The sequence below is a fragment of the Perna viridis genome, chromosome 12, assembly GCF_037379345.1.
Source record: "Perna viridis isolate PV_CMFRI_1.1 ecotype Kerala chromosome 12, ASM3737934v1, whole genome shotgun sequence".
Classification (NCBI taxonomy): Eukaryota; Metazoa; Mollusca; class Bivalvia; order Mytilida; family Mytilidae; genus Perna; species Perna viridis.
Window position 1 is genome coordinate 21,154,097 of NC_142456.1, and position 144,179 is coordinate 21,298,275.

The 144,179-nt window shown below is 33.1% G+C and overlaps 7 protein-coding genes, 1 long non-coding RNA gene and 4 pseudogenes across 11 annotated transcripts; 5 read left to right on the plus strand and 7 right to left on the minus strand.

Annotated features, from left to right (window-relative positions):
* The first annotated feature begins 7,910 nt into the window (after positions 1 to 7,910).
* On the plus strand, positions 7,911 to 9,999 carry LOC148601655 (uncharacterized). The gene is made up of 3 exons (XM_088556439.1): positions 7,911 to 8,005; positions 8,853 to 9,296; positions 9,586 to 9,999. Exons 1-3 carry the CDS (start codon positions 7,954 to 7,956, stop codon positions 9,831 to 9,833), a joined length of 744 nt encoding a protein of 247 aa, XP_088412565.1. The 5' UTR covers positions 7,911 to 7,953; the 3' UTR covers positions 9,834 to 9,999.
* Positions 10,000 to 19,219: 9,220 nt separating this feature from the next.
* Positions 19,220 to 27,894, minus strand: LOC148601656 (collagen alpha-5(VI) chain-like; annotated as a pseudogene). Its single transcript, XR_015916981.1, has 8 exons — positions 27,756 to 27,894; positions 25,957 to 26,182; positions 25,306 to 25,614; positions 23,790 to 23,888; positions 22,243 to 22,402; positions 21,421 to 21,703; positions 20,807 to 21,076; positions 19,220 to 20,384 (listed from the first exon to the last, which is right to left on the minus strand). The product of XR_015916981.1 is annotated as a collagen alpha-5(VI) chain-like (transcript).
* A 4,188-nt stretch (positions 27,895 to 32,082) lies between these two features.
* LOC148601657 (uncharacterized) lies at positions 32,083 to 37,505 on the plus strand (annotated as a pseudogene).
* A 3,569-nt stretch (positions 37,506 to 41,074) lies between these two features.
* Positions 41,075 to 46,122, plus strand: LOC148601658 (uncharacterized; annotated as a pseudogene).
* Positions 46,123 to 48,626: 2,504 nt separating this feature from the next.
* Positions 48,627 to 50,693, plus strand: LOC148601659 (uncharacterized). Its single transcript, XR_015917176.1, has 3 exons — positions 48,627 to 48,939; positions 49,589 to 49,616; positions 50,414 to 50,693. It is a non-coding gene; the product is annotated as an uncharacterized LOC148601659 (long non-coding RNA).
* A 2,709-nt stretch (positions 50,694 to 53,402) lies between these two features.
* LOC148601660 (collagen alpha-5(VI) chain-like) lies at positions 53,403 to 62,701 on the minus strand. Of its 3 annotated transcripts, none has more exons than XM_088555708.1 (8): positions 62,513 to 62,701; positions 61,083 to 61,294; positions 60,282 to 60,587; positions 59,744 to 59,842; positions 57,062 to 57,221; positions 55,303 to 55,585; positions 54,486 to 54,754; positions 53,403 to 54,276 (listed from the first exon to the last, which is right to left on the minus strand). In XM_088555708.1, exons 1-8 carry the CDS (start codon positions 62,517 to 62,519, stop codon positions 53,723 to 53,725), a joined length of 1,890 nt encoding a protein of 629 aa, XP_088411834.1. In that variant the 5' UTR covers positions 62,520 to 62,701; the 3' UTR covers positions 53,403 to 53,722. The 3 variants fall into 3 exon arrangements, with proteins under 3 accessions (XP_088411834.1, XP_088411835.1, XP_088411836.1); XM_088555709.1 differs by having other exon boundaries at positions 61,083 to 61,379; positions 62,513 to 62,699; XM_088555710.1 differs by lacking the exon at positions 61,083 to 61,294 and having other exon boundaries at positions 62,513 to 62,691.
* A 2,582-nt stretch (positions 62,702 to 65,283) lies between these two features.
* LOC148601661 (uncharacterized) lies at positions 65,284 to 77,125 on the minus strand. Its single transcript, XM_088555458.1, has 12 exons — positions 76,991 to 77,125; positions 75,289 to 75,472; positions 73,930 to 74,200; positions 73,403 to 73,573; positions 71,818 to 72,005; positions 69,698 to 69,857; positions 69,242 to 69,353; positions 68,344 to 68,494; positions 67,550 to 67,694; positions 66,254 to 66,425; positions 65,697 to 65,869; positions 65,284 to 65,361 (listed from the first exon to the last, which is right to left on the minus strand). Exons 2-12 carry the CDS (start codon positions 75,463 to 75,465, stop codon positions 65,303 to 65,305), a joined length of 1,779 nt encoding a protein of 592 aa, XP_088411584.1. The 5' UTR covers positions 75,466 to 75,472; positions 76,991 to 77,125; the 3' UTR covers positions 65,284 to 65,302.
* An 11,136-nt stretch (positions 77,126 to 88,261) lies between these two features.
* On the minus strand, positions 88,262 to 90,546 carry LOC148601662 (tyrosinase-like protein 1; annotated as a pseudogene).
* A 25,755-nt stretch (positions 90,547 to 116,301) lies between these two features.
* On the minus strand, positions 116,302 to 118,409 carry LOC148601663 (uncharacterized). The gene is made up of 4 exons (XM_088555319.1): positions 118,302 to 118,409; positions 117,228 to 117,350; positions 116,916 to 117,023; positions 116,302 to 116,501 (listed from the first exon to the last, which is right to left on the minus strand). Exons 1-4 carry the CDS (start codon positions 118,354 to 118,356, stop codon positions 116,389 to 116,391), a joined length of 399 nt encoding a protein of 132 aa, XP_088411445.1. The 5' UTR covers positions 118,357 to 118,409; the 3' UTR covers positions 116,302 to 116,388.
* A 4,936-nt stretch (positions 118,410 to 123,345) lies between these two features.
* On the minus strand, positions 123,346 to 127,878 carry LOC148601664 (neurocan core protein-like). Its single transcript, XM_088556489.1, has 3 exons — positions 127,777 to 127,878; positions 126,961 to 127,080; positions 123,346 to 123,449 (listed from the first exon to the last, which is right to left on the minus strand). The coding sequence occupies exons 1-3, from the start codon at positions 127,829 to 127,831 to the stop codon at positions 123,412 to 123,414; spliced, it is 213 nt and encodes a 70-aa protein (XP_088412615.1). The 5' UTR covers positions 127,832 to 127,878; the 3' UTR covers positions 123,346 to 123,411.
* A 5,150-nt stretch (positions 127,879 to 133,028) lies between these two features.
* LOC148601665 (neurocan core protein-like) lies at positions 133,029 to 134,982 on the minus strand. The gene is made up of 3 exons (XM_088556478.1): positions 134,871 to 134,982; positions 134,124 to 134,243; positions 133,029 to 133,131 (listed from the first exon to the last, which is right to left on the minus strand). Exons 1-3 carry the CDS (start codon positions 134,923 to 134,925, stop codon positions 133,097 to 133,099), a joined length of 210 nt encoding a protein of 69 aa, XP_088412604.1. The 5' UTR covers positions 134,926 to 134,982; the 3' UTR covers positions 133,029 to 133,096.
* Positions 134,983 to 137,017: 2,035 nt separating this feature from the next.
* On the plus strand, positions 137,018 to 138,488 carry LOC148601666 (uncharacterized). Its single transcript, XM_088556421.1, has 2 exons — positions 137,018 to 137,149; positions 137,621 to 138,488. Exons 1-2 carry the CDS (start codon positions 137,095 to 137,097, stop codon positions 138,085 to 138,087), a joined length of 522 nt encoding a protein of 173 aa, XP_088412547.1. The 5' UTR covers positions 137,018 to 137,094; the 3' UTR covers positions 138,088 to 138,488.
* The last annotated feature ends 5,691 nt before the right edge of the window (positions 138,489 to 144,179 follow it).

Consider the following 144,179-nt stretch of genomic DNA (forward strand, 5'->3'; position numbering starts at 1 on the left):
TTCGCTTCATTCTGTTCATTTTGTATACTTAAATTATGTTTTTATAACGATTTGATTCGTTTTATCGAATATATTGGTTTCGATTCTTTCTTTTATCGATTATTTTCGTTTCGTAATTTGTATGACCCGAGAATTATGGGTAATATTGATTACGTAATTTTATTTAACATCTGGACGCCATACTGCAGACTATAAGGCCAACCCTATCTTGGAAAATGTATGATTCGATTTGTATTAAATTATCGAAACTAGCAAATATTTTCCGAGACTGGTTTGGCTCTCAATCGCACATATACAAGTATACGCAAATGAAGCCGTCATTATGCTGTTTTTTCAGCTCCTGAAAATGTAGGTACAAACCGGATATTGATGCTTTTTCTTGCCATAAGTATACAGAACCAAGTTGATAATAAAACCATAAACGCTCCTTTCGGGAGCGTATAATTAAATATACATACTGCTATGTATGTATTAAAATCATAATTAAAATGCCGATGCAGTTATTTGTTTTTAAACATGTATTCTCGTGTCAAACCAAAAATATTCTTTGATTTCTTTATCAAATATAAATACGAATAATTCCATTGTAACGTTCATAACATATCAGCAAAATTAATTTAGGTTCTTTTTGCAACGCGTAAAAATTTTGAAATATATATGGATATGGATATTGTAACATAAGATAGGTAAAAGCAGTTATTTGATTTAATCTATTTCAAAACCTGCAATAAACAAATTTTTATAATTTTATTTGGTTAATGAAACAGTATTATAAATGCGATTGTTTGGGTTTTTCTTTGTACTGGTTTTTGTTTTATTTAAAAGTTTTTTTTTCAAGCAGAAGACGTATCGTGTATGGTTTTCACAGGTGTTTCACTTATTTAATTAAAATGTCATGATGTAGCCTTGAAGTCTCATAAGAACGTGTACGAAATCAGGAAAAAAACATGACAGTTTGTCTTGTCACTTCGAACTTTCTCGTGTCATTGAAAACAACTTTTTTTCGTAGTCTTTCAAACTGCATGATAATACTGTAAAGAAATTAAAATTAGTATTCAAAATATTTTTAAATGATATCCTTTTTGAAAGTAAGTATCAATTTCAGTAGCACACAAGTAAGTCAGAGCATTTCAAACTGAACTAAAAGGAAGACAGTAAACAATCAAACCAAGAAACAATCAGAAATCAAAAGTATAAGGAATTAACAATAATAGACAGGTAAAACAGACACACAAAACAGAGAAATCGAAACGACCAAAATAACATACACACACACAAACCAACGTTAAATGAGCAACTCGGAATCCAGTAAATATTGGGAGTATGGACCAGGTGTACGAATTGGTTGATTGTTCACTTTCTTTGTAGATACACCCGCAAATTCGATCAATCACTACATTAGGAAATATATACTAAGCGATTAAAAATCGAGCGACAAAATGATGTTTTGTCGGTCAACATACGCCCATTGTTATGGTATATGTAACAGTCAGTCAGGATTTGCTTCAAGGTGTGTTTACACTTTTTTTTTTACTGAAGTCCTTTTTTTTAACTCAAAAGCTTTTATTTTTGTATAAGTTATTATCAAGTGCAGTTATTGTATTTCATATTTTTTATTACCATATGACAAAGTAAGTCTGGTTATTCTATTTATATTTTTTCATAATAAGACATTAAAACGTATGTGACGGGGTTTTACTTGCAAGTGTCATCTCCTGTCTAATATTCATTTATGGCTGCTACTAGGGCTAAGCGGAATTTGGGAAAATCAAAAATGATAAGAATACGATAGCCATACGAAAATTGACAACTTGTTAATTGTCTTTGGAAAACGAATTGGCAGTTCATTTGTCTTAGAAATGTGAAAGGATCCAGAAAAGCGATTTCAAAATTGCAATAGAATGAGTTGTGGTATTAGAGCTATCTCATCTTAATGACGAAATTGCAATACTTCTAATATAAGTCATACCTCAAATTGCTGACACCTAAAAAAGGAATAATGTCCATTTCTGCATTTCAAATTATATTTTCAATTTGACATATTTTTGGAAAGACTTGCATGTGTTTGTGTGATTTTTGTTTTACCAAATTTCAAGTATTACTTGATTATTGCTAATAATAGCATGTAGATAATCAAAATATAAGATGATAAGATACTTGTAATTTTAATCTCATGTTTAATCAATTCTCGTGTGTGTGCCATACAGCTAATACATGGTAAAAGAGAACTACCGCGTATTCACTTGATATAAATATTCACTTATCGTGGTAAAAGAGAGACAACGCTGATTTATTTTATCCAACACACAATATATGGTGAGGCATTTAGTGATAGATTAGTTGGTTACGTCATGAAATGGTTTTCCCCCATTGACATATTTTATATTATATACAGTAACTGAATGGAGTAGGCATCTAATAAAATGTGATAGGTGGGAATGGGGTATTTGACAACGGTTGTTTGGTGATAGATTTGTTGTTTACGAAGCAAAATCAGATGACAATATAAAATGATATGCTCGTAGCTGGGCCGAGAATAAATGCTATTAGATAAACAATAAGAAGTCATAGATAATGTTGATACAACTATTATAATATTATTAGTATTAGCTGCATTTTTTATTAAGAAGTCCGGCGATAATGAATCCTTTGGTCATGATTATATTTTGTTAAAAGCAATCAAACAATAGCTACATTTTCTTTGACAACAATTCAAACAACATGAAGGAAATTGTAGACTTTGTTTTGAATTAAAATATAAAAATTGTTTCCATTGGTTAGTTAGATAATGGGATTTAAACGACTTTAGGTCGATTTTCGCTGCAACATAATTCGCTTTGCGGTTTATTAAGCGCAAACCGACCCAAAATCGTTCTTTATATCATCTAACATGTCTAACCAGCGATTGAAAACAAGCTTTAATTAGAAAATTGTGCTTTATTGCCGATTTAAGGAGGTAGACCTAGGGTAAGGAATATTACTGTTACAAATCATTTTACATCAACCTCATCTAAGCGTCAAAGTAACTTGGACTGATTTCATTCTGCTACAAACGATAAGCTTTGGTGAAATTACATTTGTGGAAATGTGATACAAACACATCACTGGTTTCAAAAAATATGTCCCTTACCCTAGATCTATCTCCTTAAATTCCACTGACACATGCATATGCAGTGCATTTTGATAAAATTCCAACTTCTTATTATCATTTTCTCAAACCGAAAAGCTAAGGTACAGAGAAACATTATATTTGAGAAAAAGTATATTGTGTTTAAAATGTCATAGTAAGCAGAATGTAAATGTCTCAGTAAACAAATAGTAACATATGGCTTTTTAAATTACCCTTGTTCATATGAGATACATATTATATAAACAACGCACTGTATAATTCAAAAGTTAGGGAGATAACTCTGTAAATGACACTAAAATACAACAGAAACTGTTGGATATTCAATGTGGATAATTCTAAGAGCAGACAGATTGGAATGAATGATTATACGTTCATCATATAGACCTATAAAGCAACTTTAGTTAATAAAAAATAAAAAGTGTTGCCCTATTATGGTGTATCACAAATAGAATTTGCATAATTCTTACAAAGACTGCTGATTAAGATATACATTGTTGATTTTCTTAAATATATCTGCCGGTCAATATAACGCTTAATGAACCGGAAGGAAATTTAATGGACCGCTTCCCTTTCAAATTAAGAACGCGGTATCATAATTTATTAAGTTGTGTATGATTTTTTTTCTTTTCTTCCACACAAATGATCAAAAGTATAATAGATTCAAAAGTAAACTATAACAAATAGCTCATGGTACTTCTAGTCGAACTGCAATATCTGGATCGGTCGGTCGCCCCAACAAATATTCCGAGGCAACCGACTGGTCCTTATAGTGTCACATGACCTTTATTATCATGAAGTAGTTGATAAATGTAAGTATAATAATAAATGTATATGTAAGAATAATAGGATAACCAATTGGAAGGAGTGGATAACCGCAATATGATCACGAGTGCCAAAGAAAGCCTAGGTTTGACGAGTGTGTTCAATCTTACTGCGTCCTTGGCATGAGTAGTCCTTTTCTGGTTTTTTTTATGATAACCAATTGAGCATTCAATTTATTATATAAATTTCCTCGTTTATTCGTTGCTATTTTCAACAATAAATATCAAATTTCGTAGACAGCGGATTGGTTTCAAAGTAGTGACATTTTTGTGGGAGAAGTTCGAGAGTGAAATTACCGAATATATTTTACAGTGTTAATTATTAAAATTTATTTCACTGGGAAAGATAAATAAAACATAAGGTGATTCGTGGTGATTCGTGACTCATGGAACCAATGATGCTTTTTGGTCTACATATGCTATTTTTTATGTGGCAATTGTCCTTTCTGTATTTAAATCTGTACTTTTGAGAAAATCACACTTTAGCCTTCTACTAAAATCAACCAAATTGAAACCAACTCAAAAACGATAACTCTTGTAAAGTGCTAATTTCATGTACAATCTTTATATTTTATATATAAATTTTATCTTAAAAGCGCAACCTCCAAATGAAAAACTAAGACTGGTTATGTGATCTACGGTTTCTCAACAAGAAATAAAACTGAAATCGGTTGGTTTGTGACATGCACGAATCACCTCTTGTCTGATTTGTATAAAGATAGTTACTTAAATGATTTCTAAACATATATAGAGCATACCTCTTATAGATAAAACCTGATAATAATTACAAACTTGTTGATGAGGTTTCCCTCTGTCTAAAATACACAAAAATTTGCATCACCGTTAACAATTACGTTACATTTTGTTCAGGTTTATTCCAGATTCGTATATTACCTGATTTTAAAGATATTAAGTGCAACAGAATCGAGCATTTAACCATTATTATGCGTATGTCTGTACTGTGCAAGTACAATTGTTCGTTGATGGTTTCCGTGGGTAGGCCACGCAACGAAATTTGATTCCCAACGAAAAGGAGTATCACATTGATATGTATATTGAAAACCTCAAAACCGCGAATTGAAGAATCCACGAAATTGTGTTTCTTACCTTATTCACACAACAGTGTATCCACGAATTAAAATACAGTATGGATTTGTACCAAAATAAATAATAATAACAATAATAATAATAATAATAAACAAAATAATAATAATAATAAACAAAATAATAATAATAATTATAAAACATTTATTCTTTGATATGAAAGTTCGCATTTATGGTAATGCTTCGTAAACGATGTGGAATGAAACCAGAGGAACTAATTTCTGAGATGTTCTGATGATCCGTGGATTGAAAAAAAAAATGATTCTAGTTTGTATGGAAACACATTTTTTTTCACTGAATTGAGATCCCCCGTGCAGGTCCGGATGTCAAAAGAATAGGCCTGCAGTAACGCTAAGGTTGTCGTAAAAGGCGACTAAATAGTGCTCAGAGCCCACAGAGCAACTGGGTTGTGTGCCCCAGGTGGTGGAATGGGGTACCCATGGCGTGTCACATGCTGGGGTTGTCAGTCTATAATGTCGAAAACCTGACCGCAAACCATAGTGGTGCACCGTGTCGGGAAAGATGCCACGTTCCTCGCACGTTATGAAGAACCCTACTGTGGTATTCTCCCGGAGTAGGAACCATAGGGCTCCGCTACAGGAGGCTAAATTGCCCGACCCTACCCACCTCTCCCTATTTCCAGTGGCAATTAAAATTTGTCGACCCCATTGTCCTTGTGTCCCATCCCTTTTTCATTTCATCATTATTTCATGTTCATTGTATCGTCAATTTCATATTCATCGTCTGAATATAGCTGAAATATTGCTGCTCGGACTTTAATCCCCAACAAACAAACAAAACAAACATTTTTGACGATAATCAAGACTATTGTTTTCAATAAGGGTTTTTATTATGTAAATAAAACAAAATCCCAATTTTATTGATATGTTATTACAGCTTTACCTCTCTAAACCGAAACCCTTTCGGACTTTCAAATTTGTTCGTTTTTTGCATTTGTTTGTGTTGCAAGAATCAAATACATTTGAATCGATGTAACAGGAAATTGTCCGGTTCTGACAGGTTCATCTGTACAGGTTATAAATACAGTAGATTTAATGTATTTTTATTTCAATCATATGTCCGTTATATACAGGCTTAATTGTCACTTTAACTTAAATAATGAGTTAAAAAGAAGCCTAATTTTGTTTACGTCCGGTTTATTAAGAGTTTGATTATGATACAATAGACATAACAAATAAAATCTAATCACACAGCTACAGAATATTTGTACATCCAAATATATTGCAGTCTAAATGATCAAAGCAAAGGTTGTAACATATCCCTGCTCTAACTGGTTAAATACCTTTAGAAAAATATTTCACTTTTTCCTATGTTTATACAAACATCTATAGGGGATTCCAATTGCTGATAGTCTGTCCATTTAATTTTAAGTAATTGTAGGTGTTTGGATAAAACGAAATTGTTAATCAACAGATGCTTATCAGTCGAGTGTCTTAATTCCAATTAATATATAGATAGCAGTGATTTACCAAATATTCACAGTGAAAAAAAAGATAGTTCACACTGTTAGATAAATTCTGTGATTTTACTCTCGTACTTTCTCCCGCCAAAATGTCACAACACAAATATCAATCCGCCGTTCATAAAATTTGAAAGTTGTACTGAAAATATCAACCAATAATAGAGGAAATCTATATAATAAATAGGATAATCAACTGGAAATCATGAATAACCGAAATATAATAATTCGTGCCACTTAAGATTTAACTCGTACGCAGAAGTTCCGCACACTCGGCGTTTTCGGTACTCGTGATCATAGTTTGGTTATTCACTCTTTCAAAAAAATTATCCTATTAGCCTTTGTAGGCTAAGCAACATTATTTTACATTAATAGATCTAGGTTTTGTCATGTATATAGTTTTGGTTTATTGTAGCAAAAACAAAAACAAAAACAAAAAACAAAACAAAACAAAACAAAAAAGAAAACAAAAAGAAAACAAAAACAAATGTAAAATTTGAACTATCGAAAATTTCTGTCGACAACGCATTAATCTAACCACAGACGTTCATTTATAGTCGAGTGTTTATTAGATATCCACAACATATTATATATTATATGATTTTTTATTTAAATAAACTTTGAACCTTTAAATACATGAAATATACAATATGCATGAAAAGGTATGTACATGTATATGGTACATATAACATAATGTAAGGTAGGTTAATGACTGCGTGATGTAGCCATTAATGATTGATTTGCAGTCTTTATTGAAATTGTGGGATATAAACAAATTTAGTAAGACGCAAATTAATCATCAAATGTACTGTTTTGCTCTAACCGTGAATGCTATCCATTATGAGACTTGTTCCAGTTGAACAATAGATTGATGTTCCCTTAGTGGTCTGTTTTAATAGAATTCGTCACAATCAACGTACGATACAAACCAAGTTATTGAAAACCAAGCAATGTTTCACTCTTTGCTTGGTACTTAAACGGACTAGCATTTATGGCAGTAAAACAAGGAAGAATTCCATCGGTTGCAATATGGTCAAAAGTAACAAATGATTGAAATTTGTTTGCGATCAATTGACCTCAATTTATGACAAAGGAAACTTTCATAATCAATAATTAATTTTAAAGTTTAATTAATAAATACATTTGATCGTTTTCTGTCAAATCAAGTAAGTAAACACACATATATTTTACTTATTTACAGTTCTATTTAAAACAATCAATAAACACTAAATATATATTTTGTCTATTAAATTTGAATTGATCTTGGTCAAGTGTTGATATACAAAGAAACTTTTTTTATATACACAGTGTTGCAATTATTTGACTTGTATTTAAATACGACAAACTATATTTTGCAACTCAATATTCAAAAGGGTTCTTTAAAGCCAGAACATATAATCATTTTGGTACACAGAATCATGCAGTTCTTAAAGTGGGTAGTTTTTATCAAAGCATTTTCTTCTACCTATGGTAAGCATTTTATTTCATATCGAAATGTTTAAAAGTCATGTTGCTAAGCTTTCAGTTCTTCTTGTTCTTGATAATTAAATTCTAACTTTCCAAAACAAAAACAAAAAAAAACAAAAACAAAAACAAAAACAAAAACAAAACAAGAACAAATATACTCATTTTCTCTTCCTGCTTTTGTTATTTTTGAGATTACGATTCTAATGACTTGAATCTGAAAAATTGGTTCAATTTGAGCAGACCAGGTATAAAGTAGCTTGGTACTTTGAAGTCATTAATGTTAATTAATCCACACTCCGCGATTCAAATAAGCCAAATCCAGATTCATTTTAGCTCATTCAGATATTTTTAGTCTGAAATAATAATACGTTTATGGATTGTATTGTGTTACCTACTAATATCATATTATTCTTAAAAAATACTTGATTGATTTGAATAAACATTATTTTACGTGTAAAAATAATATAAATGTCTGTTTGCTTTTACATGGTTTTGCAAAGATTCGATCCTAATGTCAGCAAAACACAACACAGAGGTCAATTGATGTTGTAAGTTAAGAAACATATTTACCCTTTTGACAAAAAGTCTTATTTAAGGAGGTAGACCTAGAGTAGGGGACACAACCTTTGTATTCAGGCTCTTTATATCAATCTCATATAAGCATCAAAGTAACTTGGATTGATTTCATTCTGTTTCAAATAAAAGCTTGATAGGCTTTGGTGAAATCGAATATGATACAAACATATCACTGATTTCAAAAGTTATGTCCCTTACCTTAGGTCTACCTCCTTTAAACACATTGGAATAGGAAGCACTGCATTAGGATTTTTTAGTTGAATTTTACTTTCAGGCACTGTGGTCGAAATTATTACTGCTGATGTAACAGACGACAACAAATTTTTAAAAGATCATGGCGCCTTTCCTACTGACGACACATTAATATTTGAAATTATGGGATGTAAGGACGCTCACCTTATCCTGTCTTCTCATGTAAAAAAGGTGACTCCGTTTTACCACGTCGGTATCGGCTTGTATACTAATACTAAAATAATACTGGCTAGAGAGACTGTTACATATGAGTATGTTGACACTCTAGATGGGGTGTTTATGGACTGCCAAAAATACAGGCAGTTCTGGATCGATTGGCATGGTGGTTCTCTGCGGGTAGGCATAGGCTCAACGCCGGGTGTTGATGTTATGTTATCATATAATGAAGATTGTCCATTTGCCATCCAAAATATAGAGATTAGCACTGACCAGGGTGCTAGTCTTAAATGGCGAATTTATACAACAGGTATTTTTTTACTCTATGTTTCATTGTGAAAAACCAAATAAATAAAAAATGGAAGAATAAATCGATTGATTTCAATTCGATTTTTTTTTAAATCAACAACAAAAGAATTCATAATATCAAGATAGTCCAATTGGTTTGCCTTCTTTGATAATTTCATTTGATTGGTACCATACCGATCTAAAAGATTATTCTTAATTTCTCAAAGTAAATTTTAAATATTTTGAAGTATTGATATGCTTTTCTCAACTACAACAATATAAAATGTATTTACATTTCGTTATATTCGTAGAGACACTGACGTTGGCAAGCAACGGGCTTGTGATGAGGCATTTCTATAAGAAAAGCACATGTCCTGTTTTCAAACGACTCTATGTAGTGAGTGCTTTTAGTAAAACCAACTGTGGATCGATATGTGCTTCGGAAGTTATGTGTTATGGCTTTAACTTTGACAGTGGATCTGGATTCTGTTATCTGGTCTCTAATCTAGCTAAATCAAACATGTTCTCAGCTACGTATTACAGATCTTCTGAGAACTGACATTATTTTTGTTTTCTACCAAGTTAATTTATTCTCTCTTTGGTTATGTTGTATTGCATCCTGATTGTATTGGTTTTGATATTTGTTGTTGATATGTTTTTAATAAACAAGCTTACCATGTAACATCCGACACAAAAAAATCAGCTCTTCTGTTCGTTATATGAAATAACAGTGCATTTAAATATACTGGCAAAAATTAAACATACCAGACTCATTCACATCAATTATTAACAGATGTAAATCTTTCACATTTTAAGATTGTACTTGTTTATATTAACATTTACTATGAAATCAATGCGGGTAAATAGCCCGCTAATATTTGTTTATCTTTTATATTAAAATTAAGATAGCATCATCCCTAAATATAGCATTCTTACCAAAAAGGACAGTGTATAGAATAACCACTCTATCGTGCTTTCTTTGGAAGTCACATTCTTAATGTGATGGCATAGTTTGTGTATATAATATGTATAGTTCGGTGAGTTGTAAAATAGTAAAAAGGAAAACGAAGTATCAGCAAAAAAAAGTAATATACTTAAGAGTAAATAACGGGATGATTAAAACACATCAAAATCCCAAAATATACAAGTAGCATAAATGTGAACATATGAAATAGAGACGATCTACATACACAAAAACAGCAAACCGAAAAAAAAAAAAAAAGATTACACAAACAAACTGAACATGGGGGAAACAAGAAATCACAAAAAAACTAAAGCACTAGCAATAAGAAAAAAAATCCGGTTGTGAAATGAGGCGCTCTCGAAAAGCGAGCATATCCTGCTCTGCCAGAGGCACCGCAGGTACCGCAAAATTGCAAGTAAATATGATCCTGAAAAAAAACTTGTAAACATATTGCGATTCCCCAACACATGTCACTCTATTGACTCTATTGACATCAGGGCTAAATCATTTATAAAACTTCAATGGAAACAAGATCAAATCAATTAACTGAAGTATGAGATGTTCATGAAATAAACATGAGTAGTTTTGATCTAGCTTAAATGCATTCGCAAGTTTGCATTGTTTCAATTAGCAAATAGCAATATATCAAAATAAAAAGTATATTTTGAGGGTGTGGCCCAATTTTGTTCTCCTTTTTCAAAAGGAGCCCATTTGACATATGAATCATGAAAATATTATCAAAAGAAAACGCTCTTTAATTCTTCAGATAACACTCATTTTCCCTTTACATGTAGCCGCTTTTTCAAATAGCATGCTATGGATTTTTGAGAATTTAATACACCGGAATATAATACGGCTAAATTATATATCGATTGAAAGTTAATTTAAAGCTCTATCGAAATATCGATGTCGTACTCATTGCGTTTCTTGCAAAATGGGGTCAGAGGTCAATCATGATTTTTATGACTTACTTCCCTATGCTGGTAAGAAAATTTCCAAACTTTTACATCAGATTAGCTCAAATTCCATCTAATACAAGAATCAATAGCTATATTTAAGAAAAGCTAGCAAGCAGTGCCGTCCGCAGCAGTTTTTTGTAAACATGCCAAACACTTTCAAAGTTTAGCAGTTCGAAATGAAAGGCCAACCTTGACCTTTGAGGTATCGAAATGTGAAATTAGTAAATATGTAAAATACATTCTGAAATTATTTTTAATATCTAGCAGTTGCAGTAAAATATCGAATTTTCTATTTAAACAGTAGGTTGGAAAGTGCCATTTCTCCAATAGTTCAAATACAAGTTCCCCATTGGTCCATTTTGTGAATATTTCGCATATTTGCAAAGATAATCATAAAATACTAAGCAAAACTGTTTAGCACGTCTAAGTGTTATATAATCCTCTCAGTTCTTGACAAAAAATTGTGATATACATGGAGTCTTAAAAACTCAAAATAGCATTAGCGAACCTGCTTATAACTCTTATTGTCCTGGATACAACGAAAACTATCATTTTTTTTAGAAATGGAAAGCATGTAATAATTTTGAAAAAGAGACAACACTAATATTGCAATAATTGCAAATCAAATAAAATAGCTGAAATAACACTTTTTTATCGGTTATAGTTTATTTTAACTCACATACCAAACAGTGCATTATTGTATCTTAATTCATTTCGTATAAGATTTTTGTTTTACTCCATATCGCCGATATTCGTCTTACATATGCAAACCAAAAGAAACAAAAATATTTCCATTGAATGTATTGTGGTACCAGGTTTTTGAAAGGTCATGAAATGCAACAAACACTACACTGCCAAAATATTTATTCTGACCAGTTTGATTATTTGTGTCAGCGGGTTTTTTTTCGGTTTGAAAGCTTATTAGCCATTGACGTGGAACACTTTCTTTAAAAAAAAAGTATCTGTATTTAATAGTACCCAGGTGTCGAAAGAATAGGTTCTCAACAAAATTAAACTGTCGTAAATTTAAAGCGAATAAAAGTACTGAACATTCTGGCAAGTAAACCCATACCCTTCACATCTAACTCCTACTTAGGGTTTCTCTACGTGTTCAGATTATGTTCCCTTTGAGTCTATTGGTAAAGCAAAATGACGTTTGCTGCATGTAACATCAAGTAAAACAACAATATTACAATTTCAGCCTGATATAGATCTGACAATCATTGGTATGGTTTTTGATTGCTTTGTAAAGCGTTCATTCGCTGAGGTATACAGTGAATTCCTGAGAATTGCATAAGTAATTTGTTAGAAATAAAAACTATGCAATTAACAGGAATATGCAATTGAAAGACATAATCATTTTCCAGGGATTTTACCTAATATTTTCAATATATTCTTTTCTCATGTTTAATTAGATTCGTGTCTTAGGGTCTGTTCCAGGAAAGAGAAAATATTGTTGTAAAAACAACATTCTTAAGAAAACTTAGGTATTACACTTACGATGTACTATTGTTATTTTACCCATTTAGGTAAATTTTGAAAATGAATTATGCATTTAAGATGATTTAAAAAATGTTTTTGGTCTGATGTTATGCAAATAAGATATTTTTTTACATGGATAAGATGGGAACTGTTTTTTGAGTTTCTATGCAATTAATAAGAATATGCAATTAACAGTTAAGCGATTACGTGAAATCCACTGTATCACGCTCCGTTACCACATGCATAAGCGGCAGAGAATTGTGAAATTGCCAAGACTTTTTGTTTCTATGTTTATCAATTTTATAATGAGATATATATATGAAGTCCATGTGCTTCACGAGGCACAAAAATGTATTATAGAGAAAGGGGGGTCTAAGATTTCGAAAGTTTGAAAGACCATGCACATTGACTGTTATAATCCGAATTTAGAGTAATCAAAGGAACCAAGGTTATAGTGGCAATCAAAAGAATGTAATCCAGGGAAAAAGACAAGAAATGGAAAACAGACACAACAAAAAATATAAAGTAACTAAAATCATACATACAAAGTAACAAAAGTAAATGAGCAACTCGGACTCCACTAAAAACTGGGAGCATGGACCAGGTGCACCGGTAGGGTAAGCGTCCTCTGCTTTTCTGGAAACACCCGCCGAGTTGCTCAATTAAAAACGTATCATACTCAGATTTGTCTTATAAATGTCACTTGAACAAAATAAGGGGGAGTCCAAATAAGAACACGAATACAAAATTATGTCGAAGAATTTTTGCAAACTAAACAAATTAATCTCAGAAGAATAAATAGTACACAACATATCACTAGTAAAATGCAACAACATAAGAGTGTAATTTTGACTTGCCATAATATGCGGTAGATTATAATACACGGAACACTTGAACTTCCACATTTAAGAAATAGCTTAAACCACCGATATTGACCTTTTTATTCACTAATTAAAAATACTTATCATTACAAAAAAATGAGAGTTCATACAGAAGGTATCTGGTTACAAAATCTATACATTTAAACCCACTGCGGTCAATAAACGTGCACGAGTTTCATACATTGATGCACATGGGCTTAAAATTAGCACAAAGAACGGTCTGCCAAACTTCGTCAATATTTTATTGCATGACAATATTTAATTCAAAAATCTAGCTTCATATAATTGTAGATGCTAACCTTGAAAGACAAATTTGAAGACTGTTTTAACCTCTACTATCCTACTTGAAAGGGAAGGGTCATAACCTCAAAAAATCATAGGACTTTTTGCCATATCTTAGGAACAATGTATTAAAATTAAAAAAAAGAGTAGATTAGTATCTAGAACATATGGAAGTTTACAAACGCAAACAAGCACAGGGCAATACCATAATACAACAGAAAGTTGCTTTGGCAGTCGTATAACAATCACGTTGATTATGCAGATCAAACGTAAATCATTTGTGCTTGTTGCAAGTTTTAGCCACATTTTTAGTTCGCTTATATCTTAATATTTCTAAAACAAATTTGAGATACTTGAAAATTGCTTGACATTCCGTCTTGAATGGCACTACAAAGTCATTGGCAGGAGCTGTAGGACTGACTGACCGGAAACTGATCGGTGACCGATGACCGATCGCAATTTTGTTGCACAGGTCGGTTCTTGTACTGTAGTTATTGCCCTTGAAAGACAACACCTTTTCTACAACAATATTAAACATGAACAGGCTAACTACTACAAATGTAGTAGGGTATTGTACTTTCATTTTTGAATGGTCATAACTGTAATTTGAATTTATTAATTTCTGATGACGGATGTTTTTTTTCTTTGGCGACGACACACACTTACACGTGCATGTAAGACTCCCTGTTCACATCATGTGAACAGGGAGTCCAACATGCACAATGTAAAATTCACAATTTTTATTTTTTAGTAATTCAAATGCATTAAAAAGTTCTTGAAACCTTTTTTTCTCATGAAATTATGTATATGGAAGGATATATATTTTCCAGGTAATATATATGTAGTAAATATTTTGGCGGGAAAATTTTTCCCGCATTTTGTCATACTTTAAATGTAGGTAATGCCGAACTTTTATTATTGTTATGTTGTTCTAATACAGTACATATCATTATATCTGACGGCTTTTGTGCATTTTTATGCAGAAGAAATAAAATATAAGATATTTATAATATCTGCTTTGCATTCTTCTATGACGGAACCTTTACTTCAATGCTTAGTTACCATGGTTACGAGATCAATGGTAGTCTATCTGGCATACTTTAAGTCTTTTCTAAAAAGGGATGAATGATATATCCACAAATGAATGTACTTAAAAGTACTTTTATAGTGAATAAATTGAATATTTGTCTAAAAGTAATGTTGAAATTTTGGTTCCTAGGGTGATTTCATGTCACTGACAACTGCCTTAGCAACCACGTTCCCATACGTTTTATATTATGAATTTTCAATACTTGTGTTTCATTACTATTATTACAGCTTGTCATTATGTTGATGCTTAAGGTTCCACATCCCTTCAAAGTTTCTATACTGCTGGACCCTTCCCGAACCCCATTCATCCCATCTTTCTTCTGAAAGATTTCAAGAATAAAATTCTCTAGGCATTGATAGAATTTTAGTTGTTTTTGATAGTTTTTAGTTCATATTTCTGCTGGAACACACCTTGTAGCATTTATAGTAGTGTAAAACATACTTCTTTTCAAACCAAGGAAACCCCTAAATTTGGCGGGAAATTTAAGCACCTCGTTACCATGGCAACCGATAGTCAAAAAATGAAACTACGAGTTATTTTTCATTTTCTGGTGGAAATAGACTAGTCCTACAAATACAACAGAAATCGGTCACCCGTGGCACACCATGTTAAGTGGTTACAGAGAATGATTGTTAATAAATAAAACATAAGCAAAGATAAACCGATTTTTGCATTATCGATACTTCTCGATATAATATATGTTGTCTTAGAAGCCTAACTTTAATAATATTCACAATACTTACCCAGTAACTATTTCGTAAGCCATTAGGCGATAATTTCGCTCTCTTTTTCTTAAGATGTCCTTTAAACAAAACTAATCCATTATTTTTAACATGTTACTGAAAACAAAAGGACACCCTTCAGGTTTCCACATCGGCGACATTGCAAGTGAGAAAATTTGCTAACATAGTTAATTTTCTGTACCATGCAATAATTGTTTTATTGGAAACACATTCTCCTTACCTTTAAGTCATGAATATGTTTTGTACATGTATTTTACATACGAATAATAAGTATTAAAAATTGATAGATTCGACCAAAGATGGATAACCCATGGCAACATTTCAAATGGTTCACGTACAATTTTGTCTCAGGACGTAATGCAATGAAAGCGGTGAGGAATATTGTTTTGAGTATCTATTTCGAATAAAAAGTTTTTGAAGTTTTATTAGTGTCATCAAGGATTAAAGGACAATTTCATACTTGAATGTATGATTCTACAAAACCACAAACATTAATACGCGCGAACTACAGGTCTTTCACAGTGAGTTAATTCATTACTTTATCAAGTAACTTGCATTCACGTATAAGTATTGACTGTATTTAAATTCAAATAAATGTATACAGGAACAACTTTTTTAAATACAACTGAAGAATATATGCTCATTATATGCTTTCATATGTTCAAGACCATTTTAAAAAAATATATAATAAGCATATGATTCTGATTGATGAGTTAAATCATGAAAAACAAGTAACCAAAATCATATAGTAATTATATCGGATATGAAAGCAGCACAGTGTTCGTATGATTCTTGGAAATATAAGATCTCATGTGTTTTTCATCGCACAAAAAAAAACCAAAACAAAACAAAACAAAACAAAACAAAAACAAAAACAAAAACAATTTTTACTAATTGGACCTGTGTATATGAAATTATTCTGATATCAAACATGTTTTTTTGTTTTTGTGCAGTGTTAGAAGTAAAACATTATTTACGTTTTTGACGAAGTCAAAAAATGATTATTATAATGTTGAATGGTGCTTAATCTTTGCAATAAGAAGAATGACCATGCATCATTCCCAAACAATCCAATTCTCTTTGTTCGTCATTGAATCAATGAATCAAGAACGTCTATCTTATTCATCTGACATTTTTGTTGGTTTACAAAATATAAAGAGTTGTTTTAAAAACTAAATCCAAGTCTTCTCTTCTTCCTTAGTTCATGTTAGTAAAAGAGGTATCCATCATTAGTATAGTTTTGTTTTTTTTATTTCTTAAGTGTCAGTGTTTGTAAGAGAAAGCACAATGGAAAAAATCAGAAACATGCATGTCAAAAAACCACCGATCTGACAATATAATTTAACTCAAGTATGTTTTTTCTATTTGAAAAGACCATTATTTGATCTGTGCATCACTGGCTTTGAATAGAAATTTTTCAATAGAATGTTAGAAAAACAAGGTTTTTGAAAGAGTTATCTGCCCTTGAAATGTTTATTTTCAGTGCATTTTAATGAAATTGTAACTCAATTGTCCAGCATGATATGGAAAATCTTGTCTGTTTCCATTTATTCTGATGGTGGAAATAGTCAAATTACACTGTCAAAATGATGGGCTTTTTCATACCAGGTTTCACCACTGCCTGATTCTTATAGAGACACTTAACATAACGAAACTTTCTTAAGGTTAAATAATGAACATAGACAAACTAAATTATAGGTGTATATTCAATTTTATCCCGTAGCCACCATTGAAAAACATATAAATCTCTAGGACCTATTACTTAAGAGGAAAGTATGAAAAAATACATTAAATACCAATTTATAACATAAACTATCATAATTTATTTTCACTTTAAAACTCTGTAATTAAAAAAAAACGTGTTTAAAGATTTATATACAACATCCCTTTTTACATGTGGGAACAAACGATGTAACATGTATGCACCGGTATGACAGAAGACGGAAATGTGTATTGGTAACAGCCAATGCTCTGAAGTACGGTCCGAATGTGTGCACACGTTGTGTACATGAATATTACATATGAAATATAGGTTCTAAAGGTAGATATCTTCGACCAAAGATAAACAATCCTAAAGAGCAAATCACTAGACGTCATGAAATAAATTATTAAATAGATAGTGGTGATTTATCGAATGTTTACTATGTTAAAAACAAAATCGATATTTCACACTGTAAAATAAATTCTGTTTTCTTTTTCCGTCAAATCGTCTCAAAACGTCACAAATCCGCCGTTCACAAAATTTAAAATTTATGTTGAAAACTGCAACACTTCTATGTAAAAAAATAGAATACTATGAAAGTACTTTGATTCGGGGATACCAGTTTTCGTGGGTTAGGAAAGGAAGACATGTTCATGGATCCTTTAATTCGTTGTTTTGTACACATTAATGGAAATCTCCTTTTTGTTAGGAACCAAGTTTCATGGTTTGGCCTACCCACGAAAGCCACAAACAATGGTACCCTACGACACTCAAGGACATATTTTGTTTTTTTGCTCTTTCCAATTAATTATTTTATTAGTCTGAGGGGACATTTTTTTTGTTTATATGTTCTTATTTACGGAATGCAAGTCATTTTAGCAAGTTTTAAAAGGGATGTAACCCACTAACGCACGTCAACCTGGTTGAATGATCAATTTATCAAAATACTAGCACTAGTAGCAAAAGGTGAAACAAATTATATTTTTACCATTATTCTTTGAAAATTTGCAAATTTTAAAACTGGACAAAAAAAACCTAAATACTGTGAAGGTATTATTGTTGGTGGGGTTACAATTTTCATGGTTTTCTTTGGCTTGGTAAAGCACGAAATTTGTATCCCAGCATAAAGGAAAGTTCCCAATGGTTTGTTTGATAGAGTTTCAAATCCACTAATTTAGGATTCCTCGAACTGATGAATTTGTTATACATCATGCAAATTTGTACCCACAAATGAAAGTATCTTCACAGTATGTTTCTACAAAGGCGTAACAAATATTGCTTTATTATTGGTCTCGGAAACTGAACAATTTTAAAATTGGCAACCCCCCCAAAAAAAACAAAAACAAACAAACAAACAAACAAACAAACAAAACAAAACAAAACAAAACAAAACAAAAACAAAACAAAAACAAATAAAAAATTCCGGATTATTTTTATCAAGTGTCGAAAATATTTTAGCTTTTTTTGGCATTTGAAGAAACGTAACAATTTCAGAAAAAAAACTAGAAAAACAAAATTAGAAAAAAACGTCGACTTGTTTTAAGTAAAAGTCGGTAAATCAATATATATTTAATATTGGTCTTTAAAAACTGTGTAATTCTAAAATTGGGCAGAAAAATCTCCAAAATTGTTTTTCATAAAGGGCGAAAATAAATTATATTTGTTTCATTGATTATGGAAACTAAGAAATTTATAACTTGACCGAAAAAAATACTTTATTTTCTAGAAAGGAGGAAAATGTTTACTTTTGGTCATAAAACCCTTTAATAAAAATGAACCGTATATAAGTACAAATGATATTAATTTTAATACACATATTGAGTATATATTAATACAAATGACTGTTTATAGTACTACTTTAATAAGCCTCATTCATTTTTATAGTGGTACAATTTTTTAACAATTGAAAAAACATGGACTTACTTCAATCCGAAATCATACTGTTCTAAACCGCCGAATAAATATATAGTATGAGAACTATTATAAATATTAAATGTATGCAGCGTTTAATGAGATAGTATTATTGCGTATGGTTTTCCATATTGGCTGAGTTATTGGTCTGAGACTAGCCATATGAGCCGTAGCCGAAGTCCAAAATTTCTAGCTGAGGACCAATAACTCAGTCAATATGGAAAACCTTACGCAATTATACCGTTATTGTCTAAATAGTCCAATACGCTATGCCAATATCGATTTTCACCATTCCAATATGACGTATTGGACGGGTAAAAGCCGTATTGGACCGCTATATCCCGTACTGGCGCACTTCTGTATTTTGTATTGTATTATATTGGCAATTTTGATCATATTTCGGTTAATATTCGAACGTTAGTCAACAAATGTGAAATAATGTGCAGTGTAAAATAAACAATACACACACACCTTCATAAACAAATTACAGTTCGTGAGTGAAAATCAAACGAATTTTAAATGCTTCTGGTTACAGCTCACACTTATGTACAAGCAACTGTCCTCAATTCATTGGCCAAATGCTTTGCCGCCAGTAAGCCATCCGTACGATCAAATACAAAGTATCCATTTGATGCGAGATATTCGAGATTGTCCCAATTAGTATCTCGCCCGAGACCAACGGTCATAAGTGTGAGTTTCGATGTATTTATATTAGATTTCAGATTCGTTAGTAACGATCGTTTCAGCGAATATCCACTGGAAACAATAATAAATATTCCTTTATCGGCACTTTGGTGCAATAAGTTCTGAGCAAATTGTTCTAGAAGAGCTAAATCCATCAATCCTCCCCTATAGTCGGTCATTGTCAATACACCCATTCTCTCCTTGAAATTTGCAATGCTTTGTATTGGAAAAACACTGGTATGATTTCGTCCAATAAGATCTATGGAAACGTTAATAGAGGAAGACGGTATCTCTGTCAAAGACGTAAGGAAGTCTGTTACAAAGTCTTTGCCTTGCATAAATTGCTCTATTGTCGTTCTTGAAGAGTCATCAAGAATAATGAAAATATCGCCGCTTACCTGTGTAGCACAAACTAAAATCAAAATAAGAATCGTTGTGTAGACATTAGAAAAAACAGTGGTCAAGCTAAAAGAGTAGCCAATATATTTGTTATCAAATAAATCTATGCTTATATTTAATTGCTTTGATATTAAGAAATGTACATACACCAAGAGTAATCAAGGAAACCTTTTCGAGTGTTAATCAAACGAATTTATTTCTAAAATAAAGACTAGACAGAGAAAATAGACACATTCAAAACAAAAATCTTGAAAGAACCAAAAACATAATTTACGAAGAAAACAAAAAAAAATCACCAACACGGCCTCGACAATAAGGAGTATTGACCGGGTGCCCTGTTAGGGTAAGTGAACTCTGTTTTTTATAAACGCCAATCGAGGAAATATCTGATCATTTTAAAAGTAGTCAAAAAGTAACATTTTTTTTCAAATTTACCTAAACAAGACGGCCTAGCCAAGTTGAGTTGTAAATACGTCCAAATCTTTTCCGCATTTGGACTAAAAACTGTTTTATCAGTTGCCAGTTTGTCTAGTAATGAATGTTGAACCGACGTCCCTATGCCAACCATTATGACTGTTGATACTGACTTCAAATTATTGGCGTCTGTAATCAGTGTGCCCTCCGGCATTAAACCGTCTGTAAATATTAGTGCAAACTTTTTTGGCGTATGAGCGACAGCCCCTGTAGTTGTACATAAACATCTGTCTGCAAAAAAACACAACATGTACTGGTCTGAAATTATTCTTTAATTTCGACAAAGCTACATATTTTAGCCAGAAAGAGGTACAACATATGTATGCTTAAACATTCGTACTAATGCTTCTACGAAAATCGTTCTTTATATGGGTTGCTTATTAAATTCAATTCAGTTTGGGACTGATGACAAATATACGCATAATTTAATGTGGCATGCATGACAAGTCTAAAACTAATGGTAAATTCGAGTTTCTGTGCATACATGTACCAATACATTTATACGTTTTTGCAACTGACATATAAGCAAATAAACCAGTCGATGACGTTAATATGTAACACTAATATAAGCATACTTTGTTGAAACTAAAGCCTTTGTCAGGTCCGATGTACTGCTAACAACGTCCAATTCATCTATGAAGTTTTTGATATCCTCTGTGGATTTGCTGTCATCGAAATAAAATTCCCTTTTGACTTTTTCAGAGAAAGTTGTCATTCCTACCTGAAACTCATACTCATTGATTGGTATGTAGTCTATTAATTCTTTCATAAGTTTCTTCGTTGTTGTTTTGTTAATACTGAGAGACAGATCCACAACAAGCACTAAATCAGAAGGTTTTAAATAACATTTCCCTGAGTCTAAAAATTTAAACAGCGTATATTACTAATAATCATATCAAAATTTGTTGACTCGAGAGCAAAAAAAAAAAAACGGGGCTTCGTTTAGTGTCTCTGTTTTAATTTATCTTAAAAATATGCTGTATTTGTATGATTTGGTGATGTGTATAATGCACGGTGTGACATATCGCCGTTTCGTACCTACCGTTGAAGCCCCGCCTGTCGAAATTCTCCGACAATTTATTTTAAATTCGTTTAGCAATTGAATTTCTAACATCAGATGCTATTTGGAGCTAGGGAGATGTTCCTTTTTCATGGAGCACAGGGTTGTTGGCGTATGGTTACTATTTTCAATGGTTTGTGTTTGTTTTGTTGGTCCGCTGTTCCTTTTTTCCTATTTAAGATTTAAGGCGCGCTGTGGTTTTACCTTATTAGTATACTAACACAAAAATAGTATGGGGCAATATTTGTCCATTTTCACGGTAATTTTGCTTCGATTCGAATATTGCAAAATATTTATATTCACAATTGTACTGATCTGTATTATCAAAATCTGATACCTCCTGACGGCGGTGCTTGGTGTACATCCTTAAGGTCGACTCTGAAGGCAAATGTTCCAGGAACATTAACATTTGTTAGTTGAGGCAAGTTTATTATAGTTTCAGTTCTAGATCCTTCAACTGAGAAGAAGTGGATATTATCGCCCATGTTAAAACCAACCTAAAGAGGCAAATCAGCATTTAAAAAAAATCAATTTTATATAATTAGATGTAATAAGTTCCATATGTTTTACTATAAACTGTGTTATAAACCAAAGTAAAGACACCATAACCATATAATTTTAAGAATACAAAACTAGAACACCCTTATAATATTTTGTAGTTAAAATGATATCGTGAATAGAATTCTTTTTATATTCACGCAAAGGCAAACATGCGTGATTATTTAATGCATTTTACACAAAACTAATGACTGGGAACTTCACAAATTGCATAATAAACAACCATTAGTTTCAACAATGAAAACGACTGTGGAAGTTTTTTATACAATTTTTTATACATTTTTTTTTAACAAATTTAGGTTTTAATCATTCCGACATTTTCTCATAGGCGATATATTTTTTGGAAGGAAACCTTGCAGATATTATTACAAAGCTATATTGAAAACGTACCTTGATATTGAAAATTTGATAAATCTACCCCTATTTTCCTTTTAAAAAAGAACAATTTTAAGTTTTCATATCCATTATATATATATATATATATATATGACACAACTTTTCATTCAATTTCAGTATTAGTCCGCTGGTTTACATGATTCTATTGCATTCTGTCGATACGTTGTCTATTTACAGTCCTAGCAGGGAGAGCACTTCTAATTCACAACATTAACCTTTCCGAAATAACTCAATTTCTCTTTCCGATTAAAGCAATCCCCACGGTTAATCTCCGTTCCCCATAACAATGTGTATCCCAAAGTGGACCTACTCTAAATTTAATAACTTGATTATATTTTTAAAAACACAATTAAATTTTAAAACAAATTGCTCAACTCAATATCCCTTTACGCAGATGCCCATTCCCAACCTCTCAATATTCAATAGAATGAGAGGAGATATATAAGAAAATCATTCTTTAAAAAAAAGACGGCCCTCATTCAAACGGGAACAAATTGTGCTCCACTACTCGCCGACTCATTTCTAAACTCTTGAGGCTGCAAATATAGTGCAACATTGACACTATCAAAGAGTAGTAATATCATTTATTTTTTATCTCATTTTCCGCTATGAATATGACGTATTGTCTTTAAACAGTCCATTGTTTGGGAATTTATAGATCGCATTCTCTCTGATTACCACCCGAATCTTTTTTCCCTTAATTACTATTTCACTCGAAGTATTTATTTCCGTATAAAGCCCAAGACAAATTCACGGCTTCAATCTTTTATATGCCCTATGATTTATCATCGTATAACTAGGGTTCATTCCATATTCCAAAGGACCAGTATGATTGGACAATGTGGAGTAGACAATTTCGATTTCACTCTGAACACTACTTTCGTTGTAGTCACGACAATGGGTGATACTATCTCAAATAAAGTCGTGTACCTGTGCTGGTATTGTACCGGTCCACTCGATTTTGTTGTAGTAGTAAATAACAAAAGTGCTTTCGCTGTCTGTTATCAACACGGCTTGAAAAGTGTTTCTCTGAAATTCAAACATTTCTGTCCTAACATTATATCTATTTGTTAATCTAATCTAGTTAATTTTCCTTATCCATGATATTCATAGATTAATATATACATAGCATTTTCGATATTCCCATTGTTTTCAGACCGAGTTCTTAAGTCCTAGGGACAATATAAATAGAGGGCTAAACAAGGGCAATATTAAAAAAAAGTATTGTATTTATTTGTTTATCAAAAACTTGTTATGACACTAATGAACTATTTACAAATTTTTCGTTTTAAGAAAAAACTAGCAAATATCTATAGATTATGCGGTCTATTTTGTAGATTCTTTTGTGTTTCTGTTGCACATAATATTTCTTGGTCAGGAGATGAATGTTTATCAATAATTGAATGCTTTTCCGTTGGTCTGGCTGTCTGATATTTTGAGTCGAGTGCTGCTATCGTAACACTCCAATTAAAATCGACAATTTTAACCGCCAACGTGAATTCAAATCAACTATGACGTCGCAAATAAACAGAATAACGGATTGAACAGTTGTGCGGAAGTGACGCCAGTAAACCTCACGAAGGGGCTGATGCCATGTTATCTGTCTGCCTGAATTGTTATTGCACTGGGAGCAAATAACACACAAAAAACAATGTTTTTATTACATATGTAGAACCGATGTTATTTTAATTAAATATGTGTTACATATGTAATATAAATTTATATGCCTTTAAAGATTGTTATATTAAACTATTGCAGTGCGCAATCCCTTGTTTTATGGCATTTACTTTTGTAATTATAGACACTCAGAAATGACGCTGTCTACTAGATCTTGTCATGCGTGTATCAAAAACGTCAAAGTGGTATCAATGCTTTTCTGCCATACATACAAAACACAACAAATGAAGTAGAGTGACGACCGTTTGACTGGTTGAATAAGTGTATAAGGTGCCTTTCTGCGACTTGTTTATAAGCTCTTACATTAATATACATGGTAAGTGAGTGTTGTACAAAACATAATTTGTTCAATCAATTAAATTCTCTTGTGGTGAAATATATATGAAAATTCAACTGTCATCATACGACACAATCTGTATTTGGTGAAATTGTTTTGAACACATATTTATATGCTAAGTATTCAACAAACTTTAAAGATTATATATAGAGGAAAATCGAGAGAAAAATATGTTATTAATATTTGTTTACATCTAAAGGTATTTGTTTTTGTCTTGTCAATTATTACAATTTATTTTAAATGACAAATATGCAGCCCGCCAAAATAAAGAATAAGATCAAGTCGAAAATATCAATGTAAAGAGAATTTTTTTTTTTTTTTTTTTTTGTAAAAAAATATCCTATTTGTATTTCTCTGACTAAACAGCGAACACATTTACATACCTGGGTTACATATATAAATGGTTATTCTATACTGATATACAAATCAAACCTTCCTGAACTCAGTCTCATTGCCAGAGGTTCCATACCGTGCAACGTCGTACCATGTAACAATGTAAGTCCATGTAGCTTCAAAATGTTTCATCACGGGAAAGTATTTTCTTATTTCAAATGTTGCTTTCTGTAAATCTGTGTGTTGCATAGATTCTCTATACCAGATATTACAATCAGGACCACAATACCTTGTGTCAATATCCGTCCAAAATGGTGACAGCACAGTGCGCGTGCCGATTTGTGGGAATGGTTCCGAATTATACACGCTTATACCTTGTTTAAAAGAAACCAGACCGTTTGTGTTAACCTAAAAACAAAAACAAAAACAAAAAAACTATAAAACATATTAGAAATGTGCATGCATATATATGTACTCCAATTTCAATGAATTTCAAACATACAATTTTTAATTTGTAGTAGTTGCATATTTTCTTACTCGTTTACATGTAAAACTGGTTCGTGTAATTACATGCGATATGCATACAAGCGATAAATAGGTCAATTGTAGACGTAAAGATAAAAAAAAATCATGTTCTTTGTTTAGTGAATACAAAGACTATTCCAACAAAAAAAATAATAATAAATCATGCTTTGACTTAACAAAAAAAATCATGTTTTGACTTTCACGTAAATTCGAATAGTTACTTACATATAGCTGCGAATGCCTTTCTGTGAAGAATGTAAACTCTACAGATATGTTCTGTGGAGTAGAGGATTGGTCATCGTTTCGAAAGAGAGGTGTATCTAGATTAATGTCACCATAAGGAAAGAAATCAGACAAATCTGCAACAGCAACTGCCTCATGTATACATTGATGAACAAAATTTAGGATGACAAAATAGATGTATCTGCGCATGCTTTGTGTTTAAGGAACTCTGAAACATTATATAATGAGAAAATCTTATGTATGGTTTCTCAAAAAGAACATATAATGCTTCTTATCACCCCCTTTCCACAAAGCAAAACCAACTGAGTTTGAAATGATGGTGTTAAGTAAAAGTATTTATCACAGATAAACCAATATATAATCGATAAATTAAAGAAAAAAATGTTTTAATTTCTTTTTTGAAACGTGAATTATTTAATGACGTTTACCTACAAAACACACACATAAAGAAACATAAAAATAATCCAGAAAAGTAGGCGTCCTCTGCTGCTCCAGAAGTACCTACCGAGTTGCTCTTAAAATTTCACGTCCGGGATAGACGAAAAAAAAGATAAACTATAGCCCCGTTCTCAAGACTAAATTTGCAAGTTGCTGACAGGTGCAAAAGAGTAATCAAGGGAACCAAGGTTATAGCGGTAATTAAAAGAATGCAATCCCGGGACAAAGACCAGACATGGAAAACAGACATACACAACAAAGAACTAAAATCATACATACAAAGTAACAAAAGCAGATGAGCAACGCGGATTCCACTAAAAACTGGGAGCATGGACCAGGTGCACCGGTAGGGTAAGCGTCCTCTGCTTTTCTAGAAACACCCGCCGAGTTGCTCATAAAAAGTAAAGTCTGGGGTAGACAAACGAGGAAAGGAAAACTATGACCCGTTGAATAAATCAGTCTTCATGATGCAGATGGATACACCATAACGATCCACGAGTTCATGATGACGACCATAAAACTTCTGTAGTGAAGTTAGTACATGTTAGAGCAATTTAGTACATGTGATCACATTTATTACATTGTGTACACTTACACCATATGTAGATTTCCCGAAGTCCAGACTTTTATACATAAGTATTTAGGTGCGTATTTTGTTTCCAAACTGATTTAAATGTGAGCAGATAACAAAATTAACATACCCACTATTTCAACAAATAAAAGGAGAATACTGTGCGGATAAAAACAAAGGATACAATTGGGCCTTATAAATAGTCTTAATTTGTGATTGCAGCATCTTATATAAAGTGCCATTGGAAAGGAAATCTTGGTGCAAAAGATGATCTGTTGAATAAGCAAATGATAGGGCTATTCTTGTACTTTTGAGATTTAATGGTGCAAGTTTTGTCGATGTGCATAAGGGTACCAATTTCATTTTTCAAACATCTAGAAACCAATTTTATGCCCTGTGTTGTACTTTGTCATGCCAGATATTTGTTGATGTATAATAGCAGGTGGCTGACCGAGCCGTGCGTGGACCAAGACCGGGGAAAACTTAATTCCCCGATTCGTGCCGGGCTACGGCAGTGAAGATAGCTGTAGACAGTCAAAGTAAGTCCTTACGCTCGTTTTTTATGAAAATGTTTAGTGATTGTTGGTATCGATATGACCAGAACTAGTTACAATCTATCGTGTTCTACGATATATTTTGTTAAACATAATGCATCACATACAAAAAACTGGATTCATATGTACAATCTGCGCAGAAAAATATAAAGACATCTGTTGAATTGACGTAAGCAAGCATATGCATTTTTTTTCATTAATGATCTGATTGTACTTACATAATGTCTCATATGCCTTATAGTGGATTTTCCTCGCCTTCAATTACACCTAGACCGATTGCCTATTGTATTTTAAATGTTAAAACTTAACTTCCTCCTTACAATTGCACATGCATACATTGTTCATACCATGATATATAAACGTAGATCAAATTTAAATTTATTGATTTATTTATAGATCTATTTAGTTTCTTTTAAATATTGCATGTGTGCAATAACACTCAACCACGGTGTAGTTCACTGATTACTTGTACCTACGTATGCCTACCTTGTCAATATCACGTCCTATTTTGCAGATGAAAGGCTATGTATACTCGGATTTTCAGATCTTTTTTAGATAATCATACATCTACCACTAAAATTAACCAATTCAGACAAAATAAAGATAAGTCTCACAAAGTGCCAACTTCGTGTACATTCTATGTATTTTTTTCTCTTAAAAGCGCAAAAACCAAATGAAAAACTAAAACTGACAATGCAATCAGTAATTGATTCTAAACAAGAAATTAAAGTGAGTTCGGTGGGTATTTCACATGCATGAAAAATCTACCGTCCGATTTTGACATAGACTGCTGCTAAAGATAGATAGTATTAATTTCACGGAGCATCCTTTCCTAACTAAAAGCTATCGTAGGGAAAGCAAGGAATACTAGATATGCATACTAAGTAATGAAATATTTTATAGGTGCAATGACAACATCAAAAGTATACAGGTATAGGAAGCATTTCAAGCCTATGTAACAATAGCATAAATGGGATAAATGTATTTGAAAAATCCAAGACAGATAAGGTAAAGGCCATCGCCACTGTATATCACTTAAGATGCATGATATCTCCATAGATAATCTTCTTCCTTTGACACAAAAACTTCTTGGACGTTATCGCTTTCGAGCGAAACTCTACACCTCTCATTCTTTTACACTCCCATTACAAGTTTTGACACTCAAGTTTCTGTAACTAGTTTATTATTATACAGACATGTGGCCATAATTGTGGATATTGATTTCCACAGACTCTTTAAACCAGTATGTGTAAAAGGTCAAGATGAAGAAAAACCAACATTTGTTTCACTACCGTTTGTCAACAAAGGTATAGATGCAATTAATTTGGCTAACATCCTCCATTACAAAAAGGTCACGAAATTACGGAGATTTAAACATCATCGAAATCGAAACTCTCTTTAAGGTCCTTTCTAAAGGTTCCAAGTACCTTGAACTGCGCTCCATTAATCTTTAAAATTCTTATTGATGCCATGGACTACGTACGAAAATGGATAAAACGAGAACAAGAAGACATTGTTTCTCTTTCAGAACGAGTAATGGCTGTGAGGTCTTTAATTTGAAACGTATGAAAGTTTTAAGTATATCAATGAGTGTCAATGCTACATCCGTTTTCAAAGACCCCGACGAAGCAAAAACATTGTCTACTATACATGACAAACGTGTTGTCGTTCTAGCAGACAAAGCCAAAAACAACGTAGTTTGTGTCTGCAAAACGCATTACATGCAATAATTCTTATCATAGCAGTAATAATACCTATATTGCTACCAGTCTCCGAAGAAGAGATAGTCGAAAACTAAAAATATGTGCTATCATCTTTTGCTTTCTCTACCAAAGACGATGATTGTGATCTACCGTCTATGTACTGGATTCCTTAAATCAACAATAATCCCTACACACAAGCTACATGGCTGCATCTGCAAAGTGTACTACCGAACCTCTTTTGAATTCTAAATTCGCATCTGTCAAAGAGGTCGCTAGTCAAACTATGATACTTGCTACTACCGTAGTTGTGTCAATTCAATGTGGATCCTGAAAAATTCAAAAGGTCTTCTGGAAACCCTCAATTCAAATCTATTATCAGAATATAATAGCATTCAGACCTATGATTTTTCAACACTGTATACTTCTATTTTCCACAATCAGTTGAAATCCCGACTAAAAAAAATACATCGTTGCCACTAAAAAAAATGACGATACACCTAAATACAAATATGTAGTTCTTGGTAGAAATTCCTCATACTTTGTAAAAAAAAAAAACGATTTCAAATCATCTTCTAAATATACCGAAAAGGATGTTTTCGACTTATTTATCCAGTGTGGTGGACTCATTTTTCAACAAACGGTCGGCATTTCAAAAGGAACAATTTGCGCTCCTTTACTTGCTGACCAATTCGTTCAATCTTATGAGGCTGATTTATAGCTGATCGGATCCAAACGAACAAATATCCTTTAGTTTGATTCTTTAATCTCAGTTTCTGCAACATAGATGACGTATTATCGTTAAACAATCCTGGTTTGGGCATTTGATACATTTCATATACCAAAAAGAACTTGAAATTAAGGATACTACAGACAAGTCAACCTCATATCTTGAACTACCCTTAAAGGTCGTTGGTAAAGGAAAACTATTGACCAAAATATACGACTAACGCTATGACTTTTCGTTCAATATCGTCAATTTTTTTTCATCTGTGGCATCATCCCTTCAGCACCTGCATATGGAGTGTTCATATCACAACTCATACGTTATGCCAGAGCTTGCAATAACTACGCCTTTTGGCGTCGCGCTAGACTTCTTACAATTAGGTTTCTGAAACAGGGTTATGTTTTGAACATCACTACAGAAGTTTTATAGTCGTCATCATGAACTCGTTGATCGTTATGGTGTACCAATTTGTACCATGAAAACTGATTTATTCAACGGGTCATAGTTTTCCTTTCCTCTTTCGCCTACCCTGGATTTGACCTTACATAAGCGGCTTTTCTAGAAAAGCAGAGGACGCTCACCCTACCAGTGCATCCGACCCATGCACCCAGTTTTTAGTGGAGTCCGTGTAACTCATTTACTGTTGTTACTTTGTATGTATTATTTTTGTTATTTTATGTTCTTCGTTTTATTTTTCTGTCACTGGATGAAATTCGTTTGATTTTCGTAATGACTTGGTTCACTAGATTACTTTTTCTTTTATCTTGCAAATCATAGGGACATTTTTATTTTCAGTTAACTTCTAGTATTTAAATGATGATAAAACAATTTCTTAAAAGAACATTTTAATAAATTTTTGTATGGTAAAATAACACAAATAAAAACTGTAAAAAATCCCTTTTCAAAAGGAGATAAATGGCGGGAAAATTCTTTCAAAGTAGATAAATGCGAACAAATGTCCTATAGAAATGTAATAGGAGTTTTAGTTGTTTTTTTTATGTTGCAAGAAAAAGAGTAATGCTGGGAACCAAGATTCTAGCGGAAATCAAAACAATAAAATCCAGACCAAACATGAAAAACAGACTCACACAACAAAGAACACAAAGTAACGAAAATAATACATACAAAGTAACAAAAGTAAATGAGCAACTCGAATCCCACTAAAAATTGGGAAACGACGAAAAAGGAAAACTTTGACACGTTGAACAAATCAGTTTTCGTTGGGCAGATGGACACACCTGTGAGCAAACCTATTCAAATGTTCAATTATGTTAAATGCTGCATGATATCCAACTTATCAACAGTAATACTACATAGCGGGTTTATACACAGAATTGGAAGAATTGTTTTTCCTTTTGGTCAGTGATGAAATTACTGGAAATATATTGTAGGTTTTGTCTTAGGATTTATTACATCAGATATTAATTTCCCTTAGTCCCCGATCGTCTATGTCTATTTTTTAAAACCCTTTTGCTCTGACACTCCTGGGCGGCTAAGGTAATTTGAATTAAACTGATATGGGATTTTTGATCCGTCAAAAGCATGACGACCGTTACTTTGCAAGAAAATGAATAAAACGATAAAAAGAAGACAATGATTCTCTGTCAGAGTGGTTAAAGGTCGTGAGATCTTTAATTTTGAAACGAATGAAAGTTTTAAGTCGGTCAATGAGTGCCAAGGCTACATCAGTTTTGAAAGACCCCGATGTAGCAAAAACATTGTCTACTATACATGACAAATATGTTGTCGTACCAGCAGACAAAGTCCAAAACAATATTGTTTTTCTGCTAAACGTTTTACATCCATTGTTTATTTAGGTAGACGTAGAAAATAATATCAGTGATAAGACCTATACTGCTACCACACTCTCCAAAGAAGAGATTGTGGAAAACCATAAATCTGTGGTATCCTAAAAGATTTTACAAGAAAAACTATCAGTTTAATATAACAATTAATATTCCAAAATTCGCAGAAGGGGGATTTTAAAATGTAAAAATAAAATTTAATGTAATTACCAAGTTAAAGTTCACTGTTTCGGGTTGATTTTCAGTTATAATACATTGGGTGTTTTTTTCAGTAAAAACACATACGGTGGAATGTCATCAATAACTTGTTAACATGGCATCAACTGGAGAGGAAGGAAACTACGTCTAGATCAGACTTCTACTTGAGAATATTTTCCCACAGGCTGTCCACACTTACTTTAATACTGAGTTTGCACCTTCCAGACTTGCAAAATATTAAGACGTTAATACTGTGAATTGAAAGATCTTAAACATAATCACCTGATTACCTGATCGCATTGGGACCTTCTGTTTCCTAGAACAGGTTTGAATATTCATATTAGAAGCTTTCTACTTTCGCCAGATCTAAACTCTTCTTATTATATTCCCTTTTGGATTTCCTGTAAAGGACAATTTATTTTGTAACTGGCAAACTGTATATTTTTTGTACGACCGCAAATAAATTGCGTGATAGTATCATGTTGTCGTCGTCATCGTGTGTAGCCACTTGTAGTACAATATGCCATGCCACAAAACAATCACTGAATTTGATTTTTGGTGTCGTGACTTGAACTGATACATGTAATATATGAGGGATCAAAATGTATAAGAAACAAGAGTTGTCCTGATGTTCAGAAATTAACGAGTAGAAACGAATATATCTCTTTAATTGTGCCAAAGATTTCATTAATCCAACGGAAGGCTGTGGTTTATTTTTTTTAGGGGGTGCCTATTAGGATTCTGGTCAAATTCTTTTTCTGTGTCAAATGAATAACCGCAATCAAAATTCAGGGCTGTATCAAGCTTGAATTGAATGGTGTGTCAGTTCATGCCACCAAATGTTCGGGGTTGAAGGTCATTTAATTATTATTGCGTCGTTGTCGTTCTTATTTAGAAAGAAACTAATGAAAAACGTTTTGACTGATACTAGTATTTCATTTCGATGGAAGTGTTTGATATTTACATGTTTTTTTTTTTTCTATAAAGTTAACAAGCTTTACCAATGTTTCTAAAAGATCCACTGGTATTTAAGTAGTTGTGGTAATTCAAATTAGGATTATTCCAATATGAGGACGGCAAATATAGGAGAAATACGTCCATTCAATGTCACATCTAATGTGTTGTTTATAATGCCACTACTTTTTATGCGTGCCGTATCGAAAATTGTAATATCAAAGCATTGTGTATATTATTTTTTTGCCATTAATCCAAAGACCAAGAAAATAAATTAGTTTGTCATTAAATGTTCATATAAAACATTTATTTGTTCAATGAGTAGAAATAAATGACAAATTAATGAAAATTACCATGTAAATTATAGAATAAGAAACGTATTCATAAAAGCCTCTATGATTATACTACCTATTAATGATTCCGGGAAAGTGATTATAGACAATTTTTGGGGCTATATGTTGGGACAAAATATAGAGAATATTTTTTTCACTTGCACAGTGTTCATATATATATATTTCTTAAGATCAATTTAAAAAAAAATGGAAATAATGATCTTCCAGGAAATTTGTTCACTTGGGGCAAATTATGGGCATCAATTTAGATTGTGTCTTACTTTAAGATAAGGACTTACTGGTCCATTGTTTTCATATTTTGTACTCCTTTGATAGCAAAACGATTAAAGATAGTTACTTATCTAACGAACTCTTAAAACAGAGTTGCAAAAGAAACACATTACAACAAATCATTAGAATCAGCTTACCAATCAACTTTTTCTGTCAATTTTAACTACAGCACTTTTATCTATTTTACCCCCTTTTTAAAGGATGGGGCAAAAATTCCCAAATACTACAAGGCCCTCTGTCACGTATCAAGATCGAATTTGCTTTGCTCAAAGTATCGTGAATTAACACAAAAATAACAGACGACAAGGACACTAACGACAACGACATTAACGACAGAGTGAAACCATTGTACAACTACAAAATGAAAAACTATTTCTTACTTGTTCTGCATTTTCCTCAAGCATATACACAGTCAATTTGTGCATGGTTTATTTAACCAAATTTTCGATTTCGATTTCGATATTTCGATATTTCTTTTTCTATTTCTAAAACTCTTAATATAGATTACAGATACCGATTTAATTATGAAAAAAAATACAAATATCTTCTTTCCACGCCATTCGTCTACTATTATCCTCACCAAACACATGGGAAGCTCTTTTTTTAAACAAATATAGAATGCGCTTTTTGTGTATTTGAAGCTATTTCAATCTCTTTGCCAAAAATATTCAGCGGCAGACTTTAATTTAAAACAGGTTAGTCCCCCTACCTTTGTAAATTGTTGTAAAACTGAGCTTCCAATTAAGTGAATTTACAGGAACTAAAATGTGTGAGATACAATAAAAAGTCAAGTTTTCAAGCGTTTAATGAGTATATGGCTTGTAGTGTTTTTTTTTACATATTGTGAAAATGATAATAACATACCCCTCATCCCCTGAAATTTCTGATTATTTTTTTTTTCAAATTTAAAGAAGATCGTTGGAGAGTATATATTATGAATTCCTTCGAGATGACTTTGGTAGGCATTTACAGCTTTAAAGTCTGTTATGTCTATAAGTACTTCTGCTTATTTACTGAAATATAGCTGGAGCGTCAACTTTTAGTTGAGGTTTAATTCAGGCCCGTCAACACCCATTACCCTATTTTGTTTCAATATCTACAATAGATATTACAGTTTTCATTTTTTGCTTTGTTTAAATGCAATCAATTTTCAAACGGTTTTGTTATATGATGGTACTGAAACAAATAAGCATTTACTTATCAACTTTTCTGTCTACTCTTTGTATGCAGTTTTTTTTTGTAAGTTTATACTGTAAGTATAATTATAAGTAAAGAATTTTTTTTGGCGGATACTAATTGCTATGCTTACTGCTTAAGCCCAAAGTAATTTTTGTTTCGGAACTTTTTTTGGCGCTTTTAGAAAGACCGCTAAAATACTCCAAAATGAGCACCCTGCGAAAATTATCCGTGTTACGGTATAACATGAAAGTACAGTGTATTTAAAAATCATGAAACACTTATCTTCAGAAAGAATATGAATTAAAACATAGGAAACCATGTGTTGCAGATTTTCTGTGTCATGAGTATTATAATTTAAGTATTTACAGGGCGTAACGCCTGGTGTAGCAGGTATGCCTAATATACACATATATATATTATCATTTTTCTCTTCAGAGCGTTAATTAAGTATTGACGTTTGATCGTGAATGGAGCATATTTAGGAACACAAATTGTGTTATTTTCTTTTATTTTTCTTTTATTTTTGGTATTTGGACAAAACGTATCCATACTTTTATAGTGCTTAATCAATTTTACCATTGTTAAAACAATCGGTTAACCACTATAAACAAGTTATTTATGCTTTTGTTTTGCTTTTAAGTTGGTGCCTATTGGCATGGGTAAGGTTAAACTTGTTTTATAAGGTCTAAATAGGGAGTGTATATTTTCATCATATCTTTGCCATATAGTCAGTTCGTTGTTTTTTGTTTTTTTTTGTGTGTGCCTTATTTTTTTGCCTTATGTTACTAAAATACTGAATAATTTTTCGTTTCCGCTGGTATGCATATGTCAAACATAAACTTTTTAGGCTTTACGTATTTCTAGTATAAATATTGGGGACTCACGGTTATATTTTGTACATTATAAAGACTTTGTTAGGAGTGACCAGTCCCTGCTATATTAAGTCCATGGGCCTTATAAAGTCGAAGTTACTAAAAGCTAGCTCAGAACAAACACCATAAAAATTCCATCACCAGAAATACTCAGTCACCACAATTCCTGTGGATTTATGACATATCAATATTTATCGCCAGTTGTTTAATCTGGTTCTAATCTGGTTCCCTGGTCAATATCATGAGCGTCCAAAAGACCGCTACAACGTACAGTGTACCTTTTTTTTAAAAAGCATACACATGTCAATGTGTGTTTAGTTTGATTGTATGAGAACGGGAAGTTTACATCAAAAGATGAAATGATCAGTTAGCATTGAAGTTATATTATATATATATCTAAATATAACTATTGTCAGTTTTTCAATCTGGTTCCGGGTAATTGAACGCGATCATTTCAAGGGAACCAATATTTTAGCGGAAGTTATCCAATTTAAGAGCAAATAGTATTCGTGCCATTTCGGATGTTGAAAGTAAACAAAAAATCAGTGACAGAGAATATTTGACGCTTAGCGACTTTGAAGATTCGATATTTTAAATGCGCGGATGTTACTGAGTCTTAATACATTCTCCTGTATTTCGGGACCAGTTGAGCTAAAAGGAACAAATAATAATAAAGTATAAGTTAAGTGATGAGACAATAAAAAACTGTGCTTATAAAATCGGCGCAAATGTCAATTATAATGTTTCAAAAGAGGCCTAAATATTTGCATTTAAATCTTAATTAGGTATGCCAATGGTTTTCTCTAACGGTGAATGATATAATTGCAGGTTTTGAAAATCTATAGGCTTTGCTGACAAAACCGATTTACGATGTAAATTGATAAACAGCAAGGCTGAAAGAAAAGAATTAGACCCTGACCAACACCCTGTTTAATACGGAACACCTTTTGTTAAACCCCTGTATGAAATATGAGATGTTGCTGTTAAATATGCAATGTAGATAAGATGAATCTTGTATTGTTTACCAATGTGAAAGCACATCATGCCATACTTTATTAAACGCCTAAAATTGCGTAGATGATTGACTTTCGTAGTATTGGCTTGTTGTATACAGCTGAAATAACAACATGTAGAATCGAAATGATAAAATGTACAAGTACATGTAATAAAATTCTGCCGTAGGTGGTCAAAGCACTGTGGGTAAACACAGACGTACGCTTCAATAAACAACTGCGTCAACCTTAATTGATTATGCCATCCGGTTGGTATGATTTCTAAACGACTTGAGTTTTTGTGATTTTAGTTCCTCTAATACATTTAACACAAAAATTGCCTACCAATCTTATGGAATGCTAAATATTAATGAAAACTTTCCAATGTTTCGTACTTTTCTTCTACAGAAACCTACACCAAAATGCAAAGTTCAACAATGGTTATTATGTTCTATCACTTGTTCTATTCAGAGAGGAACTTATTTATATATACACTAAAATTTTCTCGAACCAAACATTTATCATCTTGTAGGACTAAATGCAACTTTTGTAGTCTTAGTGATCCATGACTGGACTTTGCGGTGTTAAGACAGATCGAAATATTCAACAATAAAGTAACTTTGTTTATTTGACTGAGAGCTGAAGATCTCGAAAAGCAGAAGGTGAAATTCAAATATTCTGTCTTTCGCAGGGAAACCCGACTCTGGAAGGTTTGATTTTGAGTTGATGATTTGTCTTCTGAGATGCATATGTGACCTGCGTATATCAAATCAACTTCCTGAAATCTTAGAGATATCCATTGCAGCAGATTTGAGCAGAATCAGATATTATCGCAACTATTTTGCGCATTTAACGGACGCTAAAGTAGATAACCAAATGTTTGAAGAAATTTGGACCATATTTTCAGAGGTGAACTAAATTCGTTATGTATCTACAGTCATATAGCCAATTAATAGGTTGAATTGCTTTGCAGTACTATCAATGGTGTGATATTTATTTTCCAAATAAATCGGAATTGCCATTCCCTACATCATTTGAGCTCTTCAACAAATACGTTAAAAAGTTAAAAAGGGGATCTAATTTCATTCAAAGTCAATTTGTTTCTCTCACTATTCGGCAGATTTAAATCAAAGTAGGTATAAAATAAGGACATAATTGTATGCTTAAATTTGTCTATTTGTGTGTTTTTTTTCTGAATACAAGGCTATTAGAAAGCTTGGGGAGACCGTTTACACGAAGAAACACAGAAACTAAAATTGAAGAATCTTTATTACTCAAGTAATGAAAGTAGTCAGAGTCTTCGACAAGACGTCATTTACAAGAGGAAGGAAATAATAACCCCACGGCACCGGAATATCTTAAAAGGTACTATGATATAGGTGAAACCTGAAACGTTCTCGATGTATTTAAGTTCATAACTCTAATTTGAAGTCTAAGGGCTGATTAGTTTGATATGTTTCGTTGTGACAAATGTTTTTCCTCCTTCTTGCAGTTTTTTTTTTTATTTTGGACGTTTTGTATTAGATCTGCACGATAGTAAGTCTGTTATTTGGTTGTAGTTATCGTTTCTGTTTATCCTGTTTACTTAATACTGTGTTTAAGTACAAGTCCACATAAAATCCAGGCACAGCCAATGGTTAAGTGATTCATGGGAACAAAAATCCAAACAAACGATGTTTTATCAGTCTACCTATACTATACTTTCACATAACGATAATTGTTTCTGCGATCAGATCAGCACCTTTTATAACATTATAAAATCATACATTCAACTCCCACTGAAGTCAACCAAATGAAACAAAATCGAAAACAATAACTCTTGCAAAGTTCCAATTGCATATATATAAATTTGATTCCTATCGTGAGAGGTTGATTTTTGACACAATGTCACTTCAATATTAAACTTTTCAAAAAGACAACATCGGAGGTGTTATGAAGACAAAAAATAACACACATCATTGCGTATCTGTATGTCTGATTTGTTATTAGGTTCGGACTCCTAATTTTGAGATACACTTTATTCGAACATTGAACTATTTGATTGTTGAATTTACTCCTCTTAACTAATGTTTGTTTAAAGAGAAAACTAGTTTGAAACATGTAAGTAATGCACTAATTCTAACATGACATCCTTAAAAGGATTTGAGACCACAACTGTGGTTGATATGAGCTGTACGCGACTTATTGGACATGGCTTGTGTGTGTGTGTAAATTACTGTCCACCTTTATCATGTAAACAAACACACGTAAACTTCCGATGTGTATCTGCAGTTTTCATTCATTTCAGTAGCGTGGATGAACATAATATTCATATGTGAAAAAAATATTTAACGTTATGTTTCAGAAAAGTCGTTAGTACGTGGGTGAGATAAACCCCCGTGCACACCCCCACTCAATTTTAGGCATTCATAATTATGATAATGATGTTTCCAATATATCTGATTAATTAAGGCTTTTAAATTTTCTTTATGGGGTTACGATAACTATAGAATGGTAAAAAAGGGAATTTTCAAAATTTCAGAATTTCTTCTATATCACCCTTTATTTCTCTTTTATCAGAATATCATAGTTCAATCAAGCTTTTGTGTGATACAGTACATTATTATAGTATCTTAGCTTCGAATTGAGCCAAAGTTATAAATATTGGAAGTCAAGTGAGGTGAAAAATTGCCATCCATATCCATGACAAAAATACCTCAACATAAACCCATGTGTCCAACACCATTTAAAAAATGTTAATTTACCACATACGAATTTTTGTTTTTTCTTAGAAATTTTAATGGACATAGGGTACCATTCTTTCAGCTATATGGCGTGGAATACGTTAAAGTATGCATTGCCTTGGCTCATTTCAGTACTTTGATGCTACATAGCTCTGTTTGTATATGCAAAAGCTTGTTTGAAGTAGAGTACTGGAAAAAATATGCAAATTAATGTTGAAATGGAAGAAAATATGAAAATCCGAAAATCCTAAAATTCCTCTATTTATGAAAAACTCATTATTGCCATATTGAAACTGACAAATTTTCACCTGAAATGAGCAAAAATAATTTTTTGGGTTCATGTTGAGGTACTTTTTTCATGGGAAGGAGTGGCAATTTTCCCACGATTTGGACTTTGAAAAAATCAAATATTTATTACGTGGACTCGTTAGAAAGCTAAGATACTATATAATACTATTTGAATATACAAAATCATGTTTAAAGTACGGTATTTGAAAGAAATTGTCAATTATAGGTGATATTGGAAAAAATATGAAATTCCGGAAATTCCCCTTTCTATGAAAACACATTATTATCATATTGAAACTGAATAATACGCACATGAAATGAGAAAGTATGTTGAATACATCGATAATTAAAACAATAGTACCCGACATGTCTTTTGTACACCGTTTATATATCAATAATTAACATTTTAGTTCATGTTGAGGCATTTTTTTCATGGGTAGGGGTGACAATTTTTCACCTAACTTGACGTGGTTCAAATACTTATTACTTGGGCTCATTCTGAAGTTCAGACACTATATTAATGAACCGTTTAACACAAAACCTTCTTTGAACTACGGTAATTTGAAAAAAAACAATATCTGGTGATGTAGAAGAAAAGTTTGAAATTTTGAAAATTCCTGCTTTTCCGATTTTATAGTAATTGTCACCCTAAAAGGAGAATCTAAGCTCCTGAATTGCCTAAATGCTTCAGTTCTACAATGTCAGTATGCTGTGAATGAGAATTCTGTCTGATACTCAGACCAGTTTTCCACGGGTAGGGGTAACATTTTCAACATTAAAAAAAATCCTTTCTTTAAAAAAAGTATTTCATGATTTATTTCTGTATTTAATTAAATTATCCATCGAGTAATACCAAATTTAAGACGTTTCAATCAAGTAATAATTTATGTGACTTTTGACCGAAAAATTGAAAATCCCATTTTTCGCATTTTTTAATAATTCTGACTACGGAAATCGCCAAAAATCATAAAAAGAGCATCAAAAGTATAAATTGTGATAATACTAAACCGAAAATATCTAATAAACCATTTTTTACTGAAGCATTAATACTCTAGGAGTTTTTACATTGAAAAATGTGTCAATTTAAGCGATTTTTCGGCGATGTATGGGGTACATTTACCCTATAACACGAAGTGATACATCAACTTTCTTAGGACCATTCTAATATAGAATATTCTTTGGCGACAAATTAATTCGGTAATGGGAGTTATAAAGGTACCTGATAATCATCGTGAAGTTGGTGAGTGGAGGGTGCACGGTGGGGCCTCCGAGCTAATGGACTATATGTTATATTCCGTAAAAATCACTTATACACGTACACGGTAGCACTCGTCACGTGCCACGTGCGTCGTCATGTATGAAAACAAACAATAACAATCGTCAATGAATAAACATCGTTCTACTTTATTCGCCTTTTCCTTCATTATAAAAATAAAGAGCAAAGTTTCACTAGCGAACAGCTGAATATGGACAAATATGGCGGGTCTAAGGTTACGGTAATATCTCACGAAAATGTAAAAAAGTACCGTAATCGAAATAAATCACGAAAACTTCAGTTTTTTATTGTTTTATCATGGGCTGACCAAATTATGCCAATATTTTACGGCATACATGGTCAGCCCGTGGTACAACAATGATGAAATGGAGTTTCCGTGATTTTTTGTCTTAAGTAAAGACTTTTTGAATGTTCGATCGGTGCACTACTGTCCAAAGGAACGTATCTGTCATACGAAAATACGATCTACCTTACCGGAGCATGTAACGTAGGAAAATCGACTCTGGCCAGTGTATTTATCGGACATGCAATTCCGCAAGAATGGAGGTCTACGGATACTTTAGTGATTTATTTCGGACAGAATGGAATAGATCTTGAGACCTTTGAAATGGTTCCTTTGACACAAGGTTATTTACTATTAATTTATCGTTCACGTTAATCAAAAAAATGGATATCCATTTTGATCCGAATATTTGATCTCAATATTGTATATCATTGTTCGGAGAAGACTTCATAAGTTGGTTAAACTTGTGTCCTATCCCTTTTGTAAAGTTACCAAATAAAATTGTTATAAACTATGTCTGAATATTTGAAATGTGTTAGAATTATGCCTTAAAAGATATGCAGTTTTTGTTCAAATAACTATATAGGGTGCTTACCTTAAAATTATGCTAATCGATACAAAGACTTTTTATTTTTAATATTTTGTATATTCCTATTACATAACCTACTTACACTGCAGACACAAATATATTTGCAAAAGTTCTGCGGGGAGAACCAAAATCTGGTACGTTAAAGTATTACAAATTACCTATAAAAGATATTGTTTTATTTTTCTAAAAATAATACCGTTAACTTATACAAACCAACAACAAATGGTTTGTATTTAAACATCGAGTAATGTTCGATACAGTACATAGTGAACAGTATACTTGTTAAATTCCTGCTATAAGTACAGTTATAACAGTTATACAGTTGCTTACACTTATGTATTGTCTGCATAAGAATTGTCAAATGTGTTTTGTTTTAAAAATCGACAAAAAGACTGAATCATCACTCTTTAACCGCAATACTGTTATCGATGAATCTCAGAATGGATATTCTATAAGATAACTATACGTTATCTGAAACCTATCAGCACGTTCACATCATGTACGTACAATGGAGTTACTGTAGTTAAATGGTGACCGTCGATAGGAAAGAAAATGTTTTGAACCTTAGTTATATCACGGGAGAAATGTGTAAATGAGTGCTTAGCGGACCATAAAAATATGTCTAATCAATGTAATTCCGCCTTGAAATAGGTTCTGCAAAACATTTTTGAAGGAAACGTTCTGTTAAAAAGTCTTAGATAAAAATAACATTTAAGCACAATTTTGAGTAAGATTTAGATAATAAGAGGCACTTCATTTTTCTCATTTTGGTCCTTTTTTCCCTCAAATAAATTCTATACACATAGAAAACAACCGCAAATTTATTCACATTTATCTTGAAGGATCAGAGGCGTATATATGTGTTATTGCTTATATAGGGAAAATGTATAAAATTTATTTCACGAGATGTGAGAAATCCATATTTTACAAACTTTGAGTGTAGATTCTGTTTCTCTAATGCCCTTAAAACGTCAATTCGTTGAAAACCTGTTGACGTCACACAAACGCAAATATTCCAAACAAAAGAAACCAGACGATTTTTTCAATTCAAAACTTCCCGAGTCCCTTCATAATTCTTATTTAAGGTAAGAAAACACCAAAATTATCTCATTTAACTGAAAATAACCACAATGAGGCGATTCAATTGAGATGGAGTCCAACACAACCTATTTCTAAGCCAATCGAAATCTGAGAACAAAAAAGTCACTAGTGATGAGCTCATATCTTTTTCCATACCGGTCAAGCGGTATGAAAATTGAAGAAAAATTAGAGAAGTAATTTTAAATTACTTTTGATCCCAATTATATTCACTTGTATGCTAATTATATCAAGAATGCTTTAAGTGTTTCAAGGATATTTTGATTGTGATATTTCACTTGAAAGAGATACGACACACTACTAAATAGGTTGAACTGCTGTAAATAGTTACATTTCTTTCAATTTCTCCTGGTATTTACGAAAGCAGATTTGAGTACCTAATTAAAAAAACACTTTATAAATCAAACTGAAAAACTTCGCAGATTGAAGGCGTCTAACTCTAGTTTTGAAATCACAACACATACGTTATGCCAGAGCTTTTTATACAAAGCCTCCTGGAAGAGGGTTATGTTGCTTCAAGACTGAATTCATTACTGCAGAAGTTTTATGGTCGTGGGTCGTTATAGTGTACCCATAGCCACCATGAGAACTGATTTGTTTTACATTTCGTAGTTTACCTTTTTTTCTGTCGTCTACTCGCATGTGACATTTTATGAGCAACTCGTCTGATTTTGCAATAAAAACATGGAACGCTTACCCTACCAGTGCACCTGGTCCATGCTCCCAGTTTCTATTCTAGGTTGATCATTTACTTTTATTCCTTTGTATGTTATATTTAGTTCATTCGTGTTCTTTGGTGCGTGTGTCTCTCTTTTCCTTGTCTTTATCTTTTTTCTTGGGATATATTTTATTTTGATTTCTGGTTGAACCTTAGCTCCCTTGGTAACTATTGAACTCTGGAGAAACAACACGTGTTTCTCTTGGTAAGATGTCTTAATGTCTAAAACTTTTCAGTAGGCCGAAAAATGTTTAAGTGTACTTTAGCTTTACACCAAATAATGTTTCCAACATAGATTTTCAACAATATTTATTTGTTAAACTAACTTTATATGTATTTTAATTTTGACACTAACTAAAATGAAAACAAAAAAGTTAAATATGATCAGTTTTATAGTATATCATGCAACAATATTTTCTAATGTATATGTTATATATATATTAGTTCATCAACATGTTTTTCCACTTTACACAGCCCCCATTCTATTGATTGATTTACTATAAAAACAAATGCAGCGTTTGTAACCATATACACTCGACAATTTCATCCAATGTGAGAAACAATTTTCATAAGATATCCTTAAAAATTGGTTGAAGTTTAACTAAAACACTTGCTTGGAATTAATTCTATTAAAAGTCTAACCCAGGATCAATGGCTAGGACTAGTCGCCCAAATAAGGACGTGGTCTCAAAGGTTCTTTTATATCAACCTTATTTATGACCAAACATATATGTAATTGTCGTGACTATATTGGTTTTGTTAAAGAAGCAGAGACGCAAAATCACCCATATACTACTAATGATGCAACTGTTGGGCAGTCACCTATGGTAAGCTGTGAAGAACAGAAACCTCCAAAAATAGCTACTACAGTAGACGAGTCTACTTTATCTTTACCTAACTTTAAACTGGAAGAAAAATTTCTCAAGGGAATAAGAGAAGGTGATTACGTAGTTAAAGTTGCTCCATCAGACGTAGTAGACTATGGAGGTCAAAGTCATCTGACATGACACATCAGCTCTTTATACGTCCACAAGGAACATTCATCGTCATGTTTGACGGACGATATGGATTGTTTTAACCACTACCAAACTATCCCAAACCGACTACTAATGAAGGCAAGTTATTTTCGTGATATGATTGTTCTAGTTCTTTTTTATTTTTTTTTCTGTTTATTCTTTTGTTTGTTTGTTTTGTTTTTGTTTTGTTTGTTATTTTTATAGTCAATGATGAGATCCCGGCTTTTTGTGGTACATGATATATATGAAAGAGTAATGATTTATTGGCCTTAAGCCTGAAACAAATATGTAACTATTGAAATACAAATAAGGATATATCAATTCAAAGTTCAGTGCTTAATTACGTACAATGAGTTGTTAACTGCTTAACATATTTCCATAACACTATGTAGGAGTATGAAGGATTTAATTAAACTTGTTAGTTTTGTAGATCAAATATATGTGCACTGGAAACTTCAAATTTTGTATTTGGTTTTCTTCATTTCAGAAATAATAAAGCACTGGGTCAACTCTATCGTTATTTATTGCGTAAAAGACGACAGTTTTTTTACCAATAATTTTGTTTGCGGCTACACATAGTGATGACTTCAGTGAGGTTAGTATTACATTTTATGAACTAGATGTTATTGTTATAAATGATAATAGTTTGTCTTTTTTCTGGTTACGGCTGTGACTCATTAATTGTTATCAGGACTTTTCATTTTCTCCATTTAATTCAAACCTATGTGTGTAGGAACCATCCACATAATACTCAGAGTGACACCTGATAATTATATTAAAAGTACTTACACTCATAAGTGGTGCAGAAATATGCAATTTTAAAACTTCTTTATTAAAATATCAATGTCACAAACCACATGAGACTAATACTGACTTTTTTCAATAGTTTATACAAATATATTAGACCATTGTTGATCTTAAAAGTAGGCGAACTCATACAATTTGCAAAACTGCGTCAATATAAAGGTTTTGGATTGCAATATATGTATCCCAGCCCTCTACATTATACTAAAAACAAATTCTAGCATGTAACACAATAGTTTTAGACTGATAGGTATGATTAAAGTGCTCACACTTTTTTTACAATTTGCAGAAAATGACAACACTGCTTAAAAAATGATTGTTTTTTCTCCATTTTTTGGAAGGGTATGATGGTATCACTGAAGCAAACTTGCTATATATTGAGACTTTTTTGACACAAAACTAAATAAAATATTGATATATTTATGTCCTCGACTATACAAAATGTTTTCACAGTGATCCATGTCCAATAAGAATTTAAAATTCTTACGTTACCACCACTGATCAGTTATTCATCTTGTAAATCACAACAATTTTACATTGATAAACATGTAAAGAAAACCTTCGTTAGTCTGATATAGAATTAAACGTTGAAACGGGTTTATTTTCCATGCATTTGCATTGGATAGGTCAAGACAATGAGATGCATTTGGTCAATGTGTTATGCATGAGGAATCCAGTGGTGCATTAGATTATGTGACATTTTCTAGTTATTATATTTTTTTTTTCAGCCAACACATTAAAGACAAGACAATTGCAATAAATATTCAAAATCTAATATCGGACTCTTATCTTTTATCACAGTTGAAAAAAGTTTAGAAACACTTCGTATCGCCAGTCATTATATTTTAATATACATGCACCTGTCTAAAAATGCATTAATAATGTAAAAATAAAGTAATTGAGACACTTCCATTTTATACGCTACAGCGTAAACAATTGCTATCTTCTACGATAAATGAGGAAAAAAATATTAAGACTTCCTAGATACTTTACGCAGTCAACCTATGTCACGGCTCAAGGTACAAAAAGAAGATCATCTGCTATTTTTCATTCAGTCTCTAGTTCTTGGTATCGAATAAATAATTTTAAAAAAAGCACACCGCTTATTCCCTCTGCATGTCTATGATTTTCATTTCATCAAACATTTACGGGTTTTGTGCATATTAAATTATTTTATTTTGATTGCATAGATGCGTAGTATGTTCCAAGATAGCCTTTTTATATTTCTCATTCGACACAATTGTGAACCAAATAGTGACTATAATCGCGCTCTAGACAGGCACACGGTGCGTTTAGAATACCATTAATACCTAAACATCTTACGATATTTTAATTCTAACCGTTTATTTAATTCATAAGTAGTAGAACTTTAATTGAGATATAAGGTCTTGGTAAAAGGGGATTTCAGACATTTATTTTTCTAATTTCTCCCACACTTTTGCAATATATTAACAAAATTTTCTAACAAGAGGAAGGGGTTCTACCCACCGAAAACTTCACTAGGCCTCCATTTGCCCAGTGAGTCAACATTTGTTTCACGTATATGTATGTCAGGCATATGTAATATATCAACGTAGTCTAAAACTGTTTTAATTTAGGTAGAGCACATTGTAAAAACAATAAACGAACATCTTTTTTCGTTTAAAAATGAATTTAACAGTTTTTCACCACAGCAAACGATGTTATGATTCTCGAGATCCAGATAATGGTTTTTAGTTTTATTTTGTTCGTTTATGTTTTGTTTTTGCTTGGTTTTGTTTTGTTTTGTTTTGTTTTTTTTTTTGGTGGAAGGATATGATTTGTATGGTTATTAAGCGGTAATTTTATTAGATCATAGTCGAAGCAAGTTAATACCTTGGTTGAAAATTGAAAATTTTATGGCTATCGATAGGTGGTATTGGAAAGTTTTACAAATGACCAATTTTCAAGATAGTTGTCACTCATACAAACAAAAAATTCCAATTGTCCTTGTGTCCCATCCCTTTTTCATTTCGTCATCATTTCATGTTCATTTTATCATCAATTTCATGTTCATCGTCTGAATATAGCTGAAATATTGCTGCTCGGATGTTAAACCTCAACAAACAATACAAACAAAACTGACATTATCACTTTTCTCAGCGACATCACAATCGATTTCAATGCTTTTTCGAAGATTTTATACATTGCATCAATCCCGAAGTACCTGAGCTACTGCAAACATTGTGGTGCCAGCCTCATTTTTTGAACTATAATTAAAGATCGATGGTAGAGGACAACTACTGACAAAATTAGAAAAGAAACGCGATGACTTTTGATTCCGTATTGTCAATATTCGTTTCATCTGTGGCATATTCAGCACCTACGTACGGAGTTTTCATATCACAAGTCATACATTACGACTGAGCTTGCCGTAACTACGCAGACTTTTTCTACTGTGCTAGAAATCTTACAGTTAGGCTTCTGGAACAGAGTTACGTTGCTAAAATATTGAAGGCTTCACTGCAGAAGTTTTATGGTCGTCATCATGAGCTCGTGGATCGTTACTGTGCTTCCATCTGCACCATGAGAAGTGATTTGTTCAACGCGGTCATAGTTTTTCTTTCCTCTTTTGTCTACCCTGGGCTTGACTTTTTATGAGCAAATCCGTCGGTGTTTTTAGAAAAACAGAGGACGCTTACCCTATCGATGCACCTGGTCCATGCTCCCAGTTTTAAGTGGAGTCCAAGCTGCTCAATTACATCTGTTGCTTTGTTATCATTTTGGTTGGTCTGTGTTCTTTGTTGTGTGTGCCTGTTTTCCATGTCTGGTTTTTGTCCTTGGATTCTTATGATTTCCGCTATAATCGTGGTTCCCTTGATTACTCTCTTTTTAATAAAACGGCAGTAACAACAATTGTAAAAATGATAAAGTTGCCGATAATAGATTAATACGAAAACTTTGAGAACTTACCCTATCATGACTTATTCTTCATTTTTTATGTTTTGAATTTTATAAAGCGTGTTTCTATATCATAATGGATTGTAATTCAGCTAGAAGTATGTTTCTAAGCATCACTATCAAGTAAATTCTGAAATAGTACTTCCGCAAATTCATAAAATAATATTAACGCTTATATATTTATGTTCATTTCTATGTAATGTATTACAAACAAATCAGACTTTCAAATGTGATAAACTCTCTTGAACTAGATCTGTAATTATACTTTGTTGTCACATTCTAACATAGATTTTTATTTTTAACGTATACATGTGTATATGAAGAATTGATATGCACTGTCACATCCTGTTTGTAGGTCTCGACAAAAGTGACCTACAGCATCGGGCTGATGATATACATCTTGTTCGACTCGCAACGAGACAGCTTTTCACAATCTGAAGAACTGTTACATTATCTTGGATATTGACAGCGATCAGCTAGAATTTATTAAACACGACTATAGAAGTTCTTTGGATCGTATGTTTATGAGTTTGAAACTGTGTAGAGACAGAAATACAGAATATAATACAGTTCCCTGTTTAGCAGATATTCAAGCTGCTCTTTCAGCGAGTGGTGATGCCAGACACCATTTATGCATGGTATCCATTTCATTTGTTAACAAACGCAGATGGTCGTTAATTAGAGTTTAATATTGCTCTCACGATCAATTATATTTACATGACTATATATAATATTTGGCTACGGTTGCGTTTATCGTACGGATTTCATTCAAGCTAGTATAGTCATTGTAAACTAATTCTCAGTGTGTTATAATATATAGGCTTATACGCTAACCTTAGCAAAACGTAGAACATTGTTAGTATTAGTTTTTACTGTTTTTTTTTTCTTGATATTTATTCGCTTGACTCCAGTAGGGAATAATCTATTGCATAACAGTATTTAATAAAGCGTACTAGATGTTTTCAAACATCAAAATGTTGATTAACTTGTTCAGAAGATATTTACAGCTAACTTTTAGCTTGTATCCAATATGAAAAGTAAGATAAAATTTTCCATTGAAATTCATACACCATTTCACAATGCAACAATCTTATTAAAGATAATCTCGTAATTGCAACATGAAGGACTACGAAAAAGATATGTTCACGTTCTTTAAGTAAAATGCATCAAGGCTAGTTCAGATTAAATATCGAAAAGACAATGAATGACCATCTACATGATTTAAAAGCAAAGCCCCACTAAACTGTATGTAGTAAACGTTTTTTTAACACTTTAGTTCCTTTTCAGGTGTTAAGAAACTTTTCGAGATTAGGTGGTAAGTATGCCTAAAAAAATTCAAATATAATCAAGAAATAAGTATATGTAAGTTGCCCTATTCTCTTATCTTACACTTTAAGTTCATATGTGAATTTGTGATACGCCATCACTGCATGAGAGACAGGATTGTAGACCAGGGATAGAAAAAATACGTGTCATCTACTGCCTAAAAACCTCTCTGATATCCACATCAGATTGTATTGATAAAAATACTCATTCTGACACACAGTGTATAGGTGATATATTTTCATAATGTCAACATATGGATTTATTTTATCTTTAGTATCACTATCTTGAACTTGACGCTTCTTCCTCACTAAGGTCAAGACTCATTTTGAAATTGGCGTCTTTTTGATATTTACTTATTGTGTTTGGTTTCTTTCATTTTCACTTGTTTATTGTTAATATATATATTATACTGTTTCGTCTACTGATTTAACATATTTTGAGCGGTTTCATTTTTTTTTTTTGCTGTCTGTTTGTGTAGAAACATACCGAACACAGTTAACCGTTATGGAAGCGGGAGGTTAGTCGCGCTATGAAAGCTGGTTAAACTCACCATTAAATCGGAAACTACTGTACAAAGTTAGTCAGTCGCTTTTAGTCAGTTTTTCGCCAGTTAAACGGGCTTTCTTGTTTTTTACTATAATTTTAATACTGGCTAGAGTGCATCAGTTCAGTAATGTTGTTATAGCCATTAATAAACACTGATTTACATACCCTCAGTTGTAATAAATGGTGCACACAGTAGCAGAATATATGCTAATAACAATTTTATTCACTCTTCCTTTACAGTAAACGCCAGTACAAAACTACAGAGTATCCCTGAAAATAAAGTTCTGAGGCAGCTTGCAAAAAACATTGTAATAAAACATTACTAATAAAAATACAGCCACGACATCATACTGTGAGTCGAAATATTTCCATTGTTTTTCTGAGTGACTCAAAACTTTATAAAATCACGCGTTGAAATAGTAAATATTTGACACCTGTGTAAAACGGAAAATTTTTGACCTTAAGAATTCGTTTGGTTTAAACAGTTCTTTGGTTTAACCAGGGTTAAAGTTCATGTACATGTATAGTGATATAAAGGGACCTTTTTGCTAATGCTGGTAGTTTTGATGGTATTGTCATTCTACAATATGTTCTAAGATAGCTTTCAGTAACTGTGAGCATTTTTTTTAAATTGATATCTCATTTGTCATTATAATTTATGTTGAGGTATTCCATGGAGGCAGTTGGATGTGTTATTGAATGTTTTTTGTTGTGTGTTTGTGTGTTGTTTTAGTTCATTTTTGACCTTACATTAAAGGGAGATTTTTAAGAACTTAAGACTAGTTTTACCCCACTGCAGATTTCATGCGCCTGTTCACAGTCAGGATATGTTGGTCATTAATGTGTCATTGTGACGTTATTCCCTATTTCCGGAGCTCGGGATGCAGCCATATTTTATCCTGTTTTTGCAGAGTTACCTCCCGTAAGAGCAGGTGTAATTTCGAAGTCTCTCTAATCGATGTTCGGATTCGGGTGCAGAAAAAAGAGGTAACTCGAATGAAAATGGAATCCCCAGCAGACAAACACAACGGTGTTTCTAAAATTTACAGGGTGTTTCATGTTGTTGGTAGGTTACATAAGGATGATTTCCATTTGTATCCCGGGTAAAGAAAATGTATGGCAAGGTCAGTAGAACGAGAAATTCCCTTTTGACTTTCGAGATTTTCGAAGGTATCGTCGATATATGATTGAAAACGTTACGTGTTCCGTATAGACACATGCTCCAAAGGGTTATAAATGTTGACAAAATGTTGGTCCGCAAGTCGGGAATACTACTTCTAAGTTTGATTTTGAAGTACTGTAATTTTCAGTTTTGGTTGATTTTATTACTTTGTCATCGGGGCCTTCCAGAACATACTCAGAGTTGTGTCTCCATGTATTGAAGACGTTTTAGTTACTTGTTATGTTTCACTATATCAATCTTTGTCTGGTTAAGACAGGTCAATTAATTATTCCCTGGTCGGTATAAACGGGTAGTATGATCATTCATTGTTCTCTTTAGGCATGTCGTGTTATTGTTTTATTCATTGTTCGCTTTAGACAGGTCATTTGATTATCCATAGTTCGGTTTAGACAGGTCATTTGATTATTCTTTGTTCTCTTTAGGAAGATTTTAGTAAATGAGGTCGAAATTCTCGGACGTAAGGTAAAATAAGTATGTAGGCTTCGTTTTTCAAATAATTTTTAGATGTATCGAAGACGATCATTGTGCAATCATTCTATAGACTATACTTTATTATTTGTATCTGTTTACTTCCTTATAATAATATGTAAACTGATATGAAATGACATGTATATTGACTGTCTTGATTTCAAGTTAAAAATGTAAAGTAAAAATATGAAAAATGTTTAAACCTACACAGTTATGTCCTTATCGTATGGAATTGTATGGTTTTATTTTTTGTTTCACTCAAGTACACCAGATTAACTACATTTGAAAGCAATAGTACATGTATATCAGATTGTTCATGATGATTCGTACTTGATATGAGGGTTCAATTTCACGACCGACGTTAGTGAAATTAGTACATTATTTAGAAAGTCTTTGCTCTCTTTTTTCTTTGAAAGTGACACTTTCCTTGTTTATAGTTTTTTGAAGATTATGTTCATGTTTCTTGTATCATTTCACATGTGTAATCTATTGACAGCGGTCAGATATTTCCACAGCGGCTTTGAAACACTTACCCTTCGGTCATTCATTAACTCTGGAAACTCCGAGATTCGTTCATACATGATTGAACGACCGAAAACAGATGTTTAATCCTATAATGAACCAATGTTTCCCATGGTAAATTTGTAACATACAGATACATGTCGTTGGAAAATTATACAAAATGGATGAGAGGTCAATATTGGGGTTGGTGGGTGGGACGATTCACAATAGTTTCAATTGCAAAACATATAAATTTAACCTCTCTTGCAAATACGATTGAACTTCTACCCAAGCGAACTAAAAATAACCACCAATCATCTACCTCTACGTCACAGATTACAGCATGACAATATGTTTAAAAATCAATAATCACGTGCATAGCTTATTATTGTATAAACTTAAATTTAATTAATTAAATTGCCTTTAAAGACAACACCTGAGGGTAAGTATATAGAACGTTGATCAGACTAAAAACACGGATTCAAAAGAGAACGTTGATCAGATTAAAAGCACTGAGTCAAATTGAACCGTAATATTTAAAGAAGTATGAAACTGTCGGGGATTGATTGATTATAGTAAATAACTTTCCATGACAGATATTTTATGCATTTCATGACGAGAACGGTTACCAATCAAACAGACCCTGCATTGTACTAGGCCAACACGCTAAGCTTAATCTATATTGTGTTAGCTCGTAGATGCAACAATCTGCAGGAACGAATTATATATCAAGCCACTCGGACACATTATTCTGACTCATAGGAAATCAGTGGTCACTCTAACCCCTTGAATGATGCATTCTTGGAGGAGAGGTATTGACTACCAATTTTCAAAGTAGTTGGTTTGACTTGGCCTAGAATCGAATCCACGATCTTCTGCACTTAAGGCGAGCACACTACCCTTAGACCACCGAAGCGGTCTGAAACAGTTGAAAAAAACAGCTACTACAGAAAAATATGGAAGCTCATTAATAGTAAAATAAAATACTTCTTTTCTGACAAAATAAGTTTTTGTTTTTCACTCCACTAAATTGTACCCAAAATGCATTTTAGTACATTTAAAAATCAATAAGTAATGTTGATTTTTGGACACTTTTATTGAATGAAAAAAAAGGTCAACTTTTGCAGGAAAACTTTAAAACACACTATGATCACAATTCATCTACTTTCCAAAAGTAACTGTATAGACAGTAAAAGGGCGAGTACTCTCGCTTATTACGTTTTAAAATTTTCTTTATTCTGTCCTGCGTCTATTGACTTATCGTTGAGTGACACAAACATTGCTCGAATTCACGTAATCTTCCATTTAAACAAAAGTTAAACAGTTATTTTAACAGACGAAAAATTTACTATTTTCGAAAAATAAATTTAGAAATCTGATAAAATACTAGTTCTGCCTCACCTCGTACAATTAACGGTTTTTAATTCATTGCCAATATGCTTCGCGGCAAGTGATCCATCCATATTATCAAATATATGGTATCCAGCTGATGCGAGATGTTCAAGATTGTCCCAGTTAGTATCTTGCCCAAGTCCAACCGTCATTAACGTTAGTTTTGATAGTGCTAAATTAGCTTTTAGCTTTTTAACTAACGACTGGTCCAACGATTGACCACTTGACACAACAATGATAAATCCTTGGACACTTTGAAGCATTATTTTTTCTACAAATTTCTCTAAAAGTGAAAATTTCATCACACCTCCCCTATAGTCAGTCATTGACAGTACACCAATTCTTTCCCTGAAGTCACTAATGTTTTGTATCGGAAACACACTGGTGTGAGTATGTCCAATAGCATCTATAGAAACTTTAACAGTCGGTGACGTTAGATCCGTCAAGGTCAAGATAAAATCTGAGACGAATTTTTTGCCATCAGAAAACTGTCCTGCAGTGGTGGTGGAAGAGTCGTCGAGAATGATGAAAATACTTCCGCTTACTTGGACAACACACTCTAAAATCACACGATAAAGAGTAAAAGGTACTATTATCATAACAACATGCAAAATCATCAGTAAGAAAGACATCAACCAAACACCAAAAATAAAGCACAAATACGTAGACGAAACGAATGAACCATACCCAATCAATCAAATATAAGATTAAAAAAAGTAATTTCTAATAATGCAAATGAGCTTATATTCAAGTTGTACATGAACATACCTAAGCAAGATGGTCTTGCCAATCTCATTTGTAGATAGCCCCAAATCCTTTCAGCATTTGGACTGAGAACTGTTTCATTAGTTGCAAGTTTATCTAGTAATGAATGTTGTACCGACGTCCCTATACCAACCATTGCGATTGTTGATATTGACTTCAAAGTATTTGCCTCTGCAATGAGATTTCCCTCCGGCATTAAACCATCTGTAAATATTAGTGCCAACTTTTTGGCATACGAGCGAGATCCTCTGTAATTATACATGTACATCTGCCTACAAAAGAAATATACAACTATTCATATTTCCAGTACAATAAAAAATTACTTGATCCTAAATTACAGAAATTATTAGGCTAGGTGAAAGAGAAAACTACCTCACAATTATTTTACGCTAAAAACTTACATAAATCTGTCTTTGACGATTTTACATATGTGATCATATTTTCCAGAATTAGATTATGCAAAAAAAGATTCCATTTCGGAGGGATTATCATCACAGTACAAAATTTGAACAAGCTATGTATTCCACAAGGCCTTGGGTTCGATTATGAACTTGCATTTGGTACGCTCAAAAACAACTCACGTGCTTTTTCTTTTTCTTTCAGAATCAAATCTATCTGCGGTACAAATCCATAATAATTGTATATTCGGACATATGTACAACGATAAACATTATCTAGTGGGCAAAGGTCGATAACTCTTTCAAAATTGCAGAAATTAGTCGACCATCACACCCTGAGTAGACTAGTATTATATGCCGGAACAGCTCAATTACGATCAAATTGAATTGATTATCGCATGTAATTACGTATACACATGTACCTCGTTAACACCAAAGCCTGTGTTAGGTCCGATGTACTGCTAACAACATCCAAGTTTTCTATATATTTCTTAACAGCCTCCTGAGATGTGCTGTCATTGAAATAAAATTCCCTCTGAGCCTTTTCAGAGAACGTAGTCATTCCAATTTGAAACTCGTACTCATTGATTGGCAGGTAGTCAATTAATTCATTGATGAGTTTCATTGTTCTGGTTTTGTTAGTACTCAAAGACAGGTCCACAACAAACACTAAATCGGAAGGTTTTAAATAACATTTTCCCGGGTCTACAATTATAAACAGAACGTATATTCAACCACCATTTTTTTAAGATATTCATTTTGTAATAGAAAATAATTATAATTGAACTTTGACACAATTACACACGAGATAAATGCAACTCAGAACTTCTTTCGAGCTGTTTTTATGTAGATTTATAACACATCAGAATTAAAGAACATTTATTTTACAATAATGTAACTGGAAAGCACATACATAGACATCATCGATAGTTTGTTTTGTTGGCTGCTAGCGATATCAACGTCTAGCTTTACGAATAAGTTTCATTTTTTCATCGAGAAACAATAGCACTAGCATTTCTTTTTTTTTTAAATATAGTATGAGTGTTATATTTTCGGGAAAAATGTATTTTCTGTGCTCTTAAAAAGTTGATATAATATCATCGCATTGAAAAGTGATTATTAGTGACCGTCACAAAAAGTGGCAGGCAATATTAAGGAGGTAGTCCTAAGGTAAGGGACACTACTCTTATAAATCACTGGAATGTTTGTATTTAGCATTTTACATCAATCTCGCGTAAGCATCAAAGTAACTTGGATTGATTTCACTCTGTTTCAAATAAAAGCTTGATATAGGCTTTGGTGAAATTGAATATGATACAAACATATCATTGATTTCTAGAGTTATGTTCCTACCCTAGGTTTACCTCCTTAAGTCTCCAGTCTATCTGTCAATGCTCCCATCTGTACGTAACAAATGGTCGCCGGTTTGTAACGTTTTATGTATTTTGGTTTATTCTTTTGGTATTGGGCATGAAAGTAGATCAACTAAAGGCAATGAGTATTGTACCATCATAGTAGTTGACCACTGACCTCCGACCTTCTATTTTAATGCATGGCAGTTGTACGGCCAATTGAGGTGAATACGATTTCAATGAAATCTAGGCATTTTTTTTTAATCTGCAAGGAAAAGATGCTCGCTCAAAGAACCCAACTGCATGACGTCGCTAAGATACATTAACTGATGTGGTCTGCTAAAATTATATCCCTTTTCATTTAAGGGATCATAGCTCAATTTACAAGCTACGTATACGTGACAGGTGTTTTCCTGAGAATTCATTTCTTTTTTCATTTGACATTCTATTAACTTTTTGGAGTACTTTTTCCTCTTTTTTGTTACACCTCATCATTTGTCTGGGGTTTTTTTACGCTTCTTAATAGTGTAATCCAAAAATAGCATTGATATTACGCATTTAAAGAATCAAGGTGGTAGGCCTAGGGTAAGAGACACAATTCTTCCAAATCATTGGAACGTTTGTATTGAGCATTTTACATTCATGTCATGTAAGCATCAGAGTAACTTAGATTGATTTAATTCTGTTTCAAGTGGAAACTTGATAAACTTCGGTGAAATTGAATATGATGCAAACAAATCATTGAGTTCAAGAGTTATGTCCCTTACCCTTGGTCTACCTCCTTAATTAGGTAGAAGCGAACTTAATCATCATAGATGTACATTAATACCTCCTGACGGTGGTGCTTCATGAATATCCTTCAGGTCAACCCTAAAGGCAAACGTCCCAGGATCATTAACATTTGTAAGGTTAGGTAGGTTTATTATATTTTCAGTTCTAGATCCTTCAACTGAGTAGAAGTGGATAAAGTCGCCCATGTTAAAACCAACCTTAAAAAAGAATAATTAATTGAAAATGTTAATTACAAAACTGACTGACACATTCCCCTTACTAAACAGGTTAAAAGTGGCCAACTTGAAATTACTGCACTTATAAAATACATTCTACATGTATATAAATAAAGTTTAAAGCAAAAGCAGGATTTATGTAATGCATTTTTTATGATTTTTTTTTCTCCCCATATAACTTATGAAATACTGTGAGGTGCATTGTTAAATAACATTATAACAATAAAGTTGAAAATGATAGCACTTTCCGTATATCCGTTTCACCCTTCATTTCGTGTGTTATAAAGTTAGGATATCGTGGCTTCGAGCAGATAGTTCGATTGTCTTCTGAGAAATAAACCACTAAAATCCCGCAAAATCTTCCGTAACACAGTGTTAGCCAATCATTGCACGATATGAGTGACGCTGACCATCATAATTTAACACACACGCTTTTTCAACATTTTTTTTTCTAAGCCCCCTCTCCCACCCTTTGGATCCGCCACTGATTTTTGACTGAGCAAACTACTATTTGGGATCAAATTAACACTAACTAGTGCAAAAAATAACGTTATGTTTCCGATCACCATTCGAAAATTTTATACAGTCGGAAGGCATGGATTTATTTTCATTTTTATTTAAATTTTGAAACGAAATAAATCATATTGACACTAAATCAGAACACAATGAAAACCAAATCTACAAAGACTAAGTTTTACATACAGTAATAGACTTAGTTCACAGCTGCAAAACAAGTACTGTAGCATTCAGTTTTGTCCAAGAAAACATTTTTTTTCAGGCTACAAATGTATATAACAATTAAGAAATTGATGAAATTGTTTGATACAGGATTTAACACAGGGTTTGAAGTGTTAGCTGTGAGCCAGTATGGATGGATTTAGCCTTGAAGTCCTTCGTATACCGGTATTGTAATTTTATTTCATAAGAATTTCGATTTTTTTCTGTTGAGTACATGACTGTAACTGTGATTTTTTTTCCATTGTGCAGTTTTATTCTCTTAAGCTAGAGAACTGTTTTAACTAGGACGAATGTAAAAACAAAGACCTTATAGATGTAAATTCTAAGCAAATCACACACTACTAATTTAGTCCTCATAAATAGTAATTGACAGGCTTTTTAGGGAATTGGAAATGGAGCATGTCCAAACCCGGAATTCTCCGATATATGTGTATATATTTAATGTACTAGTGTCACCGTAAAAAATGCAAACGTACATGTATTTTGGTATGGTGCTGACATCGATGTCCGTGTCGTCGTAGTTCATATTTTCTTGGTTTTCGTGCCTTGACCTTAGTTATGGTTGATCAGTTGTTATTATTTTTTTTATGAAACTTATATTATAACTACTAAAGAAAGGCTTCTATTTAATTTAGAGTCATGGACTCAACATTAAAAAAATAGGGCCATCCATGTAACCGACTGATACCGCACTGCTGGTTTCTGTTAATCTAAAAACAAAACTGAGAGTACAGAATTAATGCAACTAATTTTACCAAGCTAACCTACATAAAGTGAAATGGGCAAGTTCAACACATGCAAGTATACCTTCAAGAAAGAAGCATTATAATATGCCTTGTCTTATGGTTATGGTGAGCCATTTGTGGAGTTTATTCCCCATTTATTGATCAAATCTGCTCTTTGGACAACCAGTCTACATCCATACTTGCCCTTCGGGCAGTATTAGTCTGTGTCCACACTTGTAATTAAAAAAAAACCTGAAAGCAATGCTCAGTAAATTAATATTTCCTTTTACCAATCTGATACAATGTAGCATGCACCTGTGGACCTCCAAAATAGTTTGAATTAAAATCTAAAAAAATGGGTTATACACTGGTTTATGATGGGAAAGTTTTATTAAATTTCATTCGTTTGTGTAAAATGAATTACAGAAACACGCAAGAGACAGATACCCCAATTCTGGAAAAATAAAGTTCATTTTTGAAGAATAGAGACTTAGAAATAACTAGAATAAGGTAGAAAGATAAAGGTTCACATTTGCAATAATAAATACCGATTTTGTGAACGTACTTAATTCCATTCAGTGGTGTCCACATATTCATAAATGACAAAGTCCATGTTTTGCTAATATGAAACCCAAAAATTTATTTGAGTCAAAATATGAAGTAGGTAGTGCACAATAGGGATATGTAAAAAAAAAACATTCTAAGAAAGTTTCATAAAACTCCATTTAGTAGTGAAGGAGGCGTAACGGATAAGAGATGCCCCTTCCCCTAATGCATTGGTTAGCCCTAAGTTTGAACGTTGAAAGCTTCAGATCTACATTTTTGTACTACGAAGTCAATTTATTTTATGCTACATGTAATAACCCCTTCCTTGTTTAGAGAAAATGGTATGTAATGACCATCCGTCTAAGACTCCTCCGATCCAGTTTTGTCTACAACTATTTATCACAGAATCTTGATATTTTGACACAACCGAAACTGGTACATAGGTCAGTAATACAGGTTATAAAGGTGAATCGATGTCGTATTATTTTATCTCACCTGTGCAGGCGTTGAACCAGTCCATTCAATTCTGTTGTAATAGTAAATAACAAAAGTGCTTTCATTGTCTGTAATCAAAACTGCCTGAAACGTATTTCGCTGAAAAAAGTAACAACATCGGTAAGAGAACATAACTACTACAGTCACTTATAGTTTCTTAATTGCGCTTTCCGTGAATTGAGAGAAATACTTTTTTTATCTGTTTTCGTTCATGTTTCATATTCCAAACCATATTTTTTTTATTTTTCTCTTTACTATTTATTTATTTATTTATTTTGCTTTTCTTGTGTTTTGTTTTGTTTTATTCGATTTCTTTATTTTGCATGTCTTGATTGTAACGCTAAGCATAGGAGTGTGGAATCAAATTCATTTGCACAGTAGGGAGTCTTAAATGCGAAACGTGATAATGATGTATTTGTACTACAATTTAATACTATTACCAAATTATTTATTGTTATGAATAAAAAAAACTATCTATATTTATACAACCATTTGTGACCTAATTAAAAACCACTGAAAGTAGAGAAAAAAAGAATACCTCATTGAACTCTTCACTTCCACGAGTATTAAAACGTGTAACGTTGTACCAAGTAACAATAAAAGTCCAAGTCGCGTCAAAATGTTTCATCACTGGAAAATATTTTTTTATTTCGTTTGTCGCTTTATTTAAATCTCTTTGATGTGTAGATTCCCTATACCAGATGACACAGTCAGGGTCACAGTACGTGGTTTCAATGTCGGCCCAAAATGGTGAAAGCACCGTTAGTGCACCTATTTGTGGAAAAGGTTCCGAGATATATGTGCTGATCCCGTAGTTAAAAGAAACAAGGCCATTTGTGTTTACCTGAAAGGGAGAACGATCAAACACGCTAAATTGAGAATTTTCGATCCGGAAGTACTTAAGTATTTGTTTTTTATTTTGTTTTGGTTTTAGTTTTTTTGTGTTTTTGTTTGTTTGTTTGTTTTTGTTTTTTTGGGAGGGGGGATGGGGTGTTGTATTTGCAATTTGTTTAACCTGCTTATTATAGTATTCAGCCCACATTGTTTTATTCATGTTAAACCTGTCTACACCGCAATTCTTTTGGAATTTAAAAACTGATTCGTTTTTGGCTGGTGCTCGGTTCACTAAGGATCAAAATAGATTTTATCTCATGAACGAGACTTTAATAAATTGTCTGGTTTAGAAAGGATTTCGGAAAATCATATGTTCGGTTTTGAATTGTTTCCCTCTATAATCTTATTCTAATGTAAGCGGAAAATGGTCATTTTTTAACCGAAAAAATACAACAGGCGAAATAAAATTAGAATTGATGGAATATTTAAGTAATACGTTACATACATAAAGTTTGGAATGACTCTCTGTAAAGAAGGTGAACTCGACAGATATGTTTTGTGGAGGCGAATACTCGTCATCGTTAGGATGTAAACGCTTATCGTGGTACGTGTCACCATAAGGGAAAAAATCAGACAAATCAGCAACAGCAGCTACTTCCGGTATAAACAACAAAGTAATCAGATATCTGTATCTGCCCATGGTTTTTAGCCAAAAAGCTGAAGCATGGAGATCACTGTTAATCCTTAATTCATCAAACAAATATGTTGTATAGAATGGACGGATCGATAGCGTCAGCGCACCCTAAATATGAAGAATGTAAGACAAGAACTATGAACGGCTAAGAACATTCTGACGAAAGTGACGAAAGTTGTCAACATGGAAGTAGACGATTGTGCTAGTGTGAAGGCGATGTTTTATCTTTTGATACGCCGATGGATACGATTTTATAGTTATGAGTTTATCTATTTAATAATAATTTAGAAATTATTGGCTGTGTACAAAAGTATTAAGTAGCACTCCAGCTATGAATCACGCATGGTTAGAAAGCTTACATAATTTTAATGTTGGTATTATGTTAAAAATGCATAAGTAAACAGAAAATAACATGAATATTTTCACTGAATCATTGTTCACAAGAGATTAACATTATAAAGAATGTATTGTGAAATTAAAACTTAAAAGATACAACTCTTTAAATGACCCTAAAATACAGTAAAATACATTGGGTTTTCAATGTGAATTATCGCCTAATAGCAAACAGATTGGAATGAATGATTATATTTCATGATATAGACCTATAAAGCAAATCAATAACAAAGGTAAAGATATGTAGCCTTTTAGAGGTTTATCATATATGACAGAATTTGCATGATTCTTCCAAAGACTGCTACTTAAGCTTTCCCAGAAGAAAATCTCAAACATTCTCCTCACCGAATGAGACTTTTACCAAACATAATGACTTATGTATTCAGATCTGTACTTTTGAGAAAATCATACATTAATCTCCCACTAAAATCAACCAAATCAAGCAAAATCAAGAACGATAACCCAATTTCATGTACAATCTTTACAGTTTGTTATCTCAAATATGCGACAACTGAATGAAAAACTAAAACTGGATATCTGATCTGTAACTGCTTGTTAGTAAGAAATAAAACTGATTTTGGTGGATTTATAACATGCATGAATCACCCCCTGCCTGATTTTCATAAAGTTTGATACCTAAGTACAAAGAGGATTTGGTTCATATATATATATATATATATATATATATATATATATATATATATATATATATATATATATATATATATATGTTTCAGTGTTACAATAAATATTCGTCTTGATTCGAAATGGGTTGTCATAAGTAAAGCAATTGATTTTTACACTTGATATTATGTATATGCATTTTGTCTTATAAAAGAACTACTTACGTTTCATGTAGTTTGCGATAGTCTTTTCCAAACGGAAATTGTTACCTCGCCAAGACCGGGTAATTTCTTATTTTAGCACTGTATAATATTTCACCTCCTTCTTGTAATACCATAATAGTTACTTACTTGCATATATATCTTATCAATATTTTCAAAGTACAGGTTTGCCTAATAATCATGCATCGGGTAGAAAGAAATATTTTTTAAAAAGAATATTTATCCAAAAATGTTTTTGGCGTAATAGGAAAGGAACAGATATGGTGAAACGCAACAAACGCACCATCGTATAACCTTTATAAAAAATAGTAAATTCTCACAGATTTCGCAGAGAGGTCATCAGTTAGTGTACACACACTTTGAAGTAAGCTTTGAAAGGTCGGTCCATGCACCTAAACATTTTTTCCCCATCTATTTGTATTAAAAATGTTAAAAGGACAACAGTTGATACGGTTTCGGTGATTCAAAGGGAGTAAATCAAATATAATTCTAAATATACATGAATACATGTACGTTCGTTAGTCTTTTATGAGATAAAAACAGCATTATGACGTTTGTAAGAGAAAATATTTTACTGTAACTTGTAGAAATTTGAAGTAAAAATAATTGTTATATATTTTGACTGTCCATTAAAATGCTTCGCTTGGTTACTTTAATAAGTTATATTATTGGGTTATTAAATGGTTATTTTCATATTAATCCTGTATTATGTCCAAATACAGTCGTATTGGGTTGAGATCACAATACAAGTGATCTCAACCCAATACGACTGTATTTGGACATAATGCAGGATTAATATGAAAATAACCATTTTATGATCCCTTTATTAACTGATGACTTAAAATAACAGGAGTTATCTGTACAAACCTTTAAATACAGCTCAGTATGACATATTTCCTAGTGAAGACTGTAACACTCCAGATCTCTTGATGCATTTATTCACCCCAACTGTTCTTTTCTATATATATCTATATTAATATACCAAGTTTGCTGATACCTTCTCAAATTAGGTTTTTAATGCATTCTTTAGCTTTTCCCACGAAAACATTTTATTTATACAGGGCCAGAATTAATACAGGGCATGTGCCCTATATTAAATTAATACAGGGCAATTGCCCTGTATAAAGTATGGTTGCTAAAACCTCCTGTTGTATTAAAGGGGCAATTTACATTGTATTTTAAGTCATCAGTTAATAAACAACCGTAAAAGGTAGAATTATCTTTTATTTCACATTTGTTTTTTGCATGATTCTTGGATTAAGATGTACTTCATACCTTAAAGTTCCATATGCGTGATTCTTAGATGAAGTGTTACATGATATCTTAATGTTTCATTTGTGTGATTCTTACATGAAACAGTACAAATAATGTTTAAATGCTTGGACGGATTATAACGAATAAGGTAGATGACCCAATTTATATGTGAAAGATAAAATATTCGCACACTTGAAAAATTGATTCATTATTGTTTACTTTGATATACAAACCTGTCAATAACTCTTGACTTTCAAAAGAATATGTTGTCTATGCAATTACGGTGAATTTTATGTTAGTTTTTGTTGAATCGCAATGCAAACTTGTCGTATCTGATAAATACAACTACTGGTGTGAGAAATACACACTTAAGTGCGTCTACAATTGATGTAATTCGTGTGTATTGTTAAGATCGTATGAATTGATAATGAATTTTCACTTTTAAATTCCTGAACGAGGAACTACCATATTCTATTCGATCGGTAGTATAATGAACATGTTTTTCGACGGATCAAAAATCCTCAAATCTTCTCAATTCAGAATATCTGAAGAAACATTAATATACGAAGTTTGGATCTTATTGGTGCAATATATTCATAGAAGAAGAGTTGTTAACGATGACCACGAGTGATGGCAATAGCCTGTGGTCAAGTTAAACAGAAAAGTATCTGATATAATTTGTTAAATTTTTTTTAATATGTTTTTATTTTTGTTTCTGTTTTTGTTTGTTTGTTATTATTATTATTTTTTTGCTCTCCTCTTATACAGTTGTAGCTTAACTTAAGATTTTTTCATTTTGACAGTTGTCCCATACTCAAACATTTGTATTTAAGTTGGAAATTAAAACATCTAAACTGCAATTATCTAATGCAAATATAATTGTGTGTAAATGATTTTTTTAACTGGATTTCGCATACAGTGTTGCTGATTTGTTCCATCCTTAATACAATAACGGAATTAGCTTGTTTCTACGCAAAATACATGTACTTTGACAAAACTGCTGTTAGTTCATGATAACTATGCTTTTTTCATCAAAATTTACAACGATGTTTAACTAATAAATAAATAAAGTGCCGATTTCATTATCACATGCTTGCAGCACACCATTGTTTTTTATGTTTTTTTCACCTCATTTTTGTTTTGTAAATATTAAAGTTCATTAAAAGGGGATTTCCTCTGGACCCTCATTTCTTTTAGAAAATTTTTCAATTTTACAAATGATCAAGGCAAACAACCTCAAAAAATGTTATCTTGACCACTCTTGATACAAATCAGATGGTTCAATTTTAGAGCAAAAATGTCAGACTCCAAGAATGTTTGCCTCTGTACATTAAAAATATATGAAATCAATGCGAATCTGCAAATAATTGCTACAGATCCGTTTCATGCACGACAAATAGGCAAAGACCTTGGTAATTGACAAACGGGCAAAGACCTGGGTAATCAAATTTACTGAGTTCTATACTTGTAGACAATTAACATGGTTCAAGAATAAAATTATCTTTAAGAACAACATTAACTATAAGTATCCATACTTTATCAACATTTAGCAGGCGGGGACGATGGAAGTTTGTTGTTGATTGCAAAGTGGTACAACCCTGTAAAAATAATATACAACATATTACATGTATAAGAAAAATCCGGAATTGCGGAAGAATATTCACATAAACTAGAAGTGGATGGGTCGTAAATACTATAATGTTTAATTATACGGCAAAGGAAAGATAACGCAAATTGATTAACACCCATCAACAAAGAAAAGCATTGTCCTTGAAATGTGCAACAAGGTAATGGCAAACTAAGACTGGTTCTGTGACGGAACTTTTTTCTGAATGAGAATTACAAGTAAATTTGGTGTTTCTTTTAATGCACGAATCACCTCCTGTCTGGTCTGATTTTAAAAGTTCATGTACATGTTATTTTGACGGCTTACCTGCACACGCTCCCTGAAATCCCGCGTTGTAGTCACAGGCTACTTCGTTTTTGACGTAATCTCCTCTATTGTCGTTGTAGTCATCGTTCCTTCCGGGGCCACCGACAAGAGCGCCATCTAGCTGATGCGGACTGTTCTGTCCATCACCAGCGCACCAACCTGGACTGCAAGATCTGAAAGTGAAATGGTTGAAGGGAAATAACTCAACGCTATGTTTAAAAAATTCAGATTCGGAAAAAAAACATTAAAGTGATGCATACAGTGAAATGTCTACCACGACAACAATATATAAGGAAATATAATGGTATTAAACAAAACCTACATCTATTTTTTAAACACGCGTTTACATGTACTTCATATTTTCTAGAAAGAATATGCAGTAGTCAATCTTATGTCTTCGAGCTTTGCGACATTCAAAACAAACTCATTCCAATAAAACATTGAATTTTGTGCCTGGTTCAAAACAAAATGGTTAATCAACACAGAAAAGTTAAAATGCCCTATATACTCATATGCGTTTGCAAAATATTTCTGGTTTGTACACAAAAATAACATACGCTCCTCTGTGATGCGGTTTGTGTGGGAAATTGCCTCCGAATCCGATTTCGTAACTTATATGATAATTGTTGTCGCCAAGGATGTAGTTTATCTGAGACATAGCCCATGTTAGGTAATCGTCACCACCAACACCGTCAACAGCGGCCATGACGGCAATAAAAGCTGCGTTTGCTACAAGGGGAATATGTTTTTGATATATTATACAGGTGTACATACGAGTCAACATTGTTCATGAAAGCGGCTATTGCTGCAAAGGATAGGTATTTCAAAATGTATTTCAATATGTTTTTATACAGGAGTCCGTACACATAAGTTTCTCTGAAAACCGAGACATGCGTAGATGCATTCCAATTGTCTCGTGAAAGGCAATATTATTCACTTGTACTGATAAATCTGGCTGGAAATGATATCATCAATGTATGTTACTGGTAGTATATTGAAGTTTCGTACAGAAAAAAGCTATATCAATAGTCCTTTTTTCATATTTTGCTTTTTTTAGATTTTAAGCAAAGAAGAGTAACTTTCAACAGTTTTGTCATGGGACAGACTGGTTTACTGTCAAATTGGAGCAATGGACAGTAGTAGACTTCAAATTCAAATATTCAATACATGCATATTTGAGCTGCGGTAAGTACTTGAATACATTTAATAACTTATTTCAAACAATTCAGGTACTTACCGAAGTGGAAATAGTTTAAGTTTCCAAGAAAAATGTTTACAGTTTTCCCTTTCCCCAATGAGACCGGCAACCAGTTTGACGGGTGTTGGTAAGTTATGTGCTTTGGACAAAAACTTGCTAAAGTGGCTTGCATTCCGTAAATATGAAAATTGACTATTTGATATTTGTTTTCAACTACATTTAGAGAAAACACGAGATGCTTCTGTACACAGAGAAATATCACGCAAAAACACAGAGAGTCATTTGACGACCTAAAAAGGGGAGTCGGTACATGTACATGTTTACATGCCTCGATTTTACCGAAAAGCGTATAATTTGGGTACGGAATGCCGAACTTACGAAAATTATATGTACGGCAGTTTCCGTACCAGCCACCACGTCCTTGTTGAATGGATTAGTGGATTACCATATTGAACAAAATCGAAACAAATGATGACTATAGACACACAGATTGTACAAGAACATGCATGTAAAAATTGACCCCAGATCAAGTAAGGAACTATTAAATTTAAGAATCAAGACTTATTTTCATTATTCACCCTTTATAAGTTGATACCTGAAGATATATTATTAAAATATTCATCTTAAATTTTATTTTATAACCTTAAGATTATACCTGCATATCTGTTAGCACCCCACTGATCTCTCCATGCTAGACCACATCTGGTGTATGGTACACTGCCTCCTGGCTTATAAGCATTTACAAAGGCTTGTACTGGTCCTTTATATTGGGGATCTTGTGATGCTTCCCACAGCAACAGCTTTTAGAAAAGAATGTTTTATTAAAGAATTGGTTTGTATTGTACGATTAAGTTAATTGAAAAGTCAAATCTATAATTTAGACACGTCAGTTTTTTTTTCCAATCATTTATATCAATGCAACTGTAGAGTAAGTTTTAAAAAAAACCAATATCTGATTTGTCTCTAGATATTTATAGTAAAAACAATTATTTCCGACAAAACGCTTCATTAATACTGAATTTCATTTAATAGTCTTTTTATAAATATCATTAAACGCTGTGCCTATTAAATCTCACACACAACAAAGCCGAACGTCCTGTTCAATCTTGCACACTGAAGCCATATTTCGGAAGTTTGGTATGAATTTTCATTTTTCTCTTCGGAAGTTTCAGAACATGGCAACAATGGTATACCCAAGCCCATCCTTATCTGACGTGTCACTATACATGTATTTTCACCAGGCTCTACACTTCTGAGAATATTCCACGATAGATGCTGTATATGTTGTACCCAAGAAATTTCATCCGATGGTTTAGCACATGCATGTGTCATCGGCATCTTAATTTCGATATAAAGTACTGCACTGTACCGCACAATGTAGTGCACTTGTACACAGTAAGATACTAAACCATATAAAACTCTATTTGCAATATTGCAAGCTATAATCACCTGGCACCCTACGGTTTTGTCATCCCAGGAGTAACCCCAAGCAGTTCCACCATTGTACCAACTCTTTGCATCATTCAGGTATTGTTGATCCCGGGTAGCCTTGTAGAGCTGAGCTGCCGCCTCGCACATCTCGTCCTTCCATCCGTTTGAACTGCCAATGATATACAATAAAACGTATCAATCATTAAAAGGGGGTATTTTGTAAAAGGCATTAAAGAAACGAAAAGGAAATCTACCTATGTATATACTGCATGTGAAATAGAATTTGCATATTAATATATGAATTTGGGAATACAACGAGAATTGATATTGGGAATATGTCAAAGAGACAACAACACCACCGGGATGAAAAAGTGTCAGATCAAGGTCAATTGGTCCTCAGTGAACGACGAGGATACTCTCACACGAATGGGCAGGCTGTAGCTGGCCACTAAATTAACATAATATTGGTTCACTTGTTCAGCGAAGTAGTTACCTTTACGGACCCCATTAACATAAAAGAAAATTAAAGTGAAAACGATACAAGACAGTCATACAGAGGCCAGAAATTCCTGACTTGGGACAGGCGCAAAAATGCGGCGGTGTTAAAGTACTTTGGTGTGATCAAAACTCTCCCCCTTCAGCATCTAAAAATCAGTTCAAAAAGATCTGAGTCCCTTGTTAAAACAGAAATAAAGAACTGATTTTAAGTTAGACACATGCACAAACAAAGGACTATTAACAGTTGACTGACTTGCCGTTTACATTGAAAGAACTGCTTTCAACTTATGAAACGAAAATATGGTTCATTTCCTCTTCGATTTGTTAAAACCTCTTTTTTTTCTTATGGGTTTATGCTACATAAATGTACACTTAGTCCGCGCATGAAATAGGAAGTGTCTATTTGGTAGGAACTTACCCGTAAAAGTCCTTAGCTTGAGGTACACTATTTGAGTAAATGCCTGGATGGGCCTTGGCAAACTGATAGATTGACTTTGCTGCATCTAACAGTCTGTTTGCATACCCTGGATCTGCGGAAAATAGATATGACATACAATTTGTAAAGAAGAGATAATCATACACTCCTACAGATTGAAAACATGCACGTACTTTAATACCTGTCTTTTTGTTCTTTGTGTTTTGCATACAATCGTTTTTCTACATTTCAGCCTCTGTAAAAAACATGTCCAATATACATGTATGTCTGCTATAATACTTTTACACAGCGTTACAATTTTTGACATGTATATGTATACGAAGAATATTTATATATGATCACGTGTATATATACATGTTTCAAGTATACAATGCATTGATGATTAATTGGTTATTCCTCAATGGCCTTGGTTCCCTTAATTACTCCTAAACACAATACCTTTGTCTTTGAAAACTATTGCACCAATAGCGAAAGCTGCAGCAGTATTTCCTGCTACGTCACTTCCGGGACTCCACGTTGTTATTTTATACGCAGGTCTCCACATGTGCATATCTTCTGGTCGTCCCCAGTAACCATGATCAGCATGCCCGTCTCCAACCTTAAGTTAAAAGTTTCCTTCAAATAATCTTGTTCATACACAAAATGTACATTGTATATGCCGACTAATTCTTATCTAGCAAATTATGAGACATTCACCAGATACCGCGGAAGTTGGTCTATAACAACTTAAATTATACGTATCATTCATGGAAGTCTTCTGCTTTGGACAAAGGAAAAATCATGTGTCAAACCTCTTTTCGCCCATCTTACAGAATTTTCCTTGAAATTCTTTGTCTCTTTTTTTGCGTATAATATATCTGATTCTGAACTGTTGGACTTCTTGACCATTCAAACCCTTTGGGAACATATAAATCGCTTCGTCATACAAATATATTCCCTCTTTAAATGCCTTTACAAGAATAATTTGCACTTTTTTTTTTTTTTTTTTTTTTTTTTTTCGGTTTTGTGGGTGTACGTAGTTTGTGGTTTTATTTGACGAAAGGAAATGTTCAACATGATAGCCTACTTTCTCGATATATTCATTAAATTCAATTGTTGTTGGTCGTTCATAGGCGGATCCGGTGATATATGGGCGAGGCCCGACAATTGTATCACTCCCCTTCCCTTCATCTTTGGTAGAAAAAAAAATGACCAATTATTATTTATAACCCACTTTTTCTGAAACCCACAAACCCACATTTTTCCACCTGGTTCGAATGTATTGTGATAAATGTAGTTTCATGTATGTACATGTACGTGGCTGTATGTCAAAAACCACACTACTGTCTTAATCTGAGAAAATGTGTACGTATGATTGGTTGTTGACGTATTTTTACATCTATGTTTGTCATCTTCAGTTAAAAAAGAACCTATGAATTTTCGTTCCATAAGTTTCTCTCAATTATAACGTCTTTTCATTAGCTGAGCGGATATGACATTATTTACTTTTATACATTCCAATATTCAAATGAAAGAAAGTACGTTTAACTATCTGTAAACAGTACGATTTTCAAATTATTGTCTATAATTCTTTAAATCTTGTTTTCACAAATATGGATATTTGACCCCTTATTGCATCCCTACATATTTGAGAATTGCACTACATCGAATTTTGCTTATTTAGTACATGATGTTACTACACAACATCCCACCAACTGGATTGTAGTGACCGATTATTTCTAATGCTTGTAGTTTTAATGGTAATCTTATTCTTTTTAATGCTCTGAGCGAGCTTTCAGTAACTGTGAGCATTATTTAAGTCAATATCTCATTTGTCTATATGGTTTATCATGAGGTATTCCATGGAGAGAATGGCGTGTATTATTGAATGAATTTTATGGTGTGTTTGTTTGTTTTACAGTTCATTGTTTACCTTCCATTAATGGTTAAGGTCTTATAAAACTAGTTTAACCCCACCGCAGACTGGATGCACCTGACCATAGTCAAGGGATTTAAAGTGTCTTTTTGCCGTTATATTACATTTCTGAATCAGTTTGTTTGTGATTAGTTTCCGTATGTAGATTTTATTACTTAGTTGTCGGGGCCTTCCAGAGCTTATAACTTAAAGGCGTGTTCACACTTGTTGAAGACATTTTAGTGATCATTGAAAATATTTACTATTTTGTATTTAAGTTATACGCTGGCGCATTTGTTACATTTCACCATATCCACTTTCCCATCATACATTATGCAAATCCATCGCTGGTTACCCGAATCTATGTTTTTACTGTGTATTTGCTATTTAAAACTTACACCTCTGCCACACCCAGTACTTTTTTTATGCAAATTGGTACAGTACAACGAAAACAGCTTTGCGGATTTGTAATGAGTAAAGTTCATGCCCTATGAGTTTTTTTTTTACATTCTGTATAGCAGAGCCAAGACTAGCGAAGTGATACGTAGTGAAACAGGAATCTGTTATATAGGTCTGCAGAAGAATTTTTCTGGCGATCCTATGGTCTCTTATGAAATTCAGCGGGAACCCGGATTATAAATTTGGATGTAAAAGTCAACCTTACCTGTACCCAGTACTGCTGTTTCGATGGCTCCCAACATTTTAGGAAATAATCAAGGGGCCATTTAAGCATATCGTACATCATATTAAGTTTTCCCGCCCTCTGGTAAGCGTCCTTGAACTTTTCCAATCCCCATCCAAGAACATGCGCTGAGTAAGCCATGGGAAAGTTGAATTTCACGTGGTCACCAGCTATAATATAGAATGGTGTGCTTTCATGTGCATGCGGTCACCAATTTCAAAAATTACATTGCAACCGTGTTTTTACATTAAAGGAACAAGATACATGTAGAGTATTAATTTAGATCCCTATCAGGGGCGTAGCTAGGCCTGTTTTATTTGTACGCAAAATTACGGCGAGGGGTCTTGAGGAGGGGGGTCGCTCAAGGCCCCCAGTGAGTCATTGCATAAAACCTTTATTTCATCTTTAAAATGTGTGTTTTTTTTTTATTTTTGTTACTTTTTCCGAAAGTACGCAACTGTATTTGCGTATAGGCAACTACGCCCTTGTTTATCATAAATGTCGGTGGTAGATCTGGAAGGTTCCAGGGGTTGATTCCCCTCCACTATGTTGGGAAATTGTGTTTCGTGCAAACGTTAGGCAAAAGTGATCAGACAATAACCCGTATATCCATTTTTTATTTTTTTTAAGTTCATTTATTCATTTATTTATTTATTCTAACCTTCTAGAAAATTCAATATCTACTTTTTAAAGTGTCTTATGAAGGTTTTTAACCGAACAGGTTTATGGTTGCGTACTTGTGCACCTGCCTTGTACGTGTACTTGTATGACAATATTCTAGACACCTTATAAAAAATTACAGATCAACTCAATTTATTGGAATATTTTGACAATGTAACGGTAACATTTGGACACAAATCTAGCAAATAATAGCGTGCTCCCTTTTTTAAATCCCTTGATCCGACCTTGTGGATTAAGCCCTTCTCCGTCTAAGGATGAGGCAGAATGTGTAAAAGGTGTTGCTAAATGTGTATAAGTTGTGGCACATGAAGAAAAAAAACGCAGAGATTTTATTGCATTATCTGTATTTTTTCCTGTTTTCATTACACTATTTGATTTGTTTTCCTAAGAATTTTGATGTAGCTATGACGTCACTAACCTTTTATTGGTTTACTCGTTAAATTTTGACACTAAAATAAAATTATAAGTAATGACTGTTACATTTTTTCGGTCCTTTTGAAATAACCTTAATGCCCGTGGTGCACCCTTGAAAATAACCTTCTACACAGGTTATTTAGTGTACACCACGTGGTTGAGGTTATTACATTTCTTCATAGACTGGAAAATAACAGTCATTCCTTAAATAATGTTTTACTTGCTATGTGTAAAATAATGTACTAGTTCTCTAGAAATTTAGAATTAGATGCCAGAGTTTAACTAACACATATATGTACATGTACAATTTTTACCTACATGTAACTAAATATTTACAGTTACAAAATGTAAGATAACGTGGCGGTAAGGATATAATGTTTGGATCACTTGTAGTCTGTTTATCGTGATGAAATTATCGCGTAATATTTTATCAAATTTTGAACGCGGATTCCCTAATTGTAACCATAGTTACCGTCATACCACCCGCCGGAAAGGTCATGCCCGTCACCGGCATCATTTACTGCAGAATCGCCTCTCCATGGAATCGGGTTATTGGCTGGAAGTCTACCAGATCTCTGGGCATCAAAGAACAAGATGGACAAAGACATAGCTTTCCCGTAGTCGTACTTCATCTTAGAGCTTCCTAAAATAAGAAGGTTGTTGTGAAATAAAAACGATGATCGAAGATTGATGTCCCTTATATGATTATGTTTGTACGCCGGAAACACCATCGTTGGCACAAAGAAAAAAAAGAAAAAAAACTGACACATGGCTTTAAAACCTACAGATTACTTCATTTCTATAGATGCGAGTACATAAACAAGTAGGAACTGCTACCTCTACTAAACTATGAAAGGAAAGATCGCGTGCGCATGACCAGGTTTCGATTAAATTTGGTGACACAAAACAGATTTTAGCGCAATATTATTTCCTACATATATGTATGACAGCGATAAGAGTTAGTTTAGATTGAAAAAGTTAAAAATCAAGGAAACAAACCCTGGCCGTTGTAAGGAGGCAGCGTGTTTCCTCCTCCAATGTTAACACTACCACCACCACTATTGCCTCCGCCGCTATTTCCGCTTCCGCTCAGAGCACTAGCACCGCCTATTGAAATGGAACCAGAGGGTGGATTTTGCATCCCGGCCTTGTTGCCTTGGAACTCAACTTTCATCTCATCATTCTTGGCGATGTCAGCGGTGAAACCTTTGCTTTTTAAAACAAACTGCGTTTTAGCTCCATTTTGGGAAACAATATCTGCCGTCCAACACTACAAAAATATGTGTTTCCCGTATAGTTACGATAACAATCTCTGTAAGAGTAATCAAGGGAACCAAGGTTATAGCGGTAATCAAAAGAATGTAATCCAGGGACAAAGACCCGACATGGAAAACAGACATACACAACAAAGAACATACAGTAACTAAAATCATACATACGAAGTAATAAAATCAAATGAGCAACTCGGACTCCACTAAAACCTGGGAGCATGGACCAGGTGCACCGGTAACAATGTTTCTTTTAATACAACCAAAGTACATATGTATGGATTTGTACAAGGTTCCTTTTTATTTGTGCGTACACAGCTTTTTTTTTTTATGTTTGAGCGTATTTGATGTACATATATTTTCAGCGTGCCTTAGTTAGAAGTAAAATATGCTCGATTGACTAGGTCACGGGATACACTTGTATTAAAACTAAATTTATATCACATTTTTTACAATCTAGGAGAGTGATAAAAATGCCTCAGGTGGTGATTTCCATAATTGTTTCCCAGTTTCTTACAGATTTCACGCGAAAATCGATTCGGCATGTCCGTGATTTGAATCAAACTTCACTCTCCATTTCAAAATTTCATCAGATTTCAGTTTGAGTACTCATTATTGAAGAAAAATTTTTACATTCATTCTTAGAAAAGAACGCCAAATACAGATTTAGCGAGTGAATATGCATTCACGGTGTAGAAAAATCCATCGAACAAACAATTATACTCTTTTGGTCTACATATGCTATATTTTTAAATTACGATAGTCTTTCTGAATTTAAATCTGTATTTTTGTTTTAAAATCCTACGTTAACATATTTCTCCCACTTTAATCAACAAATCAAACGATATGAACTTTAACTCTTGCAAAGTGCAAATTTTAAATACAATCTATTTATTTCTTATCTCAAAAGCGCAAACACCAAATGACAAATTAATTTAAAGACAGGTTATGTGGACTGAAACTAAAGTTACGTTAAGGTTTTAACATGCATGCATCACTTCCTGTCTGAAATTTATAAAGACGAATACATAATTCTTTGATCAACCTAATTACATTGTAACTGATCTTATGTTTTATTATTGAAACTAACGATCAGCTGGTCAACTCCTGAACTTAGAGTAAGAGTTGCATTCCAACCATGTAAGGTGTGGTCGGGGCGGAGTATGAAGTATCCATGGAAACCACCGGGCCAAGATTGAGTTATGTATACACCTTGTTCCTCGGCAAATACAGCAGTAATTGAGAGTAAGACCGACACCCAAAGCATGGTAGCGCTGTTAAAAGAAGACGATGTATGTATATACACTTTATTTCTGCTAAACCTACGTAGAAACATTTGTATACAGATAAACATGCATATTTTACAATATTAATGCAGTTGTTGATGAACAAAGATTGAAGTACTAATAAACAAGAGACAAAAAATTAAGATAGATAAATACAGTGAGGAACAACGTTTGAAGTATGAATGACAAACTAACAAAAAAATAAGAGAGATAAATACAAAGTAGCATATAAAAACATGGGTAAAATCTGGGTGATGAGTACATGGCTAAATGAGAGAACCCATTTTCTTATTGATAATTCTGATAAATTGACACAACTTGCGGAGTGCATACATTTTTGTGGTATTCATTAGTTTATTGAACTTTAATACATTGCAATTCACTAAAAACTTCTTATCTATATATATTTTTCTTTCCACCATGAAAGACCTGCATTTGAGTATAATTATAATGATATTCATCACCTATATCGCCATCCCCATGTAATGTCAACAAACAACGGACATTAAAGGAGTAAATTTTAAAACGCTTTTTAAGAAAAACGGCCCTGCAAAATCCTGAATTTTACGCCCTTCCCAATAGAAAAGATAACTCAATAATTATGAACACAATATATTATGACGAACTAAGTACTATAACTTGATTTTTCTTTTTCAAAAAGCTCAAAGCGTTCGTACATTCATGTTTGGTTATGCATGTACAATGTACATGTTCTTGTGACTTTACGGCAGTAAGAATTCAAACACAGTTCTATGTATAGCGAGATCAGTCTTAATATACCGAACTTTGAATAGACCGACAATTTGTCATAAAAATACCTCTTCTACTTCATTTAATTTTTAAATTATTTTAATCAATTTGACCGACAACCAGCCTTTACCAAAGAAAATATCCAGTTCGAAAAAAGTTTGGTTTAGGCAGATGCGAGTGTACATGTGTTTATTGTCATTCGATGGAATGATGCATTGGCTTTGCGCCATGTAGATTTTAAATTCTTTATTGCCTAGCTGAATATTTTTCTCTTGCTTACTGCAAACCTGCAATGCATTACTTACTTGCAATTTATTTTTTGAGTAGCACTCCAGATAAAAATCATGCAAAATGTGATTCATGGTCGGAAAGCCTACATTTTTAAAATTGATGATGATACTATACAAAAATAAAATAGAAACTATTTAATTTTCAGTGTGGATTATCTCCGAAGAATAGACAGATTGAAATGAATAATTACACCATTTACCATAAAGACCTGTTTAGCAACAAAAAATAAAAATGTCCAGCCTTTTTGTTTTTGGGTTGTTCCACATATCACAGAATTTGCATGATTCTTACAAAGTCTGCTACTTAATAATTGTGTTTGAATCTAGTCAGAACGTATGGAAACGTGACATATTTTTTATAACCTATTGAATTTCAGGGTATTCTAAACATGTCAATGTACATACATGCTCATTGCAATTTACAATATAATCGATGAATTGCAAGACATATTTGTAATTTACTTACCTCCGTGTTTTTTTACGTCTAGCGTCGGTCGTCCCTGTCCACCTTTTAGACTATAATTGTACAGAGTTACGGTCACCGATTGTTCCTACTTTATGACTTCCATATCTTAGGTGTGTTCTTATCGATATTTTTGACTTGTAGAAGGCGAAAAGATATGTACATGACTGAGTGTGTACATTTATTATTACGTATAGTTATGGTTATCAAAAATCTAGAACAGTTTCTTTTAAAGACTGTTTTTACCGACATCTTTGGTATTACGTCTTCAGAATTTTATATTATTGTATAACATCATGTTATAACGCTTACCCTACCGGTGCACCTGGTCCATCCTCCCAGTTTTTGGTGGAGTCCGAGTTGCTCATTTGCTTTTGTTACTTTGTATGTATGATTTTAGTGACTTTATGTTCTTTGTTGTGTATGTCTGTATTCCATGTCTGGTCTTTGTCCCTGGATTACATTCTTTATATCCCCGTGCAGGTCCGGGTGTTAAAAGAATAGGCCTGCAGCAGCGCTAAGCTTGTCGTAAAAGGCGACTAAATAGTGCTCAGAACCCTAACCGGGGGCTAGGGCGCTCTGCCCACAGAGCAACTGGGATGTGTGCCCCAGGTGGTGGAATGGGGTACCCCTGGCGTGTTACATGCTAGGGTTGTCAGGCTATAATACGGAAAACCTGACCGCAAACCATAGTGGTGCACCGTGTTGGGAAAGATGCCACGTTCCTGGTACGTTAAAGAACCTTACTGTGGTATTCTCCCGAGTAGGAACCATACGGCTCCGCCACAGGAGGCTAAATTGGCCGACCCTACCCACCTCTCCCTATTTCCAGTGGCAATCAAAATTTGTCGACCCCATTGTCCTTGTGTCCCATCTGTTTTTCATTTCATCATCATTTCATGTTCATTTTATCATCAATTTCATGTTCATCGTCTGAATATAGCTAAAATATTGCTGCTCGGACGTTAAACCCTAACAAACAAACAAACAAACATTATTTAGATTACCGCTATAACCATGGTTCCCTTGACTACTTTATCATAAAGCACCAAACGTCACGTATAATATATACATTCTTGTAGACAGCAAATACGACTTTTCAACTATTTAAGCAGTAAATAAGCAGTAGGAGTCTTGGAATGTGGGTGAAACAATTGGTCCCGAATTGTTTGTCAAAAATGTGGCTATTTTTGCTACATGTGTACATCAACACTACCGGAGAGGTGATATATGCTTTCCTGCACAGACACTTTCAGTCGACCGATTATTATACAGATATACATGTAGTTAAAAGTCGGACAATGTTCGATTTATATACTAAACTATACTAAAATGTTGTTGTATAGAAATGCCTTTTCTGTCTAACGTGTTTATGATTTTATTATATGCACATACTAACGTGATATACTTTTATATTACGTGCATATACCTTGAAATTATATATACACATTTTGCCATTATATTGATTATTTGTCCTTTGATACATATAGTTTGCCAATTTATGGATAGACATCGTTATTATATGCAAAGGGGTGCAGGGGGTTCGCGCCACTCCTTTTTATTGGAAAATTTGAAATTTCAAGTGTAAATTTGACCAAAAAAAATTGTAAATAATGGCAAAAATTATGAATGGTCTATAAAGTGTAGTTATGTGTGGGCGATGCCAATTTGTATATTAAATGAGACAAGAAGGGAACGTCGTTGCATGGTTTGAAGTGGACGAGTTGTTGGATATGACAGAAGTGGGGCCTGAAATGAGAACCAATCCAGGGGAATGGCGGATAACCAAGACACTTTGATGGGAGACTCACGTGGGATGTAATCCAGAATTGTATGGTGGTATAAATGCGCCGAAAAAATACTGACTGGTTTAGTTAGACGATATGAAAGGCCAGGGATACTATCTAAAGCGGATTTTGAGTCAAAAGTGCTTAGGCAATCCACTACTCTAAGCATGTGTCTTGCATGAAACGTACAAATGTATGTCCACATTGGTTCCAAACAAGATTCGATGGGCTGTAGTAGTTTCATGCTGTGATTAGGGAAGCTTTTTACAAGTTAATTCATTTACATTCTTTAACATACATTATTAAATCATTTGAAGACATATATAAGTTGGGTTTATTTCAAGGGTCTGATACAATACACTTCTTGCAAACTTTATCATGTACACTATCTAATTGGAATAATGAAGCAGAAACTACTTTGCAATATATGGATTTGTCAGCTAAGGTGTGAAGCTAGCAGCCTGAAATCTCATCTGCATCTTCACCACTTGGCTGAGGATCCATTCTGTCCCCACTGTGGAAACTCCATAAGAGATAACTGCCATTTTTTGATATCGTGTCGCATTATCAACTTCAGAGGTGGTCAGTGCAGAAAGTCTGTATGGAATTGCAGGTCTATTACACCTTGCAAAGCTTACTTTTTGGACATGAACATTTTACGTTTGAAAAAAAATGTGAAAATTGTGTTGGCGGTCCAAGATTTTATAACAAGTACCAAAATATTTCAGCAGTACACTTTGATTCATTTACTTAAAGCTGATTGTAGTTTCTGATGTGTTGACAGACTTAAAATTGTATATTTTTTTGCATTTATATAAAACTCAAAAGAACTGATATTGCTATTATAGTTTGAGGGACGGAAATAAAATTCAGTTTCCTATGCACTGTTTCAAAACTGATAAAATACGCATAAAAAGTTTTGAAATTTCTAAAGAATTTGACTCAAATTTTATTACAATCGATATTTTTGTGTGTGAAGAAGTGTAATATTTTGAAAGATTTGGCCAACATAATTTGTTGTATTTCTCAACTGAGATATATATGATATTCCGAATTCTCAATAATAATTCATTTAATTTTTTTTTATAATTTTTCTGTTTTCAAAATAGATTGCAGTAAATGTCTTTGAATACAAAATGTCATATTTTTATTTGCATTGGTATCACTTTTAAAAAAATTGTTATATATATATATAAAAACAATGAATAATTTAAATAATTTTGTTATTTCAAAAGCTAGTTTATTTAATATTATAGAATGTGAACAAAGCTAAGCTATAGAAATTTCAATTCACTAAAAATGAACCTAAATAAATTAGCATTTATACACAAGAACAGGTTTCAAAGACGTAAAAGTTGATTAATATTTCAAATTGAAAATAAATCTATTTGATAACTGTGAGGCTTATTCAAACGTAATTGGTTTATCGATTATTAAAAAAGGAGAATAACATCACCTGATTTATCAAACTTTGCCACAGTTGCCTACTTTATACAAATACCCAATACTTTACATTTTGTATTACAAATAGGCGACAAGAATTCCAATGCATAATATTTTATAATTAGCAAATGCCTGTAAAATATATATCTTTTTCTAATGATGATCTTTTTATATTAATTTCTTATGCATGTTATATGTATGCTTTCATGCAAACCGACTAAAAGTTCACAAAAACGACTTGATTTGCAAAGATTGTTTTCAGCTTCTTTCTCCTTCTCAGCCGGCCGTTCACCTTTTTCTTTCCTCATATGGTCTACATACCTCTCGCGCAATTCTTTCTTACTCCAGATAATAGTCTTGAACTGATTGTCTCCAAAAAATCTTTCGAATTTTCCAGGATCCACATTGAATTAATATCACTTCGGGAGTAACAAGTAATGTGGTAGGACTGCAAACCCTCTTTGACAGTTGTGAGTATAGAAGTTAAAACTTTTGAAAGAGGTTTGGTTGTACATTTTGTGGATCCAGCTATGAAACATTATTTGTATGGATTCTCGTGGAGTTTAGGAATTCAGTACATAGACGGTAAATCACAATAATCGTTGTTGTTAGAGAGACCAAAAGAGGATAGCACAGATTTGATGGTTTTTCACAATCTCTTCTTTGGAGATTGTGGTAGCAATATAGGTCTTATCACTGCTATTATTTTCTACATCTACTACTGATAATAAACATCGGATGTAAAACATTTTGCAGAAGAAAAGCAATGTTGTTTTGGGATTTGTCTGCTGGTACGACAACATATTTGTCATGTATGGTAGACAATGTTTTTGCTTTAGAAACTGATGTAGCCCTGTCACTCATTGACCTACTTAAAACTTTCATTCGTTTCAAAATTAAAGACCTCACGGCCTTTAACCACTCTGAAAGAGAATCAACGTCTTCTTGTTCTCGTTTTACCATTTTCTTGCATAGTCCTCACGGCATCCATAAGAACTTTAAAGTTATCAAATCTATTTAATACAAAAATCCGTACTTTTAGGAAATTGCATTGTCGGTGAGACAGCGTATGCGAACTTCACAAATTTATGAACATTGTTTGCTATAGCAAATAGTTCGTCAATTTTATGGGTGTCTGCATGATAGAAAATAAATCCATCATTGCGATAACGTCCTGAGTAATAAATTTGACTTTTGTGGTCCAATTGTGCTATTATTATTTTCAAATATTTCATATATAAGAATGTCACAAATTTCGGGACTTTGGACTGCTTCTATAGTCGTTCCTATTGTTTGAATAGTTTGTTTTCGAATCCGAAAATATTGTTTCTAAAATACAGGTCTTTAGTAGGTGGACTTTTTAAGTCAAATGCTTTTTTATCGAAAAGCTTGTATGCTTTGTCTACTGCTGAAGCTTTGGTTTTGATATACAAAAGATAACACAAATTATCTAAGAAGATAAACGTATACAAAAAGCATGGGATTTTGATTAATGTAGATGTTAATAAACTACAAAAACATATTAATTTCAAATTTCGATATGCTGTACACGTGTTTCTAAATAAAAACAAATAAAAAACCATAAACCAAAACAAAACACAAACAAACAAACAAGACTATAGAAAAGGAAAGCCAAATCCATCAACGAGAGGACCTACCAAATACTATACAAGAAATGAAGCCTCAATGTTTTTGGAATTTTTGAATTTTGTAATATAACAAATTTTGATAAATATCATGATTAAAATCTAATACCATTCTGACTACTGGATTGGTGAAAACCATCGGGGAACTTAAGTCAACCAGCAGGGGCATCGACCTAGTAGTTGTAACTACAATAAAAAAATCATGTTTATTTAAAATTTCGATATGCTGATCTCAATCCAAAAAAAAACATTGTATACAAAAAGTACCCCAAACCAAAATTATCAAAATAGGAAGCCAAATTCATCATCGAGAGATTCGAAGAAAAACTGTCACAAATTTTTACAAAAAAAAAACATAATAAGAAAGAAAGAAAGAAAGAAAGAAAGAAATAGCAATGATGATAATTTAAATGACAAGAAGTACCCAAAACCAAAATTATCGAAATAGGAAGCCAAATTCATCATCGAGTGATTCGAAGAAAAACTGTTACAAATTTTACAAAAAAAAAATAATTAGAAGGAAAGAAAGAAAGAAAGAAATAGCAATGATGATAATTAAACGCGTGTTGATCATCAGTTAAGATCATAAACATAACATAAAATACGAACACATCGCAATTATTATTACTTTTTATGTACACCTTCTTGCGGTTGTACAAAGTCGTGAAACACGTGCAGTGGTATTTTGGAATTTTGTTTTGTACATTATTCAACTTAAATAGTCATTTTCGTAGAATTCACGACATATTCAGTAGCACTCCACATAATAAACATGTAAATTGTGATTCATGGTTTGAAAGCCTACATATTTTTATTTTTAATATTTTGTTTAAAATTTAATAGTAAACAGAAAGTAACGTGTGGCTTTTCATAGAACCCTTGTTCGAATGAGATAAAAATCATATAGAATGTACTGTGGAATTCAAAATTAAGGGCGACAACTCGGTAAATGACACTAAAATACAACAGAAACTACAGGATTTTTATGGGATTATCTCCTAAGAGCAGACAGATTGGAATGAATAATTATGCATTTTGTTATATAGACCTATAATATAGACCAACCAAAAGTAAAATATATAGCCTTTTTTATGGTGTGTCACATGTTACAGAATTTACATGATTCTTAGCTGGAGCGCTACTTCAGAATATTTTCATAAAAATTCTTCATTATAAAAAAAAAACAAAACATATATACATAGGTCTGAAAAATTCCCAACGATGTTAGAACTGTCAAATTTGCGATGCAAATTTTTGATCGTTCCCTACGCGGGACTGGAACTCGTACCGCTGTGACATCTATGGCAACACCGCCTGCACCAAGTCCAGCGCCCTAGACCACTCGACCAGCTAGGCTATATGAAAATATAGCTTCCGCTTGCCGGGTCATTCCTCCTCGTAGGATTAATCTAGGGCTGTAACTTAGTACACGATGTATGGTAGTACGGGACAGTTTACATATCTTCCCTGTATCAATTTGATCCGATGGAGCAGTGTAGCGAATAGAGACGTCACATTCTGAGACGTTGTATAATATTGATTTGTTGTGACATGCATCATTAATTTGATCCTCTATCCTACATAATAACATCTAAATGAACTGTCCCGTTTTTATATAGCCTAGCTGGTCGAGTGGTCTAGGGTGCTGGACTTAGTGCAGGCGGTGTTGCCATAGATGTCACAGCGGTACGAGTTCCAGTCCCACGGAGGGAACGACCAAAAATTTGCATCGCAAATTTGACAGTTCCAACATCGTTGGGAATTTTACAGACCTTTCTATATGTTTACATATCTTCCCTGTATCAATTTGATCCGATGGAGCAGTGTAGCGAATAGAGTCGTCACATTCTGAGACGCTGTATATATATATATATATATATATAAAACAAATAGAGTAAACTTGGTTCTGTTGTATTTCAGATGACACTATTCGGATTCTATTTTATTGTCTACATTGTGTTAGTAAATCGTCCGTGATTTTTGTTGAAAAGTTTTGAAATACATTGGATTTTGAAAGATCCGAAAAAGCGTCTGACGTTCGAAATTCACTCTAGACGCTGCAACCAGCCCTCTCAGAAAATGCAAGAATCTTGCAAAGTCGGGAATGATTTTAAGCTACGTTATTCGATCATCAAATGACGTTTTACTTGAATAATGTTACAGAATTTCGAAAGGCCTGTCTGCAGTGTTTAGTAAGAGAGGACGCTCACAGAGAAACTGAGTTGTGTGCCCCAGATGGTAGAATGGGGCACGCTAGGGTCGTCAGGCCATAATACGAAAAACCTGACCGCAAACCATAGTGGTGCAGCGTGTTGGGAAAAATGCCACGTTCCTCGTACGTTAAAGAACCCTTCTGTGGTATTCTATCGGAGTAGGAACTATTGGGACCGCATTTCCCTTGTGTCCCATTCCGTTTTTCGTTTCATGATCATTTCATGTTCATTTCATCATCCATTTCATGTTCATCCCCTGGATATAGCTAAAATACTGCTGCTTGGGCGTTAAACCTAACAATCAGTCAATCAACCATTGAATACACGACAACCATTTGAATGATGTTAGGTCGGAAATCACCACGTTCTCAGTTACGTGCTCTCGACGTGATCCGCGCTTTTGGGAAATTTGTTCAGTTGTTGGTTGACATTCGACATAAATTTAAAAACCGAAGCAGAGGTACAGTAAAAGACTGAAATTCGATAAGCAAATTTGTCAAATTCTGAATAGAGGTGGATCTAGGAGTTTAGATTAGGGGCGCACAGTAAAAAATTGAGGTTAGTTTTTTGAAGTATTCTTCTAGAGTGGGTACAGTGTAGATATCTTTTGTGGTAAAATTAGCGAGAAATTAAAGTTTCAACTTAAAACCGCCTAAATCTACCCTGACAACCCATGCTTTGCAAATTTTAAAGGGGGCGCATGCCCGCCACACCCCCGCCTGAATCCGTCACTGCTAAGTGTCTCGAAAGGTAGGTGTTCTAGGTCTGTCAAAATAAAACATATTTTACTTGATAGATTCAAAAGGTTAGAGTAACTGAATGAGGATTTACGGTTCTGGTCGATCGTCTTGACCGAAATGATATACGAAACACACGGCGAATAAATAAAAGCTATAAAAATAAGTTAATATAAAAAGAGAGGTAACTGTTAATTCTATGAACACATTGAACAATACAGAGAGAATAATATTAGTACAATTCTTTCTGTGCAGAGAAAGTTGTTAAATATGAACAGACAATTAACCAGCAGATAAAGATTATTCGAAATATGCAGAAAATAGCTCCTTGAAACTCTGCCTTATATCAAACAATATAATCATGAAGCAAAATAAACACATGTGTATATACGTTACAGTTCAATGTTTAATCGAGGGTTAAGACGCATTCCCAGTTAAACAATTTGAAATGTAACTCATTCCAAAAGGCATTGGTATCGAGTTTTGCTGGTATAGAAATATGGACGTGTTTAAATTCTTACTATAAACTTGAATTGGGGCTCAGTTGTTGTTAAGGCTTCGAGTTGAATTGATAGTTCGGTTTATTTAAATACCAGTCCAAATAAAATTTCGACACTGCCCATATTAAAGTGATTCATGATGAAGAAAAAAAAAACACCAAACAAACAATGCTTTTTCAATCTATACACGCTATATTTTTTACGAAACAGATGCCATTTCCATATTCAGATTTGTACTTTTGAGAAAATCATACATTTATCTCCAAATAAAATCAACGAAATCGAACAAAATCAAGAACGACAACTCTTATAAAGTGCCAATTTCATATACAATCTATATAAATTTCAAAAGCGCAACACCAAGATAAAAAAAAACTATGACTGGTTATGTGGTCTGTAACCGATTCTGAATAAGAAATAAAAGTGAATTCGGTGGGTTTTTGACATGCATAAATCACCTCCTGTCTGATTTTTATAATGACTGCTACTTAAGACATTCAAGATTTAATACAAATGTACGTATCAGCATCTCAGTTTCTGTAAAACACAGATACGAAGGCAATTTGAATTCTGATATTTTGATTTTGATAAATATTCAAACACACAGAAAACGTTACAATATAACAAGGAACTTTTTAACCATTAATATATGTGGGAGGTATACCCCTTTCAACTTACGAGTAGTGGGAAGACATACATTTTGGGATGCAAATTTACGATGTTAGTGGCGGATGCAGGGGTACCGAGGGTTGTTAACCACTCTATTTTGCAAAAATGTTGTTTCATTGATGTGGCAGAAATTAGCCGATAGATTGAAACCTCCTTCTTCTGGACCATCCCTTCCATTTCTGGATCTGCTGTTGACTTTTTAAATTTTGTTGTAATTCATCAGTATTTTTTCATTAGTTTATATCATATGAACGATTACGTCGTAAAATTCTGCCAAAACATTTTGTCCATTGACTGAGATACTCGATTCTGCGACATTTACGCATGGTAATAAAAGACTTACAGGTATGAAAAAATACCTTTATGAGACAATGTTTTCTACCAGACCATATTTTGTAAATTACAACCCATCATTTAGTTATAGCAGTTCATCAACAGTATTACATTCACAGACAAATAAAGCCAGAAATATGACCTCAGTTGGAAAGAAACAAAAATATTATTAGCTGGTATTGGTGTCAAATCTGCAAATATAATCACTACTTTTCCAGTATTTCTGCTTTCATGTAATTTAAGAACTAGTCTCTGTAAGAATCTGGCAGTGGGTGAAACATGGTATGAAAAAAAACCCCATCATTTTGATAGTGTAATATGACTATTTGCGCCATAAGAATCAAGAAAAAAAATATTTTCCATATCATTGTGGCTAATTGAGTTATAATTTCATTAAAATGCACTGAAAATGAACATTTCAAGGGCAGATAACTCTGTCAAAAACCTCATTTTCCCAACATTATATTGAAAATTTCTGGCAAATTCAGCGATGCAGAGATCAAGTAATGGTCCTTTCAGATAAAAAAAAAGTATTCTTGAGTGAAATTACATTGTCAGATCAGTGGGGTTTTGACATGCATGTTTCTGATTTTTCCCATTTTGTAAGATTCTTACAAAGACATACACTTAATAACTATAAGATGTTCTGTTTCTTATTCAGCGTGCTCCCATGATCTGATGGTTATGATACTATATGATTTGTGATTAAATTTTCTTTTAGCTATAATTTATAGTCTTGTCTGATTAGTTTTTCATTTATTTGTATGTATATGTGTTTTATAGTTCGTCATAGGAGCTTCTAAGGGCTACTGTAGCTTGTCATTAAAGTACCGGGTGTTTTTAGTGATAGGGTGTCCGTCCTTCCGTATGTCCTTCCTTCCTGTTACACAGGGGCTCATCTCTTATCCGTCACTCCTCCTTTACTACTAAATGGAATTGAATAAAACTTTCACAAAAAACTTTATTACTTGTTCCCATTGTGCACCTTCTATTTCAGAGTTTGATCCAAATCAGTATGGGGTTTCACATAGCAAAACATGGACTTCGTCAGTGAATATGGGGACATAGAGACTCATCTCTTATACGTTACTTTTTCTGTTCCATTGAATTGATTTGAATAAAACTTTCACAGAATCTTGATTACATGTTCTCATAGTGCACCTTCTATTTCAAATTTTAATTAAAATCAATTTGGGGGTTTCACATAGCAAAACACAGAATTTAGCAATTTGTGAAACTGAGGACATAGGGAACATATCTCTTACCTATGTCCCTATAACCTACTGGATCAGTCACAGCAGTATACAATAAATGTTGGGTCGCTGCCACAAGTTCGCATTACTATAGACATTCTGTCCTATTTTAATAGTAAAGAGGAGGAAAATACAGAAGGTGCACTTTAAATGCTAAAGCCTTACACAAATCAAAATGGCTTACAGACGAAGTTAATTCACACAACAGTTAGGAATTGATTACAATAAAATATGAACTGTATTTGAAATGTATTTTTCTTTATAGGGAAATATTATAAAAATAAAATGGATACAAGTAAAAACTACTAGCAACCAGCAACATTGTAGACTCCTTGGGGAAAAAAAAGAAAAAAAAGGAAAAAAAAAAAGAAAAAAGAAATCCCTATCTATCTATGACACTTTTTAAGGTATGAAACCACAAACAGACATAATTTTCCTTTGGCCTTCCAATCAAAACGAGAGTTCAAGCGCAGTAGGTATATTTCCTTTCTAAGATAGTAACTGCATATAATCGGCAATTTGAAGGAGAAAGTCGGAGCTCATATGAAAAGTTGACCTTGGTTTAAAAAAAACATCTGGAAGAATTATTCACAGAAAGAGGATCAATGCAGCGTTTGCAGTGTAAACATTCCACATTTGCTGCTCCAGGTTTGTCATACTTTTTTTACCACTACCATATACATGTACATGAATTTAATTCGAATCGGTCATAAAAGGCATCGATTTTCCCATTGTCAGGCTATCGCGCATAGCGGCACGGAATTTTGGTCCGGGAAACGGCAGCGGACCAAAACGTTGAATAAGTCGATCAGCTCGAACTGGCATATCCGGCTCCATTACGTCCATCATATGAGTTCCGATTGAAGTGCGTATAGCCATTTGAGCTCTCGCCATGGAATCCATCCCTTCACGTTTACGCGGAAGGCAGATTTTTCTTTCCCCTTCGCAATATAAATCGCTGCTTCCAGAACACATAGGACATTGTGGTTTCTGAGAGAAATGAATAAGACTATCAAGAGCATCGCCATAGGCTTGGCTGTGTGTTAGCGGTTCTATTCCTGGGTATACATCGTAAAATGCCATACGATCATTTGGTCCATGTCCGGGTACGCTATTGTCAGGATAAACGCTATTTCTGCCCAGTTTTCTCTTAAATTCCTTGAAAATTTTGTCTACAAAAACATGGAAAGGAAAGAACATTGGATCTAGTGGAGCAGTATCTGTAACTGCGACGGTACCATCGATCCAAACATGTGTACCATCGTGCATACATTCAAAGCTATATAGACCCCTATTACCACTGTCACAGGGCGAGGGTTCGGTAAACTCGACAAAGTTTGTTTTGGAAAGTACGAGATCAATATCCCGATTCGACCTGAGCCAACCAGCAGCATTGATGTTCCGTATAATTGGTATTCTACCTAGCAAATGGTCCAGTCGTTACCATACCATATCCATTTCCAAAATATATAGGTGACCAGGTGATCGACTGAGTTGGGTCGTCCATAGCATAATCGATGGTAGTGTCAGTAAGGGATGGGGCAGCCAATAGCAAACTCCATTCTACAAAATTTCGATCAACGAAAACTATTAGATCTGCCCACTCTAGATATTATTGGTTTTTTTTTAAATTAGTATCTATCCTGCATGATTAACTTAATTCGCTGAAAGAATAATATTGAATACATTTAGTATATTTATTCAAAATTTTGTTGAACAACTTTTGTTGGTTGCATGATTTACATGACTTGTATATTGAATGGTAACCGGTAGTGTTTCAAATATATCAGTTTACTTATAACAAGAGTGAACTCTGCCGCTTATAGTCTATACTATTATATTCTATGATTTTAAGTAGTGAATGTCTGGTTTCAGTCTGACAGGAAGTAATCCTGGGTAAATCACGTGGTACAGATGCAAAAATTAAAATGAAATATTGGACAACTCGGCCCGGGGGCAAGTCGTTCCAAGTCTATTAAGACGTCATCCAATTTATAATAAGTGACAAAATTTTCTTTGTTCTCTTGCAGATTACCTCCCCGCCTCATATTACATCATAACATTTTAAGCATTCCGAGTCAATTATTTCGATTAGGCAGGTTTTAATGTAGTTCTTGGAGGTCTTACTAGTACATTTAGTTTACCTACATTCTGATGAATGCTCTATGCCAACCAAAAAATCCAGGTCCATTGTGGGCGACTGGAACTGATCTTCCTGAATGCAGGGAACATATGACGTCATACGTGTTCACAGTTCTGCTCACACTCTGCGAAAAAGCAGTAAAGTGAGTTTTCGTACACTCACTCATCATTTTATTTATTATTTTATATTTGTTACCATTTTTAGTCAATTTTGCTTTTTATCATTTGTGGAAAGAACCTATCAGTTTATGGTTTAATACAAAAATGACGTGTTATTCTTTGAACGGTGAAAAACGATCCCAAACTTTGCTGCCATCGGCAGTGTGTTGTCTCTCTGTAGGAATGCTGTAGTCTGTATTTTAGCTTCCTTTATTCATTTTGTCTAATTGATTGAAAATACCATAAATCTAAAATTAATTTAACTATATTACATGTAATTACTTACGTAGTCGTTTTTTAGCCTTTGAACCCCTCTTGCAAAGCAACCCCAGGTCCTATCGTATGGCGGCTCACGCATTTCGCGTCTGAATACGCTTCCTCCGACAAAAAATACTCCTTTTGTTTCGCACGTGTTTGTCGCCGGTCATTTCTGAAACTATCCCCCTTAGTAAGTGCTTGATATAGCTGGTTATATTTGGATTTTTCATTTCTAATGCCCTCTCTTCTATTTGGGCGACAAGTAAATCTTTACAGAATACCTGGACCTCCAAGTGAGTCATGTTCTTAATTTCGGCAATTAGAACATCGTTCTCCATGCATTCAGCAAAGTTTTCAAGTTGAAGAGCGACACTGTCAATACAGAAAGCGATTCCTAGGAATACCGCTACGATAATCATGTCTTTTCCTATGAAAAATATTTTTTACACATGTAAAAAAATTCAATAAGCGCTAGAGCTTCAATTCCTTAAATTTCCGAAAATACAATTTAATGACAGAGAGGGTAAAATAGTTTTTGCATCTTTTAACTTTTGTTGTAATATATCATGTAATATATTGTATTACATGCGTTGATGTATGCAAATGAAGTTAAATACTGCGACTGTCATGTATACACCATAGAAGCTAGACTTTTTAAAACAACGACCTTTTCAAAGTCGGTATATTACAACAGAGCTGGCCCATATAATATATTTGATTAGTTTAACGCTTTCACATTACCTACCACTGTATTAACATATAAAGGAATTACCACAAAGGTGCACACAAAAAACATTCAGGTCATAAGTGATACAAGAAAGTCGCTTCTTGAATTTCAAGTTGTTCTCATTCTTTTGCTTTTGCGAGAACGCTTCTGAACCAGTTATGTGACAGAAAAAAAACTCAGCAATACCGTGTATGCAATATTTAGCATAGCCACCATATTTTCCACTTTTACAAATATTCAGTTGTGATAAAAGTGTGATGGTTTAAATTTTTTAGTAGAATTGCATATTATTTCCCAGTATCCACTGTTTTCTCTACTGATATGCGCAAAAGTCTACTTTATATCCAGTGGCCGTTTAATGAAAAATGCAGTATAATATTCCACCAGCCAAGCTATGCACCATGACAAATATTCTGTATCAAAGAAGATTCCAAAACCCGGATTAGACTTTCTCACACGCCGGCCCTTATCTAAAGATGATTATCATGTTACATTTTTGTAGCGTTTCGAAAATGTTTTAGTACATATATAGGAAAAATATGAATTTACATCACGAATTAAGGAATAACAAGAACTACTTGAATTTTGAGGAAAAAAAAAGAATCTGCAAATTTCAATTACATCAAATCGGTATTTCTATTTCACAGTAACCTCTCCGGTTTAATACATGTAACAGAATACTCAATGAGAAGAACGAAAATCATTGCGTTTTGAATTTATTTCCGCAACTGCTATGATGCAGCATGATGAAACATCACGATATTCCAGTACGGAGATAATACATGTATCTTCTAACGTTCTTACATACTATTATTTATCCGGAATTTAGTCGGAAATTGCACAAACCTTTACTTTGCTCCTACAATAATCCGTTCGATAGTCCTCCAATCTCGAAAAATGATCAAATCATGAACTGCACTTCATGATAAAAATTGTTAAATGTGTGATCAATTGCCCATGTCCAAAATAAATCATTTTAGCTTAGAACGCGTAGAAAGAATTAATGTATTACTTTTTTCTACACGGCGTAATTTTCGTATTATTGAAGAACAAACATTTACAATAGTCAGGCAGAGAGAATTTACAAAGAAGATTTGAAAGCAGTTGAATTTTTGTGCTTAAATTCATGCCCATGTAAATGAAATGAAATAGGTTAGATGTTTGAGGATGAGAATATCAAACTTTTGTAACCACATTCGATTAAAATAAGAAATGTGAGTCCCATGTCATCTATACTAACACGACATCGTATTATTTAAAGTCACGTGACGTAACTAAAACAATTATATTGCAAGTGGAAACACAATATTTAAGTAAACTGGTGGTTTTGTCGATTGAAAAATAAAGTTCCTTAATCTTAAGTGAAATGTTTTTTTTTCGGTTATAAGTATGACCTGAGCGTGTACATGTTCATATTTTAAACTAGTTTCAGGAACGAGTACATTCTTATGTTGATGCAGGATAATCCAAAATTTGTGTTATTTACCGTTTATATCACAAAGGGCAATCTCTTAAATTATTGTATAATAGAAAAACATGCAAACTTGAGTGTTAAGTTTGATTCAGAACGCCTATTTTGTTTTTTCAACTTTTAAACCAGGTCACCTGAGACAGGCTTTTTATTCTTTTGACAAAATATTAAATTAAAACTTAAGTCTTTCTAAATATGTACATTTCCAAATAGCTAATATATATTTTTGTGAGTGCTTAATTGCATAGAACAACTTCCCATATTTCACCAGAAGGATAACATTATCATTCACATTTGCCTGGGCTCGAGGATTCAATAAGGCCAGATTCGGTTTCGATGCGACGGATTTGTTGAAAACAAACCACCATAAAGATAAAATAACAATTATTATAAGAATTATCATCATCATTTATTATTATTATTATTATTAATATTGTTATTATTATTATTATTATTATTATTATTATTATTGTTGTTGTTGTTGTTGTTGTTGTTGTTATTTTGTTACTGTTGATGTTTGTGATGATGCTGCTGTTTTTTCTGGAAGGGAAACTTGATTGATTATATATTATATCACAACTTGTTGCTAGTTGCGGATCCCGTTTTATTTGAAAATTCAGTTAATTTCGAAGAAATTTGCACAGAGATCAACAAATTATAGCTTAGAACCCCCAAGGATACGAGTACTGCAAATTACAAATCCGCCAAGCTATATACCCAGTGTAGTACTTATTTGCTTAAAAAGGAGGATTACATGTAACACTGGCTGTGTATAAGCTTTGAATTAGCAAATGCGTTCTCTACATGTGTCTCCAACACGTTAATGTGTTCTCTACATGTGTCTCCAACACGTTAATGTGTTCTCTACATGTGTCTCCAACACGTTAATGAATTTTGTTTTTGATACAATGGTAAAAATGACTTATCTTAAACTTAAAAAAGAATAGGACTGCAGCAGCGCTAAGCTTGTCGTAAAATCGACTAGTGCTCAGAAACCTAGCCGGGGGCTAGGGCGCTCTGCCCATAGAGCAACTGGGTTGTGTGTCCCAGTTGGTGGAATGGGGTACCCCTGGCGTGTTACATGCTGGGGTTGTCAGGCTATAATACGGAAAACCTGACCGCAAACCATAGGGATGCACCGTGTTTGGAAATATGTCACGTTCATCGCACGTTAAAGAACACTGCTGTGGTATTCGATAGTAATAACCTTTGCGCTCCGCCACAGGCAGCTAAATTGCCCGACCTTACTCACCTCTCCCTTTTTCTAGTGGCAATCAAAATTTTTCGACCCTTGTGTTCCATCCTTTTTTTTCGTTTCATCATCTTTTCATGTTCATTTTATCATCCATTTCATGTTCATAGTCTGAATATAGCTGAAATATTGCTGCTCGAACGTTAAACCCCAACAATCTATCAATCAATCATAAACCGTATTAAATGCCGATGAGTCGATGAGCATGCGTGACATATACTTCGAGATATAGAGGATAAGCAGAACAAACAAAATCCCAAAGCTTGTACGTCTACTGCCCTTCAGTTAAAGCGAAATAGTCTATAGGTTAGCATGTACAAATGTAAATAGTAGTACTGCTTAACCTTTAAGTTTATGTTTTATCAAGATTTTCTGATATATACAAAAACAAACCTTCCTCGGTGTCAATATTGACAGGTATTTTTATGTACTAATTATATCGTTCTTGGTTATCAATTTAAGTATGATATGTCGTGTTTTCTGGTCTTTGTTCTCTCTTTGAATAATGGTTTTACCATTCATCATCTTGTTTAAAGCTTATAAATAATCATAGTAAAAGAAATGTATATTGCTTTTGTTGAAAATACCCATAATATGATGTCTAAATTCCGGTGAATTGTTATGGATACATACTATGATTAAAAAATATTGGAGCTTAATGTATAAATTTCCATCTTCAAATATGAGATAACTGTGACAATCTACGTGTCGCCTTGTAGTGATCCTTGAGGGGTGGAGGGTTCGGGGTTGGAATTATCTCCCATTTTATTAAAACAAAACTTTGAGCCAAATTTGGGCAAATTACAAAAAAAAATTAAATTAAAAGCCATCGTTTTTTCTGGAACCCACCTTTTTAAAAAAATCTGAACCGGACCAAGTTCTGCTAAAATATAATGATAATATGTTGCATTTCAAAGAAGAAAAAAATATTTGCATTACACTTACACATAATACTCTTTCAGTATATTGACATATTTAAGCCACCAAATAAATTGTTTGTATTGGTTTAAGGCTGAATGACGATTTTTACTGATCGAGCCATTATGTCAATCAACGAAACATAGAAGTTTAACACTTAACTGACCTCGGCCATAAACCTGGACTATATAGTGAGGGAAAATATCAAAACGAGGTGCTTATTGACCTCGGTCATAAACCTAGACTATATAGTGAGGGAAAATATCAAAACGAGGTGCTTATTGTGACCATTACTCTTCCGGTACACATAGTCCATTTTCCTAGTATTTAGTGGTTTCGAGTTTTGCTTTTGTTTCTATGTTTGTGCTGTTTGGTGTTTCATGTTCCTTTTTGTGTGTGCTTTCTTAGTCTGATCGTTATTGGTGTTCCTGGCTTAAGTTCTTTTTTACTTCCTATTGGATCTTGGTGACCTTAATTTTTCTTAGCCAGATTTATACCAAGGGATTCTTCCAATGATGCAGTTGATTTCAGATCAAATACAGACTCGTAAACCACAATGTATTCCAATCCCTGTGCACAACAATTATATGTTATTTCAAAGCTATTACATCTCTCAGAGTGCTAAACCCTGCCGATTAATGAAAATTATACGTTGTACATTGTGCTGTAAATATCTTCCTTTATGCCTTCTGGATAGCAGATCTGATAAAGTAGCCGAGTGATACGTACTTAAATCAGGAAGTGCTTAAATGTGTGTGGAAGAGATTGAATGATGTCCGAACCACTGAACGTAGGTGGAGGTTTGCGTGTTACCTTGCCCGTCTGAATTATTCTTACTTATCATAGGATATCTATTTATGGAACTTAAAGATTAAAAAAATCAGAGGTGGATCAAATGATTCCTAAATACATTGCCAAATAATCTGAAATACGCATTGAATCTACCTCATCTCCTGTAACAAATGTAGGTCATTACAAAGAATAATTCATACAGAAATTAATTCGAACTATTGATTGATATTGTTTGATTATTATATTCTCATTGGTTGCACTGTCCATCATTATTCCTTTTGATCATTAATGCAAATTATTACAAATCGTATATTTTCCTGTTATATATGAACAAAAACTTTTTAATTTTATTATGATCCTTTATGTGTTGTACTTTTCACGAGTTCAACTTTTGTCTTCTATGCATGGTTTTATATTTAAAATTTTTTTCCACAAATTATCGCAAAAAAAACCAGACAAATATGTAATTTAACACCGAGTCCAATAAAGGAGGTAGACCTATAGTAAGGGACATAACTCTTGAAATCAGTGATATGTTAGTATCATAATTTATTCAATTTAACCAAATCCCTTCAAGCTTACATTTGAAACAGAATTAAATCAGTCCTTGGTAAGTTACTCTAATGCTTACACGAGATTAATGTAAAATGCTGAATACAAACGTTCCGATGACTTGAAAGAGTTTTGTCACTTGCCCTAGGTCTACTTCCTTAAGTAACAGTCTTATTAAAAAAAAAAAAAAAAAAAAAAAAAAAAAAAAAAAAAAAAAAAAAAAAATAAAAAAAAAACTGACAGAAGGTGATTCATGCATGTCCAAAACCCACCACAGTGTTTTTTCTTGTCCAGAAACAATTATAGACCACATATAAATACAGTTATAAATACAGTCATACAGAAATTTCACAGTTAATGTTTTAATAAGCATACAGTTCACCATTTCATACGACTACGTAAAATGAATGCAAAAAATGCCATATTTACTCAGACAGGAATAAATATTCATGTTTTTCTCTTATAAAAATCAATTTTGAAGCTACGACAGAATTTGTACAAACCCTGAAAAAAAAACTTGCCTAGATGTAGAGCGAAAAGAATGAATCTTTCCAGTTATTCTTTATAGCTGCTTTAGCTGCCAAATTTGTTCAGTTTTGATTCTAATGATTTTTTCTGATAAGTTATCAATAATGCATTTGAAGCAATAAATGTCGACATTACCATCAGAATATTGTGAAAACAAAGTTTTTTTAATCAAAGAAGATCAAAAGCTCTAATCTAATTATTTTTCGACATTATTTCCGAAGATTGCCGACAGGACATTCACTTGGGTTAAAAATACTTTCAAATAGGTTAAAAAATAGCAATAGCAAATTAACAGGTATGTTTTAAATTTTCATGAACAATGTATATGTAAAATGTTTGACTTTTGTTAAGAGTTATTACCCTTTGTTTGAAGTCAGCTGGCATTAGTTTCCTTTACCTTAATTGTTGAATAATGAAATGTTGCTTATATACATACAATTAAATACAACTGAAACTTATTGTTTATTATAAAATTATAAGATTTCTTCAATGTCGAGTTTTGAGTTCCGACCACTCAATATGCATTGCAAAACAATTAGACGAAATTAAAAACCCGATAGATAAAATCATGACAAAGAATGAGATTGAACAAATGGTCACTACTGTTATGAGAACATGTACGATCGAATGAAATCGGAGATTAAAAAAGAAATTAAAAAAGAAATGACAGAAGAGTTTGACCACAAGAACTCAAAACAGAGAGAAATATACGATCAGAGATTCAGTAGCGTCAGTTGTAGACAAATGGAGGCTATGGAAAAAAAAAAAAAAAAAAAAAAAAAAAATGCGAATCTGCTAGAAAAGAATGCATCTCTGCACAGCGATGTGAGACGCATGAATGATGAGATGGGGAAAGTGGAAAAAATGGCTACTGAAAGTCTTAGCATGGCAAACTGAAATGTACAATACTCCAGAAAGAAAAAATATTAAGATACACAACCTACCAGAACGAAAGGGAGAAAGGCTAGGTAGTGAATTTTTGCAATTCTTAAAGGATGAGTCAGACTTGACTCTAGATCCCTCAGAAATCGTGGCAATTCATCGTATCACCTGAAAGAGGGATCTGCCAAGGCCAATCCTCGTTACGTTCCTACGAATGGAGTCTAAAATTGCTATGATGAAAAAGAGGAAAGAACTAGTTGACAAGATGGAGATCAAAATCGTCGATGACGTCACACAAAAGAACCAGGGACTATTAAATAGACTGTATTTGCACGAAGAGATAGCCGATGCATGATACTTCAATGGTCACATCTACGGAACAGATACAGACGGTGACAGGCACAGATTCGATCTGTTCGACAATATCCGCCATAAAAATTAGGGACAAGTAATCATAGATTTATGAGACCTTCCTTATTTCCTATTAATAGAGAAGTGTAAATATGTTAAAAATGTGTTTCTATATGAATTTAAACTTTGTTTTTACTGTTAGATACTGGGTTATAATATAGTTATCTCAATATACGCATAATGCTTGAAATCCGGAAACTTTGCATCCGTCATCCCTGCTTTGGTTTATTTAATATCACCCTTTGACTTCCGTATTAACTATTTTGAAGAAAAAAAAGAAATGTTTTTAGAAGAAACACTATTGAAATCAGGTCTGGTAAGTGAAAATGTGCATATTTATGACAAATGCATTGAAAAGAATAGCTGGTAAAGCACTGACAGCCCCTTAATATGAAAATAACTTAATTTAGTTCGTTCCATAAATACACATATAGATCCCATAAAAGTTCATGCATACATGTAAGTTAAAGGTTGGAATAAATGTGTCTATAACTTAGGATGGGTTACAGTCTATATTCCTAGATCTTTTGTCAGATAAATGGAATGATATCGCAAATTATAACGTTACAAACATTTTTTTCGACACAAGTGACAGTGTAAATAATTAGTGTTCGCAACATATTAAATTATACAATGTACATGAAAATTATAATTATAGAGTACATGATAGAAGTGACATACAATATATGTCTCAGATGATAGTCACTCGATATTTATATTGTTTTTCTTACTCTGGAGTACCTTTATTTTGCTTATTTGTCTTGAGGACATTGTTTGAACATGAATAATGTAAACATGGTTTTCTCTAGGTTCATAATGACATGATTGATACATTTGAAGATTGTTGACGGCCATAAATGAATAACTCTTTTTGTAAAAATTATTCTGGCATATTTTTTTTTTTACACAGTGTGAGCTGTCATAGTTTGATAATTGAGATGTAACTGATTTATTGTAATAATGCTTTTCACTGAAATTTTGCAAGATGTATTCTTACAACAGAATCAGTTAAAAACATTTCTGTAGGAGACATTATAATATAGTACTTACTATACAGTATCCTTTAATATGGAACTTTAAATTAGACTTAAGTATGCTAGAGCACATTAAACACCTCACTCGTTGGCATTTGTTTATTTTTACCTAACTTTTTGTCATTTTTATTTATTTATTTATTTTTTTTTTTTGGCAAAAACATCTTCCGAAATATATATCTCTTTTGATATATTATTTATTTGTTCATCTATTATTATTATTTTTTCCCAGTTAGAAGAAACTCCTCTTCTCAACCATTGAAAAGCAAAGTTGTCATGAATAAAAAAGATACAGATGGGAAACATTGTAGACATACCGAAGTATATGTACATGAATATATTTTTGTTACTGCAAATCTATCTGAATCAGAATATAGATATTGCCGCTCCAATAGGTACATCCATGGTATATTTGTGTGTGTGTGTGTGTGTGTGTGTGTGTGTATTTGCAAATCTAATAAATATATTATGTCATTGTTAACAATTGGAAGTGTGAATTGTAGCGGATTAGGAGATAATGTTAAAAGGTGTAATATTATTTTTCTAAATATAAAGGTTTATTTGATATAACTATATTTGTACATACACATTGTGGTAGTGAAAAAGAATGAAAATGGTCACATGAATGGGGAACACTGTAAAGTTTAGCTCTCATTCCAGCACAAACAGAGGAGTTGCAATTCTGTTTAAAAATTCTTTTGAGTATAGGTTACATGATGAGATAATGGATAAATCTGGGGACTTCATTATTTTAGATAGGAATACCGATTGACGTTAGCCGCACTGTATGGACCCAATGATGACAAACCCACGTTTTTCGATACCATTAAAAATCATATCACTCTATTTGGTAATACCTCCATAATTATTGCTGGTGATTGAAATGTTGTTCAAAAGTATGATCTTGACACATTGAATTACAATAGGGAGAACAACCCCCTTTCGCAACGGAGAGTGCATGATATCATGCAAGAATTTGATTTACTAGACATATGGAGGATACATCATCCCATAGACAGTAGGTTTTTATGGTGCAGTCCAGTCCAGACTTTAAAGAAGGAAAGAGACAAAAGACAAAATGAGTTACAGATTGAATAAATTAGTCTAGGGGAAAATATTATACAAAATCCCACGGACGTGAGGAAAAGCATAATGTTGAGTCTCAGATAAAACTTTGAGAGAAAAGAAGGCCCAGGGTATTATAACAAGGGCAAACGCTAGATGACAGGTAGATGGAAAAAGGGAACAAATTATTTCTGTAATTTAGAGAAGAAGCATTATTTAGAAAAGGTCATACCAAAGATATTTTTGGTTGATAATACTGAGGTTGTTGAACCTGAGCTTATTCGCAGGGAGCGGAAACTTTTTTTACAAAAAAATATATACCAGCTCTGACCCAGTGTTAGGCGATTACCACAGAGACAGAGAGAAATTTCTTCAACATGATAATCCATATATTACTAAACCTACCGAGGAAGAGGTTGGTCTCTGTGAGGGTCGTCTGACACTTCAGGAATGTCTGTCCTCTCTAAAAACATGAAAAATTTCGAAGTCACCAGGCATAGGTGGGTTTACAGTAGAATGATAAATTTTTCTGGAATGATATTAAGATACCTTTGTGGAAATGCTTAAATGAAGCCTTAGACAAAGGCAATTTTTCGATTAGTCAGTTTGTTTGTTGGGGTTTAACGTCCGAGCAGCAATATTTCAGCTATATCCAGACGATGAACATGAAGTGGATGATAAAATGAACATGAAATGATGATGAAATGAAAATGGGATGGGACACAAGGATAATGGGGTCGAGAAATTTTGATTGCCACTGGAAATAGGGAGAATTGGGTAGGGTCGGACAATTTAGCCTCCTGTGGCGGAGCCCTATGGTTCCTACTCCTGGAGAATACCATAGAAGGTTTTTTTTTTACGTGCGAGGAACATGGCATCTTTCCCAACACGGTGCACCACTACGGTTTGCGGTCAGGTTTTCCGTATTATAGCCTGACAACCCCAGCATGTAACACGCTAGGGATACCCCATTCCACCACCTGGGACACACAACCCAGTTGCTCTGTGTACAACAAGCTTAGTGCTGCTGCAGGCCTATTCTTTTGACACCCGGACCTGCACGGGTTTCGATTAGTCAGAGGCAGGGGGTTATTACTTGCATTCCAAAAGAAGGCAAGTCAAACTTTTATCTCAAGAATTGGCGACTTATTACTCTTTTGTGTGTTGATTTCAAGATTGCAACTACAAGTTTGGCTAATAGGTTAAAACCAGTTTTAGCTAGAAGAGGATGATATTCCTGGGTTATTACTGCTGGTTGATTTTGGGAAGGCTTTTGCTACTGTACAATGGTAATTTATTTAAAATACTTTGAAATTCTATTATTTTGGTCCGACCTTCATTAAGTGGATCAAAATATGTTATTCAGAAATTTTAGTACAGTTCTGAATAATGGACACATGTCAAAATGTTTTTCTTTAGAAATGGGGTTCGCCAGGGTGACCCGCTGTCACCTTATCTATTTATTATGGTTTTAGAGTTGCTGAGTGCAGCGGTTAAAAATGACCCAAATGTGTCCGGTGTCGGTAACTCTGAATTCTTACTAAGTCAATACACGGACCACTCTTCTTTAATCCTGGATGACAGTGAAATTTCATTAGAAAATTCCTTATATCTCTTTGACAAATTCTCAGAGTGCGCTGGTTTGTTAGTAAATATTGACAAGACGGAAGCAATATGGATTGGTTCAAGAAAGGGATGTGGGGAGGAAATTCTTCCTCACAAAAATTTAAAATGGAATCACGCGGGAAGGTTTAAATTACTGGGCATATGGTTTTAATTAACAAAGATTGACAAAACCATTTGCAATTTTTATGATAAAATTCAGAGTATCAAGTCTATACTTAACACATGGACATATAGAGAACTGAAATATATTAGAAGGATAACTGTTATCAAGACCTTAGCTCTTCCTATTTTAGTACAGGTGTTAACAGTGCTTTCAAATCCCCCTGATACCATCCTAAGGGAGATTCAAAATATTTTCTTTAATTTTCTTTGGAATGGAAAACCAGACAACATAAAAAGATCTGTCATTATTAATGATTTTGAGGAAGGAGGTCTTAAAATTCCTGATATTGTATCATTCTGCTACAGCCTAAAGTTTAGTTGGCTTCATAAACTATTAGATCCTCAAAATTACTCCCCTTGGAAAATTCTCTTAATAGATTATATACAGAGATATTGTATGTCAGCTCTAAGGATCTGTGTCTTGTGGCACAAAAACTAAATTCTTTATGAAGAGATGTATTTATCAATTTTTCTATTTGGAAAAACACAAAAGATCCAAATGGTATGGATGTTGATTCCATTTTAAAACAATCCTTATGGCTTATCCCATTTTTGAAAATAGGGGGAAAACTGTGCATTAAACCTAAGTTCTCAGAGAATGGTATATTGTGGAATTATCAGCGCCATACCAGGCAGATGGAAAGCATTAATTGGTAATTGTAATAAATTGCCAAACATTGAAGATAAAGTGATAGATTTTATCAAGAAAAATGCCAAAAATTGCCGATATTTTTATAAGTTATACTTAGAGAAGAAAAAGGACAATAATATTAATTCCCAACAAAATTGGGAAAGTGATTTGAATTCTGAACTAGACGATTTGCATAATTATTATTCCATGGCCTTTTTAGCCTAAAAAAATTCCTTTTTAAAAAAATTTCCAGTTCAAATTACTTCATAGGATTCTTCCATGGTTTGATGAGCTAGGTATTTTAATACCTTTCAATGCAAAAGAAATTATTTTGTGGGTAGACAAGGAACATCTTTTTAAAAATATGTATAACCATGTGCTACTGTTTTTGAAGTATTATATATTTAAGTGCATATGTAAAAATGTTAATCCGTGTGTAATTGGAGGAATAGAATACTTAAAACATTGTATTAAGATTGACAAATATTCTACTTGTTACATATCCTCAACACAAAAAGACAAAATTGTTACAAAATGAATGCCTTTGGATGCGGTAATAGACAAAATCGATATAGCCTTTAATACATAAACTTTAAATTCTGTAGTATATAATTCATAATTATGATGATTTTCATTTCATGAACTGAACTTCTTTCTTGTTGTACATGTTTGTGTATTGTGTTTGTCTTACATGTTTTCCCTTTCAAAATTAAAAAAACTACAACAAAATTTCGAGTTTTTATCCATTCATTTTCTCTATGGAATCCCCTATTTTTTTCCCAGAATATTAATTGATAAGGTGGGTAGTATTTCAAGTCTAGAAAAACAGCTTTGACAATGATTGCTGAAAAAAAACCAAAACAACAATTAACAACAACAAAATAACAAACCATCAAAGAAATTTCTTAACTCTGCCATTTCAATCACAGTAGATTTCTGTTATAATAAGAGGAATTGTCGTTACACATGCTTAATAAAAGTCGATAATTTTGCAATATTGTTTGGGTCAGAATTTTGGATAGTCCCTGACGTAAGAGTTATTCTCCTCTTAACACATCCGCCTTTCTGTGTTTTAACGAAGTCAACTATATATTTCAAATCCTTGTAAATCAACGCATCTGCTGGTAAAAAACAACATGAAGCCACATAAAAGGAAAACATAGGCGTCTTCAAAGAGCGTTTTAACACGGGAAATACAAGGAAGAAAGGGATCCGAAATTCTGGAGATGACAGAAAGGGGAAATCACAGACACGCCGAAATGAACCAATGCCTTATACTCAAAGCAGTGCCGATCACTAGATAGTAAACTCCAAGTGCCTCAACTTCATCGTCCGTTACGAAGAGGACTACAACTGGTGGATAAGTGGATCTTATTAACTAAGGACTGGAATTTAATAGGATATCCTCACTGGCACAGCACACGTGGTATGAGATGGGAGGGTTTTTATTCCGACTTTAGAAAGTTATTTAAGGCTAAACCAATGTCCATATGGGAGTACATCTAAGCTCAACTGATTTAAGCCTACTAAAGGGGAAGGAGCGCATCGATTGTTAACTTTGTTTCAAACTTTTCTACCTGATACTTATTTTGCCCTGGCCTTACTGCCATTTCGCTGATAATCATTCTGCCACAGATGAAACTACTTAAAGGGTAAACATCACAGAAAATAACAAACGAACTGAACCTGGGGATATGTGCACAGCCTCCTGATATCGGTGAAAGTGAATGGGACTTATATAGAATGGATGACACACACTTAACTGACATCAGAAATGTTATTTTTCTATATGCATTCAGACTGCTATGGAGATTTTTATACTTGAATTTGAACTTGAATGGTGTTTTTGTTATAAGCATTCCGTTTTGTTTCTTCTTTTAGGAGTAGATGAGGAAAACCCTCCCATCTCATCATTTTCCCCTTGGTTTTAATTTTCGTTTTTTTTAGTTATAGAACTGCTCAAATGACGGGAGTTAAAACCCAAATATCTTCGCGCTTCCACATTTCATGCTATCTCATGGAACAACAGGATTGAGGAAGATTTTATTAAGTGTGACTTGCTCTTGTCCACCAAGGCGGTCGGTTACTAGTACCAGTTTTGAACATAAAGGCCCTTCAAACGGAAATAATTATACGCTGCCTAAGGGGGCGTTAATGGTTGTATTATCAAATTGGTTCAGTATACTTCCGACCAGAAAAAAAATCATCAAAATCCGGTTTGTGTATGTAAAATTTCGAGCTTAAACATTGCATCTTGACAGCTTTATTCTCGTATACTTGTTTAATGCAGTTGAGAACCACACCAGTCTAGGAAACATTAGCTAGCTTCGATGATTGAATACAAATCAAATAAGGATGGTAAAAATGTGGCAGCCAAATATTTCAGACCACGACAACCCACAGTTCCTAACCAAAGCCGGATATTTCGGCCCGTACAACTTTCAGACTATGACAATAGGAGAATGCATAAGGACAATAAAAACCGTCTATCATTACAAATTTTGGAAGTTAGCAATCACGGGGCTGACCAAAATTATAAAATGAATTAGGTGTTTGAAGTCTTTAGTACGTCACAATTTGGAATATGCGACGTGTGTTAGGTTCCCCTTATTGAAGAAGGATATACAAAAACTGGAACCAGTTCTATGAAGAGCTACAAGAATTGTCACGTATATTAATCATCTAAGTTATGAGGACAGATTGAGAAATTTAGGCTTACCAACTCTTGAATATCGGAGAGATTAATATGATATGATACAGGTGTACAAGGCTATATAAATGACATAGACTGGGTGAAATCATTTTTACTTGCACCATCAAGTTCGACTAGGGGTCACTCTCTCAAACCGTTAAAAAACTTGAAGAACATCGCAGAGATTGAATACATTCTCAATAAGGATTTTAGAATATTGAATTGTAAATTGTATGTCATTTAATGCCTTCAAATCTGCTTTAAATGATGAAGAATGGAACATATACAAATTTACCTGTTAACTTGGCGGCGTTATATTGCATATGTATTTTTGCACAAACCCACCCATAAGTCTATGCATTTAAGTTATAAGTTTATACTTCGCGAGGGAAAGCCTAAAGAAGATGAGGGGTCTGCAGAACTTTTAATACTTATGCTTTATAACGATAAAGGTATAAAGGTATAAAGGTATGTGTTTCGTCGGGAGCGTTAAAGGTTTCTCCTTCCTCATATTAAAGTAAATTTTAGTAACTGCGGTTCAGCGCAAGAGTAATCAAGGGAACCAAGGTTCTAGCGATAATCAAAAGAATGTAATCCAGGGACAAAGACCAGACATGAAAACAGACATACAGTAACTAACATAATACATACAAAGTAACAAAAGCAAATGAGCAACTCGGACTCCACTAAAACTGGGAGCATGGACCAGGTGCACCGGTAACAATGTTTCTTTTAATACAACCAAAGTACATATGTATGGATTTGTACAAGGTTCCTTTTTATTTGTGCGTACACAGCTTTTTTTTATGTTTGAGCGTATTTGATGTACATATATTTTCAGCGTGCCTTAGTTAGAAGTAAAATATGCTCGATTGACTAGGTCATGGGATACACTTGTATTAAAACTAAATTTATATCACATTTTTTACAATCTAGGAGAGTGATAAAAATGCCTCAGGTGGTGATTTCCATAATTGTTTCCCAGTTTCTTACAGATTTCACGCGAAAATCGATTCGGCATGTCCGTGATTTGAATCAAACTTCACTCTCCATTTCAAAATTTCATCAGATTTCAGTTTGAGTACTCATTATTGAAGAAAAATTTTTACATTCATTCTTAGAAAAGAACGCCAAATACAGATTTTGTGACTGAATATGCATTCATGGTGTAGAAAAATCCATCGAACAAACAATTATACTCTTGGTCTACATATGCTATATTTTTAAATTACGATAGTCTTTCTGAATTTAAATCTGTATTTTTGTTTTAAAATCCTACGTTAACATATTTCTCCCACTTTAATCAACAAATCAAACGATATGAACTTTAACTCTTGCAAAGTGCAAATTTTAAATACAATCTATTTATTTCTTATCTCAAAAGCGCAAACACCAAATGACAAATTAATTTAAAGACAGGTTATGTGGACTGAAACTAAAGTTACGTTAAGGTTTTAACATGCATGCATCACTTCCTGTCTGAAATTTATAAAGACGAATACATAATTCTTTGATCAACCTAATTACATTGTAACTGATCTTATGTTTTGTTATTGAAACTAACGATCAGCTGGTCAACTCCTGAACTTAGAGTAAGAGTAAGAGGGTAAGCGTCCTCTGCTTTTCTAGAAACACCCGCCGAGTTGCTAATAAAAAGTTAAGTCCGGGGTAGACAAACGAGGAAAGGTAAACTATGACCCGTTGAATAAATCAGTTTTCATGATGCTGATGGATACATCATAACGATCCACGAGTTCATGATGACGACCATAAAATTTCTGTAGTGATGACTTCAATCTTGTAGCAACATAACCCTGTTCCAGAAGCCTATTTGTTAGAGTTCTAGCGCGATGCAAAAAGTCTGCGTAGCTTCGGCAGTATGGAAACTTTCTATCGCAAGTAATTTCTTGAAAAGCTCGTATTAAATATTGCTTCATTTACTGTTAGAAAAAAACTGCCTTTGCTATTGGGTGTAGTATTCATTAATGTAAAGAAAAAGAGAGATGAATCTTCTGTCCTGTAAAGGTTGGATTTGTAAGGTTATTTCAGTGGAGTGTAATGTTTTTTAAAAAAAATGAAGCGTATTTTTTTCTAGTAAATTTGAAAATATTTCAATTGCACAAAAAAGTACAATTGCTTGGACCAATCTTTTCTCTCGTATGTTCTATAGTAACTGACAGTCATTAAAAATCCTTAATTGCTCGTCTTGAAAAAATTAAACGTCTTAAAAAGTGTAAATTTAAATTGAACAAAACAAACAAACAAAAAACTTAAAAATAATAATAATAATAATAATGTACCCTGATAGTATACCCTTCGTATATACAAACTGGTACCCATCCAAGATTGTTGAGCATGTCTCGTCTGCTGTTTCTAGGACAAATGTAGTTAGTTCGTTGATTTTGTTCTTAACTTTTGTATTGAAGTCGTTTCATGTTATAGGATATAGTAAGCATTTGTTGTTAGTTCACTCAAAGAAAACAATAGAAATATTAAAATACAGTTCAATGTTCAACATTCAACAAAGATTTCTGTTCTGATCTTCTCTCAAAAGAAATTGATAGGTATATTTTTATCTTTACATTTTAAGAATCATTTTAAACATTTGCCCATATACCTGAAATTGCGAAAAGTGATGGCGGATCCCGTTTCGGTGGAATGAATCGCACTATTAAAAAGAGAATGACTAACAATTAAAAGCATTTTTACAAATTCAGTTTATATATTATTAACTATTATAGAATGTAATATTTCCTTAGATCCGTAAACATTAAATCTAAATCACTAAAATTGTCCTCCCTTTCCATCTTCTATTCTATATGACTAAACAAAACAAAAGATTCTGTATGAGATTCATAAGATTATCATATACTTTTTTTAAAGAGAAAAGACTTCATAATTAATATTTTTCTTTTTTATCCCTTGTGTATGTAATTCGATAAATGAAATACATTTAAACTAATTCAAGTAAATTATTAGTTATTAAAGAAATGGTCGCGCGAGCTCGACGTACCGGGTATCTTATACCATGATCATATTAAAGGTATGGTAAAGATAATATAATTTTTAAGCGTTAGTGATTAAACAGATGGGAGAAATTCCGTATTATGTCAGTAGCATAAACAGACACCTATATCCTAAAAAAATACAGATAATAAAATGAAGACGTCGAATTTGTAATTTCAAGATATCGAATTCGTGAATCAATATATATTTTGTGCTGAAATGCGCTCTGAGATTTTTACTTCGGTGGCTAAAAAGAACAATCCTGCACGATGTACAAGGATTTGTTACACTCATTTCTTTGTAAACAGCAAACCCTTTATTTCTTTTGTATACAGTCTTATCTTCTGACTGTGTTCATTTTAAAAAAAATAGGACAATATCTTCGATCAAAGCATCTTCATTTCATTTCTTCACTGCGTTGGCTTAGTCAACTAGTAAAAATATAAGGAGTAATCAAGGGAACCAAGATTCTAGCGGAAATCAAAAGAATGTAATCCAAAGACCAGACATGGAAAACAAACAACATAAAACATCGAAAATAGTACATACAAAGTAACAAAAGTAAATGAGTAACTCGGACTCAACTTAAAACTGGGAACATAGGATAGGTGCATCGGTAGGGTAAACGTCCTCTGCTTTTCTAGAAACACCAAACGAGTTGCTTATAAAAAGTTAAGTCCATGGTAGACAAAAGAAGAAAGCAAAAATATGACACGTTGAAGAAATCGGTTTCCATTGTGCAGATGGACACACCGTAACGTTCTACTAGTTCACAACCATAAAACTTCTGTAGTGATAACTTAATCTTGTAAGATGTCTAGCGCGGTACAAAAAGTCTGAGTTGTCTCGGCAAGCTCTGGTATAACGTATGAGTTGTGATAAGGAAACTCCACTTCCAGACCCCTTTATCAACGATCTGTAAATTAAGGTCAATGTATTCGGCTGTAGTATCCTTTGTCTCAAGTTCTTTATGCTAGATACGATTGTTTAACGACGAAATACGGAAATATCTAATAATTTCATAATATTAAATATGCAATAAAACCTCAGCTAATGGTTATATTATTCCTGTAAGTAGTACGATTAATAAAGGGCAATTATGTTAAAAGACAAAATAAATAATTTGTCAACTTTCCATTAAATTGTGGAAACATCCCTTCTGCAACTGCGTGTGACATTTTCATACATAATAAGTAATGTGTCGAAAATACGCGGACTTCTTGTACCGTGCAAGACAAATTTAAATTATGCTTCTGGAACAGGTTTATGTTGCAACCAAATTAAAGCCACTATAGTTCAATGGTCATCATCATGAACTCATGGAATCTCATTGTGGTTCAATTAGAACCGACGTGTTTTCCTTTCCTTTTTCGTCTACCTTAACGTTACAATTTATGAGTAACTCGGCGAGCGTATCTTAAAAGGCAAAGAATGCACCGGCGCACCTATTCCATACTTCCAATTCTTAGTGGAGTCTCGGTTGATTATTAACTTTTATTTCTGTTCGTGTTATTTTGTTTGTTTCTTATTATTTGTTATGCATGTCTATTTTCCTTATCTAGTATTTATTGCTGGAATATTTTCGTTTGATTTCCGCTCGAATCCTTGTTCCCTTAAAAAAAATTCACAGAAGTGTAAATTAATATAAAAAAAAGAAGTGTTGAAAAAATCAATATCAATTAATCAATCAACCGACGATTTGATTTTTTTACGATTCATGAAACGTTTATTTGTATAGATATACATGATAATCATCACTAGTGGTTTATTTGTTTGAAAAAAAAACAATGAAACAAATATTGACCGAAATGTTATTGAACCAACCGTCATCCAAAGCATAAAGATGTCTGTCATTGCTATCAATTGTATCATCGTCATTACCGTATCCAAATTTGTAGTAAAAGCAGTAATTTTTCTTCATGATAAACCAGTTTGTCTGTAAATACGGGTAAATATGAGCTTTTATCTTCTTGTGAAAGTTAAAGTTCTGAGAAAAAGAGGCAGATTACTGGCAAATCCAAAAGTAACCATTTTCTTTTTAAAACTTATTATATCAAAGTTTTGATTGAATTAGCCAATCATTTAACGTTTTTGTTGTTATTGTTTCTTTACCTTTAATTTAAACTAAAGTAAAACGCAAAAAGTCAAATAACGCAATTGAACAAGAGGCGTAAAATGTTGAATTAACACAATTGTGAGAAAACCTCTGTGTTTCAATCGATCTCTCCAATTTTTTTTCAAATCTCTCTTATTTTGGCCTGTCGACTCCAGCATGTCTCATGCCAGGGTTACTCTATTCTATTACCTATACACAACCCTAAAGCGCCCTAGCTTCGGTCATGGTTCTGAACTTAGTAGCCTCTTAATTTTGACAAGTTTGGCGTTGCTGTTGACTTATTCTATTAACACCGACCTAAACGAACGGGGCTTTATTCAAGCAAAATCTACAAAACCGACAAAAGTGTAAATCTTTTAACATAAATACCTTTTAACAGCCTGAATTATTGTAAGTCATAACAAAATAGATGCGCTGTCATGCTAGGTACGCCTCAACTTGAACAAGAAGTTGAAGCCGGACCGCACCTTTAATCACATACAATATATACCCAATCTATATAATCACACTTTCACATATTTAAGTCATTCTTATTTTCCTGAAATAGGTAGAATTATTCAGAAACCTTTCCATACAGTGCCGAAATATTGACTGTAGGGTATTTTCATACTTTTTACAGTTTTTTTGGAAGAAAACTATACAAAATTCACTCAGTCGAAAACAAAAACGTTTTTTTTCTTCATCCCTCGTGCGAGTCCGGGTGTCAAAAGAATAGTCCTGCAGCAGCGCTAAGCTGATAAGCTGATAAGAGGCGACTAAATAGCGCTCAGAACCCTAGGCGGGGGCTAGGACACTCTGCCCACAGACCAACTGGGTTACTTGCACGTTAAAGAACTCTTCAGTGGTATTCGATAGGACTAGGATTCTTTGCGCTCCGCCAGGCTAAATTGCCCGACCCTACCCATCCCTCCCTTTTATCTTGTGGCAATCAAAATTTGTCTACCCTATAATCCTTGTGTCTCGTCCCATTTTCCTTTCATCATCATTATTTCATGTTCATTTTATCTTTACTTTCACATTCATTGCATGAATATGGCTGAAATATTGCTTATCGGGCGTTAAACCCCAACAATCAATCAATCTTTTGTACTAATAATAGTTAATTTCTTACTATAACTGTATTGGAAAAAATAAGAATTACCACGTAGTGAGAGTACAATTACAAATGATTGTAAGCTACCAGACAACTTACTTCCTAATGATAAAAAACAAAAAGTACAAAAGAGGAACTTTCAGTTTTATATTTTCAAGTTTTTTTTTCTGAAGTCTTGTGGTCTTGAATAAGTTTTTCATGAAATAAACAGAGGGTTTGTTCTAATGTAATAAGACATTTTGTTTTAAAATTCGGTTATGGAAAGAGTAATCAAGGGAACAAGAAATCTAGCGGAAATCAAAATAACACAGTCCATGGACAAAGACCAGACAAAGAAAACAGACACACGGATACACATGTTCGCACGTGTCTAGTGTACATTTCATTTCATCTATTTCTTGATTAGTTTTCAAATAAATAATGACAACTACTAATCATATTTGTGCCACATTATATCACAATACGTTAATTTCAAGAGGATTCTTGCGTTGTATTTGACCTTTTTCTTTTACGGCTTGAGTCCGTCGGTCTTCCTTGCCGTTGATTAACTACTTTCGCTTTGCAATCAATTTTTTTAAGAAGTGACCTTTACAGCACATGCGCGGATTAAGGTAACCAGTGGCCACATGCATACGAATTTATCTAGATCGATTTTTTGTCTTGCAAGGCAATAAATATATAGATACCTATTTCATGTATTTAATACATTTTATTTGCGGATACCAAATGATATTATACAGAAAAAGTACAATATAGTAGAAACAATTCAAAGTTAAGTCATATTTCAACAGAAACAAACATTTACGAAAATGACAGCAAGAATCATACCAATGCAATTTTTTAAAATGTTGTTAGTCTTTGATTTTTTTAAACGTGCGAGGAAATTTGCATTATTCCTTACACGGTGCAGCACTATGATTTACGTTCAGGTTTTCCGTATTATGGCCTGACGACCACAGCATGTACCACCTGGGGCACACAACCCAGTTGCTCTATGGACAGAGTGGCCTACCTCCAGCCAGGATTCTGAGCGCTATTTAGTCGCCTTGTACGACAAGCTTAATGCTGCTGCTGGCTAATTCATTTGACATCCGGACCCGCACGAGGATTTATTCAAGCAAAAAAAAAAAACGATAGAGATACCTTTTAACGGTCTATATTATTGTAAGTCATAACAAAATAGATGCGTAGTAGTGCTAGTCGGGTCTCAACGAGAACAAGATGTTGACATCGGACCGGAAATTTAATCGCATAAAAGATCAATAGGTGGCATTGGGCTGACACTTTTATTCAGGAGGGGTTGTTTATCTCTTTGAAATATTCACCATACAATGATTGTATTACAGTGTACCTATTCTCGTTACACTATTTGGAGAATATTCATTTCTTGACCATTATCCTTATATATATAAGTTTAAAAGTATGAATTTCGTAAAATATTTAAGCGTATTAATATAGTCTTGGGAAATTAAAAAGATCAAGTGCTAGTTAACACCAGGTATACCTGTACATATATTTTTTTTAAATTTAAAATGTTTGATTGAAAAAAATAGTAAGTTATTTTTATTCAGACGTTAATCTGACATGTAAGTATAAAAGTCTTCCAAAATTTTCGGACTTTCCAAAAGGTCTAAATTTCTTAACTAATCCTTATCGTTAATAATTTTTTTTTCACGAACTCCCACAAACCTGTAATGACAGGACCCGATTTCATCTCAAATTGAGATTTTCTTCAAATCCTTCCTTAACTCAAATTTCAACCTATCAAATCATTTGAAGTTGAAAATTTGAGAAAAACTCAAGGATTTAAGATTAGATTTTTACCTAGGCCTGGTATATATATTGATTCAACGACATGCAACACGGGTAGAGAGAGCGGACACGCAAATACAAAAAAAAAATCATTGAAAAAACGTACGACAATTGTATATACATGAACATTACTTGAATGTACATTGAATATGCAGTTTTTATAATTTTGCGATTTTTGTAAACCCTAACTTAGACAAGAAGTTTTCTTTTGAAAAATTGCCAAGCGAATGACCGCATTATTTTCAAAAAGCTAATCTTGTTCGATATTATTTTGATTCGAAAAGATAGATAGCCTATTTTTATATTCACAAAACCACGAGTGGAACGATTATTGTTTAAGAGAAGATAAAACTAGATATGTGGTCTTTTGGGGTTGACCACGGGAGGTCATGATTCGATCCCTGACTGACAGAATCACCCCCAATGAAAAGTTTGTTTTTAATGTTATTAGTCATTGCTTTTCTTAAATCCAAATAATGACGAAATGTCCAGAATGAGAATTATGCGTCTCTGATCTAGCACATTTAGGTTTCGGGTAAGATTATCGGACTAGCGCAAAACAGGATTCATGTCTTTAATTGCATGAAATATCTGTTTAAGATGGAGTATACTGGTCTTTGAATTTGATCACTTGTGAGTAACAATACGTCAATTATATGAAAATGCCCTTACAAGAACATTTACCACTAAAAGATGTGAGTGCAATTCAAAAAACGATACTCATACATCCATGTCTTATTTTGTAGCAGTTTGATTTAATTTATAACACGTTTATGTACCAACAATTTTAATTAAATCATAATCATAATATAAATATTCACAACAGAAACATGCTAGTCAGTAAAGAAACAATACAACATTTAAATAAAAAAACAAACAGTATTTACCGTTTCGATAGACAATAAAGCCCCTTACTAGATAAATTATATGTTTTCAACGTTCTACGTGACATAGTAACACAAAGTAACGTCAAAGACGGTTTCTGGACCAAATATTGATCGTTCAAAATAATTGTCCGAAATTTCAATTGGCGTAATTAAATAGGAAATTAATCCATATTTCAGCTGACATAAAATTCTTTTGTTTTGACGATCAGGTCATAATTTCCGCATTTAATATGCTGTCGCGCAAGCGTAAAAGTTATGTCCCGAGGTCGTGTTGTAACGACGATTTCTGGCGTCTAAGTGATCATTTGGTGAGCAAGTTTGTGTCAGATGTAGCACATCTCTAATTATTGCTGTTCTTATGAAAACGATCTGCAACGTCAGCATTTGTCGTCCAACATCAAACTTTTACTGTCTGTTCAGGCTCATTATGGGTTTATTGTGGCATCCAAATCTGACCAGTTTAGTACCGCGTATTATTTAACGGCAAATGTGGTTTATTAGTCATAATGGGAAGATATGACGATCAAAACTTAGCCATATTGGCGACCATAGAACATCTGAAACGATGATTAAGTCCTTGATGAAAATTCCTTGTTCCAAGAGTTTCCGTGTCTGTGCAAGTAGGTAAGCCTTTACAATAAAATGTGTATACAGGCAGAATTCCTTTTGCTAAACGTTTAAACTGTAAAATGGAAACTCAAAATGCTGGGGTAGCTGGAATAATACCACATAGAAATAAAGAGTAGACAATTAGAAATCGAAATCTTTACTTTATTTCAATTATTTCTAATATTCTATGCAGCCAAGGAAGGGGTTTGGGTAGTACACTTGACAGAGTTGGCAATGAAAGTGCTTGTTCAACCTCAACCATCTAAGTAATGGTTTGGACACGATCTTGATCCGATTCAGTTTAAAAATAATTAAAAAAAAAGCATGCAAGAAAATGAATAAAACGAGAACAAGACAGTGATTTTCTGCTTGAGTGGGTAAAGGCGGAGAGGTCTTTAAATTTTAAAAAAAATAAATTAACAAATAAATTAAATACACACAGCTGTAAAAGATGATGTCCAGTCCTATATTTACACTTGGTAGTGGTATTCAATGTTGTTCCTGAAATATTCGAAAGATCTTCTGGGAACCATAAATTCAAGATTATTATCAGAATACAATATCATTACAAGCTATGTTTTTTTCAACACTTTATACTTCTATTCTTCATACTCAATTAAAATCCATATACAAAACATTTTACATCTTTTTTCTCCAAAAAAGACGGTACACCTAAATACAGATACGAAGTACTTAGTAGAGATTCTCCATACTTTGTATAAAACCATTCCGGTTCATCTTCCTAATATTCCGGAAAAGGTGTCTTCAAAATGTAGGAATTTGTGATCGAGAACATATTTGTCCAGCATAGTATACGCGTTGTTTAAACAATGGGAACAAATTGTGCCGATTTACTCGCTGATCTATTCCTTTATTCTTATAGCTGATGTAATCTAAATGAAAGAAAAACGTCAAGCCAGATCCATCAATCTCAGTTTCCGCTATGTAAATGACGTATTATCGTTAAACAATCCTAGTTCCGGGGGTTTAATACTACAAACACTGTTAAGTTAGCCTCAAATCTTGACCTACACTTTGAGATCGATGGTAAAGGAAAACTAATGACCAAAACTATACGATAAACGCGATGACTTTTCATTCCCTATCTTCAACTTTTCTTTCATCTGACAACATCCCTTCAGCACCTGCGTATGTATGGAGTTTTCATATCACAACTCATACATTATACTAGAGCTTACCGTAGACCTTCTTACAATTAGGTTTCGAACAGGGTTATGTTGCTACAATATTGAAGCCATCACTACAAAAGTTTTATGGTCATCAACATGAACTCGTGGATCAATACTGGGTATCCATCAATACTATGAGAACCGATTTGTTTAACGTGTCATAGTTTTCCTTTCCTCTTTCATCTACCTCGGAATGACTTATTGTGGGCACCTCGGCGGATGTTTTCAAAGCCAGTTATCATTAAAGTCTGAGTTGCTCAGTTACTTGTCTGGCTTTGTACGAATTATTTAGGTTATTTTATGTTCTTCGTTGAGTATGTCTGTTTTCCATGTCTGGTCTATGTCCCTGGATTGCATTCTTTTGACTTCCGCTAGAATCTTGGTTCTCTCCATTACGTTTTTAGTTATTGGTCTGTATTAAAGTATTGTGGTTTTAACACGTAAACATAAGCAAACAAACAGCCATTAATTATAAGCATGAACCAGTTGAAACTCATGTTTTCAAATTTTTAAACAGAAATAAAATGATATAACGATTCGGAGTTTTGCATTTTTTTTCATTGGTTCTCCTTGTTCTTTTTGGTGGTTATTATTACTATGACCAACCTTTTCATACTTTCTTTGATTTTTGAAATTCAAAATCATGATTTAAAGCGGAATACCCTTGATGCAATGAAAGAACCTCCTACCTCGTATATAGTAAATAAAACAAGACAGGTAACATGCAGCCAATATATTTATTTAATCTTTCATTATATAAATGAAAAGTTTTACAAAAGGAAGATTTCCTTGCCTTTTAAACATTTTATTTCCTGCCAAAATAATTGATATCTTGACCGTAGCTTCCATCCTGGCCATAATAGTCACCTTGTCCATAATTATCTTTCTGTCCATCATATCCTTTGTCATATACAGGTACTTAATAGAATAATAAATTGCGAATAAAAATGTCCATATTTTTTCAATATTTTTTTCACTATAAACTCCTATGAGCAGCTTGTCTAGTGTTTAAAGCTAAGATAAGATATACACATTTGTTTTCATCTTTGTATTGAGGTGTTTGATGTTTAAATTGTTCACTTGTAATTTTAGTAATTTTTGCTATTTCTATTTGCATAAGATAATCGCATATGGGTTAACTCTACAATACAAAGCAAAATAATTTGGAATATAGTTTGTAAAGAGATACTCATAATGTAGACCTACAACTTTTTAGGAAATATCTGACTGATTAAAAAAGCATATAATATCATTTGAATTTAGACTAAGTATACCACTGTCACAATACCATTTTCACATACAACTGCCAAATAATGAATTGTTATTACGTACCACATGGCTCGCCTTGATAGCCTTCTAAGCATTCACACCAATGTTTCTCTCCCTTATATCTACAGGAACCATAGTCTCCACAAGGATTTCCATAGCATGGCCAGAGGACTACATAAACAAAGGAAGATTTTGAACTGAATCTCAAAGAACATTTTACAGATTAAGTATATCTATAGTGATTATTTTTGTCAATAAATCCAACTCAAACAGCCTTAGAAAATAATACATTCAAAACAGCATTCACAACTACAGAATAGTAAATATTCAAAGAATACGTGATCCCTAGAAAACAAAATAGCATTTTGAACTTACCGCAACTACCGCCGTCGTACTTGTATCCTTCAACACACACGCAAGTATAAGAATGATCTCGGTTATAACATTGACCTCCAGAACCACAGGGATTTCCATAGCAAGGATCTGGTCCACCGTAGTCTGAAAGACCAATGAAATAAAAACTTATGTATATGTCATTTCTCCTTAATGTTTAAAACGAATTTTAATTCCTTTAATTTCTAACATGATTATTTGTTAGCGTAATACGTTTATTTAATTCAGTTAAGACACCAAATAAAAATATAAGTATTTAAAATACTAAGGCATTAATATAGCATAATTCGGACACATCAGAATACAAGTACATAGCCTAAATGCTAAAAACTAGAAACAAATCTCTGTACACCATGTATCGAACAGAATAAAAATATGTAAAACCCGAATATAAAGAAAATAAAACAATTTGCAATATGAACTACTTCAAGTCAGGTGTTTCTCGGGGATAAGCAGGTCCTGCTCTGCAACAGGCTCTCGTCACATTGCAAGAGTGTAAAATCCAGTAGGAATTAAGTTACAATTAAGTAGCTAAATGAAGTTCCAGCAACAGTTCCATGCGCATTTCACACGTGAGCGATGCCATTCAATTAAGCAATCTTTAATGGTAAAACAAAATAGAAGTGTTAAATTATTCATTAACCGCTAACATTATAATGGGGAATTCTTAGCATCAACAAATTAATTTCTATTCATACATAAGAATGAACAAGAAAAAAATGATGTGTGTTGATTGCAAAAGGGAAATCAAGAGAACTAAATTTGGAACGGATCAAAAAGACCCCAAATCACGGATAATCACAACAGAAAACAATCGGAGACACATACACAAAAAAACAAGCAAAAAACAAAAAAAAACAAAAAATAAAAAAAAATAAAAAAAATAAAAAAAACAAAAAAATAAAATTCAATAAAAATAAAATAAAACACATACATTAAAACAAGAGTAAATAAGCACTAAATATTATCATAAAAATGAGAAATTTCCGTTATGGCAATTAAAACAAATATTATCTATAATTTTAGAATTACTAATTCTAGTAAACGTTTACTTACGACTCCCGTGAACACTGAAACAAAGAACAACAAGGATTGCTGACGTCAAATACATCTTTAAAGTGTGATCTGATAAAGTAAGGCACGATATTTAATCAAATGTATTTATATATTTGTTTCTTCTGTATCATTAAACTCATTTTATAATCAGCATTTAAATTCATTTTTGATAACGTTGATAGCAATAGGTATGTGTATCTATATAATTAAAAAAAAAATCAAATATTGTTGAATCACTGATAAAATTACGTAACATCTGCTACTCTTACGCCGACGCACTTCAAATACCTTATTTTAAAAATAATAATTTAATTCATTACATGCATAAATGCAATGTTCAAAGAAAAAAACATTATTGCTAAACAATTTTGCCTATTAATCGATTCGTAGGTGTAGATTGATGTTTGATTTTTTTAAAGATCTTTTAAAATACAATAATTCTGTTCGAAGCAATAAATTTGGATTATTTATAAGTAATGATGTATAAGAGTAATCAAGGGAACCAAGGTTATAGCGGTAATCAAAAGAATGTAATCCAGGGACAAAGACCAGATATGGAAAACAGACATACACAACAAAGAACATACAGTAACTAAAATCATACATACAAAGTAAAAAAAGCAGATGAGAAACTCGGACTCCAATAAAAACTGGGAGCATGGACCAGGTGCACCGGTAGGATAAGCTTCCTTTGCTTTTCTAGAAACACCCGCCGAGTTGCTTATGAAAAGTACGGGATAGACAAACGAGGAAAGGAAAACTATGACCCGTTGAATAAATCAGTTTTCATGGTGCTGAGGGATAAACCTAACGATCCACGGTAACGAGTTCATGATGACGACCATAAAACTTCTGTACTGATGACTTCAATCTTGTAGCAACATAACCCTGTTCCAGAAGCCTATTTGTTAGAGTTCTAGCGCGATACAAAAAGTCTGCGTAGTTTCGGCATAACGTATGAATTGTGATATGAACACTCCAAACGCAGTAGCCGAAGGGATGTTGCCACAGATGAAAGGAAAGTTGACAATTCTGAATGAAAATTCATCACGTTTGTCGTAAAGTTTGGACAATAGTTTTCCTTTACCATCGATTTCTAATTGTAGGTCAAGATATGAGGCTGACTTCACAGTGTCTGTAGTATCCTTTATCTCAAGTTTTTTTGGGTAGATGCGATGTATCAAATCCCCGAAATTAAGATTGTTTAAAGATAATACGTCATTTATATAGCGGAAAATGAATTTGAATGATCTAGCCAAACGATATTCTTTCTTGATGATGAGATCAGCTATAAAGTCAGCCTCATAAGAGTGAAGGAATAGTTCAACAAGTAAAGGAGCACAATTTGTTCGCATTGGAATGCCGACCGTTTGTTGAAAAACACGTCCAACACACTGGACAAATATGTTGTCGATTAAAAATTCCAGCATTTTGTAAACATCTTCCTCTGTATATTTGAAAGATGATTTGGAATTATTTCTTACAGAGTATGAGGAATCTCTACCAAGAGCTATATATTTGTGTCTACGTGTACTTTTTTTGAAAAACAACGATGTATAATGTTTTTAAGTCGGGATTTTAATGTTGAATACACAAATGCATCATATATGAATTATATGTTTGCATTGATTGCATAAGCTTTAATCAGTTAAAATATTGAAGTAAAGTTATATATGTTATATATTTTCTAGACTTGAAACCAAATATATATAGAATAAGTACAATTGATTATAACGGCAAAATAGACCTGTGAATTGTATATTTTTTATTAAAAAATAATAACTCTGGGGTATTGGATATCAATGTTCGTGTGTTTGAGGAAAAACGCAAGTTCGTAGATTCTTGAACTTTGGGAGTTTGCAAATACCATGAAAATCACAAAAATAGTACTCCAAGAAAATTAATACTTCCATTGTGTATGAAACTAAAGTCATAAAACGATTGGATCATAGTAATATACAGTGTAACCTGTCTAAAATGAAACCCCTGTTTAGACTTTAAATTATGCTTGGTTCAGATTAGGTGTTTGGAATACCAAGTGTCAAGAAAAATATGAACTGATATAAAGATATCCTCGAAAGTATCAGGCGTCGACAGTTTTTCGGATTTTTTTCTGGCTTCGGTATAGGCAAGTTTTACTCTTTTTTGCACGCGGTATATTTTTATTTATTAAGACATAAGTTTCATACGTCTGGACAATATTAAGTTTTGAGGTTTCATAAACAAGAAGACTGTGGCTGAGCGACGTGTCATTTTATAATTACTTGTTTGTCTGGCGATGTTTGAATATTAAGAGTTTGCCAAAGGAAATGTTTGTTTTTACATTTCTTCTTGAAATACATTCTTTGAATTCAAGATGTGATTGTAAACGAACTCATGATTCGGTATTTTGAAAACAACCATCATCAAACAGACCTTTGTTGGATACTGTCCACACTTATACCATTATATGCTAGTTAAAATAATCCACGCAAATCCAAAATTGTTTGGCACTATGATAGAATTGAACTACCTCTCATTTTGAGTTTTTTGTGTTTATTTTTATTATTCCGGAAATATATGTTTTAAATTTCTGATTTTGCACTTTTTGGCCATAAATTTTATTATGACTAGGGAAAAAAATATATAAGACCAATACTTTGTGCATAGTCGTTGCAAAATATTTCGTTGTCGAGGAAGTAATTGTGGTGAACCAAGACTCTAGCCAAAATAAAAAGAATGTAATCCAAGGACAAAGATCAGGCGGGAAAACAGTCACAAATTAAAAGTACATAAATTAGCCAAAATAACATGCACAAAGCAACACAAGCAAATTAGCAACTCAGACTACATTAAAATGGGAGCATGAACCATATGCATCGGTGGGGTAAGAGCCTTCTGCTCTCTGGAAATACCCGCTGAGTTGCTAATAAAATTAGACAAAAAAGGAAAGGAAAATAACCACACGTTGAACGGATCGGTTTTCATGATGCAAACAGATACACCATAATGATCCACGAGTTCATGATGACCACCATAAAACTTCAGTGTGATGACTTCAATCTTGTAGCAACATACCCCTGTTCCATATGCCCAACTGTCAAAAGTCTAGCGCGGCACAAAAAGTCTGCGTATTTACGGTAAGCTTTGGCATAACGTTTTGTACATGATATATAACCCCCATACGCAGTTGTTGAAGGGATATTGCCACATATAAAAAGGAAAGTTGACAATGCGAATAAAAAGTCATCGCAGTATAGTTTGGTCAATAGTGTTTTCTCACTATCAATCGCTAAGTGTATATCAAAATATAAGGCTGACTCAAGAGTGTCTTTAACTCAAATTATTTGGTGTAGATGCGATGTGATTCCCGAAACGAGTATACGTAATCTATAAAGCAGAAACTGAGATAAAAGGTGTAACTTATCGATGGTCCTTCCATTGGATAAAATGATCTATAAGGTCAGCCTCTTAGGATTGAAAAAAGAATAAGAAAAATTCTCCTCAGTATTAAATAATGTATTAAATATTCAGCAAGTTCAACAAGATCGCTATTTTCAACTCGAATTTCGCAAGAAAGAAAACAAAATAACTTGTCTTACGTAACTTCAATATGGCTCTTTTCAATCCAGAACAAATTATTGCCTTTGCATTAAATCAAATTTTAAGTTTATGGTATGATGATTTCAAGTTTAATGAACGTTTGTTATTATATGCTATTGTATTTTATGGCATTGCTATTATTACATTTGTATGAAACAAAGTGCTATGTTTTAAAATACAATTATATTATATGTTTCAGTAAAGACAAACATTAGGTTATATCCTTGATTAAGAAATTAAACTGACGCATGTTTGGGGAATGTCCTGAACCAATTAAATAAATGTAAAATAACATACAATTTAACTCATACAATGGAGGAATACAAAACAGGGAACAATTAAATGCGATTTGTTTAAATTGCTTTGGAATAGGAAAAATGCCTGGCACAACCTTTTATTTGTACCAAGTTTTTCAGACTTTAACTCATATTGTCCATATTTATTTGTATTATTAGATGTACAATTAAAGATGCTTGTTCTACCGCCGAGCATTGATTGTTCTAAAATGTATGATGTTTTGATCATGTATTTTTCAGCATTGTTTTTGTTCTGTCACTATATAGCTAAGTCTTTTAGCTTTGGCTTTCGAATCTCTAATATTTAGCCCCCTTTCCAATGTATTTGTTCTTGTTTTCATAGAGTACAAATCTGCACTCTAGCCAACACTTGTCTTACAGTCAAGTCAATCAGCGGCATTACTTTTGTGGACACATGGAAAGTTAGTGTAAAGTGGAAAATACTTGTTATACATGAAATTTCCTTGTAATTCAGGGAACTACTGTATATGTTCGTATTCACAGTGACAATAACGTGTAGTAGAACAACGTATAGGTGCACACGTCATCGTGCTACATGTAAGTATACCCCACTCTAAGGGGAAGTTGATATCGAGAATTTTGGGACGAACATTTTATCTATCATTCCATGTAATGAAAAATGCCAGTTCCACTACACAAGAAGGTAAATTGGATAGAACCCACAAAAAGCTTAAAACGTATACCTAATGAAGATGAAGCCGCACGCCACATATATTAAATCCACATATTAGGAGTGGAGATTTTTTTGACGAAATATTTTCCATCGTTCCATATAGCGAAAAGTGGCAAAGTCCTTCAATACAAAAACTACATATTGAACAGCAAGCAAAGTCGCTATTAACGTGTGTCCACTCTGTATCAAGCCTAACACCAAGTTTGAAATCATTCGTTCCCCTGTTAGCCGAGCCAGTTGCGATGAAATTCCGACGGACGAAGAAGACGCATTTAATATGTCTATTATGTAATTTCACAGTTGTGTTTTAAGACATGTAAAGCCTTCCCATATTTGATGTACATTTTTTTATATTATAAACTAATATTAATGCAAAATAATTTAAGATTTTGTAGATGTAGACATACACAACTTTGTTTGTGTATGATACGTACCTGAAATATACTTTTTTTTCTATTTCGTAACAAAATAATTCTTTATGTTTGCAGATGTTTATTTAGTCAATTTTTTCAAGAAACTTCTGTTCTGTTGTATGTGATCATTTTCTTCGAAAGTAGGGATAGTGTGGTATTTTAGCTGAAATGTGAAAAAGAAAACATTTAAAGTTTAAGTTTATTTCATAATTGAAAGCTTTACTAATTTATTGATTGACTCTTGCTAAACGTCCTCTGGCAGAAATGTATTAATATATAGACATTTTTTTAAACCGGATAAAATCTTCTTATTTCAACTAGTTTAATATTCTGAACCGGATCTTTGATATGCTTGCACAGAGAAGACAAATCCAGACGGAAGGCTTGTCAAACATTGTAGAAACTTTGCTCAGATTCTGAAGCATTGATGAAGTATTAACTTCTAGTTTTCAAATATTTGTAATGACTTGGCCATGGAGGAGCCCACCACATCAAGTTCTCATTTATGGAAAGGACACAACTATAATACAAACTCATGAAGAAGATACTTTGACGCTTAGAAAAATGAGTAGATATATTGAAATGGATTATTATAATATTTGAGACTTGTACCTATAACAAAGACATAGGGTTGTAAGAACTTGCTTGCATTTAAAGGAACAAAATGTCTGAAGTTAATAGCTATTCAAATATTCTGTCAATTTTGTACATATTTGTCATTTTTCCGTCATATCTCAGGTCCCCCTCAAAACCAACTTAAGATTTAGCGAATATGTTCATTATTACTCATTTATCATATTTGTAAACATTAGGTTGTTTCTGCGGTGAGAAAATAGTATTCTGTATGTAAATATGTCGAAAATAAAATAAAATAAAATAAAATAAAATTTACAGTTCTATTCATGGTTTTGTTTAATGACTTAAAATTTTGGTACTATTATGACGTCACTACAATGAAGTTTTGGTACAAAACATTTATATTCCTTGTACCTATGTGTTTAACCCCATTTCAATCAATTGTTATATAATTACAATGAGTTTGATATTTTGGGATAATTCATAGCTTAATGCCCCACATCTTTGATTAACCCTGTTATGATTTATACACTATTATTTACGATCAGTTAAAATCTTCACATGCCCTGTCCACTAGACTAAATAAATTTCATGATCAATCTTACCCTACTGGTGAACCTGGTCCATGCTCCCAGTTTTTAGTGGAGTCCGAGTTGTTCATTTACTTTCGTAAAAACAAAAACCAAAAAATTTTGAAACTAAATAATTCATCACTGATGACCAACGTGAAAAAAAAACAAGTAGGAATGTCTAATGCCTTTAACATATTGGAAGAGAGATTACTTTGTACAACTTGTTTGATTCCTCTATCTGTGTATGTCATATATACTACTAGTATATGGCGTAGTCGATGTTTAATGTTAATTCACAATTTATGGTTTCCATTGAGCATCATTGCTGTAGAAATTACCCTTTTAATTTGTCTTAGATCGAAATATAAACGAAATAAAAGTAATAATAAAACCAGTACACAGGACAAACTAAAATGATTCAATTTTATCATAAAGCAATTATAACGGATTATGTATGAAGGATTATTATAGTTTTATGTAATCGTTGCATCGATTAAACAATTTAATGACATGAAATATTAAAGGAATAAGGAATAAAGGGCGTTATACATTGATTTGTTATACAGCAATAAAATATTACACTAATCATCAAAGAGTTTCTTTATGCAACAAAACAAATCTAAGTATTATATATGTTTTCGAATAACGAAAGTTACTAAGTATGCACACAATTTTATGATTAGTTCGAAAGTAAAGATTTTCAGTAACATATATTATCAATCAAATTCTTCAGCAGCGTCTTTAAGATTTGAATTGAGTGTAAAGTAAATGTGTAAATTGAATATGGCACCAAAACAACCTCTGAATGTAGGAAAGTAGGAGTTTCTTGTACACAACTTGTGACTCGTTTTTGCCACTCTATAACTCCACTGTAGCTTATCTGTAACGTGATCTAAACCTTTAAAGCTCACGCTATACATTTACCACTATTTTTAGCTTTGGTGACTCTCCCTACTTAATTCATTTTAAACCTCAAAAAACGAACGCAATATAAAACATTATCCACTCAACGGTATCACCGTAATTTCCGACAAAAATTGGTCCTCCGCTAACTCGAATTAACTCTGTACCGACACTCCTGCGGCAAAAACTGGTTTTAATGTAAATTTTTGAGGCAAAAGGGCCGAAAGTAATTGATCTGCATAATGAAGAACTGAGGTTTCAAGGACACAATTTTTTGAAGTTGTTCCCCGTAGTGTTTGTTGCATACATGGATCGACAATCTAAAAACAAGATAGCTTTTTACACCAATAATCAATCTGTTGTTCAATTTACACATTTACTTTACACTTTGGTCGACATTTCCCCACTTTTAACAAACCAAAAAGGCTAAATCTGAATCGATTTTTCAAAAACACACATGGGTAGCGCATAAGAAAGGGATATTGGGATATCACTAGAATACTTCAAATTGAAAGCAAGGTCAATTGTCTTTCCGTCATTAAGTTGAGGAACTGCGTGAAGATGACTATAATGGGGGTCTATCTGCGCGGCGATGATCAGATCCGTGTATAAGCTTTTGTGATACCACAGACTTTTGTGACAGTCTTCTCTGCTTACCTGAGATACCGCTGATTGAATTGATATATTTGTATTTTTCGGCACTTTAGCCAATTACGCAAACTTCTATTTTTTCTCATTCTTTGATTGAGTCTTTAAATCAGATGTTTATCAAAATATTAAAATTTGCAGTTGTAAACATTTATGACTTAAGGTTTGTGTATGTAACGTGCTTGAAATACACTGTTAGTTTCTATTTGAAGACAAAAGTATTCGTTGTTAGTAGGAATTTATTTAGCCAAATGTTTCATGAAACATCTGTTCTGCTGTATGTGATTATTACCCTTCCCGGTGGTAATAACCTGATATTTTAGTTGAAAATGTGAAAGAAAACATTTAAATTTTAGTCCATACCAAACTGAAGAGCTTGACCTAGTTTTATCTAAAACTTAATTGATTGACTGTTATTTAATGTCCTCTGGCAGAAATGCATTTATGTATTTAAAGACCAAAATTGGACAAACAAATACAATCTTATTATTTCAACTACTTTAACATTCTGAACCGGATACATAATATGCAAGCACAAACACGAAACATTATAAATTGAGAATTTAAAAAAATAACTATGATACCCACAGGCGGTATATAAATTAAACTTTCAAAATGATATATTTATGAATAATGTTATGGGCAGCCCAATTTAATACACGCATGCGTAGATATGATATGAATGTGTTTTACATACCTTTTTCCACATATATATATTTTTATACCTTAAGATAGGAGATATTAATATTATAACTTAAAAGCATTTTATCAACCTTGATTTGACAGACGCAGTTAACCATTTTTCCAATTTTCGACAGTAATTCCAGATTTGTCAGGCTCTTATTGGATTAAAATAATCGGACAATAAATGATCAAGTATTCAAATGGTTAATAGTGAATCTAGAAACTTAAATCCATAACAAGGAAGCAAACATGAATTTTTAAAACAGAATAACAACGAAAAAGCAACTTTACCACAAGGTTCTCCTGTGTAGCCTTCAGCACATTTGCACCAGTGCTTAACGCCATCATGGTCACATGTTCCATAAGCACCACAGGAATTACCATAACAAGGGTCCTCATGCCCAGGAAAGTCTATCAGCAAAGATATGATAAAGTGACACAAAACTAAACCTAACCAGTTTGGACTGCGGAATTAGTTCCATTTGGGCAGATGTTTACCCATGTTCAAAATAAAATTAAACTGATTTATACAGAATTTTGGGTTATTCAGGGTACGGTTTTGACAGATCTTACCGTAGAAATACAAAACAAATCATAAAAATATTGCACAATACTATGATTAACTTGTTTTCATGCCATTCGGTTTGGAAAGATCCCATCTAATTTCAGCATGAAAAAAATCTTTGATGTGACTAATTTTGATTTACTTGGGTGTTGAAATGATAACGGTCGAATAAGAAATTTAGATCAATATCTTATTCAATGATTATTGACAGACGCAGTATTGTATTTCATGAAATGGGGATCATTGTGTTGCAAAATTTTATTCATTATCGTTTGAAGACGTCTGTGGTTTGGAAATTTTTGAGATACATAATATTATAATACATTATTCAAATATATATATAATTGCCAAGATGAACCGAAATTTATATTTCATTTTGTTAGAATATTTGAAATCCCAAAATGCATTATCTACCAAAAGAAACAAGGGTTAATAGTTGGCATTTTAATTAAAACTTTAGCACAATTTTGTTGAACATCGTAAACTATCTCATGCTTAAACTGGTCAACTGAAAATGATCGACTGAAAACTTTCATACTTACGACTCCCTTGGACAGTCATGAAAATAAATACAAGTATTGCCAAAAGCTTAAACATCTTGCTATGAATGCCAAAACTTCTTGCTTTCTTTCTGAAGAAGATTGTTCAGCAAAGACTCCTGATACCTTTATATAATATAGGTTCAATCTGAAGAAATCGCCAACATGATAGACAATGATTTATGCTTTATATCAAATGCATTTAACTAGACACAATAACAGTGTAAAATGATAGCTTTTAAGAACTTAAATCAAATAGAATGAAAAGCAAAATTAGTTTTTTTATTCATTTACTGCCTACAAAAAAATTTCTTTTAATTTTTTAACCACCAATTATTCTACAGGGAGAACATTTCTTTTAACATTGTTAATGTACATGTTTGATAGTATGAAGGTAAAAATAAGACACCCGTCATACGAGTTTGTAACATTTTGCAATTAAGGAGGTAGACTTAGGGTAAGGGACACAACTCTTAAAAATCATTGGAACGTTTGTATTCACCATTTTACATCAATCTTATGTAAGCATCATAGTAACTTGGATTGATTTCATTCTGTTTCAAATGAAAGCTTGATAGGCATCGGTGAAATTGAATATGATACGAACATATCACTGATTTCAAGAGTTGTTTCCCTTACCCTAGGTCTACCTCTTTAAATACCTAAATTCATGGTAAGGGAAAACTATTGACCAAACTTTACGACAAACGTGATGACTTTTCATTCAGAATTGTCAACTTTCCTTTCGTCTATGGCAACATCCTTTCAGCACCTGCGTATTGAGTGTTCATATCACAACTCATACATTATGCCAGAGCTTGCCGAAACTACGCAGACTTTTTGTATCGCGCTAGACTTCTTACAATTAGGCTTCTTGAAAAGGACTATATTGATACAAGACTGGAGTCATTACAACGGAAGTTTCATGGTCGTCATCTTGAACTCGTGGATCATCGTTACGGTCTATCCATCTGCGCCATGAAAACTGATTTGTTCAACTTATCATAGTTTTCCTTTCCTCTTTCGTCTAACCCATGCTTGACTGTTTATGAGCAACTCGTCGGGTGTTTCAAGAAGAGGAGAGGACGCTTACCTTACCGGTGCACCTGATCCAGTCTCCCAGTTTTTAGTGGAGTCCGAGTTGCTCATTTGCTTGTGTTACTTTGTATGTATCGTTTTAGTTAATTTATGTTCATTGTTGTGTATGTCTGTTTTCCATGTCTGGTCTTTGTCCCTGGATTACATCCTTTTAATTTGCGTTAGAACCTTGGTTTCCTTGATTACTCTCTCCTCAAGCAATTAATTGCCACGCCACCCTATGTGTGTTTTTGAAATTTTGAATAATTTTCTGAAGCATTCAGATTAAGACTTTTGGTTTGTTAGGAGTGGGGGAATTCGTGTTCGACTGTTATTGTCGAACAGGTAATCATGTTATGTGCCTTGAAGTCGTTGAATGTCATTCAGATAGAAATAGCGAGATATTCCGTATTAAATTATGTAGCACAAAGACATAGTTCTACTACGCTTATCATTATAAATCAAAGCGATCAGTTTGTATGTCCAATAAGAAAGCTTATGCGTTGCTAGTGCTTTAACAGAAGAAATAGCTACTAGTAACTTGACTAAGTACCAGTGTTCTACTGTGTTATAAAAAGTTTTAGCTTTCTGTTAAAAAAAGACGTTTTAGGTCTCATTCCTTTCGTATTGTGGGCGCAACGATAATCAAAAGGGTAGTCGTGCTTTAACACATACAAGAATTTGTGAGGCTAAGCTTCATTAAAATAGCAAATGCACGTATTTTTTGTCATTTAGGTTTAAAGATATGTGAATCATAGGATCGGCAATTGTAGACTAGACTAAACAGTGTGGTTTCAAGACCCGGGAAACACGACCCAACTTGAAAGCTACCACATTCACTGGATATAGGGGTATGAAATGGCGGGAATGGCATGAATTACTTGACAATGAAATCTAACCTTCTTTCGGCAAAATCATTATAGTTTGGTTTAAACAATCTACGAACAGCCAAAAATTCTTATTTGTACTTAGACATTGAAAACGACATGTTCAGACAAAAACTAAAATGCCTAATGGTAATTAAAATTTAGGCAAAAATACTAATAAGGAGATATTGCTTATAAGCTTGCAATGAAAAGGCGGTTGAATCGACATGTAAAATATTAAACCTAATGGTTAACAATCTTGGTTAAAGTATCTGTGGTTGGGTCATCAGGCACACAATGCATGAAGATGACTTGAATGCGGGGGGGGGGGTCCTGTCTGCGCGGCGGTAATCAAATTCGTGTATAAGCTTCTATGATACCATATAGTTTCTTCTTGACGGTCTTCTCTGCTAACCAGAAAGACCCGTGATTGAATTGATACCAATTCGGATACTTCGTAATTGAAAAAATTTCCGTTCAAGCTATATAATTTGTCTTGAATATCGGCCGGCGTACCGTTATTTTTGTGTAACCGTGTCTCTCTTAATATCTGCTTATATCAAATATTTTTACTGTGGCTCATTCTTAGATTCTTTTATTAATCGGTTATGGAAGAGTAATCAAATTAACCAATGTTATAGCGGTAATCAAAAGAATGTAATCCAGGGACGAAGACCAGACATGGAAAACAGACATATACAACAAAGAACATAAAGTAACTAAAATCATACATACAAAGTAACAAAAGCAAATGAGCAACTCGGACTCCAATAAAAACTGGGAGCATGGACCAGGTGCACCGCTAGGGTAAGCGTCGTCTGCTTTTCTAGAAACATCCGCCGCCGAGTTGCTCATAAAAACTCAAGTCCGGGGTAGACAAACGAGGAACGGAAAACTATGACCCGTTGAATAAATCAGTTTTCATGGTGCAGATGGATACACTATAACGATCCACGAGTTCATGATGACGACCATAAAACTTCTGTAGTGATGACTTCAATCTTGTAGCAACATAACCCTGTTCCAGAAGCCTATTTGTTAGAGTTCTAGTAGTTTCGGCAAGCTCTGGCATAACGTATGAGTTGTGATATGAACACTCCATACGCAGGAGCCGAAGGGATGTTGCCACCAATGAAAGGAAAGTTGACTATTCTGAATGAAAAGTCATCACGTTTGTCGTAAAGTTTGGACAATAGTTTTCCTTTACCATCGATTTCTAATTGTAGATCAAGATATGAGGCTGACTTCACAGTGTCTGTAGTATCCTTTATCTCAAGTTCTTTTGGGTAGATGCGATGTATCAAATCCCCGAAATTATGATTGTTTAAAGATAATACGTATCTATATAGCGGAAACTGAGATTAAAGGATCTAGCTAAACGATATTCTTTCTTTCTGATCAGATCAGCCATAACGTCAGCCTCATAAAAGTGAAGGAATAGGTCAGCAAGTAAAGGAGCACAATTTGTTCGCATCGGAATGCCGACCGTTTGTTGAAAAACACGTCCACCACACTGGACAAATATATTGTCGATTAAAAATTCCAGCATTTTGTAAACATCTTCTTCTGTATATTTGGAAGATGATTGGGACTTATTTCTTACAAATATGAGGAATCTATACGAAGAACTATATATTTGTATCTAGGTGTACCGTATTTTTTAGGAAAAACAACGATGTATAATGTTTTTAAGTTGGGAGTTTAACTGAGTATGTGGAATAGAAGTATACAGTGTTGAAAAATCATAGGTTTTAATGCTATTATATTCAGATAATAGTCTTGAACTGATTGTCTCCAAAAGATCTTTCGCATTTTTCAGGATCCACATTGAATTGATACCACTACGGGAGTAACAAGTGTTGTGGTAAGACTGCTGACCCTCTTTGACAGATGTAAGTATAGAAGTGAAAAGTTTTGAAAGAGGTTTGGTGGTACATTTTGCAGATCCATCGATGAAACGTTGTTTGTATTGATTCTTGTGCAGTTTACGAATCCAGTACATAGACGGTACATCACAATCATCGTCATTGGAAATATTCAAATTTTGCAGTTGTAAACATACATGACTTAAGGTTGGTGTGTGTGACATGCTTGAAATATACGTTTGTTTCTATTTTAAGATATTAGCATTTATAGAATTGTAAATGCCTTTTTGGCACGACCATTTTCCAGTAAGACAGAGTAATGGTTCTTAGTTGACTTGCTGTAGCCGTTAGGTGGCAGCAGTGTACTAATTAATTATTCATTAATTGTAGCCATTGTTTACTTGTAGTGGTCAGTTTATAGCCAAAGTATTTTCACTCTTGTACGAAGAGCATTTGCTTGACGATTACGACCCTATCTAGCCATAATTATTTAAGTGGACGTGATGTAACACTCCAAAGGACATTTTCCTGTGCGTGATTTCTGAACTTATTATCTAGTGTGCAGCCATCTTTCAGTCGAATTAGTCTTTGGAATGTTTTAGTTGTTCCATTTGTGTGGTAAGAACTTTACTTATCGGTCTTATCGACGTTAGTTCAATTGTTGGCTAATGTTGTAGCATAGAATTGTTTAGAACGTTTACGGTAATGCTGCTGCATTTTGATTGGTCAATATTATCACATGACACTCTAAATGTAAACAATGGCGAAACCTAACGTCCTAGTTTTTGGCCGTTCTCACATTAATCGGCTTTCCAACTTCATCAGTTATACTCCGTCATTTTATAAGCTATTTTATGTCTCTGACGACGTTTGAAGAAATTATTTCTATTAGTTACATATGTACATGTTATATATGTGTAGGTGTGAATATACTATAATTGTGTCACATTCAGTCGGAAACCTTTGTTTTATTTTTTTGTGTATTCTGTTTATCCATCATTTTTTGCTTGGATCTTCATTATGATCCAATTATAACTACATATCAGATCTTGCGATATTTCACTGCTTGGATCAGAAGGACAAATCTAAGAATGTTAGTGGTGTCGGAATGTCTATGTACATATATTATCTTTCCCAACTTCTGGGTTAAGGTATTACTCATTATTGCATAAGGAGCAATACTTTGGCGGTTTTCTGCCCTTCACCTTTGATTTTCAGCTCAGATACTATTCATAGGCTAGTTATGTACTTTCAGTATTTTACAATTCAGGTTAGTCTAGACTTATTGTAAATTGTTGTATACAGTTTTGTTTTGCTAATGTCCTTATGATACTTATTTTTCGTCATTATATAATAAATGGCTTTTTTCAGTCCATACATTGTGTTGTGTCTTTTTATAAAATTAAACAAAGCAGAAGTTGTTCAAGGAGGGAAGGTGACAAAAAAATTATTCGTTATGCTTGTGGTAGTTTTTTTAGCCAAATGTTTCATGAACATCTGTTCTGTTGTTTGTGATCATTTTCCTCCTCTCCTATAATCTAGTATTTTAGCTGAAATGTGAAAGAAAACATTTAAGGTTTATTTTATACCACACGTGAGGACCATACCTAATTTTATATGTAACTTAATTGATTGACAGAAATGCATTTAGGCATTTAAAGATAAAAAACACGGGCAGAATTTTCTTATTGCAACTAGTTTAACATTCTGAACCTGATATATAATATATAATATGCCAGCACAAAGATGAAACTTTTTAGAGTGACGCCTGTCAAAAACTTCAGAAACTTTGCTCAGATTCAGAGCCATGCAGTCATAAATACATGTATGCCTTCTATTTTCCGCCCGTCACCAGATTAGAATTGATTTCTAGCTTAAAAGGATTTACAGGGTCATTCCCAATATCTCAAGTCCTTATTTAAATAAAGAACTATGATACCCAGAGGCGGTATACAAACTACGGACGAAAATTTTCCGTACTTTGGAAAAGAAAAGAAAAATATATTCACTTTCAAAATGATATGTTTATGCATAATGTTATTGGCTGCCCGCTTTAATATACGCTTGCGTAGATATTATATGAATGTGTTTAACGCACCTTTTCACATATACATATTTTGCAATAGCTTAAGATAGTATTGTTACTTAAACGCATTTGATCAATCTTGATTTGACAGACGTAGGTGCATTTTAATCATTTTCCCACTATTCGACAGTAATTCCAGGTCTTTCAGGAAAATAGGCGTGAAGGCTCTTATTGGCTTAAAATAATCAGAAAATCAATGATTAAGTATTGGAAGAGTGACCAAGGGAACCAAGGTTATAGCGGTAATCAAACGAATGTAGTCCGGGGACAAAGACCAGACATGGAAAACAGACATACACAACAAAGAACATAAAGTAACTAAAATCATACATACAAAGTAACAAAAGCAAATGAGCAACTCTTATGCTTAATAGTGAATTTAGAGACTTAAATCCATGACATAGATGCAAACATGAGTAGTCAAAAAAAAAAAGAATAATGAAAAAGCAACTTTACCACAAGGTTCTCCTGCGTAGCCTTCAGCACATTTGCACCAGTGCTTAACGCCATCATGGTCACATGTTCCATAATCACCACAGGGATTACCATAACAAGGGTCTTCATGCCCAGGCAAGTCTATCAGCAAAGATATGATACAGTGACACGAAACTAAACCTAACCAGTTTGGACTGCGGAATTAGTTCCATTTGGGCAGATGTTTACCCATGTTCAAAATAAAATCTGATTTAGACCGAATTTTGGGTTATTCAGGGTACGGTTTTGACAGATCTCACTGTTAGAAATACAAAAAAAATTATATATAAACATTGCACAATTATATAAGTAACATATTTTTTCGGTTTGGAAAAGATTCCATCTAATTTCATCCTGAACAAAATCTTTGATGTGTCTACTTTTGATTTACTTGGGTGTTCAAATGATAACGATCGAATGAGAAAGTTAGCTTTACATCTAATTCAATGTTTATTGACAGACGAAGTTTTGTATTTCATGAAATGGGGACCATTGTGTTGCAAAATATATACATCATATCATTATACATTATTCAAATATATATGATTGCAAAGATGGACCGAGATTTATATTTAATTTTGTTAGAATATTTGAAATCCCAAAATGCATTATCTACCAAAAGAAACACGGGTTAATAGTTGGCATTTGAATTAAAATTTCAGCACAATTTTGTTGAACATGCTTAAAGTGGTCAACTAAAAATGATCGACGGAAAACTTTCATACTTACGACTCCCTTGGGCAGTCATGAAAATAAATACAAGTACTGCCAAAAGCTTAAACATCTTGCTATGAATGCCAAAACTTCTTGCTCTCCTCCTGAAGAAGGTTGTTCGGCAAAGGGCCCTGATACCTTTATATAATACATGTTCCATCTGAGTAATTCCATGTTAAATCTTCATTATGTTATTAATGTTTTCTATGTCAATTTGAGCTTAAAATACTCTGTACTTGTTTTTGATGTTTCCCTGGAATGAAATCAATTGAACATTAATGTTGGACAAAACTGTTACCAAAAATTCGCTAAGCGTCAAAGAACAGAAATAGAAATCGCCAACATGAAAGACTCAGTGATTTTTGCTTTTTATCAAAGACATTTTAGCCGAAACAATAAAACAGTGTAAAATGATAACATTTAATAGACTGAAAACCGAAACTAGTTTTTTTCAATTTACTGCTTACTCAAAACTTCTTTTAACTTTTTAACCACCAATTATTTTAAGACAAAACATTTCTTTTAACAGTGCATACATTTACATGTTTGATAATATGAAGGTAAAAATACGACACACATTATACGATTTTGTAACATTTTGCAATCAAATAGCTTAATTCATTCACATTGTACATGTGTATAAAAAAAATCGGTCAACGTATTATTTTCATCATTTAATCCTGATATTATATTAGGACAATTATGTAAGTGAATTAAATTATTTTGAAGAAACAACACATTTAAAGTAGTTCTTAAAGGACTTAAAGGAAGTTCTTTATGAACAAGCGTAAACTACCCATGGGTTGTTGAAGTTTTTTTTTCTTCTCCAAAGCCATTTTCACATGTAGATTGGCATTTTTTGAACTGCCGACTGTTTATGGAAAATGGCTTTTCTTGCCCAGATAAAAAGTACACAATCAATTTAAATAATGATAGGTATCCACTTAAATGGGTCATTTAGGTTTGTGCTGCCTATATTTCAAATTAATATTAATTCGTATTAATGGGTATTTTATTGTATTTCATAAATGACACAACATAAGAAAGATGTTCAATGATAGTTTAAAGGCATGGATAAGTGCATTGACAACAGGATCATTTCTCTGGGGCTTTAATACATGTATCATTTCTTTAGGGCATTAATACATGTATCATTTCTTTAGGGCATTAATACATGTATCACTATAATTCTTTCTAAATAAGCAACGGGTCTAATGGTTTGATAATGCTCTAGACTTATATAAATGAATACTGCATAACAATATTTGATTGGTCCATGATCCAAGTTCTTTGTAGAGTCCGAATTACACATTTACTTTTGTTTCTTTGTACATAATAATTTGGTTATTTCATCTTTGTTGTGTGTGTCTGATCTATGTCACTGGATTGCGTTTTTTTTTTATATTTCCGCTAGAATCTTGGTTCCATTGATTACTCTTTTAACATACAAGAATAGCTGATATCCCATGGATGTGAGATAAACAAGTCATTTCTCAAAATAATAAATGATGGTAAAAATGTTGTTTTATCTATACATGTTTTTTCTTAGGAAACTGTAATAAGGCCAGAAGGTAATGAAATATGAATAAACTAGCATGCATTGTAACAATATCGTTGTTATATATTGTGATCATATTATAACAACATCAGTGTCTAAGCCATTTACACACTACATGTATTCTATTCTCTGTTAACATTTTTACTATTTGTCAATAGATATTCAAACGATAGCGTAAATTTATCATGTTAAAATGAAGAAGAAAATGTATATATGTATTGAAGTTTTAAATGAGGCGAAATCTTCCGAAAATTATAAACACCTTTTAAATACTTATGCTTTCAAGCTTATAACTCCACATTCAATTGGAATAAATTTCGGATGTTATAATATTTAGTGTTGTTTAATGAAATGGTTGATGTTGCAATGAATCATGCAAGTTGAAAGATAGAAGGAAAACAAGTTATGTATGCAATCTAATGGCAACCTCCAACGTAAACAATGTTTCTATATGAACAGAAAGTTGCAAAAAAGTTTCTTTAAAATCAAGTGCATATGAGTGGTTGAACCTATAAAACTAAACTTTTTTTTTCAATTTGAAAATTCTTGCTATCTTTTTTATTTTTCTTTATCCACAGGAAATTGAATTATATCTGAACAATTTGCTTAATGATACGGAAATTAGTACGTTTATAAAGATTTGGAACCAAGTTTCATCCACTCTTGGCAAAGTATTTGAAAATGTATCTGACGCTAGGCATACTTTTGATTGGTTGTCTCGTTGTTTGTGGACGGCGTAAGTACACAGTATACATAAGTTCTTTAAACGCCTTGCATTCAAAACGAAAATGTAATTATTAGTACATTTTTGAATGATTAGTGTGAAGGAAAATGGAATCTAGGCTAGAAAACACTCTTACTAACTATTCATCCTAGGTCGAACGCATAAATCATAAGAAAAAAATAATTTTTGTTTTTAATTACTATGATCAATAAAATATCAATCTAGATTAATTTGTAATAATCTTTGAAAAAAATATTGCCAAAAATTAAAGATGCAATTGAACATTATAACTGTTCACTCAATAGTGAAATGTCATAGTGTGGGTTTATAAAATATTTTTGATATCTTTGTTGTACCCTTACTACACTATTTCCTGTTAATAAGTATACATTTTTCTTACCTAAACATATTTCCCACTATTTCCTGATTAGAATAATGATATAAAGCTAAAATTTCATAACAGAAATAAATTTATCATTTCAGCATACGACAAGGACAGATATGGTTACGTAGACAAAAGTGGATATTATGGAGGCTATAACCACTATGACGATGACCAACATTATGGTAGTGATAGCTACAAAGGTGATGCCCGATATTTTGGACGCGATAGTTACAATGGAGGTGATCAATATTTTGGAGGCGATAATTACAACGGCGCTGTTCGATATTTTGACGGCGATAAATTAAAGGGAAAGGTTAAATTTTATGGGGGCGTTCGATACTTTGGTGGCGATAAACACTACTTCAACGGTAAACATTATGGTGGCGATGAATATGACGCCAAACGTATATATGATGATTACAATCAATACTACAGCGGCGGAAAATACTACCATCATTATGATGGCGATGGATATAAAGATACAGACAAATACTTTGGATATAAAGGCATATACAAACCCTATGGAGATCAAGGGTTTGACGGCGGATACGGCTACTTTGGATAGGGTAATTCTTGAGGAGTTTGATAGAAGTCACCAAACATGGACATGGATAAATAATATTCGTTAAAAATATTTTAAAAAATTCTGAATTAATTTGAGTTTGTCATATTTTGTTCACTTGATTGATAGCATCTCGTATTGTCATATACTGTAGGCTGTGAGTATGTCAGTGTTCTTTGATGAAATAGTATTTTTATCTGGCATTCGTAGCATTAATACTGTCAAATGAACAACTTATATGAGAAATGTTTTAATTAATATCTATATAGGATGAAAGTAAGCTTTCTTAAAATAAAATACGAAAATGTTTGCTTGCGCCTGTAATGTTCATACATGTTGTAACGCGCTTTGATTTAGCGAGCGAAGGCGGATTTATTTTTGCAGATTAAAACTTGAGGAAATGAGATCTTTTTATTCCATTACACTACATGTTATAGGTTATAACAAAAACGAAATGAATTTTAATACAAGGAAAAGGACAAGGGATGGAACGAATATTACCATAAAGCTTCATATGATTTATTCATTCACTCTTATGAAGTTGCATTTAGTGCAAATCTTATCCAAAAGAAGAGGCATGGTTAAGATAGATCCTTTGATCTCAGTTTCCGCTATAAAGATGCCATGTTGTCATCCCAGTTACGAAGATTTTATGAAACCCATCTACTCCAAAACACTTGTTATCAAGACCACTTATACACCATGATGTCAGCCTCATATCTTGACCTTCTTTCGAGATCGACGGGGAGGGGAAAGTTCGTGATCAAACAATATCACAAACGCGATGTATTCTCAATTCGTATTGCCAACTTTCCTTTAATCTGCACTCGTGTATGTAGTTGTCATATCACACCCGAAATGTTATTCCAGACTAGCAGTAACAAAGCGGCCTCTTTGTAATGTGCTAGCCGCTTACAATTAGGATTCTAGAAAAGTTTTACGTTGCTACAAGATTAAAGCTATCGCTGCAAACGTTTTATACGATCGTCATCAACAACTCGTTGATCGTTATGATGTATCCATGTGTATTTCTATTGTTGGTTACCGGAGCTCTTTGTAAACTTTTAATATCAAATTGCCCATAGTCAGGCAGAATCCTGTATTACTTTGCCTAAAACAAAGATGTCAATACATTTGAGAAATAGCTTACTTAAAATGAATCTAGAGAAAAGTTCTATTACACATTTTTTGTTTTACAAAATGAAAAGAATATCTATGGTATCATGGTCGTTTATGTGAACTCTTAAGAACGTGTGGGGAAATAGTGGTGCTTATTTCATCATATATTTCCTTTCGAGTTCGTCAAACTGGATAATAATAATCTTTCATAAATCGTTGTAATAGTGAATTGACCATTTGTTTTAAAAAGAGTTATAAATAGAATCAGCAAATGCAATGTTGAGATTACCTTTGTGATTACTCATTCGATAGTAGTCTCCCCTTTCCTCGATTCTGATTCACTTTATAGTTGTGACTAACATACACATAGTCAGTGCCATGTGAAATATATGTGTGGAATTAAATCCATTACATAATAAACTTTAAAAAAATGTGTTGATAGTTAATATTATGGCCCATGTAATAAGTATGCAGGTGACCATGCCGAAAGTAATACATACAATGTATATTGTCTGTCATAGAATTTTGTAAAAACATTACTATAAACAAGTTCTGCAAATGTAGTAAAATTTAGTATTTCAATTAAAATTATAGATATATGTTGGGAAATTTTTACGATATTTATTTTCTTTTAATAAAAACTAAACAGACAAATATAATATAATGCTGAAGTCAGTAATGAATCTCTTTCTCGGTGTCATAGAAGAAAATGTGTAACTAGTTTTGTCAGTTTCTAGATCAGTGACTGACTCGCTTCTCTTCGGGACTCTTTATTTACTTCCCTTTTATTATTTTAAAGCTCCATTGTTTGGTCGCTTCTTTGTATGTTTTTTGGAAACCAGAGGAAGCTCAGTAACCGGCAGTTCTCTCGTTTTGAAGCCGCAATCATCAAACACAGTTGAAAATGAATGGTCAAATTCCGAACCAAAATATGAAGTCAAAGAGTAATCAAGGGAACCAAGGTTATAGAGGTAATCAAAAGAATGTAATCCAGGGACAAAGACCAGATATGGAAAACAGACATACAAAACAAAGAACATAAAGTAACTAAAATCATGCATACAAAGTAACAAAAGCAAATGAGCAACTCGGACTCCACTAAAAACTGGGAGCATGGACCATGTGTGCCGGTAGGTTAAGCGTCCTCGTTTTGAAGCCGCAATCATCAAACACAGTTGAAAATAAATGGTCAAATTCCGAACCAAAATATGAAGTCAAAGAGTAATCAAGGGAACCAAGGTTATAGCGGTAATCAAAAGAATGTAATCCAGGGACAGACCAGACATGGAAAACAGACATACAAAACAAAGAACATAAGGTAACTAAAATCATACATACAAAGTACCAAAAGCAAATGAGCAACTCGGACTCCACTCAAAACTGGGAGCATGGACCATGTGTACCGGTAGGTTAAGCATCCTCTGCTTTTCTAGAAACATCCGCCGAGTTGCTCATAAAAAGTCAAGTCCGGGGTAGACAAACGAGGGAAGGAAAACTATGACCCGCTGAGTAAATCAGTTTTCATGGTGCCGATGGATACACCTTAACGATCCATGAGTACATGATGACGACCATAAAACTTCTGTTCAAATAAACATTTCAGAAAGACACAACTAAACTACGGGTTGTATGAAATGACATTTCATAAAAAAAACCCAATAAAAAAAAAAAAAAAAAAAAAAAAAAAAAAAAAAAAAGTTAATTTACATGTACGAATGTTGCAACTTTCCTTCGGCCAATACTATATAGTTTTTATTTTCGTATCGTTCTTAACGTCTTGTAAGTAAGCCTCGTCGAAGTGATCCTAATTTTTAATTTTAACCCTATGTCATCTGTTTAGTAATTTTGTCGACACGGGTTGAATGAGCAAGGATTTAACTTGTGTGTCATAAACAAATGACACGAAAATAGTATAATTAAAGGGAAAAAAGTTCTTTTTTGTCTACTTTCACTGTCATTCTCTCCTATCTATGTCATTTATTTCTTTGTTTATAATTTTTTCTCCACTTTTAAATATGGCCGCTGTGGTAAAAATATCTTAGCACGCCTAAAATCAGCCCAAAAAGTTATGAGTCCTTTTGTACAACTGAAATAATATCTTTTTGTTTTTAATTTAGTTCTTTTCACTTCTATCTATAATAGAGGGTGTCTTATTATATTAATATATCTGTTGCTGATGCATGTGAATTATATTTTGTATTATTTGGAAGAGGACATTAAAAAGTTTTGTGAACGTGAGTCCAATCGAGACTTTATTTGGCAGCAGTGTAAGAATTGCATTTAATGGTTAAATGCTTCCAATGTATACGTTCTTTATTTCTGGAGCCAATTATGTAAAACGAACTAGAAACATAAATTATTATGAAACAAAAAAGTAAAGTGGTATATTTTATTTATATTTTATATAAATTCCGTTTCCTACCAAACACTGACTACGAAATTGAGAGAAACGTTGGACCTGGACATTTGCATTTGCGATTTTGTATATTACTAGTTTTGTAAATATATGAGTCAAGAAATCATAAATAGGAATGGTAATTCACCAACCCCTGAAATAGTTAAACCGTTAAATACAGTTATTCTAATTAAATGCTTTGAGTGCTTTATAGGTAGTTTGCTGAAAACATTCATGCACAAACTGCTTTTACCTGTTATTTTGTTTTTTATTTCTTCTGAGGAAAATCTATTTATGTTTCGTATTGCTGAAAAATAGTATGAGAATGTAATTTATAAGATATTGGATTGAAAACAACTTCACCATTGCTATTGTGTAATATAACAAACATCAAAGTAGTGGAAAAGCCGCCTAAACAAATAAGAAATATTCCGTCTTTAAGATCTACTGCATATGATGGAGACTAACAATCCTATACAGTTTGAACAAAATCTATTGTCCGTGTTTGAGAAGTTGCGTACACAAAGTGTTCATATTGTGTAATATGTTTGCATTCAACAAATTTCCATAAATACAAATAAATGTACCGTTAGACGTGTCATATCAAAATGGCGGTTGAATATGATCAATTGCATATGGTTACTAACATTTTTTCTAAATTTGAAAAAAAATCCATTTCGGAATCTCCGAAGAGTTTGCGCCCACTAACTGTTCTCAGAGTGAATCATGTAAAATATCAATAAAGCCCAATTATTTCCCTATAATTTGCCGACTCAAGATGGCGATTGAATATGACCAGTTACATATGGATATTAAAAACCATACACAATCCGTTCAGCGGACGACGAGGTTTTGCGACGTCCCATATAGGTAGGTGATCTGAAACATGATCGTTCTGTCGGCAGTGACATCATTCGGAGATCACATAATTAACCGTTCAGAAGTGATTGTTTGAACTTTTTACGACGAAGCGCAGCATGCGTTATAGCAAGTCTCTCATATTCCTGTTGGTCTAGATATCGGCAAAACATCAAAATAACGATTCGTTCTCAACAAAGTTAAATTGCTCCGATGCTAATAGACAAAGCCTAAAATCATATAAGAACTTTCAGTTATACCTATGGTGGTAATTTATCTTATCATATTCTGTCAATTAGTTCATATTTTTTTTTAGTTTAAACATTATTAATTTAAGGAATGATTATGATTTTCAAATGGTCTGATAAGAAAAAGGTCGGTCAAGCGATACCACCCACTAAAAAACTCGAGAAGCCAGTTGTTCTTACCAGTTAATCACATGCATTCAAATAAATATAAAAAATATTACATCATATTTGATATTTAGTTTTTGATTAAATTTTGCATAAGTTAATCAACAAACAATGCCATATGATGTCAGAATCACGTAGTAAAAAAACGTCTAAACTGTAAATCGTTTAGAATAAATGTTACATTTAAAACTATTTCTATCAGAAAGAAAGACAAATATCAACAAAACTACAAAACAGGATTATAAACCAGCGTTGTTGATTTTACTAGTCATGTACCTTATATCCCCTATCATAAAAGTATGTTTAATTAATGGCTTCTTGATGTAGAAAAGTAAACAGAAAAGAAAACATAGTATGTGTTTATAACAGGTGTTACTCTACCATTTCAGCACACGTTCAGGGCAAGTATGATTACAAATATGATGACGGATATTATGGGGACAAAGTCTACAAATACTACGGATATAAACACACAAATATTATGGATACAAAGACACAGACAAATACTATGCATACAAAGACACAGACAAATACTACGGATATAAATACACAGGCAAATATTATGGATACAAAGACACAGACAGATACTACGGATAGAAAGACACAGACAAATACTATGGATACAAAGACACAAACAAATACTACGGATAGAAAGACACAGACATATATTATGGATACAAAGACACAAACAAATACTACGGATATAAAGACACAGGCAAATATTATGGATACAAAGACACAAACAAATACTAAGGATATAAAGACACAGACACATACTATGCATACAAAGACACAGACAAATACTATGGATATAAAGACACCGACAAATACTATGGATACAAAGACACAAACGAATACTACGGATAGAAAGACACAGACATATATTCTGGATACAAAGACACAGACAGATACTACGAATAGACAGACACAGACAAATACTATGGATACAAAGACACAAACAAATACTACGGATAGAAAGACACAGACATATATTCTGGATACAAAGACACAGACAAATACTACGGATAGAAAGACACAGACATATATTCTGGATACAAAGACACAGACAGATACTACGGATAGAAAGACACAGACATATATTCTGGATACAAAGACACAGACAGATACTACGGATAGAAAGACACAGACATATATTCTGGATACAAAGACACAGACAGATACTACGAATAGAAAGACACAGACAAATACTATGGATACAAAGACACAAACAAATACTACGGATAGAAAGACACAGACATATATTCTGGATACAAAAACACAGACAGATACTACGGATAGAAAGACACAGA

Bases quoted from the DNA above. Each gene is read 5' to 3' on its own strand.
- LOC148601663 (XM_088555319.1), bottom strand. From the start codon at position 118,356: ATGTATTTGACGTCAGCAATCCTTGTTGTTCTTTGTTTCAGTGTTCAC. The intron at 117,024-117,227 runs GTAAGTTCAAAA...TTGTTTATGTAG, and splicing joins GTACGACGGCGGTAGTTGCG to TCCTCTGGCCATGCTATGGA. The intron at 116,502-116,915 runs GTACGTAATAAC...TATTCTATTAAG, and splicing joins CTATCAAGGCGAGCCATGTG to TACCTGTATATGACAAAGGA.
- LOC148601666 (XM_088556421.1), top strand. From the start codon at position 137,095: ATGTATCTGACGCTAGGCATACTTTTGATTGGTTGTCTCGTTGTTTGT. The intron at 137,150-137,620 runs GTAAGTACACAG...TTATCATTTCAG, and splicing joins TCTCGTTGTTTGTGGACGGC to CATACGACAAGGACAGATAT.
- LOC148601655 (XM_088556439.1), top strand. From the start codon at position 7,954: ATGCAGTTCTTAAAGTGGGTAGTTTTTATCAAAGCATTTTCTTCTACC. The intron at 8,006-8,852 runs GTAAGCATTTTA...TTTTACTTTCAG, and splicing joins AGCATTTTCTTCTACCTATG to GCACTGTGGTCGAAATTATT. The intron at 9,297-9,585 runs GTATTTTTTTAC...TTATATTCGTAG, and splicing joins ATGGCGAATTTATACAACAG to AGACACTGACGTTGGCAAGC.
- LOC148601661 (XM_088555458.1), bottom strand. From the start codon at position 75,465: ATGCTTTGGGTGTCGGTCTTACTCTCAATTACTGCTGTATTTGCCGAG. The intron at 65,870-66,253 runs GTATGTTATTTT...TTTCACTTTCAG, and splicing joins AAACCGCATCACAGAGGAGC to ATCTTGCAGTCCAGGTTGGT. The intron at 65,362-65,696 runs GTAAGCCGTCAA...TTATTTTTACAG, and splicing joins ATTTCAGGGAGCGTGTGCAG to GGTTGTACCACTTTGCAATC.
- LOC148601664 (XM_088556489.1), bottom strand. From the start codon at position 127,831: ATGTTTAAGCTTTTGGCAATACTTGTATTTATTTTCATGACTGTCCAA. The intron at 127,081-127,776 runs GTAAGTATGAAA...CTTTGCTGATAG, and splicing joins CATGACTGTCCAAGGGAGTC to ACTTTCCTGGGCATGAGGAC. The intron at 123,450-126,960 runs GTAAAGTTGCTT...TTCACATTTCAG, and splicing joins CTACACAGGAGAACCTTGTG to CTAAAATACCACACTATCCC.
- LOC148601665 (XM_088556478.1), bottom strand. From the start codon at position 134,925: ATGTTTAAGCTTTTGGCAGTACTTGTATTTATTTTCATGACTGCCCAA. The intron at 134,244-134,870 runs GTAAGTATGAAA...CTTTGCTGATAG, and splicing joins CATGACTGCCCAAGGGAGTC to ACTTGCCTGGGCATGAAGAC. The intron at 133,132-134,123 runs GTAAAGTTGCTT...TTCACATTTCAG, and splicing joins CTACGCAGGAGAACCTTGTG to CTAAAATACTAGATTATAGG.
- LOC148601660 (XM_088555708.1), bottom strand. The intron at 59,843-60,281 runs GTATTCTTTTTT...TACTTTTTTCAG, and splicing joins GAAGTGAAGAGTTCAATGAG to CGAAATACGTTTCAGGCAGT. The intron at 54,755-55,302 runs GTACATGTGTAT...TTTCTTTTGTAG, and splicing joins CAGGCTTTGGTGTTAACGAG to GCAGATGTACATGTATAATT.